We start from the raw sequence: 142,727 nt of genomic DNA on the forward strand, positions 1-142,727 counted from the left end.
TTATTCTGCCTTATCAAAAACAACGATTCATCCAGTTCTACTGCTACTCTCATCCTCCAATTTTTGAAGATGACAAAATTTTCGAGTTTGCAAAAACAAAGTTGTTATAATCGGAGGCAGGGATGAAATACCATTCCTTGTATTCGTTTTTGACAGTGTGCAAGCTCAAAATTAGCGACCATGCATTTCCGTCTTCAATGTCACAGAGTACATGCATTTCCGGCTATCTGTAAGTCGCATATGCAGGCAGGTACGGTTGTCGTTGCTCAGACGTTGTATGATTCCACTAAGCTTGTAAACTCGTTAACTACAAAGCAAATTTCCGTATTCTCGATGATAAATGGTGGTTCCACGTTCCGCAGTCATAAGGCAAAGAAGATTCATCGAATTTTTGTTTTCTTGGACTGACGGTACACTGCACGAGACGTATGAAGTTTACAGGGTTGGCATCGCCGGGGTGTATGAATATGGCATCAAAGCGTTCTTGGTTGAACTCAGTTGGTATCCAAAATATCTGATATTCACACAGAAGCTTTTCCCAGATATTCCTATTTTTTTCCGATAAATCGGATTTGGAATTCTAATTCCGCCTCACAGTCCGCCTCATAAATTTCGCCGAGCCATGCATCAGATGATCAGGGTCTTGCCAAATCGCAAGGTCATCGTTGGTTGTTAGCTGAAACTGCCTGTTCTCAATAGTAGCAAAAAATTTCAATTCGAAAATCACGCTCAAAGCCGTTTTAGCGTAGGTTAGCCCTATTTAGTAGAGGTTGACAGGATAAAATCGTAACGAAGAATATCTCCGCCAGTGGCTCCGTACGACGGATCTGCTGTTTGATCTACTGAAGAGCGCGGAGTTCTGCCTTATCTAATCGGTCAGCACCAAATGGTTTTGCAGGAATCAATCCGATGATTTGCAGTAACTCAAACCGATTTGGCATGGTACTATACGAAGTAGGCAAAATCACCAATTAGTTATGGCGGTGGGTAGGGTCAAACTGCACCACAGAATTTCGAAAATCGTAATGGGAAAAACCTCGTTTAACACAGGTCATCCCAGTCTGTTCTGCAATGCAGCTGCCTGGAAGCGTATATCTTTGGCGAATCTTGCTGAGATCTCGCGTATCAGCTTCTTAGAACAAACGTAGATCAGCAGCGGCGTAGAATTTTCAAGGGCAATATTCATGCAGCACCAATACACTCGCCATCCGCTTCCTGTGATTTCCTGGACAATATTTAGATGTTGAATCCTGTGAGGTGACAGGCACTCTTCTTACCCTTAAGTAGTGCTAGTATATTATTCTGTAAACGGCAGAGAAATCCAAAACGCGGATCGAAAACAGTGAAGTGGCGGAATAAAGCCGAAAATGGCTAGATCGAGGGATTGTATTTGTACCGTGTACGTATCCCCGTGGTCGAGTCGGGAGTTAATTAACAGACATTGGTCAATCTCTAAAAACTGTAAGTCTTGCTCAAACTTGAGCCTTGTGGTAATTCACCCATTAATTGGAGGGAATGATCTTTTTGGCGAAGGCTTGTTGCGCTAGCAACTTCTAATTCGGGTTGAGAGAGCTTAGTCGTTTTTACGTTCGAAGCATCTTGAGAGTCTTCGGATTTATGTTTCACCTTTATCCGTTGATAGCATTCGTAACATCGGCGAGAAAGGTTATTAAACATGGTTCTAGTAGCTGTTCTTTCACTAAGTTAATCGAAAATTGGTTTTGCTATTCTGCTGCAGCATGTGAGTGTGAGCCCGTATACTAAAATGGTTTGAATCGATCCAGAAAATTGGGGTCATATTTACGTGCTTAAGTTGTCCATAGAATCGCAATTTACATAATGGTTTTGAGAGCCCGCGTTAAAAAGTATTCAGGTTTTTACTAAACTTGCTTAACTTACTTTTTACTTAACTTTTCTTTATTTTTTTCACTACTTTACTTTACTTTACTTTACTTTACTTTACTTTACTTTACTTTACTTTACTTTACTTTACTTTACTTTACTTTACTTTACTTTACTTTACTTTACTTTAATATTTTTCTCGCTGCTGTACAATTTGTGTGCTGCCGTTTAACTGGATAACCACATCACTGTCACCTTGAAAGTGTAAATTCATTTCACAATAGATGCAAAAGTTGCTATTCGTATCCGTAAAACTTCTAATTTTGCAAAGTCGCACAGTTCTCCGTTTTAGGCGGCATGTACTTCGTTCGCAGTGAACAAGGTCATGCAGCGCCTGGATCGAGGAGTTTGCTAGCCATTCAGAACAATGTACATTTCAAACCTAATAATATTATTATTGCATGTACATGTACAGTGTACTTATCCGGTTGAATAACGTGGTGAGCACTGCTTTAAAATTGTCATCCAATTAGAACTGCAATAAAAATATGAGCGCCTATCTGGGGCTCCCGTGGAGTTTGAGAATATGTTATGCTTACACAGTCACGCATTTTGCTTATAATTTATTTAATTGGCTAATTGTGCGGAGGCCATAAGTGCCCAAAACTGGGAGTAGTAAGTAAGGAACGGTAATAACGAGTATTCCTGGATTTCGTACCTAAATTTCACAATAACCTCAGAAACGATCACGTTAAGCAGCAATCGACAGAGTCGACATAGTTACAGAGAACATTTGGTCTAAATTTGCCTCTATCGGCGCTGTCTCCAAGATCGATGCTGCATTTCCTCGTTGAATTGTCGATGCTGATCCGTTGGTCGTAATCAACGGTCAGGTGAACGGTCAGTAATCACTGTAAGTAGAAATGTTGTTGTTACGCTGCCACCGATGAGTCCACGACCGAAGTAAAGACTTTAGATCAAGACCCAGGCGAAGACAATTTATTTCGATCGAGAAAAATTCCTTTAACAATGCCATTATACTGTGGCATGGCATGTTAAAAAATTTTATTGCTGCATCGATGTCTCGCGCTTAGGCAATGCTTTTTCCCATTGAATTTGTACGAGCACGTTACTGTACGTATCATAATCATACAAAAGGATACTGATAAAGCAATACTTAACTGTATAATGTGTATCTCTATTCACTAGCAGTACTTGTATAAGTGTATAAGGGGCAAAACTAAGCGTGTTCCACCGTTCCCCTGTATTGCTGCCGTCACCCGCCTGGAGTGTGACGTTACGGCAATACATATGGTTAAATCTGGCGCGGTACATAAGCGCCATGTTCAGCCGCAACGTAAAACTCCAGCCGGGTGACGGCAGCAGTAGCCGGAAACGGTGGAACACGTTTAGTTTTGCCCCCTATAGTCCTTGTGAGATTAAGTGGTTGCCTTTAGTCCAGACTCCAGAATACGCCATAGGCTTTGTGTAATATAATGTCGTGTACAAGCTTGTCCCGTAATTTCCATCGTAAAGGTACAGGTAGCGCGAAATTTGCGCTTGAGACGATGGCCACGTCACTACGCTTATCTGATTGCCTAAATCCGCTCCGTATTTAGATTGTCCATTACCACACCGACTGTTTCTTAGCCATCTTACGCCAGGCAGTTACTGTTATTCTCGTTGAATTAAATGGGGTGTACCAAGCCACCAGCCAGCCAAATGCATGTTACGTGTTTAAACAGTGTGGCGTGGCGCGCCGTAGTACGGATTTACGCGCAACACGTAAATTTGTAATGTTCGCTGTTCTGATGCGATGGAAATTACGGGACAAGCTTGTAGCCCCCGTTTTGCCTTTTGGGTATCCTGCCATTTCGGCCGCATGACATATCGGCCGCATGACATATCGGCTGTCTGACAATTCGGCTGCTTGAGTTTCCGGCTGCCTAACAATCTGATAAACCTGAGACTGTTAGCACTCAGCAGCGTTTTCGATAAAAATTAACCTTAAATCCAACAAAAGTAAATTATTTATTTTATTATGTTTGTATCATCATTAACTTGCACCGTCAATCTGGCATTTAACATACAGCCTGTTCTACAATATATTAACTATTTCATCACACTATATAGTACATAGTACATACATACAATGGACGACAAAAAGAGGTTGAACCGATCAGTCGGTCCGCGGTTCAAAAATAACCTCGCACCGACACGCCACCAGTAAAACTTGGACGCATACTTCTTTCGTTGCACGCTACTTTCAAACGCTCGCGCTCCGTGAATTTTGGAATGCAACTACACAAATTGCATATCAAAAGGCGTAGAAAAAAATTCAAAACTTTTTGATGCTAAACGTGTGGCTGTTTATGGCAAATAACACAAATTCTCGCCATTCTGCCTTCTCGTAGACACAGCAAAGAAACTGTGCGCAAAATTGTTTGGCTTTCAACCTATGCTTAAGTCAATGAGAAAAACAAACACTGATAATTTGTTCTGTTTCCCATGAATTGCCACTTGTTTGGAATCAAAAATTTTCTAATTTTTTTCTGGATCTTTTGAGATATTGGCTGGGCAATTCTATTTCGTGATTCACGAGAAATGGGTGGTAGAACAGACTGTACGACGCGCATCACATTGCCTACACTGGGCCCGAACAGAGAAGCGCTTGTCTGCGCAATAGGTTTTAAAAACTAGCCATCAACTACTTTTTGTCGCACATTGTAATTATACTTACGCAAATTTATGCATATCAGCATATGTGCAAGCAGCGCGGTAGATTCGAAATTAATATGCATTACGTACAGATGCATAGCAGATTTGAAACCGAGCGGCCATTTGTATACAGTAGTACCTATCTGTCTGCAATTATGCATAAGGTGCATGGATTCGATTATACAATTGCAGCATCATAATTAGTAAATCGAACGTACATTTGCTTGACTGCATTTTGTATTCTGATAAGTTATCATAAGTGGTGGCAGTTGATTGTTTCAATTTTATTCAACCTTGCTGGTCCAGTTGTGGTACTGAGTTGCTCCATGGGCGGCGAAGTCTCGGCGGCCGACATTTCAGGCGGCCGAAGTGACGGGCGGCCGAAATGTCGGGCGGCCAAAATGTCAGGCGGCCGAAGTGTCAGGGAGCCCGTGTCAGGGCGGCATGTACCCTGATTGCGATTGCCAAGGTCATGCTTCTCCTGGATCGAAGAACCGAGCCACAAACCGCAGCTTACTTAAAAAGCCCGCCGCGCCGCTTGCTTTGCAGTACTACAGGATATATCGGGATCATCTTTGTACTCTGAAAATTACTCTAATTTGGCACTAAATTTTGCGTTTAAATTTGTTGATGTTCGGTTGCTTTGGCTTTGTGATCTACGGTACCATTACGACAACCACGGCAAGTAAAGTGCAGATAAAACCCATATCATTTAACTCATTTTTCGATTGGAAAATCTCCAAATGACCGTCTAGCGCATGTGAGTAGTTTAGAACACATTCCTCTGCATAGTGCCCTTGGAAGATTATCCATTTCTTATCGCTGCATGAACTCAGCCAAGGTGTACATAATAGAATTTTGGGTGGCTACAAATGAACGCAACACATAAGCACGGAAGAACCATACCTCATTATCTATACATATCTAGATGAATTCAAATGCAATAATTCTTAAAGAAAAAGAACAACCATCCGTTCTTGAAGGATGCGGGGAATAATGGTCAGTTGGCGTGCTTAATGCAGTGTTGGAGCATTTTACTGGGTTGGCGGCTGCGGAACTGGCAGTCCGCGCAAGCCAGCAAGAAATCTTCAGTGTGGCGTTTGTGTGACGGCGACATTAGATGGGAGAGAAAGGCCGTCTCTGCTGCCGTCCGGAATCCACACGCCTGGCAGCGGTAACGACTGTCCGCGACCGGTCCGTGACACCCGATAACCGCGACTTCTGCTTCCTTCACGCTATCGTCTGTTTTAACTGCATCAGCTGCGGGATTCGTTTTTAGAACAGTTTCTAGAGATTCTGCTCCGGTGTCACCCGTGCCGGTTTCTATGCACGAGCCAGCCACAGGATGACGGGCTTCTTCATCGGCGTTTTCCGCTTCCTCAAAAACACCGGAATGTGCATGTTGTTGCATAGTATGGGTCGCCAACGACCTCGATTTTGGTCGCGATTGTCGACTGTTGGCACGACGAGCAGATTGCTGCGCCTTTCGCAGCTCCTTGTACTCTCTCTACATAAACTCATTCTCTACATAAACTCACAAAGTTCAGCGTTGATCACATGATGTACGAGTACGGAAGCTCAAAGCAGACGGGAGGGAATGCCGTCGCTGGCTGGTAATGCGATAATCTTACTTGTCCAATGAAGGTCTGCAAAACTTCTTCCGGCCAAACGCACGACCTTGGCGACGGTGAGGGTATTGAGCTTGACCAGTCGGCAGATTTCCTCCTGGCTGACATTCTCATCGAACAGCTGCAAAACCTTTTCTCTTGCTTCAGTGGTTCGCGGGCGGAAGCGGCGCTGACTGCCCCCGCCTTCAAAAACAAGCATTCCTTTCGTATCAAAGGCCTTAACACGTTAACCACGGAGGTTTCAGTTGTGTGACATGTGTACTACTACTTTCTCCTTACTGTAAGTATTACTTACATTCTAAAACCTACATGGTTTTTCTTACGTAACCGACGGTCCGGCTAACATTTATTACACGGGCTTACTGTCAGATAGGCACTTTCCCATACGCAGCTCCTCTTGTTCGATTACGCGCTTCCCCAATCCAACACGCCGTGCAATAGATGGTCCACTGTAACCTTTATTGAACAGTTCCCGGATGGTTTGCTGCTGTCTGTGTGTCACGGTGATCCTTGCAGAACAACGGTTCGCTCTGCAACTGCTGTTCAGCTGCTGGCGGCGCCTTAGCAGTGAGGAAACCGGCTCGGGTATTTCCGGTGACTGGCGATCGTCCCGCACTGGCGAAGCCGGTTTGTGGGGCTTTTCTCGTGACAGCCTACCTACGTAGTTAGTACTAAGTATAAATGCAATATCATCAAGAAAAAATCTTTGATGATAAATGTAATGGTATGCTTCCATTCCACAATAACCTTTATTAATAGTATTCATCTCTTTCGATGTCCCTTTAAAGTTCAAATAAAATACAATTGCCAGTGTTCCAATTACAGCAACGCGGATAAAATAAAACAGTGGCTTACCTTTGTGGTAGCGAATGGTTGCCTTGCCGAGAAGGCGTAGTTTTCGGTGCACTGTTGCTGGGTTTAGGCGGAGGCGGTGAGCAATTTCCGATACACCACGTCCTTCATCAAACAAGCGGACAATCTGCCTTTCTTGATCATTGCATCCCACGGAATGCGCAGGATTCGGGCCTGTTGGGACGCCACCACTTTATCAAATGTTAGGCAATGCACACTAAAGTAAATTTGCTGTGGTATAGGGACGTACACTGGTGGTGGTTGCGCCCGGACAAAAGCTCGATCTCACAGCGAACATAGTGCAGGCTAGTTCCCATTTTCCTGACGATTTCTGCCACCGCACACCCCGCCGCATGCAGCGCTGCAATACGCTGCTGTTGCTCGGCGTTGGGCGCATTGCACTTTGTGGCGCTGGCTAACGGCCCTATTCAGAAACGATCTAGATCAGACTAGATGCAATGGATAATTTCAATTGGCGCAAGAAATGCAAGTGGATTAGCGAGGGGCACCTACTATGCGAATCTCTGCTCGGGGTGGGCGACGCGAACTCAGTCGATGTGCTGCTACTGCGTGGCATCATTAGAGGTCACTAATGATTTAATCCCGGCCAGATACTGGTAGCAAATAGTAACAAAAAGTAGAAAAAAAACGCGCATAAAATGAACACGTTAGACATCGACCGAGCCACACTAAAATCTGATCAGTTTAAAGCGACAACATATTCGCACTATAACTTGAAACAAGAATTTTTGCGCTGCTTGAGAGCTTTTTTGTAGTGACCCTCATTCTTTAAACGCGCCAAAATGCAAACGCGCCCATTGATGCTGTACCATCAAAAAGAGGACATCCCGCAAAGAATCATTTTCTCTGTGTACTGATTGTCCGCCTGCATTCATTTCAGTTTTCAAACCGAGAACAATAGCGCTGTTCTTCTCGGCTAAATCCGATTGGTGTTGAGCAGATGCTCCGGATTTGTATTATATTGTTAGGTGGGCCCTGGTTGGTGGTTGTGTGCGGTAGTAGTTATAGTCGTAAGGATGGCACGGGGTTGTCTGCAGAACTCACATAATAGTAGAGTAAAACCTGGTTGCTAAATACATTATCGGTTAAAGCAAACCGTATGTGTTATCCAGGTGTACGTATGTATGACACAGAGACTGACAGAGTTACATATGTAATTAGCAACGCACAGCTTAGATTTTTTCGCTGTTCTGCGGCAAAAAATCACGCGTTACATCACTTCAACACATAATACACTGTAATCTTTCATAATAAAGATGTAATCTACAGCCTCAACCGACAACAGAAATTGACGGTCTGATTATACTGAACATCTCATCTAAATTAGCCGATGCTGGTGCTGTTCCCATGACGGAGGCCGCATTCCCGCGTTGAATTTCAATGCTGAACCTCTGGCGCAGATACTCAATCGCCCGTATCTCGCCCGTTTCTGCGCGTATCATCTGCCCGAGTTCGGTGACCATGCGAGAAGCGTCTGGTCCCAAAGGTCCGAGTGTTTCGACGCCTACTGCACGGAACATGTAGTCCGGTGTGATGTCACGATACTTCGCCACTTTATCCTGCTCTGCGCTCGCCGCGGCTGCTCCCGCTTGTTTCGATGTTGCCACGATGTGCGACAAGGCTACTGTGCACACACATGTAGCATCCCAGGTCAATATCTTTCCTCTTTCCCACGGGAGCAACGTCACTCCGTCGGGACGCATACCATTGGTTAGGCAGATACCGGGTGGTTCCAGTTCCGTTTCAATACCTGCTGAAGAGAAGGCGCGCTTTAAGGTGGGATTAAGGCAGCTGTGTCTGGACATCCGGCCCCGGCTTTTTTTGCAACTGAGGCCATGATATCCTCGCGAGTCTACCCATTCACCGCAGATGCAACGGTGTGGTATGGTGATCGGTACTCCGAGGCGCAGGCCGATTGCGATTCTGAGTGTGGTATCGTTCAGGAAATTTCCCAGTGATGCTGCTGGGAGCGCTTCCAGCCATGCCCCGTTTTCTTTGCTGCTCACGCCTCGGAGACGGGCTTCACTGGACATGTCTGACTGTGCGGCCGCCAACAAAGCTTCCGTTGAACCCTGGATGACTGGTTCGTCCCATGTCTTCTGGTGCTTTCGGGTTTCGAGAGTCGGGAGATCAGCCCCGCTCATTCGCTGCCACTCAACTACGGCGCCACGACAGTACCTTTCCGGGTCGAAATCAACTATCTCGCAGGTAAGTTTAGCCACTGAGTAAGCCGAGGCCAAAAAGGCCGGCAGAGCTAGCTTCTCAATGCTCCGAATTCCGAGACCACCCTGTGCGACCGGCAAGGACGCTTGCATCCATATGGCGTCGGTAATTTCCACATTGGTAACTGCGCACAGGCAGCCGATTATCATTCTGTCGAACCGTCGCAACAAATCTGGTTGAAGGTAACAACGTGCAGTGCGTAATCTGTAAATCATTCTTACAGGTCCCATACTACATTTCAGGAGGAACAAAGCATGGTGAGCAGGCAGGAGAGTCAGACGCTGAGTCATCTTCGCGATCTTTTCAGTTTCGGCGACGAGAGTGCCCGCAACTGCGTCGTTGCGTAATGGTGCACCAAGGTAGCTCAACTCATCCAGGTGTGGGAACTGCAAATCAGAAAAGGACTGGACAAAGGCGTCAGTTACTCGTTGGCGTTCTGTATCGGACCCTCCGATCACCACTAGTTCGCATTTCGCAATGTTTAAATGCAACCCAGACTTTTTCAGCTCTTCTTGTAGTGTGTACAGGTCATCGTACACGTCTTCAGGGTCACCTCCCAGTGCATCGTCATCCAAAAAGCTCTCACTGAATTTGGATTTCAGGTGACGGTGTGGTTTTATGGTCGCTAGGCAATACAGCAGTGGACCAAGGGGATCACCCTGTTGTATCCCAGCTTGTAAAGAGACGCGGTAGGTACCGTGTAGTAGGACTGATGGTGAACCATAACACTGCCACACGTACCGGTAGTACTGTGGCAGAAATTCTTCCGCTGCTTCCAAGATCTTATTCCGATCGAGAGAATTGAAGGCATTTCGGACATCCAGTTTCAGGAATGCTTGAACTTTGTCGCTTTCAGCAGCGTTCTCGATAAAGCAGCGTGCACCATGAACTGCTGCTTCCACGCCGCCTTTTGTGGCAAAACCTAGTTGGAGAGGCTGCAGTTCACTTTTCAAATGACGCAATCTGTAGGATACAATACGGGATACAAGCCGGCGTATAGTTAAACCAACTGCAATTGGCCGTACTCCATTGTCCTTCTTCTTGAAGGCAAATAAATTGGCACCGTATAATATGGCGGTGATTTCGGGGTGCACTTCCCCCCGTAGCATAATGTTTGCTACGTCTGCCAAGGCGCTGCACAGATTCTTCGTTACTTCACGATTTTTCGCAGCCAGCATTTCTTTTAAATACTGTGGTCTTAACCCATCTGGTCCCGCTGCGGAACCATTCGGGAAGGCACGAATGGCTGCGGTGATTTCTGCTGCTGTTATAGGAGACGGCATTGGCGTTGCGACGCCCGGGGGCGGTCGACTGATTGGCGGGTTTTGGGGATGCTTCTCCTTCAACGCAGCGAGCGTTTGTTCAGATGGTGGCATTACTGTCTCCTCGCTAATCAGCTGCTGCACTGCACCAGTCACGTTGCCGTCCTGGAGCTTACGGCTAACTCGCTTTCGGAGAAGGGATGGCTCGTCAGGGTCTGCAGTTTTTCGAGTCTTTTGCGGTTCCAGGCTGATTTCGGGGGGAAACCTTGTTCTGGATATTACGACGGATAACATTCGGAAAGGACATCGGTTTTCGTTTACCTGGAGGTGCTTTTGGTTGTCCCAAAGTGGAGTAGCTGAACTCGAGAAGTTCTGTCCATGCTTGTACGGAGTTGCTTGCGGTGACATTCTCCAGGGTTCTTTGCAACGCCTGAGCCACAATGACGCGGGTGATTTTAGGCACGTGGTCGGGTAGGTGGACCTGTTCGCTCAGCCCAGCTAAGCGTGTTGGTAGTTCCTCCGAATTTACGCGTTGCTCATTGCTTGAGGATGTGCTGGCTGGTGGCTGTTGAGATCTGAGTTGCCTTGCTGTGGCTTCTCTGCAGTATGCTGGAGGCTTCTTCAAGTGATTTTCCAGATAGGCTGCGCTGGATAGAATTCTCTGGCACTTTGAGCACTGTAGTGGGTTCGTCATCTTCCTTTCAAATAAACGTTCGAAGCAGCAACAGATCTGGGAGGCAGGAGATCAAATGAGAGTACTTAAAGAGTAAGGAACTGCGGAGGCACGATAACTACGGGACAACTGCCACGACAGTCTCACGAGAAAAATTCTCCAGACTAGGTCCCGTAGCCACCCTCCGATACTGGATGAGGGAAATTTTTCATCTAGGGGCGATGACGAGCCCGTTTAGGAAAATATATTACCAATCCATCGATATTCTAAATACTGTACTTATGTATCTGATCCATTTCCAGCACCTGGTTATCGTAATGTACAATGGTTCCCAATGAAATTGTACACTATTCCAAACGCTAAAAGTTGCGTCAGTTTACAATCAACAGAGTAACAACGACTGACCGAAGATTTGAATAAAGTCAGATCAGATTCACAATCTGTCAACGTATCCAACGAAATAGGTTAAAGTTTTAACAAGCTATAACAAGAAAATTTCCTCTAATTTCTCATGATCCGGTATTGTGCCCATCACGCACATAGCGTTTCCTCTTTGAATCTGTATGGAGATCCGCTGCCGGAAAAATTCCTTTGCCCGTGGTTGCCCGGTAGTGGCCGCGACGAGGTGTCCGATTTTATCCACTAGCTTCTTAGCTCCGCCGCCCAAAGGTCCGTATGTTTCGAAGGCAGCGGCGACAAAATCGTACCTTGGCTGAAGCCACGCATGTTTTGCGAGCTTTTTTGTTTCGGCCAGTTCCGCTGCCGCACCGACATTGACGGATGTACGGTCAACATAAGAAGTTGCCAGAGTGTCAACACAGGTTACGTCTATTGCGAGTGGTTTACGACGTTCCCATGGGATAAGCGTAACTACATCCGGTCTTTTGTTACCCACTATGGCCAATCCTTTCGGTTCTACTCTGGCAGGGAAACCGCCCGTCGTTAACGCGCGAGCGAACTCCCTGCTGATGCCATCGTGTCTAGGTAGTCGTCCGGCTGATCGTTTGCACCGCATTCCATGTCTCCCGAACTCGTCCACCCATTCGCCGCATTTACATTCATGAGGAGTTACGATAGGGGCACCTAATCGGAGAGCGACGCTGGTCTGAAAATCAATATTTTTTAACAGATTACCTAAGCAAGCAGCTGGTAATGCGTGAATCCAGTAACCGGATTCTGGTGTTGACACCGCCTTCAGATGTGCGACTTCTGTGGCGGAGACACCGAGTGCAGAAAGGTCAGAGAGGGCACGCAAGGTCGCAGGAGTGTCCCATGCTTTTTGGACGCTGTGAAGGGGTTCAGCCGGCACATCATTTAAACCTGTAAGCAACTTCCAGACCAGTGTTGCGGATGTTACATCGGTCGGTGGTAGTATCGGGCATAATTTAGAGATAAGCGGGCGCACAGAGGAAGCCGATGCCAGGTAGGCGGAGGGAGCTAGCTCCTCGGTGCGTCGTATACCTAAACCACCCAATCGAACAGGAAGTGATGCCTGCATCCACGTAGGGTGATCCATTTTCACGTTAGTGATGGTCTCCACAGCAGCGCGAAAAGTTTGATCTAGGGCGTATAATTCTTCCGAAAACTGCCACGCCAAAGAAGTACGAAGGAGGTGAACGATTTTCGGTACGGCAGGGCAATTTTTTAACAAAAACAGTGCATAACTGAGTACTTGTAGTGTTTATGATTAAATTTTCGAAAGATCTTTTTGCACACTGCGTATCACGCATATGCAAACAAAAAGATCATCATTTTAGTTTTTCGTCAAAGCTTACTTTACTAGATAAACTATTACGTTTTCGATTAAATTATAAATGAGTTATCAAAATCGATAAATCATTTATACTGAACGTTCTGTAATATTTTAGTGCTCGCAGTACGTAGTGACCAGTGCTTATTCACTGAACGTATCTGCGCGAAAGCATGTGTTTTGCGACTTTTGTCGTAATTTTTTATTCGATGGAAGTGAGACTAGATAACATAGAGCACTATTTCCCCCTCAAAATTCAGAAAATATAAGTTTGTGTAGAAAGGTAAGAGACTATACTGTCGTATAGAATTATTAAAAAATATTGTCAGCTGCAAAGGTTAATCACCCGGCGGGGCTAAACAAATATTTAACAAGGTAAATGAGTACATAACACTACATAGTACAATACATACTGTTTCTATGAAATTAATAATTATTGGCGTTTACCATTATAATTATTATTTGAATTTTGGGACGACTGGATTCTTGGACCTTCAGTTTTCAAGCAGACATCTTAAAAAGCGCTTATAGTCGTCATTTTCATTGCGCTCAAGTGGTGGATCACAAATTATAATATAGATAGTAGGTATGCTACAATTGTTGTTTTATGAAAGTAGTAAGCGATTACAGAATACGTTATCAAACTATTTATATTATCACTAACTATCACATTGTTTTTCTCATACGTTGTTTACTGTAATGTACAATACGGTTCATGTTGCGAATGCCGGTTGCATCATAATGTATTGTACCACACATGTCTATGCAGGCTAGCCAGTGGCCGCTGTTGCATGTTCCTACGACGTGATATGGGGGCGCTACAGTCATCAAGCAAAATTCACCGCAAGAGAGCAGCTGCGCCTTGCTAATTTCGCGTATGTAATTTCCAGGTGATGTATTTACCGGTGTATGTAAAAAACTGGTTTTACTGTACTGTAATAACACTATTGTAACGGTATTGCCGATCCAACTTGGCTCCTTTTGCCAAGTTGACTCGCCAGTACACTCAGATGCAGGACGTATTAGTTTATACAGGACATATTATGTCACCTCCAATGCAAATGTACGGTACAAATTTAAATAAGGCACATGCGTCCGCGAATACACAATCGCACTAAGTGACCATTTGATTGTTTTATTTGGCAGAAGCCAGTGCACATATCGGTATGCTTGCGGAGATTTACACTAATTAAAACGATTAAGTTGCCATTTGTGAGATTGTGATCAACCATAATACTATAAGGTGATACTTTAACCACCGGACGTATGTTATGGGTCCCGGCTATAAACTGATTAGTATGACGGCAGGCGGTATTATCTGGATTTTGAACTTTTGACTGCTCAAAGGCGCTGCAGTACTTATAGTGCACTGCCGGTACACTCACTTCCGGTGATCAGCGGGACAGTTCGTCCACGCACAACTTTATGAGCTGATTTTGACGCTCTTAGCCGACCGGTGGCTTTGTAACATGACTGCCTTCAGTTTAGTTCAGTTTATTTCCGCGCAGACCAACCGTGGGGCACTCAAATAGTCTGGTCAATGGCAAATTTCAACAGTAAACAGCAAAAAATTTAATCAATTACTTGAGACGCATTAAAGAAAAGAAGACTTCAACAGAACCACAGGCAAACAGACTACTATATCCATCGTTCATAATTTTGTTCTATATTATTGAATATTTTATTGATTATTGAATTTTATTGAATATTGAATTTCTTAAGCCTCATCGCTAAGGTCGTCTCTACCATGCTCGGGATGCCTCGGGACTTCCGACTGACGCGAATTCTCATTGGGACTCAGGCGATTGACTACAGTCGGAGTTCGGACGGGCATGCTTACGAGCCAGCGGTGCAAGCTGATCTGCCTGCGGGGAAAGCTCATCTGCCATCCTTGTAAAGTCATCTGCCATCGCTGCACTGAATGCGTCAACAGCTTCACAACTGTCCAGCGGCAGCACGACGGTTCCTCCTTCCCGGGCGTCACATCTCTGCCTGTTCCTTTAAAGTTCACCCAGATAGTTATTCCAACATGACACAAAGCGTTCCCTGCGACTTTCGGGCTGGCATTGACCATTGGTGATATTCAGGATGAATTCTGCTATGCGGGTGGAATTTTTCTTTAATGTGATCCATTTGACCTATCGTCAGCCGTTCGCATCCGGATGAAGTAATGTGAACGGCGGTGATTTCCTATGGAACTAATGCAGGTGGTACGTATACGCTTATACGGCATGGTAGTGGTTGCGCCACACGTCTTATTGCCAGTTTGCCGCCAAATATTACTGTACTTGGCTTTGCGAGTTGCCGGCACCATTGCGATAACCATGGCAATTGGCAAGTAAATTGCAGATAAAGTCTGAAATACCGTTAAACTAATTTTTTGATTGGAGAATTTTAAAATTACCGTCTAGCGAACGAAGAGCAGTCATGGGCGTAGTTTACAACTCATTCCTTTGCACAATGCCTTTGAACTATCACTCAGTTTTGGTAGCTATGACCGCAACGAATACGCACGCAAGCAGCACAAAACATATCTCAAACAATTCAAAAGCAATTACTTGTAGAGGAAAATAACAGCCATCAGTTCTTAATGTTATCGAAGGACGCGGATAATAATCGTCAGTTGGCGTGCTTAATGCAGTGCTGGAGCATTTTACTGGGTTGGCGGCTGCGGAACTGGCAGTCGGCGCAAGCCAGCAGAAAATTATCAGTGTGGCGTTTGTGTGACGGCGACATCAGATGGGAGAGAAAGGCCGTCTCGGCAGCCGTCTGGAATCCACACGCCTGGCAACGGTAACGACTGTCCCCGACCGGTCCGTGACACCCGATGACCGCGGTTTCGGCTTCCTTCACGCCATTGTCTGCTTTAGCTGCGTCAGTCACAGGACGCCGGTTCGTTTCCGGAGCAATTTCCAGCGGTTTCGCTGTGGCGTCACTTGTGATAGCTTCCGAACACTGGATCGCCACCGGCTGGCTGGCTTCTTCTTCGGCGTTTTCTGCGTCTTCAAACTCATCGGAATCTGAATGTTCCTGAACAGTGGTCCTTGCAAGTGAGCGTGATTTCGGTCGCGACTGCCGACTGTCGGCACGATGACCAGATTTCTGTGGCTTTCGCCGGTCCTTGTACTCTGCATAAATTTTAGTGGTGAATATACAACTCACTAATGCGAATGGTGAACTAACTAAAGTGCAAAAAAGGCTGAAGTGGCTGCTGTAACTGTTCGTTAACTGTTAGACACAATGTCCCTACTTGTCCATCGACGGTCAGTAAAACTTCTTCCGGCCAAACGTACGACCTTGGCGATGGTCTGATGGTTGAGCTTGACCCGCCGGCAGATTTCCTCCTGGCTGACATTCTGATCGAACAGCTGCAAAATCTTGCTTCTTGCTTCAGCTGTGCGAGGGTGGTAGCGCTGATGATGACCCCCAACCCCATCTTCGAAAACAAGTTCGCTTTAACGTTACGCATGATTAACATTGCGGATTAAAGCCTTGACACGTTCGTTAATCAGGCAGGTTTAAGTTGTATGTTGCATACGTACTGCACATTGACTGCATTCATTATGTCTGCATTCACTACTCACAACTTGTGAGTCACAAGCGAAAACAAATATTGTAGCCGTCCGCACAAGTTGCTCGGCAGAGTGAGGTGTACGGTTTATTTGCACTCACATTGCTCGCTGTTTAGCGCAGTGTGTGCATGGGGAAGGCAACGGCCGGATCTGCCAATGGAGCAACTTGTGCGGGCGGCTACAGTACATTCGTGCCAAACATGTAACCGACGGTCCGGCAAACATCTATTTACACGGGCTTACTGTCAGACGGGCACTTGCCCATACGCAGCAGTTCTTGTTCGATTACGCGCTGGCCCAATCCGACACGCCGTACGATATGTGATGCACTGTAACCCTTATCGAAGAGTTCCCTGATGGTCTGCTGCTGTTTGTGTGTCACGGTAATTCTTGTAGTACATCGAGTAGCCCTGCAACAACTGTTCAAAATCGGGCGGCGCGTTGGCAATGCGGCAGTCGGCTCGGGCATTTCCGGTGACTGGCGATTGTCCCGCAGTGGCGATGCCGACTCATGGGGCTTTTCTCCTGACAGCTTACCTAAATATTATGCAAGAAAACAGGGACTTACGTTTAATTCACAATAGTATGATAACAATATCAAGAGTTAGTTTCACTTAAACAAAACAACATTTTCTACAATACCCATGACAGAAGCGGCATTACCCCTTTGAATTGCTAAAGAAATATTCTGCCTCAAAAACATCTTGGATTTTGTAATAATAATCATCATTAATTCATGTCTTTTGATCTCCCCCTCAAATACCGAAAACTAAATATTTTTGCCAGTATTTCAGTTATAGCAGTACTGACAAAAATTAATAAAATTGTCGCAGTATCATGCGCTTACGTTTGCTATATCGAATGGTTGTCTTGCCGAGGAGGCGTAATTTCCGGTACACTGTTGCAGGATTCAGTCGGAGACGGTGGGCAATTTCCGATACACCACGTCCTTCATCAAACAAGCGGACAATCTGCCTTTCTTGATCATTGCAGCCCACGGAATGCGCAGGATTCGGGCCTGTTTGGACGCCACCACTTTATAAAATGTTAGGCAATGCACACTACAGTAAATTTGCTGTGGTATAGGGACGTACACTGGTGGTGGTTGCGCCCGGACAAAAGCTCGATCTCACAGCGAACATAGTGCAGGCTAGTTCCCACTTTCCTGACGATTTCTGCCACCGCACACCCCGCCGCATGCAGCGCTGCAATACGCTGCTGTTGCTCGGCGGTAGGCGCGCTGCAATTTGTGGCGCTGGCAGGCAGGCCTACAGGAACGGAACAAGATGAAATGGATAGTTAGCGCAGGACATTGGAGATCCTGTGGTGCACCTACCAAGCGAAACTCTGCTATGGCTTGGCAACGAGTACTCGGTCGAAGTGCTACGACTGCGCGGCATCCTTTTAGCGGTCATTTATCAGCCAAGATGTTGGTAGAAAATATTCCAAGAGCTTCGATTCTTCAAAAAAAGGTTCTTAAATACTTCATACGCATAAAATGAACATGTTAGACCTCGTCCGAGTCACGTTCAAATACCATCAATTTCAAGCGCGTGAGTGCTGTTTCGATGGTGAACCTCTCTCTATCAAAATGTAAACGCGCCCACTGATACCATCAATAAGAGGGCATCCCACAAAGAAAACCATGTGCGCTGTATACAGTGTGTCCGCCTGCGTCCAGTTCAATTTTGATCCAAGAACAATGCCGCTGTTCTTCTCTGATAAATCTGAGTGGTGTTAAAAAGGCAACCCGGATTTATATATTGTTTGGTGGGTTGAGTGGTTGAAAAAGTAGTAGTGGCCTGCACTCACCAATTTTCAAGTAAATGCTCTGTCACCTCCAATGCAAACGTACGAGAGTTTGATCAAGTAACATGTGTCCGCGATTACAGGATCGCATTCACAAGATTTCATTAATTACTATTGTTTCATTCTGTTTCATTCTGTTTCACTTTGTTCCTTTCATTACTTTCATTTTGTTTCACTAATACCTCCCGAAACGGATGTTGCGCGCACAAACGGTTTTTCGCCTATGTGTACGAATCCTTTGGCTTCGAAATCGAAATATCATAAAGCAATGCGAAAAAGGGTTTGGGAGCGCGCGACAGCGAAAGTTGCCGTGGATGTATGCTATGTACCGGGCCGAATCCCTTAATCGCACTATTATAAGAATCATAAGATGATACTTTAACCAAGGTGTACAGCATAAAGGAATAAAGGGATACAAGGGACACCTTGCTTAAAACTGTTTTTAGACTACTCAAATCCGCTGGAATAATAATAATGCATTGTCAGTACACCCACTTCCGGTCAGCTGTCATTACACCCACTTCCGGTGGTCAGTTCGTCCACGAAGAATTTTATTAGCTGACATTGACGCTCTATTTTGTACTCACTGGCTTGCAATATGACTTTAGGTGTAACTGTACGCTGACACGGCACCCTTCCGGCTGACGGAAATTCTCATTCAGGCGATCGGCGATGTCTGTTGTCGAACAAACGTGCTTAGGAGCTACCTGCGGACGGTAAGCGCTCTTCCTCAATGAGGAACGCGCTCCTGGTTGCACAGTAATTGCTTCAACAGCTGTACATCGGCTGCACGACGGTTCCTCCTCCCCGGGCGTCACATCGCTGCTTTATCCGCTGAAGTTCGCCGAGACAGTTTTTTCCAACCTACCAGCCCGAAACTGACAGGGAAACGCTTTGTGTCCGTGGCAGTTGGTAGTTTGTGAAATCCAGTAAGTATGAATTCGCCGGAGTTTTACTCGAGCCTGAGTAAATCAGCCCATTTAGTGACGGCGTTTGTCTTCAGGCGATGGCTTGATCCTTTTTTTCCTGGATCGTGCCAGTCGAGTACACAATAGTGTAACAAACCAGATTAATGGGAGGCTCTTGGAAGGAGCCTTTCTTGTACCTTGATCCCAAACGTTTGATTGTGGTATTCCGTCGCTTTGCGGAGCTGGACGCAGCTCTGTATCGGATTGGCCAGCCACTGGCGCCGGCTATTTTTGGATTATACTTATCAGTCCTGATTCAGTTTTGTCTCTGGGCTTTATAGATTAGACTCTTCGCAATTAAAAAGGTCGTGCCACGCCTGAATCGGGGATCCTGCTATCCGTTCACATTCGTGCACGTGGCATAAAGCGTGGTACTGTTTTAAGCTGAACGAAAGCCGCAGATATTTCTACACTTATAGATCGGGTGCGCGGTGAATTTTTCTTCCAGTATGTCCCTCAAAGATTCACAGGTAGAACGCTTTGCGGGTGTCCATTTGGGCCACCTGACAATTGAGTCACCTAACGTTTGGCCTACCGTACATTTCGGTGTTCTTGAATATGGATTTTTTAGGCCTCACAGTACTGCACAGTACTAGTATTACGGTGTTAGTTCTTTTGGGTTTCTAAGGGCTCGTCCCGAATTCGAAGCGAATCTTGTTGCGATACAGCAACTTTACCTCGCGAGGTGGCTTCGCGTAGCGTGTCTGTAGGCGTGGCCACTGCATACAGCCACCTCGTGCGCTTGAGCAACCGTACCATAGCGAGATTCGCTTCGAATTCGGGACAAGGCCTTAGTTTCATTGGTTTTCTTAGGTTTATTCGTAGTTTTCTTAGGTCTTCTTAAATTCTTTAGGTGGCCCAAGTGTCACGAAAGCTTTTTTTAAAAACTGAACGAAAGCCAGGAGTTACGTGCTGAAGTTTTTACTTCAGTTGTAGATGAATAACAGCTCTGAAGTGTTACCAGAAATCTTGCTTGGCTGCTCAAGCGGCAGAAGGAGTTTCTAACGTACAGAGAATCAAATCAATCAAATCTAATTACTGGGTTGTAAAGTTAAATTTAAATGGCATTGGCTTGTACAATTTGAAATAAAGTGGCACATTTAAAAAAAAAGTCAAATCAATGTGACTATTTGATTACCTTTCCAATCTGTAAGTTAGAACGAGAGAAAGCCGCTCTAACTATATACAGTGCCAACTGCCCAGTGTGTTTTGGGAAGTGTCCCTTAATATGTCAACTGGAATAGCTTTTTAATTAGAATTTGTCAGTGCTGGAACAGCCATTTGTAACGTACTGATTAAAGTGTTCTCAGCAATGCTCACGACATTTAGGGCACAACCTAATCGGTTGAATAATGAAGCGTTCTATAATTATTGCAGGTAAGCGTTAATAGTTTGGCACCAACGGTCATCGTAAGCCTTGGGATTTTTTTTCTGTTAATATTTTTGTTTAAATGAGATATTTGTGGCACGATTAATAATTAAGCGTTCTATAGGTTGAATAATTAAGCGTTCTATAATTATTGCAGATAAGCGTTAATAGTTTGGCACCAACGGTCATCGTAAGCCTTGGGATTTTTTTTCTGTTAATATTTTTGCTTAAATGAGATATTTGTGGCACGATTAATAATTAAGCGTTCTATAGGTTGAATAATTAAGCGTTCTATAATTATTGCAGATAAGCGTTAATAGTTTGGCACCAACGGTCATCGTAAGCCTTGGGATTTTTTTCTGTTAACATTTTTGCGTAAATGAGATATTTGTGGCACGATTAAAGTAGTAAATTGTTTTAGTCCATACTTTTCGCGGACACCAGCAATGGTTTTTCCAATAATTGTGGGCGAATACGACAACGTACGATATCATGAAATGTCAAGCAACGATTTACCTCACATTGAGAAAAAAATAAGTTATAGCGTTTTTCACAAACATCAGCAGCTGTAACATTTCTGTTTGTAAGTAAGCGGTCGGAATGCTGTTGTGACCCCGCGTTATTGTCAAATCTGTCTTTAAAAGGAGTGTTTTTCTACTAGGAATGCGCTGCAGTGTTTCATTTATTCCACCATTCATTTTGTCCTCCATTCATTTCGTCCACCATCCATCCACTTACAGCGTGTCTTACAGTTTAATTGACTGCTTTTGCCACTCTAAACTGTATTGAACGATTGTTAGGTTTCTTATGTCTGATGTTCTCCTTTTTTATGTTTTCCTACGTTTTCGTATATCTTCGCACGTCTTTTTGTTTTTTTCTAAGGTTTTTATGTTTTCCTATGTTTCCTTACTTGTTGTAAGAAGATGCCAGTATGATTTAAGACACTAATGTAACCTATCGTTTGCAATTGTAGTTCAGTGTGCGCTGTGGGCCGCATAACTCGAACTCGTAGATTTCGAAATTTACTTTAATCATTCACAAAAGCTATCAATTAAACAAATAAAAAACAGAAGCATCACGCAGCATCAACAGACAGCAGAAACAGGCGCCCGAATCACTAAGAACATTTGATCTAAATCAGCCGAAGCTGGTGCCGCTCCCAGGACGGATGCGGCGTTTCCACGCTGGATTTCGATGCTGAACCTCTGGCGCAGATACTCAGTTGCACGTATCTCGCCTGTTTCCTGCCATATCATCTTGCCCAGTTCACTGATCAGCCGAGAGGCTTCCGGTCCGAGTGGTCCTACTGTCTCCACGCCCACTGCACGGAACAGGTAGTCCTGGGCGATGTTCTGGTACGAGGACATTTGGGTGCTGTGAACATACCCTGCACGATTAGGCTGCGATGAACAGCTGGTTAGCCGTAGCTCGCAACGCTACAGTCTGAATGCAAACGGCTATAAATTTAGCCGGCTGTTCATCGCAGCCTAATCGTGCAGGGTATGTTCACAGCATCCAAATGTCCTCGTACTTCGCGGTTTTCTTCCGTTCGGCCTGTGCCGCTGCTGCGCCAGCCTGGGTGGATGTTGCTGCAATATGGGTGAGGGCCATCGTGCACACACAAGTCACATCCCATGTCAACATTTTGCCTCGTTCCCATGGCACTAAGGTGACACCGTCAGGGCGTAGGCCGTTGGTCGGTGAAATTCCCAAGGGCTCCAGTTCAGTCTCAATGGTGGCTGAGGCGAAGGCTCGTTTAAGCGTGGCGTTTAAGCTGCTATGTCTAGACTTTCGGCCTCGACTTTTTTTGCAGCTCAAGCCATGGTATCCTCGATCGTCCACCCATTCATTGCAGATGCATCTGTGCGGAGTTACAATCGGTGCTCCCAAGCTTGATTCGGGCGCCTGTTTCTGCTGTCTGTTGATGCTGTGTGATGCTTCTGTTTTTCATTTGTTTAATTGATAGCTTTTGTGAATGATTAAAGTAAATTTCGAAATCTACGAGTTCGAGTTATGCGGCCCACCGCGCACACTGAACTACAATTGCAAACGATAGATTACATTAGTGTCTTAAATCATACTGGCATCTTCTTACAACAAGTAAGGATTAAGTAAACTCGTAGATGCGACATAAGTACTGTAGCGGGACCACAGAGTGTGTTTACCGGAAAAATGCGCACTGGATATACCCGCGCTGCAGGGGCAAAATTCACGATATTACGATATATTACCAGGAAATCAAAATCCGAGGGCCTAGACTCCTACTCTGACTCTGACTCTGATTCTGACCACTCAAACTCTGACTCTGACTACTCAAAGTCTGACTCTGACCGCTCAAAGTCTGACTCTGACTCTGAAGGTTTCTTAGGTTTCATAGGTTTCATAGGTTTCTTAGGTTTCTTAGGTTTCTTAGGTTTCTTAGGTTTCTTAGGTTTCTTAGGTTTCTTAGGTTTCTTAGGTTTCTTAGGTTTCTTAGGTTTCTTAGTTTTCTTAGGTTTCTTAGGTTTCTTAGGTTTTTTAAGTTATTCTTAGGTTATTCAGTCAGAGTCAGAGTCAGAGTTTGGACAGTCAGGGTCAGACTTTGAGTAGTCAGAGTCAGAGTTTGAGCGGTCAGAGTCTGAGTCAGAGTCAGAGCTTGAGCGCGGGCCAAATCCGAGTTCCTTGAGCTGTTGAGCAACGTTCATGATTTGACAATTCATTTACTGTAACTAATTAAAAGTATCTCAAAATGAAAAAAACAGCTAGAATCTGCATTTCAGAAGGCTGAAAATGTATGCAAAGCAGAGCTCTGACGACCATGTTGGTTTGTTGTGGTTTTTGGGGTGCCCATGCGCGGGACAGACGGTTTTTAGTCAGCACTGAAATGGACGGTGAATAAGTTTACAGGATGGGCGCAGAAAGGCGATGATTTTCAGCGCTCCGATGATTAAAAAATTTGGGTAAAAAAGTAGTTCAAATTACGTGGACGTTTGCTATCAGAAATAAGAAAATGTAAAATTGGATTTGGGTCGTGAATTTTGCCCGTGCAGCGTGGGTATATCCAGTGCGCATTTTTCCGGTAAACACACTGTGTGGTCTAACTTGAAACCGCCGCTACAGGATCTCGTGAAGGATTTCGATTTGCAGTTTTGCACTGCAATACGCTTACAGTGTATACAAAACGTACGGTGGACAAAATGAATGGTGGACAAAATGAATGGTGGACAAAATGAACGGTGGACGAAACAATAGGAAGCCCCAGCTGACATGGCTGCTGAACAACGCCGTGCAGTGGGTGCTGCGGTTAGAATCGAACTCATCTCTCACGGCATAAGCTGACGTGAAACTCTCCACAATTTCTGCTAGATTTAATTAAATCATTTTTAGAACTCGTAACAGTCATTCCTTCTTATGAACCACACTACTATGTTCTTCATTTTGCGCCGCTGTAGTTGAACCCGTTGTTAGTAAAATTTGAAAGGAAGAAAGTGGATGAATCTAAAGCCCATTTTTGGCAGTCTCCAAGTCCATTCACTTGATCCCGGCAAGTTTAGCAACTAAGTTTAGCACTTCGTAACATATTGCCGAACTGACTAAATTGACCGACGAAATCAGTTAACGTTATTCAACGCACGATTAAAAAGAAATCGTGTACATATGTTCTTCACGCTGCGGGACTCGCCTCACGCTTGCTGATAAACAACTGGGCGAAAGCGCGAATTTATGCGAACTCGTCTACATATCTGTTCGTTCTCAAGGAAATCTGAAACGAGACCCCGCACGGAAAGAGTGCATGTATGAGTTTCTCACTAGAGGGTGCTGGCGGTTGAAAATACTTAGTCCTTAAAAATGGCTAACGATTAGGATGAACCCCGTTCGGCACTCATAATAATCGTCCTCATGGCTCATGGCTATACTAAGGTCTAAGGGTAAGGTTCTAAATTAATAAGCATTCAAATGTTTCACATTTCATTTCCATATCAGATGTTTTTTCTTAATCGAACGGATTTTGTGCGTTTTAAACCGTTTGAAACAAAAACAAACTGTTAATTAATATTTTATATATTTTTATTAATTTTTGATAAAGTCATTTCAAGCCGAGAAAATCATTGAATTAGCGAGCGATTCAAATGACTGGCTTTCAATTTGTTTTTGTGATCTACACACGGGGCCGTAATTTATAAAAACTCTACAATTACGGTTCCATAATTTTTCGTCACCGCTACGATACCGATCCGATGACTCAGCAGTCCACTACAATTCCAAAACCACTATAATTTCGCAAAAGATTCCGCTATGATAAATCCGGTGCTCCGATAAAAAAACTAAATTTTTAAGAGAGAATACCGTACGATTCCGATAGCGCCGAATGAACTGCTCGATTTTGACATTACGACAGCTCAACCATTCCCAAATCGAATTTAAGGAAACCCACTTCATCAACACTGAGTATCTGTAGGTGCATATTAACTTTTTGGACGTATACGCTCAAAGATGATCTTCAGTCGCATGGCCAGCGTTCCTTCTCCGATCTTCTTTGCCGTGGCTTCAATTCCTTTCGGCTTCCGGATGCTATACCATGGAAAATAAATAAAAACAAAAAACGCAAGTGACCTTTTCACACCTTTGAGCGTCCGACCAGGTTTCCCGCAACCTTCCCGTTGAATTTTGAACGACTTGCTCAGGTCCCATCACGCGTCTGATGAGGTCCACCACAGACCGTCCACGCCGCCTTCGAAGGAAACTCAGGAGAATGTTTTGGCTTGGGTAGGCTGTTTTCTCTTCGTGAAAAGTCTCAATTGGACAGGCATTACCGCAGCTGACATTCTAAGCACCTCTGCCCACTGTCCGGCTTAGACTGACCTTGAAGAAACATTGCTTTCTACAGGCTTGTGCACATTTATTCAGAAAAAAGACGGGAAGGACGCCCAGGAAGCGCAAAGATCCGACCCGGTTCGCTTCCATCTGGGATCTCATGCAGTTGTGCAATGCGCGTGAAGAACGAGCGTAAAGGCGGGAATACGTGGGCGCCGGAAAAGGTCCCGCTGGCTGAATTCGTTAACGCTGCCTCGAGCTCTGAACAGAAGCATGAAAAATCTCGTACCGGCATGTGTACGTGATAGGCAACCCTCAACCAGTACAGACTTTCTCTGAGTGACAAACGCATGACGTCTAGTGTATGTCACTGAAGATCTGTTATCAGGCCGCTCTCAATAATAATCGATTGTACTGCCCTATCAAAAACAGTGATTCATCCAGTTCAACTGTCATTCCCATCCTCCATTCTTTAAAGATGACAGAAGTTTCGTGTTTACAAAAACAAAATTTATCATAATCGGAGGCAGCTAGGGATGAGAGACCATTCTTGATAATATCCCCGTCATTGACATTGTGCAGGCCCAAATTTAGCGACCATGCACTTCCTTCTTCGACGTAGAGAAAAAATGCAGAAAAGTGCCCCGCAACATACAGATGCCACGTGCATATTCCCCTTTAACCTTGGTAATGGGGCGATTCTATAATGTCCCGCAAGATGCAGGGAATGTACTCGATAACAGAATTTTTTTAAATGATTGCTACTGCCATGATTATTTGCATTACCGACACTTAAACGTCCGCACACAGAAAAAATATCCGCCATAAATTTTGCCTATTAAATGGGCAAAATAGTATAGTTTTCGACCACCCCGGATATTTCCAAAACCATGCAGAAGGTCAGGTACTCGCCGTTTACGAGAATTTCCAGCATATCAGACGATCTGTGCAGATTTGTGCCAGCCATCAACGAATTATTCGATAAACGGAGTACAACTTTCAAGATTAATGTAAAACGGCTTTTATATGGCAAAATTGATGCCCAAAGATTTGTTTCGTACGAGCACGGTGTACCATTGGGAATGGCACTTTCAGTTTCACCTGATTGGTTGTAGCGTTAGTGAAAGCAATATCCTAGCTATAGCAGAAAATGATTATCATTAAACTAAATAATTTTATAATTAGAATATGTGATATTAAACATAGTAATAGATGAAAATTTCCCGCTGTGTTATGATCCAAGTTACGTAAGTGCACGCCACAACTTTCTTCCACTTTCCACGCCACTTTCCACTACGGGTAATGCCACTTTTTAATTAGCCGAGGCCCGAGTTTGGTAAAAATAGCATGAAAAATTATTGTTATTGAATCTGCTCTTGCACCTGCATTAGGCGGGAATCACGACGTGGTTGACCTTTTTCCCCGTTGATCTGTGCATGCCGGTTACAGCGGACAGGTGGCGTTCTGTGGGTAACTGAGTTACAGCAGATCGGTGTCAATGAGTGCTGCCATTAACGGCATTAAGTGACATCTACCAATGCTGTATCCGAAAACTAGATGACGTGTAGGACATAGCAGCTGACGCCAAGGAACCGCAAAGGTCCGAATTGGTTCGCTTTCATTTAGGATGTCATCCAGTTGCGCAAATGGGCGTGAAGAACGAGCGTAGAGGCGTGAACACGTTAAGGCCGGAAAAGGTCTCTTTGACTGGAAAAAACTTCAGCTTGTCCATCGTATCCCAGTTCGTCCGGTGGCAAAAATGTTAGCGTACCAAAGCAAGCGTAGCTTGGCTTCTTTTACACTGGTCTGGAGTCTCTGGACCGTCTGGTCTGTAATTAATCTGAACTTCCACTTGTTTTTCGCTATTGCGATAACACGCTTTGTTTTCCTGTCCCTTTCCTTAGTTTCTCATCGTAATGGAGTTTATGCATAATCGGAGACAGGGATGATGTACCACTCTTTGTACCCTTCGGTGACAATGTGCTGTCCCAAATTTAGCGTTCATTATTACATAAGTGGATTTGTCATGCAGTGATGTAAAACCATACGTTTTCATCTTCAACGTGAAGGGGAAATGCAGTGAAGTGCCCCGGAATATACAAACACCAGGTGGTTATTCCCTTCAAGCCTTGGTAATATGTATTGGGCTTCATAATGTCTCGTAGGATGCCGAGAATTATTAATTATATGCTTATTACAGTTATTATTGGTAATTATTTATGCTAAATTCATAGCCCACCAAAACATCCCTAACACAGGAAAAACGTCGGCCGTAAATTGTGCGAAATTGTTTAAGGTTTATGACTACCCCGGATATTCCCAAAACCCAGCAGGTCATGTCATGGTCGTTATTTAATGAGAAGTTCCGGTATAATCGTTTGCTCGCGGCTACAGTTACGATTGTAAGGACAATAATACTACAAGTCATTTTCTCATAGAATGACTACGACAGTTACTGCATTGGTTGTGTTCGTATAACGGCACGGTTTCCCGTTTTCGGCGGCACTTACAATACCCGAAGTGGCACTGTAGTGCTTCGCCTGAATCGAGAATCCTGCTACTATTCTCTAGCTTTGTTAGTGCATTTCAGATTGTCACGTTTTACAGCTTCTGCTGCCGAGTCTGCAATTTTTGTAAAGAAATTCATTTCGATCAGTAGTGCTGCTTTCGGAATACCCAGCCATAGAGAAACAACTACAGGAAATGCTGTAACAGTACTTAAATTAACGCCTAGACCCCTCTAGCGACAGAAGTATTTTAATTAATGATCAGGAAATGTACAGGAGCAGCTTAATGTTTGATGTTATCCGTTGGATGCCTTTTCGTATGGATTTTTGGAATACTGAACAAAAAATCGTCGTCCATCACATGTTGCTTTGTACTTCCGTGTAGTGCTCGAGACGTCCTAATAAGGCAAAATATACGGGAAATAAATATTCGATTAGATCACTGTATTTAAATTAATACATCCCTTATCAGCTGTTTTTTTTCAATCACAAAATAGTGTTACCGGTATATGCTGCTTTAAAAACGCAGCCGAACAGGTAAAGCAAGTACAAGCTATGCAGCCAAGTACTTATATTCGAGCACTTACAATTTAATATAGTATATTCGAGTATTTACAGTTCTATATGTAGTAATATAGTACCAAATAATTAATTATGAAATAACGTTTAAGCAATTTTCTGATGGTAAATATAGAAAATGGTAAATATAGAAAATTCTTGATGCAGCGCCATGTCTGAACGCCCTTGTTCCCGCTACTATGCAGTAATTTTTAATACTCATTATTACAAATCCGAATTACAGTTGCGGTAATAGAAATAAGTGTTGCAGCAACAAGGTATCACAGCATTACCGAATACAAGGGATCTGTTTTGCCGCCGTTAATTCCGTGCTTGCCGAAGACGTGCACCTGCCAGACCAGTCCCGGATTGCGGGCCTTCAGCCAGGTGGCCATGTACTGCCACATATCGCCCACGGCGACCGCTTCCTGGGCGGGCGTTCCAGTGCTGGTGCGGTACGTGGAGCAGACGTAGGCCACCAGGGTGTTGATGTTGTCCAGCAAGCTGCCGCTGATGGACGTCTTGCTCTGGTCTACCTGCGCCCGCAGGCCGCTGACCACGCCGTACTCGATCGCGAGCAAAAACACCAGACGAAGCCACATGTTTACGGTTTCTGTTGCACTTATTATATAAACTCTTAATCTTAACGGCGCCTGTTAAAGCGAATTTATGTACAGTACTGTGACAGGTTGCTAAACATACAGAAGGTTGTTGATGGCTGTGATCGCTATTGTAGTATTCTCAGCTGTAATCAGCGCGGTGTATCGAGATTTTTTATCTGCTGGCAGAATCAGAACGGTGGAAAATTTATTGAGACTCCGCGCTTTCACTGTGCGCGCGTAACATGTGTGCGCTGAAGCATGCTAGTTCCGACAAAAGTGAAAATTTTATGTCAGTCTGAAGATTTAACGGTTAAATTCGATTTAACGCATTCATTCAGTTTTATTACATTGCTTTATTAAGCAGAAAAACCAAACTCCACAGGAATTTTATATTCTCCCGCTCATCCGTGGGAACGGCTGTCATCGGCGACCTTTGTACTTTGCACGAAGTATTTTCTGCCGTCGCAGGTGCCCTTGAACTTCTTTGTGGTTTTTGAGGAATCCTAAAACAAATGGAAACCACTGCATTTTTCATAAGAAATAACAACAAAACACAACACAACCGCAATAAAAGCCGGCAAGAATGATGGCAGTATTAACAGACAAAATTTTTAATTATTTTGGATTTATGAAAGTCCAGAAAAAAGCTATTGAATTCCTGATCCAAAATAATGATGTGGCTATACACGGCCTTGGTTTCATGTGAAGCGTTCATACATTATCCTGGTAAATTTTTTTCAAATACTGTGTATCCTCGAAACTACGCGGAAGAAATGTGCAAAATTGTGGCAAAATTATTGCGGTGAAAGTACCGGATTTTTACCGAGTAGAGCGCATCCTTCCGTCCGTTGTTGATGCCCTGCTTGCCGATAACCTGGACGTTCCAGGCGTATCCATGATGGCGGGCCTTCATCCACTGCGCCACATGCTGCCACATCTCGTCCACGGCCAGCGCTTCCTGTGCGCGGGTACCGGCCGTGTTCTTGTGGGTGTTGCAAGTCTGCGACACGGCCGTCGTGGCATCCTCCAGGAACGCTCCCGTCATGCTGGTCTCGCGGGAGTCCACCTCCACCTTGAGGGCGCTGGTCGCCGCCAGGAAGACAGCTAGTATACACAGGCAAATGGCTGGCGGTGATCCCATTATGGCGCGTGTAGCAAATACGATAACTTTAACGTGGATATATCTTGGTAAAATATTTGTACGCTTCCGTTCGCTATGGAGCAGCGGTATGTGTCAGTCTGGTTTCGAGCAAACCGACATGCAGTATGTAATGCCGGCTATACAAAAAAGATCAAAGTGCACGCTTTTTTTAAATCTCGCCGGCAGATCGATACAAATTCAGTCGACGTACTCGTACGTAGTAATCCTGAAAAACAGTACAACCAAATTTTTTTACTTGCTGCGTGCAGCGGACTGAGCGGAGGTATGGTACTGTACAACACCCAGAAAAAGTGCAGAAAATACCAAAGACAATAGAAATTTAGAGTACCGCTTTTATTTTGATGAATTAATTCCAAGAGATGGACGGAGTCATATACGGAACAGCCTTCGGTACTTCTATAGATATTTTGAATACCTGATATACACCTGTGCATGTGCAGAATTCTGTTTTGAATAAACGATTGCATGGGAATATATTATTGTATGTGTAACGTAGGTGTTAAAACAGCGAATTACGATAATGCCAAGTCTTGTTGTTATGCTTCCATAATAATTATGGATGTAACAGCAACCCAATCAAGGCCTAGTCAACAGATATGTCCGCAGACCAAACACAGAAAATAATAGGCCGGCGGCGATAAAAACAGCGAGGCAAAATCCATTCGACAAATTGCAAATCCGTTACGTTTTCCGGCAATGGCGGCTCGGCAACATTAGGCAGCTACTTGAGGTATTTTCCCTGGACTCGCATGTGAACGCCATTGCAGTCCCCTGCGTATATCAGATCACGTGGTCCGTGCTACAAAGTGAGCAGCCCAGTGATTAAATATTAGTGCAGCGCAAGCCCAAAACTTTACTCTTGTAAAGCACAAGTTGTGCGCCAAAAAGTAACAAATTATAAATAGGTCTCATCACTAACTCTCATGTACAAGTGCTTTTTATACGGAAGGAAAAAAGCATGAACTAATGTTTTATTTATTAAGCTTTTTAAATAATTATTTTACAGGACTATCGCAAAGTACCAAGTTTTATAACACTGAAGTGTTTCTATAGTCGATTTATGTAGAATAATTTAGTTTCCACATCGTAAACGAAACTGGTCGTATATGCCGGTTTTCGTAAAAATATGTAAACCGAGAAACCACGATAAACATCCAGCCCTTCGACGTTTTCGCAGTCCGGATATTTTCACAATCTGTGTTCGAGTACCGTACGACAGAGGCACGGTATTCTCCGCGCTGTTCCACATTAGAATACTTGATGACTTTTGATTAAATTCACCTGTCATGAATACCGCTTTCTGTAATAATAAAAACCCGTGGCATGGATCACTATTATTTTTTCTCGGTAAAGAAACAGAAATGTTTATCAATTAGGTTTACCTTATTATTTTCAAATTAAACTGATATGATATTCTATGAACGATCTCATGTTAGAAGTTGAAAACTAATGGTGTAGCACAAAATGAGAAACATTGATCAATCACTCAAAAAATTCGCATTTTATTTACAAGAATTCAAGTTTAAACTCAGATAGAGTTATCTTTTAGATTTTGTTTAATTTTTTGTAAAACAAAGACTGAAAGAAAGCATTTTCCGAAGCAAAGAATATAATAATCCTTTGGTTTTACTTGCTGCTCCGCTCGCTGCGCTGCGCTTGCTCACGCCGCAGCTCGGCGTCGCCTTCGACTCCGCCTTCGATTTCCGTAGAAACGGTTATTCGCTTCTGTATCATTGCGATAATGGAACGTTTGAACTACACCGTAAAAAATCTTTTTGGAAGAAAAAAGAATCGAACCCTTTGGTTTTACTTGCTCCTCCGCTCGCTGCGCTACGCTTGCTCACGCCGCCACTCGGCGTCGCCTTCGGCTCCGCCTTCGATTTCCGTAGAAACGGTTATTCGCTTCTGTATCATTGCGATATTGGAACGTTTGAACTACACCGTAAAAAATCTTTTTGGAAGAAAAAAGAATCGAACCCTTTGGTTTTACTTGCTGCTCCGCGCAGCGCAGCAAGTGCTGCTACGCTGCGCTAGCTTGGGCCGCAGCTCGGCGTCGCCTTTGGCTACGCCTACAGTTTCAACAGCAAGGGTGACAGCAGTCCGTTAACAATAGTTATTACGGTAGCCCTTACCGTGACAGAAACCGAGACGGTTACGGTAACATGGTACAGTTATGGTAGCGTAACATTTATTTCTGGTAACGCTAAATTAGAGTGGTGAAAGCTGGTAACGCGTTGCCATGAGATATTACAAAATAAATGCGGCCCAATGGGTCCTGTAAAACAGTGTGCTAATTAAGGTAAAATTGCTAACGATAGTAACGGTGCTAACTGTTTCTGACTTCGATTAGCATGGTTTGCTACATCATTGTGTCAAGGTAATGTTACCCGTTATGACCTTATGGTGACGTTTGGCTTGAATGACCGAACTCAGGCTTCGGTAGGGCACAAGCCGCAATATTCCTTTTTAATAAATACCGTGGTTGTACATTCAGTTAACTTTTATGGTTTAGTATCATTTTTACAAACAAAGTCTTTTAATGCCAGCGAAAAGAAAAATAAATGTGTTTCTAAAAAAGGAAAAACAAAGTGCTTCCGCTGTAATTGCTGCACCAGGTGCTTTGCTGCGCTTATTCATGCTCGGCGTCGCCTTGAGCTCTTTCTATAGAAACGGTCAATTCTTATAGCAACAGCATCTTATTGCTGTAACTCGGTACGCTAACGGTAACAGTTACGGTAATATGTACGGTAAACCGTTACGGTAACGGTAACAGGTAACAGTATAGCGTCAGGGTAACCCGTCGAAACGGTTATCTGTTACGCTAGCAAAAACTCGTAACAATAATTTTGGAATGGTAATCCGTTGCGAGTAATGGTTGCCCGTTACAATGCACGGTAATGCGCGGCAATTGCAAACGTACTGCGGATACGGTAGCGGTAGTGACTGAACCGCTACGGTTACAGCGATAACTCGCTTTTCGCGGTTACGATATTCGCTACAGTGTTTGGGTAATCGTAATACAAATTCGTTACGCCAACAATTATACATACTGAAAATGTACCACCAGGGCCGGATAAAATTTCCGGACGGGGTCCTAAAAAGCTGACGACCTATTCATATGTACGAAAGGTTCGACCAAACTGCCCCGGTGATTCTTCGCATGTCGGCTCCTCAAAAAATTAAATATCAGGGTCAGGCATAATTCCCGTACCGGGTTCTAAAAAATGGACCCTACATAATGTTTGTAAGGCGGGTTTGTGAAAAATGCCCCGGTGGTTCCCCGCATGTCGGTTTACGATCCACCCGGGATGGGCAAAATTTGCGGACCGGGTTCTAAAAAACGGACCCTCCATACTGTTTGTATGGCGGGTTCGTAAAAAATGCCCCGGTGGTTCCCCGCATGTCGGTTTCTCAAAAACGATCCACCCGGGGCGGGCAAAATTCCCGGACCGGGATCCAAAAAACGGACCCTCCATACTGTTTGTATGGCGGGTTCGTGAAAAATGCCCCGGCGGTTCCCCGCATGTCGGTTTCTCAAAACCGATCCACCCGAGGCGGGCAAAATTCCCGGACCTAATTCTAAAAAACGGACCCTCCATACTGCTTGTATGGCGGGTTCGTGAAAAATGCCCCGGTGGTTCCCCGCATGTCGGTTTCTCAAAAACGATCCACCCAGGGCAGTCTGTATGAGTGTACCGGGTCCAAATTTTCGATCTCTCAAGCATTTACTGCAGCAGGTCCGTCAAAAATAACCCGGTTAGTTTTTCGATTTTTTGCTACCTTCTCAATTGTTTCAGCGGGGGGCTGCGCCCCCCGCACCCCGTGCTTATTGGGGCTCCGCCCCAAACCCCGGCCAGGGGCTTCGCCCCTGGACCCCGGGGACCCAGCTCTCCGCATGTCGCACCGCAGATTAAAAACACTCGCTCGCTTCGCTCGCTCGCTTGATTACTGTATTTAGGTAATTAGGTAAAATCTTGAAAACGCGGAAATTGTTACCGACAAGGAAATGTGTCGGAAGTAGACAATTCATGGACTGCATGTGTTGATCAGCCTAATTAACGCAGAAAGAGTCTATATTGCCGAGTTTGCCGTAAGGTCACAGTAGGAATGCGTATCTTTGCAACGGATCTACGAGTACTCGAATGTTTCCAGACAGAACACCCTGGAGTCTTTGCAACTTTCCGCGATTAAAGTCTAATACCTTTTAGTATTTCAGTATGCGTAACAATCTTGAGCTTACTTACTACTCAGTAGTAAACATTAAAAACATTCAAATAGGTACAATACACAAAATAATATATTTTGAAATGAGCTTATTGTTAATTTTCATTTCCTTGCTATAATTGATAATAATAATAATAAGTTAAATTTTCTCACTCTTTCTGTGCCATTAGAGCGCTTCGCCGTATCGTACCTATTGGCAAGGTGGTGCCATTCACATTCCTTCCAGGTCTGTACGAGTATTGAAAATTTTGTTGTTTATTGTGCATAGTTGCCTCTGCGTAATACTGTAAATATCGTAGACGCAGCGTTTGTAAACTATACGGGCCCTTTTCTACTACCGGCTGCATAAAAAATGCCTGCGGCGCATACATATATTTAAGCGTCTGAATCTGGCAGATCGATAACAAGGAAGTTCCACAGGAGATACAACGCATAATTTCAAACGATGGGAAAGAAATCAGCGGTTTATCGGCGTAATTCTGTAGTGGACTGGTCGCTACAGGAAAAATCAACAACTGGTCATACGTAAAATATATTTGCCATGGGAGAAAATCGTTGACCTCAAGATGAAAAAACGTTTAATAAATGCAGAGACCAATTAACGTCGACAAGAACTCTGTTGGCGGAAGCCAAGCGGTGTGGAGCAACTCTTCTCAGGCTGAACGCGTCGGAACACCGTAAACACGGACCCGATTACCATCGCAATCCGCCGCGTAGAACTGATCATCTTTTCCTAACTGCAAAACCATCAATCAACATATAAACGTTCTCGATTACTTTAGGTTTGGAAATGCTGCAACTACAAGTGTACTTGTAATTCCTGGTAGTGAATTTATTTTTGTGATGTTCGTGTCGTGGTAAATGCACATTCTGGAGATAGCTACCGCTTAAAAATGAGTTAGAGTACGTGTCCGACCATTGCCGTTGCTCTAGGAGTACGAGACTAGTCCGGCATACCAGTGGCTTGGCCGGTATCGACGCTGTCAGCGGTATGACGGTCACTGTCCAGGCGTAGCCGGTCTTCTCGATTTTCTCGTTGTTCTGTATCCGGGCAGTGATGGCTGACTGGATTTGTGCCGTCGAGGCCCCGCGTCGCGCGTTCGTGCACTCGCCCAGGACGGCGGTCTGAGTGCGCAGAAACCATTTGTTGGTACGATGGTTCATGGCGTTCTCATCGGCCACAGTCAGGGAAGCGTCCGCCACAGCTATGACAACAGCCAGAAGAGCCAGCAGCTGACGGAACATGGTGAATTTCGTATGTGTAAGTCTGTTGTCATGCGGAAAAATTAAGTTACTGGATATTACTGTGCACCGGTTGATAATACGGTGCCTGATACTGTTCCGATGTATGGTAAATGAAGAAATGCAGCCAGTAATTTATACTGTTAACGCGATGACAACTGTACAGATAGAGTGCCGAAAGCAGTTACAAAAAGTTTTTGTGTGCCCTATGGTGGAATGATCTTGCACGTGTAAACCGGTAGTAAGATAGTACTGCACAATACGCTGAAAAGTCGGATCGCATTCCAAAGTATCCAGTTGCTGATAAAAAATACGAGGCCCGTTCAGAGTTTTACATGCATACATTTACATTGCCTCGAATCGGTGAAACGGTATTCCTTATCACGAATGCCGGTGTGGATGGCATGATTCTCCAGTCACGTTAAGAATTGAGTGAATTCCGGGCAGACTGACGTCTACCTGTGCAAAATTTCGGAATCTGCTTCGGTAAATCGACTGTCGTTTCCGGCGCAGTAGGGATAAATCTAGATGTATAGTGAAGTATGTATTTTTCTTAAAATTCTGCCTATGGATGTTCTTTCGTACCACGCTCCAAGATGTCAGCAGATTTTCTGCGTAAAAAATTTGCATTTTTTAAATATCTATTAAACCGTTATGTTTCTGCCATGCTATTGGTGGTCGATTCGAATTACGGAAGGATTTCTCTTCATATTGTAAAATAGAATGCATTGAGGTTATTTGATGCTCACACAAAATTTAGGCCTGCGAGAGCCAGTGCGACGCTTGTGGCGTATACAACCCTTTTTCTAAATGAACACTGAAAAAATGGTTTTTCTGTGGGGTCAACTGGTCTACAGTATACTGCAGTTTATAGGTTTACGAATCCATGTCTGTCTGTTCAAACGGAAATCTGGTTGGTTGGCTTCGACAGTAAGTAAGCTGCGCCTACGCGCAAATACTGCGCTTGTACCGATTAATGATGATATGCCAGCGCTCCCACGATTCCGCTGCGGCTAGCATCTGCAAAAAATATGTTGCAACCTACTGTGGTAAAAATGAAATTTCATAATGATATTAATTACTGTGTTCCGGCTAAACACAGGTATATTGGCATAAATGTTGTGCCGCTCCCTGTAATTACTAAACGCTGATCTTAACTAAGTGTAAGCTTTATGCTGCTGCGAGTTTGTGTTGTGCAACTTAACCAAAGTGTGTCAAAGTCTGTCACTTGAGAATTTGTACCGGTAACTGCGAAATACCGATCGCGAGTACGTTGGCGTTTTATGCGGTGTTTAATGCAACTACATGCCGCCAACGACAACGATTGTACGGGCTCCAAAAAAAAGTACAGTATAGCAAATTAAATAAGCTGCTTATACGGCATTTCAGCATAAGTACAAGTACATATAGTTCTTTGTTAATCACTATGTATGCAGTGTTTTAGTTGCAAAATAACGTAACTTATTTTTCCGTTTATCTATCCATCATCCATCCAGCCTAGCACGAGAGCGCCGGTCATCGGTGACCTTTGTACTGGGTAACCCATTTATCTTTTACCATCGTACGTAACCTTGCACTTTTTCACCATCGGTGGTAGATGGCACACTATACCCTGGATAAGTAATGTGTAGCGCAATTAATTTGTTTTCGATCGTGAAAAACAAAAGTTTGTTATTCCGTTACTGGCGTGCAAGTTGTTTGGCGACTCTAAGAACACCCATATCATCCATCTGCTAAAATTTGTAATACTACCACTAGCCAAAAGACGACACGTAACATTAAACGGTGCACATTATGTTGTTATCAAGCGAAGTATTTTAACAATTTCGGGGACCACATTATACGAGCAAATACTGAATCGATATTACTTCGAATAATTGGATATTAGTGATCATACTACCATACTTCAAATTCGTCATGGTCATTGATTGGTATTTGGACATAATTTGGTGCTAGCAGGGATACATGCTTAGCAGATAGCACCACAGATAATATTTCTTGAATGTTATTTTTTTTTGTGTTCTGAATTTCTCCAGAATTTACCCGAAAAGTTGCGTCAAATTCAATTCAAGGCAAGGGCAGTCACAATTACCAATCAATTTAAATTACACAAAAAAATCTAAATTTCCCCAGCTTTCCTACATATTTTTTTCTAATATACAGTATACGGTGTATGAATTTTAAAAAAAATTTTCTGTCGGCAGCAAAAACAGTTTAATCCAGTTGTACTTTCAACACATTTATATCAACCGGCGCGGTGTGGCTGTGTGGCATATACAGTGCCTGTTTGTTGAAACCGTGAGGACGTTTTACTTCAACATTAGTCTTTTCCCGGTGCAACATTGTACCGATCTCCAGTATAACGCAAACAAACCAAGAAAGGTGCAAAGGTCAAGGTGTGCTTCTCACCGACATTTCTTGGCACCGGGAATAACATTTAACGAGCATGTTCGTTGTCGGCCACAATTATTTTACTGCATTCTGCATTGCTACTGCAAAAGCCGCCCCAGTCCACTATCAATCGCTGACCCGTGCACTGTGCAGTAAATCGAGAATGTACCGCGTACTGCTTCTTCTCATCGCCGCCGTGGTGGTCAGCGGCGAGCTGCGCGTGGACCATACGGAGAACACCATGGCGGTCCGCTCGCCGCTCTTCAATAACGCCAACGGCGCCGCCCGGGCCGCCTGCACGGAGGGTGCCACGGCGGAGCAGATGAGCTCGCGTATCGCTGACCGCATGAAGGACGTCCGCAAGGAGAAGTTCACCTGGCTGGTCACCGTGACGCCGACGGGCGCCTCTACCGGAAGCCGACCTACGGTATTTGCACAACAGACGTTAATGATTATTTTTTTTATCGCGCAGTAAATTCTTTGTTAATAACTTTGACTTCTCTTTGTTTTCAGTTTTTAGTTTTTCTTTTCTTGTTTGTTACCCTCCGTGTTTGTTGCATTTTTCACATACAAGTATTAGTGACAAGTATCTCCTTCTGTAATTTCTCTTGTATTTAACATTGTTTTTATTATTATTTGTTAATATATTTCTTTATACTTTTTTCGTATATAATAAAAAAATTTTATTTCGCTTCTAAAGAACCTGATTTTTCTTTGTGGTGAAAAGTATAAATGTTAAGCGTGGTTTCTAGCGATAATGTTTTGCTGTTGCGTCTGAGTTAGGTGTTGTTCTATGCATTTTGCAGCCAGGGAAAAACGATCAAATCTACGCCGCGGATTGCAATGGCCAGCATATTCGCATCCACGGAAGGTTCACCGAGGCGACCTCAAATTAGACGAGAACTGGAATTCCCAACCCTCGTGAATTAAAAGATGATACAAGACTTACTTTAAAATTTCGTTCACTATGGATACGTAAAGAAATTGTATGCTTGTTTAGCGCAACAAGATATTTATCAAATGATAATGAATAAGGGTCATCACCGTACGATCCGAATCGACTGGTTATGCGTACAACCTTTATGGCAAATACATAAACCAGTACTGTAGACATAAGAAACCACAAAGGAATAATTTTAAAACAATAAACTTAAAATGCTACAACAATAACAAACAGTAGAAGATGCAGACGACAAAAGAGACCAGGTTGCCACAGCAGATAAGGCACGCTTGCATCAAAGGCAAAAAGACAGGAGAGAGAGGTAGTTAATAAAGTTTACGTATAATAAAAATCATAATAAGTACATCCAATATTTCTGATAATATTGAGAGGTAGAACTGTGCTAATACATCTTCAGCCGGGCGGATGGAGCACGCAGGCAACGTGCTCACGTGACTAGCGTTTGGCGGTGGCATGGCCGCGACCAGAATACGGACCACCGGCTAGCCGGCCCCCGCTGGAGGCCTGGCTGTGCAGAGAGTGCAGGGATTCGCTGTCTTCGCCGGGCAGACGCAGGTTAAGACTGCTGCCGGTGTGGCCGCCGCGGGCCAGGTGCACGTTGGGCGGGTAGTTCGTCCAGCGCAGGTTGTGGGAAGACGGGCACTCCCGCAGCTGCCGGTAATCCAGATCATACTGTAAGAAAAGATTTTAAAAGGTCACTTCTATGTGTATCCCGAAAAACTTGCGCCGCGTGATTATTTCGCTGTGCGCAAAAAAATGATGGGTCAAAAATTCATAGGTCATCTTTTTGTACCTTGCTAACCAACATCGATTTGATGGATCCATGTTTTTAATGTGAAAATAATTTCTGTTCTTAACAACACGAAAACACGAAGGTAAAAGAGAAACAAGAGGTTTTTACTGTGAATTTCCGACGCTTTATGAATTAACTATATATGTAAGTACGTCTCAAAATTGTGGGTGCATTATCAGTTTATTAAGTACAAATATTCCGAATAGCTACTACTATTTTCCCTGTCATTAAAAAACTATTGTAAGTTTATTTCCGGTAAAGTTTATTTCCGGTAAACTTTCTTCGGTTGTGATACAAGCATTAGCTTATACTTTTATTTATCGCTTTTGTTTTACTTCAATTTTTTAATAAGATTTTGTAACGCATGCCGCTTTTTTTATGAAAATAAAAATTGGTGCTTACTTTTGTAGCGCAAATGAAACACGTCGTAACCAATTTGGCAATAGCGTTCATAAGATCCTTGGTCTGCTGTATAACCGTCTCCACCTTATTAAAAGTCGCCGTCTTTCCCGCCGTGGGATTTTTAATGGTGGCCGACAACTGCTGTATCAACCGCGGGATCTTCTCCAGCGTACTGACCAGCTCCACTTTCTGCAGTCCCTGCGGCACATGACTGCCGAACTCCCGGATGGCCCGGCACAATCGATTGGCTTCTTCGGTGAAGAACTCGGCTTGCGTGAAGAGGTCCTGGGTGGTCTTCAGCGTGCCTTCGCCGCGCGTGAACAGGTACATGGTGTAGGCCATACTGGACATGTTCTTAGCCCGTTTGACAATGTCGTTATTGGCCTCGGCGCGCCACTCCCCGGCCGGACCGCTACCGGACGACGAGGGACCCGGCGGACCGCACTTATCGGCCAGGGCGGTGTCCATCTCCGAGGAGAGCATCTGCATCTCCAGGCCGTTCTTAACCAGTCGCGCTTGTTCTTGGCTGCCGAAGTCGCTGGGATAGGTGCGGATCGGTTTGGCGGTGGCACCGTGGCGCTGTTTTCAAAAGTAAATTGAACTGAGATTAACCTGTGCTTTAGCAAGATCCATACTTCGCCTTGCCCATTATTTCAATCAGTACCGCTTTAGGGATCAATATATTAATCACTTTACCGAATTGAGAGCCTTTGTGGCGGGCGGCTACATGAACAACCACGGCTGACTGAAATGCAGTCTATGCATTACCATTCAGTCTATGCAGCCTACGCAGCTTATCAGTGTGCAATCTATGCAGTAAGACCAGCACTGCATCTATGCAGTAAAAGTGATTAATATATTGATCCCTAAAGCGGTACTGATTAAAATAATGGGCAAAGCGAAGTATGCTCATTATTTTTAATTTTTTCTACTAGGTACATACATCTTTTAAATAGAGATATCGTACCAGGCTATTGGAAGTTCTTTGTTCTGAAGCTTTTTTACTTACACCGGGTCGGGGCAGCGACATGTATCCCATCCGCACCGGCGTTTTGCTGTCTTTATTCTGGTTGGCGCACTGCGTGGTCACCGATAGCAGGTCACGTACCAGACTGCGCCAGGCTTCCAGGAAGACGTCCAGGTTTTCTTTGGCTGTGCGGCTGCCGATGCTCTGCACTAATGTTTGCGCCGCGAAGATGCACTGCAAAAAAAGTTTTTACTATAGTTCTTTTTTCAATTGTATAAGAATGGAAATGTTGAATGTTATGTTTAACTATAATAACTACTTCGTACTAGTGAAAATATTCACCAATAGTGAAAGTTACCTGTCGTCCGAGGGAAGCCAGACTGGTCTCCAGCCGGTCGGCCTGGATGAGCATCGCCGGATTGCAGCTGATGTGCTTCAACATCCGGCTGACTTCCAGCAGCCGTCCGGCGGTGACGGAGAAGCGGTGCGCTTCGTCCTCCAGCAGACGCGGATCCCCGCTTAATGCGGCGTCACACACGCGCTCCGTCGCTTCCGCTTCGTTGTAGCTTTTCAGTAGATCGGTGGCGATCTGTACCGCCACATTACTCAACTGCAGAACATAAGGGATCAGTTTTATTTGAGTCATATTTACCGTAATGACGTTTTTAGAATACCGACTTCTTATACTACGGTGTGAAAGCTTCTTAATAATGGAAGAGCCGCGCGTTTCCTTTACCTCTTTCTTCATGCTCTTCGCTGTCTGTTGAGCTTTAGATAGGGACGTGTCCATGTTGCTGCCGGCTAGTGGACCAGCGTCAAGACCCTACGAAACAAAAATTTATTAATTAATATTAGGCTTTAAAAATCGACCGACTAATAAAGTAAGAACAACCACTGGCAGTTGTGGAAAAATCTCAGTTTTATATAACAATTTTTGCGGGAAGCTGTCGTACCAGAACGGGATAGCTCTGCAGTTGCTCCTTCAGGAGCTGCGCGAGTTGTAGCACCCGTTGGCGCTGCTCGTGAGGAATTTCCGCCGAGTCCACGAAATCCGTCAGAGCTTCCTCGAAGAGCTGAAAGTCCCGCTTGAGGATGTCGTAGGCTTCGGAGGTGATCAGATTCATCTTGATCATCTCTAAGGTATCCTGCGTGGAAAGTTAATCAAAGGTCATACGCGTTGACGAAGCTTAGTAAGTGGCGAAATTTAAAATACTGGTAATTTTATATTAATATACTTGATAGAATATTTTTTTTTGAAATTTACTGCCGGCATTTTAAGCAGTTGTGATGGCACTTTGTTGTTGCAAGCTCGTTAGGTACTCCGTACTGCGACCGACGTGCACGTGCGTATTTAACAAATCACGCACAACAGCGAAATCATAATATTATTCATCTACCACAATGGTAAGGAAATCACGGTGGTAAGATTACAGCGGCAATTGAAAAGTGTTAAAGCACACGTTTGTTGACGGTATAAAATCGATCATTATCAAGCCGGCGAATTACTGGGTTATATGCCAGCTGATGACAGTAAGGTGGCCTAGTGGGCTGTGATGGATGGTATGTAATCAGAAGCCGTGCATGGGACATGTGCAGGCATCCGTGGCCCGCTGATGAACTGCCCACGTCACATCGGCCACAACAGCAGCCACAAAAATACCGGCTTCCGGTAATAGGTTGTGCCCGTGATTTATGCCGCAGTGATTCAGTATAACGGCGCTAATATTTAAGTTTTAGTCTGGGGCTGCGCAATGAAAAATGGATTACATGTACGCCCACTTTTCGCAACTGTCAGGCTGCGGTAAAACATAATTACAAGGATTCGGATAAGCCTTGTTGTTAAGTATTCTTTGTGCAATTATCGGTTATTTTTTAGTTTTTCTTCTCTAACGGATGGTTGTTAATGCGCATCGACTTCCATCGTACAAGTACTCTTATATGTTTTTCAAATAAATATATATTTATAAGTAAACATTTATTTTTTTAACAATCGAATGTAATTATTTTTAAGGGCGATCTTTTCAGTACATTGCTACCTTCGCTGCCTAATGACAGCTGTTTCAACTGGGCACAATCTCGTGGGCAAAATAAACCGACGCGTTTTATAACACAAAATTGTATATCTAAATCTTCTCTAAGTACCTGGATTTCTACTTTTAAATGCTTCGTAAAATATTGTGTAATTGATTCTATAATATTTCTACTCGTATTCTGGCATATGTACGTACTGTATATCGTGTGCAATTTTGGGCATCAGCTTTTCAGATAAAACGTTGCAAAATATTTTTTAACTTGATTAGTACAGTATGGATGCGTACATAATATTATCATAACACTAAAAACATAACACAATGTGATACTTCTATCATTAACTAAGAAATAAAATTACACAATCGAATCAATAAGAAATAGCACTTACCTCGATCCTCTGCAGGACGACGCTAATGGCGGTGTGCTTCTCCACCGAGGGCACATATCCCGCACCGCACCCAGCCGGCATCCCGGCCAGCGCACTGCGCATCTCCGGATCGGTGAGGTAGGCTTCCCCGTCTGTGACCGCGTAGCTGAGCAGATTCAGCGCCTCACTGACCCGCGCATACACCAGATCCCGGTTCAACCGGGCCTCCTGGCTATCCGGATGCCGCAGACTGGCCTGAAACCGGTATCATCCCCATCAGCGACAAGTTGTTGATCAATGAACAAGCAATTACATGCACCCCGGGGGAGGGTACATTATACACACGAAGATGAATGAAAGATACGAATCATAACACCGGTTGTGTCATGTTTATAACCGGTTGTGGTCAGTGGACGATGATTAATGAGGGGGCGATGTGAAGAGAAATTGTGAAAAATATCGGAAGTGTGCTAATACCTTGGATGACGTGAGGAGCATCATGGTGGATTTCTCCAGCAGCTGTCTGGCGCTGGCCAGCTGCGCTTTCCGCTTGTCGTCCTTGAGATCCTGCAGGCGTTCCCCACTGAGCCGCGCCAGATCCACCATACTGCTGCCGTACTGGCTGAATAGTTTAACGAATTCGCTGAAGTCCCGGACATGTACCAGGGCGCGCAGTGTTTGCCGAACCTGCCCCAGTATAAATTGCACTGGTAACACAGATGCATTACGTTGCGTCTGGGATGTGATTGCGCATGTGCAGCGATTTATCTTTATGGTCACTATATCAATAACTATAACCGATACATTTCCGCTGGATTACCGGAAGAGAAAAACCTTTTGGATAGCGTATATGAGAAAAATCAATGTAGCAACATTTATCGCAAATCGATCGAGGGCCTGTAAACTGCTGAGATTTAAAAAGACAAAACAATATGTCGCGCAACCTGCGGTACAACACATTTTTGTCCAATAAATGCAGAATATTTACAAAAACTTAATTTTTTCGAAATACAAGTGTTCTCTTCCACGGGCACTGCATTCTTATACAACTCGTCCACTCATTGCTTTCTAATTTAAGGAAAATATAAAATGAGTGAAATAAATCGATTTTTGCCTACGAATTGTGAATATTTTATTCTCAGCAAAACCATTTGCTATTCTTTATTAATACCAGCTAAAAAGTACTAAAGTGCCAGTGCGGTCGATAAAATAATACTGCGTCCGTAAAAAATATTTAAAAATTACGGTTTTGGAAACAAGAAACAAAAGTATCCCTTCTAATTCATTTGGTGATTAAATAGAGAATACAACGTATGCAACGAATTATCTGACATTTAACGCAAAAACCAAGCCAGATATGAAAACCAGCAAACGGAGACACTTCCGGTACCAAGGTCAGCCTTACCGCGTCCTTGGCCCGCAAAATCTGCAATACCAACACCCGGTCTGCGAGCAACAGGACCCGCGTGACCGACGACAGCAACCCGCGTGCCGCCCGCAGCAGTTTGCGCTCCTCCAGCAGCGGCTGCGACGGCGGATGCGGGAGCATCGCGCCGGGCGGATACAGACCGTCCAGGCGGATGGAGACGATCTGCGCCAGCAGGGAACCTGTATAACGCATACCAAGGGTCACCCCCCGCTGGGCGGAAGTGGCATTTTGCGTCTTACCGGCATCCCGCGTCTCCCGGCAGGCCTCCAGCATCTCCTGGCGGATTTCCGGGTTGTCCTCGGCGATGTTCTCGCCGATGTGCACGAACTTGGCCACGGCTTCGCAGACATCACGGACCACGCAGGAGAGAGCGATGGACACGCGCTCGCTTTTTGTCAGGCGCTCGCGCTGGCTGATTAGCGCCGAGATCTGCAATACAACCAGACTTAATTTTATAGATGCGAGGCTTGATTGAATTTATTCGAATAAATTGAAAAAAAATTGAAAATTATTCGGAAATTAATTTTTACCATTTTTTTCTTTTTTTACCGATTTATTTAGCCATCACGGTACCACCTATACAATTATACCTAAAAAAGTTTTTGTTAGCATACCAAAAACGTGACTGACCAGATACAGGATACGAGATTCTTAACTTTTGATGTTTTTGACACGTACTTCACAATTATATACTCGTACATTAAATGTACATCGGCTTGTATAGCCAATACCTTAACATCGAGGGAAAAGTCCACTTTTTTAAAAACCGATAGTTTAAGGTTATATACTCGTACATATAACTGTTGCTTAACAAGATTCTTAAAAAGTTTTTCTCGTGTTCAACGATTATACGACGGTGATCGCAATTTTTTTACCCATACGCAGAACCGCAGAAGTTATGCCCACTAATGTCTGCAGTTTACGCAGAACTCCGTATAAGAAGTTATCATAATAACAAAAGCCAGGGGAGTTTTTAAGTGCAGTGCAATTTAATCAGCTATAAAAGCCGTATAGAATTTTAATCCGATTTGTCCATGAAAAGAAGGAGAGCAATCGGAGTGGAGAGCATTAGTCTACTTTGCCGCGATTGTTGTATCTGTACTGACTGCACCCAGTCCGTACGTTATCGGTTATAATAAAATATCTTGACGATTGATTTCGGGGATTATCCCCGGTCAATCTGCTGCGGCCACATCGTTATGCGTTTCCCAAGCCGCATTGTACACATCATACACGTCATTACGATTACGATCGGCGAGCATAAATCATCCTAAGCGGTTATTTATACTGGCTACAATACATACAGCGCAGTGACGGGGCAATTAATGTGCAACTACAGCGCAACGGATATTATTAATGATACATGCACGGTGGCGGGATATCGCGGCTGAAAATTAGGGAATGATTATTGACACCGGCGGTGATGTGCGGAGGCTGCAGTGCGGCCGGCGGTGATGAGTGGGGATCGCGTTAGGTTGAGAAAATAAAAGGCCCTTGATGAAGGGAATTATCGGCTAATAGTTGGGGGCTCTGCATATAGCTAGTACATATACTGTAGACATCCGCAGCGCGTAACGCTTAATTTCTCAGGGAAAATCAATACCGGCGTCCGTCGTGTTGTCCCTCTGCCAACACGCCGTGTAATAACCCGTTCCAAAGAAGAGAGAACAGCGATACAGAAAAGCAACTACATAGCTTCTGATCAAATCCAACAAGAAAACGCGAGGTCGGTAGCATTTCAGTGCACGTGCAATTCGCAATTATTGATGCATAATTATGCTATTATGACGACTGCTGCCTATTGATATTAAATTATTAATTTTTCAAATTTTTGGATAACATAAATTCACGTGTGACAGTACAGCTGACATGTGCGGTTGTTTAGAGGTGCAATACAAAAATAAACAAAAATAATAATCACATGAAAATATAAAAAAGTTTTTGGGAGACCTAAACAAGCACCAATTTTGCCGGCTTTTGTAATGATTACGAAGACCGAAAACGGTAAAGCAATATCGTATTTCCGCTGAGCCGGCTTGCGCCTGATATTACGTGGTAAATTGTCCATCTGTCGGTTCCGAGTTAAAGACAAAACTACGTCAGCCATAAATTATTGAGTATCAAATCATTCTTATTTAGTTCCGATTATATGCAGTGAAAGTTTTTTCATAGATAATGAATCATCCTAAATCTGTTCGACTTGGCCAATAATTTTAACGTAAAACTGCAATTTAAATGTTTATGAAAAGAGTTAAGAGTGAATCGACGGAGCAGCTGCCGGTTGGCCTGTTCGATGCATTTCCGGATGCTTTTCCAAGAGAAGCGAGTGTGTGCGGCCGCAGCGCGCGTCTGTACGTTGGGGCGATTATGTACGGCGCGTTTCCTAATCCCCGAAGAGATCGGAAACTCGGAAAGTGGGACAAACACATCGCGCAGTGTACGGCCGCAGTGCGTCTATAATCGCCGCGCGGGACGGCGTACTGACTCCCATTTCCGAACGGAACATGTGCCGGGTTAGTGTGCATGGCGAAAAAATATATATATATCACGGAATTGCGCTCGAGAGCCGCCATTGACGATGGAGACTGGCGTGTGCGGCTGACAATTATTTTCGACATGTTCATCATTACATGCGCTGAACGCGGGCCAGCGTTCTACATAATCATTACCGCTGTATACAGTGCCGATGTACGCGCGCCAATTGACTGACAAAAATTCACGAAAGCGCTAATAATCGGCTTTACGTAATCGCATTGTTGGAATCTTCAACGTCAGCTTGAGTGGACGAAAAAACACCGACAGCCGGCTGCAAAGCCAAACACGAACGATACAAGTCAGATGTCGAAAGGTCCACCATAGGCCAACCATAATATTTACGTGCACTTTTAAGAAATTGTTTACGAGAAAATGCCGGTTAAATTTAGACGTGCGCCAATTAGACAAGCATTAAAATACTTCCTGGTGTGCGCCGGCAGCAGTAAAGTGTGTTTAGCGAAAATTAAATTAAACCAAGTTTAATATGGAATCATCCATGTTTGGGTAAAAATAACTGCTTGACGGCATTTCGGAAAATTGACGCATTACAAAGTCATCTTATTAAAAATTCAGCGGGAATTTTCCCAGTGGGACAAAATCGTTAATTATTATCGATAAGTATGTATTTATTAATTATAATTGCAATGCATAAGCTGTTAAAGTTAAGCTTGCGACTTAACTAAGAAATGCAACCCACGGAAATAGTAATTTGAACCAACACAGTAGATAAATTCGGAACAACGTTTTCGGCAATCACGCAATATACGAAGTTCAGCGGGAATTCGACAGTAAAACGAAACCGGTGTTTCATTAATTTTTAAAAATATTTGTTGTTTTCGTTTCATGAAAATGATAAAAAGCCATTAAATTATAATAATAATTATTGTTATTATTATTTAATAGAGCATGTTATTCCACTGGTCATGTTTGCAGTGCTTTACGCCATATCATCTTAAAAAGGCTTGCCTTCTCACATCCTAGTAAACTAAAAAAGCTGATCAAAAATTTAAGAATTAAAAATGAATTATACAGCCAGGTTTTGCGCGTTCATCTGGATTTAATTACGCATTTCAGAATTCGTGATAAAAAAAATTCAAACAGACTTAACAGAGTAAACGAAATCGCTAAATGCTGGTACCTGCGAGACGAGAGGAATGAGCGTCTGCTCGACGGATTTAGTGCGGATCTCCAGATTGGACAGACCGGTTAAGGAAGCGGAAGTGGGCAGCGTCCCCGGCCCGGCCGCCGACGCACTGCCCGGCCCCACCGGCGTACATCCCGGCATGGACACCGCCGCCACGGGCTCCGGCACACGCATGGCCATATCACATCACATTAGTGCGTTCAGTGTGATACTCCCTTCAACTTCAGCAGGCATCAACCGTCCCATCACAAATTATACATAATATAATCCCCGATCCTGCAGAACGACAGCACACATTGATACATTTTTTAATTGCCCAATATAATTCCTGTATGTATATATGCGCCACGCGTTGGCGTCGTTAAACGGTGCGCCTTTGTTGACACTGCCATCCACCGGCATTCACATTAACGGTCCTGATACACGGTTATTACACGGGCGTATTATGACACCCAGCGGAAATCCGTACGCAGTGTTTTGTCAGCAGAATACTGGGATAGACGAATTGTTATCCAGGACACAGTTAAACACCGAGTTGACAGTGTTACCACGCGCCGTGTGTTGATACGTACGTGAGAAGATGCCGATGTGGTGCTTACTTTGCTGGGGCCGGTGTGTGTGCAGATTAACCAACGTACAATTGATTATTCAATGCTTGGCAGGTGCATAGCGCGATATTGGTGAACGCTACAACGCCGTCATAATAATTATCTTGGCCCGGCGGAATATGTTGATCACGCGCGCGCGGGAGAATATTAAAGTCACAGCACGCGCTAAGAAAACAACGCGTACACGCAGCGCGAGAAAAGTGGAAAACACTCGCAGCAGACGATGTGGTGAAACTGGATCCCGCGCAAAGCAATCTCGCTTGTTTGATGATGCGTAGTGGATAAATGCATTTACTCGTACAACTCCTTAGCGAGCCACCCACCGTTGCCGAGCATATAGAGAAAGAAGCCGCTAAGAAACCTAAGAAATCTAAGAAACATCGAGGTAGAGAAATGCCGTCAGGGAGATGATGAGAGATAATGTGGGACCTGGGCTGGAGAAATATTCCTGCCAGATAAATCCCACAGTGATGACATAGTGTGGAGGGGGAACGGTAACGGATATATGCGGGATGCCTAGTTGCCTACTCTATCTGGCGACTGGTGCAGGCAGTGGTGTGTGTGTATGTGGAGCGTTTCATTTTCACTCGGCTGAGTGCTGACAGACAGCCCAGAGCGATGCCAGACAGGCTGCTGCGTTCCTCTTCCATGCACACTCGCCCGACTGCCTGGCTGTCTTGGTTGGGTTGGAAAAGCTCATCAGTTCCATCAGTACTAGTATTGGAATTCCATTTGCTCGCGAAAAACGGTCTATTTTGGCGAAGGGTCAAAAAGATGGAGAGACCATTAATGGAGGATATTTTCTTCGGTCAGAAAGAGGATGGAAAAAGTTGAGGCTTTCCTTTAACGGAAAACCGAAGTTTAAAAATTCATGGTAGCCTCCGGCATATGGGAAAATAATTTTTGCCATGTTAAGTTTGCTTTAGGAAAGATGCTTTTCAATGCAATGGTGGGAATATGCTGCTGAGTCGGTGACTCGGTCCAAACTCCAAAGATAAAAATTATTAAAGCTGTTATTGTAGGACCAAGTATTAAGTTACCACATTTGTGGTTGGATTTTATGGATTAATTGCAATTTACACGTACTCACAGTCAAAATACTGTTATGTACGTAATGCCTGATGCCTGATTTACGTAATACGTAATTGCAAACGAAACGTTTGTCTCAAATACAAGTATCGAAGTACGCGTAAACGTGCTATCATTTTGTTTCAGATTTTATGATTTTAAAAATCATTTTAAAATCTGGAAAAAAACGGTGCAGTTCTGGTTCGGTGAGAAAACGATCTTGATACCTATGTGCAAAATTTAAACGGGATCGGTCCATAATGAGAATTTTGTTTCCACTGAATGCATTTAAACTATTTGGAACTTTCTTACAGCCATAACTCCCGAACCGGAAGTTGCGCGCACAAAGGGTTTTCACGCCGATGTATACAAATCACCTGGCTACAGATCATAGAATGCCCTGAAACTATGCAAAAAAGTGTTTGGTAGTGCGCAAAAGCGAACGTTTTAGTACATGGTACCATACGTACTTGGTACCATATATAGTATACCGGGACTTCCCTTAAGGGTACTCAGGAGTTAGGACCAAATTCGTGTACATCCACGGGAACGTTCGCTGTCGCGCACTCCCAAACACCTTTTCTGGCATTGCTTTATGATATACTGCAGCCAAAAGATTTGTATATGTACTAGGCGTGAAAGCCTTTTGCGCGCTGGTACTTAAAGTATCTCAGAGTGCACAACTGCCAGAAAATGTGCTTTTACGCAACATTATGAGCAAATCAATCAGTATACTTATACAGATAATGCTTCCGCCCAAAAGAGATCAACAAATAACGCCGAAAAAACTTAAATGTAAAGAATATTTCACTTCTGTGAAAATCAGGGAAATACCATTCCTGTACAAGGTGGCACATTGGACGCCGGTTCGAGCACGACTAGAGCTGCGTGCAGCGGCCCAGCGCCTGACTGATGGTGTCGAGGGCTCGGCGCACCTGCAGGAAGACGGCGCGGTAGTTGTCGGTCTGCTCCTGCAGGACCGCTTCTTTGCTGCGGCGGCCATCGCAGATGTCCTTGAGGGAGGCCTCTAGCTGCGCGCGCAGATGCGGCCGGGACATGCTGTGGTTGATGGCGTCGAAGCCCTCCACCAACCTGTCAACACTTCCGCTTCAACAATGTTTTCAGCAATGCGGTGTGGCAGATTCATGCGAGCATCATCAGTTAAGAAATACTGTACTGTGTATTTCACAGATTTTACAAATTTTTCAAAACGATTACTGATTTAAAAGAGTTACGGGAGTAGTTTTCATATCGCATACAAAATTTGTTGTAATGATTTCTGGAAGTTTGAATTTTTACAATTTCGTACATTTTGAAGCCAGAATTAACGAGAAAAAAACCATATTTCTTGAGGTTAATTGAGTTTATCCAGACAATATCTTTACTGTTTCTAAACCCCGCATTCTTCAATTCAGTAGTAAAGAGTACAGACAACAGTAACAAAAAGATTGCGAAAAAGCCGGCCTCAACTATTTTGCTCCACGCTTATTCTTTACGTAATTGAAAACATTTCGTTACATACCCTAAAATACAGGATTAAAATAAAAATAAAATTCAGTAAGATAAAAAATTTTTTAAAAAAATGCCAGAAAATTAAAAAAAATATATATAAAACGCAAAAAAATGATTACAACCAATACTCGTAAAACAAAATGCAAATAAACAGTTCAATCAGATAAATGCAAAAATAAAATGCAAAGCAATAAGGAAATAATGGAAGTCATAAAGATGAAATAATTAGAGTAATCCATGAAACGAAAAAAGCGAAAAACCGCCGCGCATGGCCGACCTACCCCATTCCGACGCGGCCCGGCATGAAGCGGCGTTCGGGCGTCATCCCGGCGTAGAGGCGCTCCTGGATGGTCTCGATATGCTCGGCGTGCGTGGCGTCCGTGCCGATGCCGTGCTTGTCCATCAGCGCGATGAGGTCGGCTTCGCTGAGCAGCGCCGGCGCCGCGGTCTGTCCGCTGAGCATCTCGATGCTGGCGGGCAGGAAGGTGTGGCCCACGGGTAGCACTGGCAGCTGCTTGGACTCCCACTTGTCGTAGGGGTACACCTCCAGGTAGCCGCGCTCGGTGACTACCAGGCCCTCGGCGTGGAAGCGCTCCCCGGCAATGTCAATGTGAATGCTGGTCTCTTGACCTTTGGCGTCCTCCGAGCAGGTTGCCAGGAAGGGCCGCGTGATAAGCTCGTAAATACGCCACTCATTCCCTGCAAGATTCATGGTCAATCGTCAACCTGAACCACCGAGCTGCATTTCCCTGCAGTTTTAATTAAACTTTTTATTTCGACAAAAGCCAGTATACATAACAAAATGCCTGCGCTTAATTATACTAATAAAAATGATCGAATTTAAACATTAAAAAAACATCCAAAATCAAAGGCTTTGATTGCAGTTTTAATTCAAAGGCTTTCGTGCATGCACCCGAATATTTGGTACCATGTACCGGGTGACCCAACAAAATGGCGGTCTCGTTTATTATGGTGTACTGGTCCCACCCAACGTCCGATGGACTTCGTTATAGTTTCATTCGAAAGAGCAATGTCCGGAGCACAGAACTGCTTAATCATATTAACCGTATACAAAGTTTCAACTTTTTAATGAATTATTGTAATAAAATAGGTGGATATTGACGGTGTCCCAGAACCGAAAATCTGGATTTTCCCATTAGCGAAATAAAAATTGCTATGGTTCAGGTTAGTGGATTAAAATCTGCCACTTTAGTATTTCAAGTAGAGGGATTGTTCCTTGTTTTTTTAACGTAAAGAGATACTGTATTCTGGTCACCGCGTTCGGTCCAGAAACTGGAGAGCTGGAACGCCGCAGATTCAATTTTCGTGAAATCCTCTAGCAGCTTTTTCAAAAATAAATTTCTCACCAACACTCAAAGCGAGTATCTGAATCAAACTTGCTTCTATAAAGGCAATGCCTTAGCTACATTTAACAACTAAATTTACACATTTTGTTGCAGCCTGTCAGGCAGCAAAAAATTGTTAATAAAATAAGTCGAAAATTGAACAAAAAAACGGCATTTTTTCAAAAAGGGAATCCAGTGCATTGCTCCCCCATTGTGTGCTCCATGGAAACCGTTTTCTTTATATTGAAAGGAAACACCCTTCGCTATATGAAACAATTGAAAAAACTGAAATAGTTTGTATAGATCATAAAGGAGACAAAATTCTTTAGTTCAAAAGCTGGGTCACTTTACATTTCCGAACAACTTCAGTTGGCACAGCTTCTCACAAGCGTGTCATAACTTTTCGAAAAACTGTTTTTTGATTTTAATAGCTAATAAAATTTGTAATCGAAAGAATCTAAAACGGTTATGGTACGACAAGCGGTTCAAGAACAGCGAAACAAAAACGGAGACCGCCATTTTTTGGGCCACCCGGTACTGATACACGGTGACCCGGTACAGATGATTAGTAAAAAAATCTTGGACTGCACCGAACAAATATTCCAACATTTTTCACCGTTAGCTAACTGGTAAATAAATTGGTACAATTTTACAATACAATTTTTAATACAATACAATTTTAAATTTCAAAATCATTTAAAAAGATGAAAAAAATGGGGAGTTCGGTTCGATAAGTAAAAGCGGTTTCCGGCTCAACTTATATGAACTATTTGGCCACAGAATGCCATAAAGCAATGCACAAACGTTTATGGGAATGCGCGAAAGCGAAAGTTCCCATCACGTACGGGACGATGTACCGGGTCATACCAACCGTCAAACCGTCATACCAACTAGTGAAACTACCACGAAACCTACTTTGTAGAACCTTCGACGTTGCTCAATATGGTTTCCCGCACCAGACACCAGAGGCACGGTATTCTCTGCCCTGTTCCACACTTGACCACATAATAATTTTTATTAATCTCTTGCACAAGCTTTTACAAAACGATAATTATCACGTAACCACTTTCTGCAAGGTTTCTGTCAAGTGCAACAACGCAGAGAATCCCGTGTGCGACCGCGAATTGGCGAGCTAAAATTGTGAAAGCGTCCCGAATGCCAATAACGTGGAAGTAGCGAGCAAAGAGTAAGTAATAAAGCAATAGAATAAATCAATAGTACATAAAATAATAGATCGCAAATATATCAGGAAAAAAATAACAGATAGTAAATAAGTAAATGAATCTGCAAGAATAGCACAGGCTGTGCTTACCTTGGAGGGTGGTAGCGTGCTTGATGGGGTGGATGGGCGGATGCGCCTGGTCGGATTTGGTACCGCGGCGCGGATTGGGACCCTGGTGGAGGACCCGTTGGGCGAAGGCGCCCCAACGCGCATCCCCGGCCTGGACCTGCAGCAGCCCCGGGAGGTGGAAGTGGGTGGGAAAGACGGTGGTCTCGGTGCGCGGGTAACTGATCAAGCCCTGACTGTACAGCTTCTCCGCGATCTTCATCGTCTGCTTGGCGGTGATCTTGAGGAGCCGCGAGGCCAGCTTCTCCAGCTGTACCGTGTCCAGGGGCAGCGGCCGCCACTTGCTGCGCGGCGTCTGCGTCACGTTGACCACCCGGGCCCGCGGCGAGGCCCGGCACATGTCCAGCAGCACCTGACAGGCTGGCTCGTCGAAGAGGCGGACACGCTGCCAGAGGAACTCCACCGGCAGCGGCTCCGGCGAGGTGAAGGTGTGCAGGACGCAGAGGCGCCAGAAGTCCTCGCGAATGAAGCGCTGAATCTGCGCCAAAGCATGATCAGCCTTTTTCAAAGCATTTTCAGAGTTCTCTCTGTTTTTCCAAGGCTTTTCTGTATTTTTCCCACTTTTTTTACAATTTTTCTTCATTGATTTTATTGGGCAATCTCCAACAGTCAGCTATATGTACTAGTATTCTAATTCCAAAAACAATTAGAAATCAATTAAATTTTGAAACTGTCTTTCCAACCAAATTGAATTAAAAGTTCATTAAATTTTAATTTAATTCAGTTAATCTCGAAATGTATTGAATTCCCACAGTAATTTTTTAATAGTATTTTTTTCGAAAAACAATTTCGACATTCGAATCATGTATTGAATTCCCACAGTAATTATTTACCTTAATTCGAAAAGCAGTTTCAAAATTCGCTTTAAGGGATTTGGCCCGGTACATAGTACCAAATTCGGGTACATACACGGGAACTTTCGCTTTCGCGCACTCCTAAACACATTTTTGCATTGCTTTATAACATTTTGTATCCAAAGGATTTATATACGTAGGCGTGAAATCCGTTTGCGCGCGCAACATCCGGTTCGGGGGTTATAAGTGAAATAAAATTCCAAAAGTTTAAACGCGCGAAGGTATACCAAAAGTCTCATTATGAACCGATGCTCTTTAAATATTGCACGAAAACGCACATTACTATGAAGATCGTTTTGGTACTGAACCAGCTTTCTACCATTTTTTTCAAATTTTAAATTAATTTTTAAAATTTTTGAAATTCATTTTAAATTTTAAAAAAAATGGTAGAAAGCTGGTTCGGCACCAAAACGATCTTCATAGTAATGTGCATTTTCGTGCAAAATTTGAGGAGCATCGGTTCATAATGAGACTTTTGGTACACCTCCCCGCGTTTAAAAGTTTGGAACTCTATTTCACTAATAACTCCCGAACCGGATGTTGCGCGCACAAACTGTTTTTTCGCCTATCTATACGAATCCTTTGGCTACAAAATATCATAAAGCAATGCAAAAAAGGGTTTGGGAGAGCGCGACAGCGAAAGTTGCCGTGGATGTATACAAATTTGGTGCTATGTACCGGGCCAAATCCCTTAATTTAATTCGAAAAGGAATTTCAATTCGAAATAATTTCAAGTTGTAATGAATTTCCTAATTAATTTAATCGAATTTATGAAATTAGAAAATCTCCTTTTTGATTTATTCTAATTGGGAAAACAATTTTACGATTTTACAAAGCAGCGCATCGCAGAGATGCCTTCGTCGCATTTTGCTGATGACCGCGTGGACGAACCTCTCTGTAGCGCTCGACGACGAAGCCGAGCGTGGGGAACTGGCAGCTGCCGTAGCTGAGCAGCTTCTTCGCGCCGAGGAAGGCGCCGAAGCGCTCGCGGAAGCGCATGGTCAGGATGCGCGTGAACGCCGCTCCGATGCGCAGGTCCAGCTCGCTGCGGCACTCCACCGCCCGCGAGATGCGCTCATCCGGACGCTGCAGGTTACGCATGGCCTGCGTGCAGGCGTGGCTGGTGATTTCCGAAAAGCGCGCACGCCACACATCCAAATGCCGATTGACCTGCAACGATAACAACAGCAGTTTATACTTTTTACAGTAAATTTTCTGTTATTTTTTTAAGAAATCCCGTATGCACCCACAGAGCGATTTTTCAAGCCCAAATCCGTTCCCATAATAAGACCAGGGCCCCCACATGCAAGCCAGACTCTATGCAGCATAATGCCAGCAAATATTTAAAACAAAACATATTAAAATACAGCGGTAACGATTTTTAATAAAAGCATACAACAGTTACCTTGCAATTTTCTGTATAATTTTCAGAAAACGCTAACCAGTAGAAATCTGCTCACTACGCCTTAGTGAAGGCCGATTCACATCTGAATAATTATTTAAAAATAATTGTAACATCAGTAATAAGTTAACAATCATTTTTTATCATAAATACGCAAAGCACTAAAATTTAAAAATTAATAACAATTTTTTGAGCAAGTTTCGGAACGCAATTTACGGAACGAAATCCCCTGATTATGGTTTATTCGCCGACTAATTCCTGAATGGCACCGCCGCGTTGCGACACGGATCTTCCGCACAAAGGCCACTGTGAGACGAGGCTCACTAGCGTTCACGTCCGTGGCGCTAGGCGCTACGCCTTTGGATTACGGTCTGTGACGTGTCTCGTTTTGATTGGCTTGAGTTGTGTTAGTGGGCGCGGCATAGCACATGCTGCACAGTGTTGCACACTGTTGAATGGGTTCTACGTTTTACGATCGAGCTGTGCCGATCACTTGTTGATTTTCTGCTCTCCAGACTCTCAATATTATAAAAAGTCAGCAATTACGGTGCGACGTTTTGTGTTTCCGCATAGCTCGCAATCCAGATCGTATTGCTCGCTCCACGGGATAGATTCCGTTTCTGTCTCCGTCCCTGGATCCATTCTGGATCTAGCATTAGATGGTAGCAGAGCCGACAGCGGTTCTCTGATTGAATTGATTTGATTGATTGGATTTTATTGGAATTGTCAGGCAAAACTGGCCTGTTATCTGACGTGTTCACCGTGACCAGTAAGGCACAGGTCTGTTCCACAGCAAAGCGCAACACCACAAGCGGTGCAAGTTCCTCATCGGATTTCCAGCTTTGGTTTTCGGTACGGTATCTTCAGCGAAGAACCGTGCTGTTTCCTCAGCTGAGCAAGAGTACAAGAGTTTAGTCGTCAGTGTTCCTCGGTGTAGAGTCTTCAGCGAAGACCTACACTGGTGTCACTGATACTCGGCAAGGCTTCAGCGAAGCCTAAGCCGTGGGGCACAAGAGCCGAAGCGCCGAAAGGGGCGCACGGATACCACCAGATCAGACTCCTCCAAACTGGCAGTAGAGCACCACTACTGTTGCTACGGCACAGCCGGCACAGTAACAGACTGATAGCGCGAGGCACGCTACGGAACAGCGGCGACGCGGGAACGGACTGTGGAAGAAGAATTGGATCATCTGGATCATTTTCCCCGTGCAACGGACGGTTAACAGGTAGAAAACCGTTATTAATTACGGGATTGGTCAGGCGATAAAATTGGTAATTTCTATTGGCCGATACTGAGCTGAGCATAAAAGTAGGCGGAGTTTTGCACACGGCGCGCATGTCTGGCCGTTGACCGTGACGTCAGGCAGATATAAATTTTAAGAGGAGTAACGTGATTGGCCGGTTATCTGAGCTGTGATTGGCCGAAATTTGAACTGAATATTTTGAGCTAGCGGACCAATCAGAACGAAGTAAACAACCCGAATGGGGATTTTCCGTTGAACTCGAGTCGTAACGGGAAATTTGATTTGAGATTACATAATTGAGCGGGAAAGTGACCTTTTAAACTTGAATTGAGTTGAGAAGTGACCTTTTGAGTTGAAACAAAGGAAAAGTGACCTTTGATTGAATTGAGCTGGAAAGTGACCTTTTAACTTAAAACGAGTTGAGAAGTTACCTTTTGAGTTAAGACGAGTATGAAAGTGACCTTTACGACCAGAAGTTGACCTTTGAGTTCGGAAAGTGACCTTTACTAAAAAGTTGGAACTGGCCAAATTGACCTATTTAAATGACCTTTACGATCTGAAAGTGACCAACAGTGACCTTTAACGAAGTTGAAATCGAAGCGAATAGTAGTACGGCGATATCAGCAGCGGTAGGAATTCATTCGTAAACGTGTTTTGAACTGTAGGCACGGTTTCGAAGTTTTGTCTGGAAAGTGACCTTTAGGGCAAATCTCTCGAACTTTTAATCGAAAAAGTGACCTTTAAACGGGAGTTAGCCGAAGTTTTTCAATCGAAAAGTGACCTTTAACAGGGACTTAGAAAAATTTCAAAGTATAAAGTGACCTTTAGGATATTGAACAAACCATACAATAACGTGTGTGTGAGAACAATTGGCAGGAGCGTCCAAGTTATCCGATCAACATGGATAAAGACAAAGAGGAGCCGACATCCAACAGCAGTCAGGGAAGCAAAAGCTCCCGCAGCTCACAGCAAGGTGCACCGAATCCGTACAAAAAGGACTTGCACACATACTCACGTCCAGCTGAACATGAGCGGAACACTCGAGCGCCCAAGGCATTCGAGAGAAAGGAATCGCGAGGCTCTGATAGCACTTATCAGAAGGCGCTCGAGGCGGTCGCAAATCAGGAAAGCTCCAGCGACGACCAAAAACACATTCCCGCATCTGCAGCGGGAAACGAACCGATGAACCAGAGAAAGGTCACGGGGGAGGAGAAGTCCACAGAAACAGGAGCGGAAGCAATGGGGGCATCACAGCTGGATGCTACCATCAGCGGAACGAATGAGCAGGATAAAAATATGAACCTGACTCGATCGGAAACGGAAAAGACAAAGGTCACCGAAGGGGAATTTGCTGAACTGGGCCTGAGTGACCTTTCATTGAATGACAAAGCGGCAGACGATGACCTTTGGGCAACTCCAATGGTCTCAGACGAATCGAACGAATCGTATTTCACGGACGATGAAACGACGATGAATATGTCCTTTCAAACCGCGATAAGAGAAGCTGACCGCGCGGAAGGCGTGACACCATTCAAAGACATACCGGAACACCTCATCGAACGCACACAAACGGGAAAGGTCATCAATGTTCGACCGCCATCACCGAACAGTCCCACAACGACTTTGAGGACTCGCGTGAGGGAGTTGGAAAGCGAACTCGAAGCCAAGGAAAGTCTGGCAATGAAACGAACAAAAGAAAACAGGGATAAACTGTCGTCCCTGGAAGCCCGGATTTATGAATTGGAACAACAACAAGTTGACTTGGAAAGCGCAGCGGATGAATGGAAAATCAAATACGAACGTCAAAGAGAACTCGCGGAAGAATATTTGAAGATGGCAGATGACAGAGAAATGGAAGGTCATCTCGCAGTCGGTGACCTTAATGAGAGTATGTCCGAAGAAACAGCGGAAAGGTCACGGCACTTAGCAGAATTGAAGGACGAATGCGACTCGCTGAAGTCAAAGGTCACCGAAGCTGAAGCAAAAAGAGACGAATACGCGACCAAACTCGCCGAAGCTACCCAACGGTTGTTAACAAACACCACTGAAGTGTTTAAGCTTAGGAACGATCTGAAACTCCGAGACGAGAGTATCGGGATCCTCCAAAAGGAATCGAAAGATCATCAGAAACGAGCTGATGATGCGGTCCAAGTGGCAAAAGACTTGCGAGACCTTCTAGCCACTGAGGGTCAGCGACTGAACGAGGGAATTAAAAAGGTCACCGGAGAGAATGATGAACTTAAAGAAGCCAGCAAGAAAGCCGCCGAACGGGGCTTGAGATGGGAACATGAGGCCCACCTCCTGGACACAAAGGTCACGGCACTTGAGCTGAAAGATAAAGAGTGGCAACAGATGGTTCATCAGAAGACACAAGAGGTCATCAAACTCAACACGGAATTGATTGACATGACCCAAACGGCAATGGCGAGAGAAGACGAGGTCATTCAGACAAAGAACCAACTGAAAGCAGCAGCAGACGAATATACGAAATTGGAAAGAGAAGTGACCCAGTTGGTCGAGCACATCAACGAGATGGAAAAGCGGGATGAGAAGGTCACCCAGGAGAAAACGTTCCAACTCCACCAGCACATGCTGAAGGTCAAGGAAGAAAACCAGAGTTTGAGAACCGAGAGGAGGAATCCCAGTTGAAAATCAGACGCCTTGAAGACGAGAATAAGGCGCTCAACATGTCGAACAAACATAAAGATGAACAGCTCCTGCAATACGGAGTGAGAACGGCAACAGTGGAGTCTCCTCCGCCCAGTTACAGCAAGGCGCATGAAACGGGCACGGGTAAAAGCTTCCACTTTGAAATGCCACTACGAACTGGTACCGGCAAAGGAAACGTCAAGAACGAAAAAGATGGCGAAAAGGTCAAAGACGACAAAGAACCGCCCTCAGGAGGTTACCCGCATACGAGTCACGGTGATCCCTCCCAATTTCCCCCGCACATTGAAACGACTGTCTTCATCGATGAAGGGAGAAGAGACCGACCGTCCAGCCGGCAAGAACGCCCAAGGAAATCCCGTTATGCAAAAGCGAAGCGAAATCAGGATGATGATGACAGTGACTCCAGCGCAGCAGAAGAAATAGATCCAACACAGAAACTGGTAAATGCACTCCAATCAATGGGCCGCAAGACAAATCTAGTGACCTTTGATGGAAGTCGCGACACGGTGAACGGGTGGACGCAATTGGTCAGAGATACCCAACGAACGTACCGCCTTACCGACGATCAAATCCTAATTGAAATAGCCAGCGCAGTGAAAGGACCGGCAAAAACTTGGTTTGAAGGAGAGAGAGAAATCGCACTCCAGGAAGAGACGGAGTATACGATAACAGAATGGTTGAACAAGTTCAAGGATGAATACGGTGACCGTGATGAAGAAGTCCTTGGCTTACGAGAAGCCATGGCGAGGAAATTTGACCTCGGAAAAGAATCGCTTGACCAGTTTTATCAAGCGATTATGAAATACAAGGCAAAAAGGATCATTACTGAAAAGCAAGCAGTCGGCTTCCTCATCGAAGGATGCAGAGTGGACGGTGACCTTTATAAGGCACTACGCACGCAACAATGTAGAACACCGACCGAAATCAAAGACTTTTTCCGACATTGGTCAGCCGGAGAAGAAAAGTATAAAGCACCAAAAGGTCAACGCAACCAGGACTACGTTACAATCCGCACTGGACAAGTCGAAACGGTGCCACAACAAAGGGTCGCGGCAGCACCAGTCCAGCAGTCGGTTGAATACCGAAGGGAGGCTCCGATGCAGGAGGTCACTAAGGAAGTGACCTTTATCGACAGCCAGACAGGACAGCCACTTACATATGCAATGGTAGCTGCGATACAGGCGGCGGCCCAAGTGAGACCGGCACCTCAGAATGTGGCCCCACCGGCACCACAGAATGTGGCCCCTATGAATGTAGAATTACCACAACAAGGAGTGGGCAACGGAAATTTCGGTGGAAACGGATATGGAAATGGAAACTGGAATGGAGGTCAAGGTAACTTTCAGCCAAATAGAGGAAACCAGAATAACTTCCAGCAGAATCAGGGTCACGAACGGAATTCAAATTTCAAATGATTGATGGATGGGTCGCAAATGGTGCGCAGATGTGCCAGTACTGTATGTACGGCAACCATCAAACACAGGGATGTAAGTTCGCAAATACGCCGCCAGAGCAGAATCCGAACCTGTTTGCCTTCAGAGAGTGGCAACGCCTTCGCGCCACGGGCGGCTGGCGTCAGGCGGTGGCAAACGGATATGACCTGATCGCTCAATGGTATCAGGCGAAAGCGAACTTTCAGCAAGGAAACGGAAACTATGGAAATGGAAATGGCGGCCAAGGCGGTGGCAATCGTGGTGGTTACGGCCGCGGCGGCTTCAGAGGAAGAAACAGAGGCTTCGGTCGTGGAAACTGGAATGGTGGCAACCGAAACGGCGGAAATGGAGGTGGCCAAGGAAACTACCAACAGGGTGGTGGCCAATATAATTATGGCGGCGGCGGACAGAATCCTAACCCGGCAAATGATATCGGACAACAACAAGGAAATGTGCAAGGCGCGCAACAAGCTGGGGCGCCGGTTCAGGGAAACGGGCAAGATCAGTAGGCGCCGGTGAGCCTACTGATCGACCCGACCCTAAACCACCGGATAAAAAGGGAAAGGAAAGGTCACCACTGCAGAATGGTACTGCAGTGAATGTGACCACTGCAACGGCTATAAGGATGCCGCCAGCGAAAAAGGAAAGTGGACCGGCTATATGGATGCCGCCACAGCAAATTGAAACGGCTAAATGGGTGTCGTCATTGCAAAAGGAAATTGAAACGGCTATAAGGATGCCGTCACAGCAGCAAAACGAACTGGTTATCGGGAAACCAGTACAAGCGGATAAAAGGTCACCGCAGAACGGTACTGCGAGTGGAAACGCGCAACGGGACCAAAGGTCACCGCAGAATGGTACTGCGAGTGGAAATTGTCGTGACGGTAGCGCGACACTGCGAACAGCGCAGCAAAATGAAAGGTCACCGTACTGCAGCGAAGAGGTGTTAGCGCAACGACGCGCACAACGAAACGCAAAGATTCAACAGGCGCTTCTGAATCAAAAGAAACCGCAGAACGACACTGCGCAAGAGGAAAATGAACAACATGCGAAATTCCGAAAATACTTGGCAGAAAATGATAAAGTGAATGAGTCACGTTGCGACTGTTACGGAGGATAAGGCCAAAGTTCTGGAATTGTCTAGAGGATGAAGATGAGAAGTTGATAAGGCAAAAATGGATGGAGCAGAATACCACTGCAAACAGAAAAGATGAAAGGTCACCTTCCGTAGGAAAACTCCAAGCGAAAGGTCAAGGAGTGAGTGCGAACGCTAAAGGTCACGGTGAAAGCGCCGTGTTAAAAGGTCAAGAAAGAGACTTGACACTGCGAACAGCGCAAAAGAAGAATAGCGAACCGGCACAACAGAATTCCGATGACTCACTTGTGGATGCAGTAACGCTGCAACGGAAGGAAATATGGCAAAAAGTAGCCTACTGACCGAATGGGAATCACGGGATGTGGATACCCGTAACGCCGAAAGCGAAGCAGAAAGCGGGAATGTCGCAAGAAGATTACTGGGACATGCAATTGCGAACGCAACATGAGAGAAAACGACTGGGAGAATTGGTTACCGGGAAACCAATTAAAAGGTCATCGAACCCCGTCCCAGTATTCAACGCAATTGAATACAAGAATGCACAAGCTGACCTGAATAACCCGCGAAATGCACCGCCGGAACACAAACCGCAAAATTATGGAGAAAAAGTCCCCATACAAAAGTTGTCAAACGGCGGATTTGTTATAAAGCGCAATGAAAGGTCACAGGACTTGGCGCAAAATGAAAGCGAGGTGAAGTCATTGAGAAGTTGCGAGATAAACGAAACGAAAAACGCAAAGAGGAACTGATCCACGAGACGATAAACGAAGTGACTAAAGGTCACGTGGACAGCACAAAAGCAAACGAGCAAGTGCAGAATGTTGAAAAGGTTACCAGTAGTAAAATGGCTGCAGAGAAGCAAGCAGATAAGAAGAAGCCGCAAAAATTCTACGACGTTCGAACTGACGTGCCACACAGGATTGACAAGTTGAGGGAGATACTGAAAGGTCACAGTACTTCAGCGAAAGGGCAAGCGCTTCCCGACACGGATCCGGGACCAGTATCGCTAATCCCTGTGAAATGCAAGATTCACACCTTGAAGATTCAAAATGGAAAATTGTCCAAAAGAATTGAAGCATACACTCACGAAGTGAAAGTGGGAGATATAAAGGTCAACGCAATGCTGGACACCGGCGCTGAGACATCGCTGATCAGCAAACCGTTTTGCGAGACAAATGGACTTCATATGCTCCCATTGCCACCAGACAGACTGGTGAAGATAAACGGAATTAGCGGAACGTCAGGATTCCTGGTGACGCATTATTGTGTAGCACCAGTGACCTTAAGGAAGAAGACTAGCGAGCATTCATTCTACGTCCGACCGAAGTGTGACGACGTGCAGGTGCTACTGGGATTCGACTTCTTAGAGAAGAAGTTCGTACTAATGGATAATGAAGGCGAAGAAGAGAAAGAAGATGACCCGAAACCGATCGCCAAGGTTCAAGTCGGAAAGGTCACCGAACTAGTAAAACAGACGGGAAACGTTCAGAGCGATAATAAGGTGCTAATCCCAGTACCAGAGGCACCGGGAAAGGCAAAAGAAATGAGGGCGATTAAAGAATTGTCACCATTTGAGCAGCTGCAAATGATTCAACAGGAGATTGAAAACACACTAAACCGGACAATGCTGATACAAGAGGGAAGAGAAAAGGTCATCCCGGTACCAGAGGCACCGGAGAAGAAAAGTGAAAGCGGAAATATCAAAAAAGTGAACGAGAGGAACAAGGAACCGCTTGCGCCAGACACGGATGACGCGATCATATTTCTCCCGGACGGGAGAAGTATGATCGCAGACAACTGTAAGCAAGGAGCCACAGAAAAAGAATGTGTTGACAAAGTTATCCCAGTACCAGAGGCACTGGGAACGAAAGATGAAAGGTCACCAATTCTGAACTTGGCGCCAGAGCTGGATCCGAAAAACGTCAGTAAGACCTTTTTCGAACCACGACCTGCTACCGAAAATGAAACCGAAGTAAAAGGTTTGCAGAGAGTACCAGAGCGTACCCCGAATCTTTTCGAACCACGATCTGCTACCGGAAATGACGAAAGGTCACCAATACTTGAAGAGATAGCTGCCACACAGAAAGAAGCGACAGCTGCAGCGAAACAATCGCTTGTGCCTGGCATGGAATGGGCAAAGCCTATCCCAGTACCAGAGGCACTGGGAATAAAGACGGCCAAAGTCGGGAAGGATAAAAAGAGTGAAAGATTGCGGATATTGAAACGAATAGCCGAAGAAGAACAGATGTTCGCGAGCGAAATCCGCAACAAAGCGCTTGAACAGTTGAAAGGTCACCAACTGAACAATGAAACAGAGATTATTGAAATATCCTCCGACGAAGCGAGTATAACAGAAATCGAACGTGAGCAGAAAGCCGCAACACAGGAGAAGGAGATCGCCAAACCGCAAACGAATCGGAGGATATTAACTCCAGAAGAACGAATGGGGAGCTGCGGACACGGTTACTACGAGGATCCGTGTAGAGTGCAACCACAATGGGAATGCACTGAATGCTGCCAAGACGCCTCCCAAGATGACCTTTCAGAATGGCCGAGATGTAACGCCACACTGGCAGATCTTAAAGGTCACGTCCAAAAAGAAGTGAAAAGCATCATGCGGACGAACGAAATGTGGAAGCCACACATTGAGCGGTATCATTGGAACAGATATCGGACTTGGTTGTCATGTGTGAAAAACTTCATTACGGGGAGAGGAAAATGGCTGAACCATTGGCAGCAACGTGTGGATAACGGAATCCAAGATCCTCTTGACCCGGTATCAACTGAGCGGAAACTTGAAAGAGAGATAGACTCAATGAACGAGGAAGTACAGCTATGGGAAGAAGCGAGAATAGAATTGTTCTGGGACTTCCGCATAAACCACATGTACAAAGGTCAAGGGAGAACAGTTATATTCCCAACGGGACTCGGTACACCGGTATATGAGTCAGTAGTGGTGTTCTGTAAAGCACTAAAAGAAAACGACTGGGACATATTCGACAAATATTGGAGGAAATTCGAAGCGGAGATTCCAATATTCGACGCAAAGGAGATGCGCGAATTACAAGTAACCCGGAAAAGAAGGTTACCGGGATTGATGGAGAAGAAAAAGGTGACCTTTGCACCAGATCCAGACGGAGTTGAATACCCTGAACGGGGTGGTGACACGTGGTGCATGTATGAAACGATTCCGAGTGATGACTGGGTCACCGAAGAACTGATGGCAAATTGCGTCTTTGTTGGTCCCAAACGGCCTAAAGGTTACGAGATGGTCCAACAGGATGAAGTTGATAAAGAGACTGTGAAAGAAGCGGAGAAGGAAGAAACAGCTAAAGAGACAGCTGAAGGAGGATCGAACGAGACGGAAGAAAGTCCAAAATCAGCCTTCGACATTGCACAGATGTTAACGGACAGAGGAGAAATGTGGAAGAAGTTTAAAGAGGAGGTTGAAAGGATATCAACGAACAGCAAAACCCAGTAACAGAAGCAAAAAACGGGGAAAGGTCACTCGATAACGGTGAGGAATGTCCGCCGGTCGAGTGGACCGAAAAGCCATTAATGAGCCTTGAAGAGATTGACGATTTGGAAAGGTCAAAGCAGGTAGAAGAAAGGTCAAACTCTGATCAGTCGGAAAGGTCATCAACGAGAATTCGGGTAGCAAGGAGCCACCCGAGAGTCGCTACACGAAACAGGCGGAAGGCAAAGGAAACGGACAAACCTCTGCTCAAAAATTCGAAAGCGAAAAAACTTAGCGATTCGCGAGAAGACGAAAGTGACCTTTCATCAGAAGATGAAGGAGTTGATGAGCGCCCACTCGAAAAGGCTGACAAAGGTCAAGCCGCTGCACAAGAATACGAGAGCAGCGATTCGGACTCGGAATGGACGAGTTCAAGTGATAACTCAACGACTTCGGAAGATTCAGGTGTAAGTGACCTTTCAGAACAAGAGGACTTAATGGATCTAGATGAAGATGACGAAGTGGACGAAGAAAAAGAAAAAGAAATTAAAGTCAGAAGATTGAAAGTGGAAAAGGCTAGAATGTCAAAAGATGTGATTAAAGTCTACAGTGACCAAAGAATTAAATTGAAACCGTCAAACTGCACACGGGTAAAGGTCAAGATGGGAAAATATGCACCGGCCCAAAACAAGTTGATGTTTACACCGGTCCCACAAGTGGAAATTGAAGTGCAACCGTTGGCAGGAGTGACGGATCACAGGGGAAAATACTTTGAAATCGTCATCGCGAATCACAGTAGCAAATACCGAGTCGTGAAGAAAAATCAGCTTCTCGGATACGTTGAACCGTATGAACATATGGAAAATGTAAAGGTCAACGCTGGGACAGTAAAGAACGTGCTCGAGGACCCAGAGGTGGACGATACGACGAAAGCTGAATTGACAAAGATAATTGGAAATCTGAAATTAGGACCTGACCTAACTGAGGAACAAAAGAACGACGTGTACAACGCGTTCTGGGAATTCTGGAAGGTCTTACCGACGTCCAAGAAACCGTACGGAGATGTGAAAGGGTCACTCACGTAATCGATACGGGAGATGCGAAACCGGTCAAATGTAACCCGGCCAGAACGAGTTGGACAGGCCGCGAGTTTATAACGAAGCATATAGAAGAGATGCTGGCACAAGATGTGATCGAACCGTCAGATGCCGAGTGGAGCTTTCCAGTCGTGCTTGCCGTGAAAAAGAACGGCGACGGAACGATGGGAACCAGATTTTGTGTCAACTACATCATGTTGAATAAGTTAACGAGAAAGAACAATTACCCGTTACCGAATCCGGACGAGTTGCTTGATGCGTGTGCAGGCAATAAATACTACGGAAAAATGGACCTGCAAAGCGGATTCTGGCAGATCCCAATGGATCCAGCGTCAATCAATAAGACGACCTTTGTAACGCAAGACGGAATGTACCGGTTCAAAAGGATGCCATTTGGAGTCTGCAACGGACCAGCGACATTCCAATTGTGCATGGATAAAGTACTGTCGAAAGCGAAAAGAAAGGGTTGCGTTTTCGGGTACATCGATGATGTAATTTTCGCCGGAAAAACTTGGGTGATTTTCATGCAGAATCTGAGAAACGTCTTAATGAGTCTAGTTGAAGCGGGATTCACAATAAAGCCAACCAAATGCGAATTTGGGATGAGACAAATGGGCTTCTTGGGACATATCCTCAGTGAAGACGGAATTCGAATGGATCCTGAAAAGGTCACCGCAGTCTCAGAATTTAAACGACCTCAAACAGAAAGGCAGTTAAGGTCATTCCTTGGACTGGCGAATTATTATCGCAAGTTCATAATGGGATATGCACAGAAGACTTGTCATCTGTATGAATTACTGAGACAGGATAAACAAGTTAAAAAAGACTGGACGAAAGTGCACGAAGACGAGTTCAACAGTTTGAAACAACTGTTGTGTGAGGGTCCAGTACTGGCGAAGTTTGACCGTGCAAAACCGACCGTTATAGAATGCGACGCGAGTAAAGAGGGAATTGGAGCGGTACTGTCACAAGACGGACACCCGATCGCATACGCGAGTCGCGTCTTACACGGAGCCGAGAGAAATTACGGTGTAACGGAATGGGAATGTCTGGCAGTGGTGTTTGCTGTCAGGAAATTCAAACCATTTATCGATTATGCGGAATTCACCGTAAGAACGGATCATCAGGCGCTGACCAACCTATTGAGGTCGGAAACGAATAAAGTTGGAATGAACCCGCGTTTGACGAGATGGGCAATGGCGCTGCAAGGTCACCAGTTCAAAATCGAATATAAGCCGGGAAAGTATTGTGACAATGCGGACGCGTTATCAAGAGCGCCGATCTAAGGGCCAACGTGTCACGAAGAGGAATTTGATGAAATCCCAAACTTCGAGGACTACAAGAAGGAGTTTGACACAAAAGAACCAGCGATTGAAATTGGCCAGTTGTTCTTACAGATGGTGGAACAACGAGAAAAACGATTAAAGGTCACCTCAGCTACGGCGAATGAGTCGGCTGAAACGGAAGCAAAAGTGAACCGGGTAAAAAGTTGGTTGCCCGCTAGGAGTGACCTAAAGGTCACCGGACTTGAAGCGGAACCCGAACCTCAAAACGGAAAGGTCACGGGACTTCATGAAACAACGGAGAATAGAGATGACCTTTGGGAAACGGACAAAGTCACACAGGCGTTGAACGAATGTCCGATTAAGTTGCTGAGATTCCCAAAACAGACGAAAAAGAGATATAAGCCATTACCACGTTGTAAGGTCATCAAGGATTGGAACGAACTTAGCACAGCGACAGTCCGCATTGTCAACTTGCAAGGTGATGAGGAAGAGGAAGATGACTCGAACTTGCAGTTGCGAAATAAACAGTTGAAGGACCCCCATCTGGCAATGATAATAGACGAGTTGGAACATCTACCAGACGCGGAAACAAGATCGAAATTCGAAGTGCATTACCAGTTATGGAATGGCATATTGTACCGAGTAAAGGATAAAAATGGAAGACTTGAAAGGTCATATGTAGTACCATTGTCAATGCGAAGGGCGATAATTCACGCATTGCACGATGAGAAAGCGGCAGGACATTTGGGATTCGAAAAGACATTGACAGCAATCCGACTCCGATATTATTGGGATCGAATGAGTACAGATGTGAAGAATTACATAACTGCCTGTCAAGGATGTCAATTTCGTAAGACACCAAGAAAATGCCCACCTGGAAAACTGCAAGAGATTAAAGTGGGACACCCGTTCTTCCGAGTCTACGCGGATCTGAAAGGACCGTTGTTACCAACGAAGAAACGAGGTTACAAGTATATTGCGGTGTTTATTGACCAGCTAACGAAATACGTGATCGCGGTACCAATGAAGACGGCAACAGCCAAAGAGTTTGCGAAAGTGTTTGTAAAGCACGTGATATTGGTACATGGAGCACCGCACATCCTACACACGGATCGTGGACGACACTTCACAGCTGAAGTTTTGACAAAGGTCACCAATGTGTTTAAGATTAAACACACATTTGGAACAGCATACCATCCAGAAGGCCAAGGCCAAGTCGGAAGACAGATGCAGACGATTGCGGATGGCTTGGCGCAATACTTGAAAGCGGGAAACGAAAGAAAGTTTAACAAGTACCTCCCATACGTCATTTCGGCGATGAACAGAGTTGTACACGCCACGACCGGATATTCAGCATATTATATGCTGCACGGCAGAGAAATGACAATGCCGGAGGATGTGGTCACAAAAACGAACATCCCAGACGATTATGGAACCCCAGATGAATGGGTGGAGACCATGAAAAAGAATTTGACCTTTGCTGAGGAAGTGGCGAGGTGCAACATCAAAGACGCTTACGAGAAGAATGCGGAAATTTACAATAAGAAGAAGTCGGAACCGATTTTCAAAGTAGGCGACTTGGTATTGATACGACTCCCAAAGGATACGAAACAAGGGAAGAAGGAGAACCAATCGGACTTTAAGTCCAAATACGATAAAGTATGGAAAATTCTTAGCTTCCCGCGAGCAAACGAAGCAGAGGTTATCGAACAGAACCCAAAGAAGGAAGCGGACTTAAAGGTCGTCTCAATCGACCGCCTGAAACCATGGCATCCACCATTGCCAGATGAAAAGTTGGAAGGCGATCATCAAGGAGAGATGGAATCAGAGCGAAGTCCACAAAATGATTTGAATTCCCAACGCAAATCATTTTTCGAACCACCTCTGCTACCCGAAAAGGAAAAGTCGGAAGGAGACAAACCCAGTGAAGCCGAGCATGCTCCGAAAGATGGTATCAGTCAATTTTTCGAACCATGCTCTCTGCTACCTGATACAGGTGGAGATAAACCAAAAAAGAAGAGAGGGAGACCGAGGAAAGAGGATAAAGACTTCGAGACAGCGGTTACAATAAAGTTGAACGCAGAAGCTGGGAATTTGGCGGAAAGGTCACCGGAGACTGGTGACCTTCCTGTCACATTACCAAATCGCCAGAAGGATGGCGAAGTACCAGAGCGTACTTCCAAAAAGGACTGGCAACAATCCTTTTTCGAACCACGCACTGCTACGGTGAATGATAATGACCTCATAGAAACGAGAAAAGAGGAAATAGAAGCGGTCAAATCAAAAGCTGAACAATTGGGCCGTGATATAGCGAAAGCCGTTGAGGAGAAAAAGGCTAAACAGAAGAGAAAGAAACTGACTCCTACAGAATTGCTGACCCAGAAAGGTGAAGTTGAAGATGCGGCCGACAAAGAACTCCTTGATCGGATAACTAAAGGACGCAAAGAAAATTAACCCACATAAATACGAATAGGGGGTTACTTCACTAAAAATAGGAGTTGGGAAGGCGTAAAGGAAAAGTCATCACTGCTATGAGCGCTAATTAATATTGTTGCATTATTACAGAAGGTAAGCCAGTTAATGGACAGATTGGAACGACAGAATTCAGAGAATTCGGATTCGGAAAGTATTGGAAATCCATTAAAGACATCGACCCCAAAGAGAATGGAAGGGGAATATGGATACGACACTTCATATGGCGAAGGGTCAACGTCGTCAGCAGGAACGGCACAGAACGAGCCAGGCCAGGGAGGTTATTATGGCGGCCCGGAGTATTATGTGTATCACGATCCGGGACAGCAGACGACCTATCAAGATACGGTTAACTGGGTGCACCACGGCTTACCCGCCGGAACCCAGTATTCGGGACAAACAACGAGCACCCCTTATCAACCGCATCCGGGATCGTATACCCCATCGATGGGACCACCGCAAGTGATGGGACCGGCAAGAATGCTGATGCCGCCACCACATCAGACTACACCGAGCAGATTTATGGGACATGGAGGATTTGGCGTAATGTTAGCGACCCAGTCGCAAAGGTCATCTCCGATATTGCCGCCTTTCCCAGAATCGGGAGGCCTATCATTGTTAGATATCGGAGCGCCTCGTATGAGAACACCGCAGCAACTGGGAGCGCAACGACTTCACAGGAACTCGCCACAAAAAGGAGGGAGGCGAGGAGAAAATCGATTCGATTCACCACGACCGCGAGGCGTACTGCCGTCGCTGGGCCCAAATTTGGAGCAGGTCGGACCAGATGGTTTACGGACAACGCCCCCAGGTGAACCAACCATACATGATTATTCGCCGAAACTCCCACTGGACATGAAAGATGATGATGCGCGACTAAACGTGACAGTGGGCAATGAAGAAAGACTGACAGCGGCTGACACAACGGCCATCCAGGATTTTAACCGAATGTGTCGGGACCTCTATAGAATCCATATGCGAGTCGAGGACGAACACGCATTCTATGGAAGATTACTGAGTCTGGACGCGATCATCGAAACAGCCCACATCGCGATGAAGGAAAAGACTAAGAGCATTGAAGTTAAACGCAAAGAGTTGGCAATCAGAATCGCCTCGATGAAACAGTACCATCCGGCTTTAACTAACAGAAAATGGCCACCGATGATTGAGAAGATACAGGTATTTCTCAAGACGATTCCTAAAGAAAGGAGACCCCTGACAAGCAGTGCGGCGGGGCCATCACGGACATTGGTTGAAGCACCCGTAGAGGAGATGTCGGATAGCGTCCTCCTAGACGCAAAACGAAAAATTGAAGCCGAATTGACTGAACGAGCAGAAAGGTCACGGGCAAGCTCAACCGCAGGATCAGTACGCGGACGTACCAGTTCGGTTACAGAACCGTCCAGCGGGACTGTAAAGAGTGGAAAAAGAGTAAGGTCACCGACGACAAGTCCAAAAGAAAGTGAGAAGAAAGAGCAGCGGACGAAAAAGGTCACGACGGGTAAAGCACCGATCCCAGTGGGTAGAAAGAGTGCACCACCCACGCCGTTGGATCCAGAAGCTGCTTCAATTCGATTTCCGAAGTGCCGGACTTTTACAGTTAAATACACTGGAACGGATCATAACGAACGAAAGGTCACCGCTCGGATAGTCGATAAAGCAACGAAAAAAGAGATCGACTCGTACAACCCTTTAGCGGATAAATCAGTTAAAACTGAGATTGGGGAAAGGTCAAAGACAGAAGTCAATGAGGCGTTACAGTTCATTCCTCCGGAAGAACGTCATAACCCGAGAGTCCTCATTCAGATGATGAAGCATGTGGTGTCCAAAGTAGCGACCGAAGAAAATGCGTGGATCCGTATTAAGGTGGGCACAAATGACGACCACTTGGCATATACATACACGGTGGAAGGGAAACTGCTGACGAAAGAGAGAATTCGGCCAAAAACGACAGCAGACCCAGACCCAAATAAACGAACATTGGACGATTATGAGTCGACCCTGAAATACACCGATGGAACATGCAGGAAAGTGACGCTAACACTTCACTTCGGCGATGGAACAACGGATTGCTTAACCGCAGTAATCGTTGACCCGATTACAGGAGATCCGATTCCATATGCCCCATGAGACGTGTCAGAAGAGAGTGCCGAACACGCCAATCGGACAGCACTAGAACAGTTGTGGAACTTGATACCAGTAAGTGAACGTCAGGATCCTTTAGTTCAAGCGAATACGCTTATCAGCATGATGCGACATCGAGTGGAGATAGACGAAGCCCATTTCCGACTCACGAGAAAAATGGAAAATGGAGCGTATAAAACGGTGTTTTATGACGCGAAGAAAAACCCTTTGTGGGAGATCGTCACACAGGGACAGACGGTCGAAACACCGCACTTGGAAATCCAGGCCCAAAACCCGGCACAAGAAAGTGGAGTCGGAGAGATGGCAGAGGCCTCCGTAGCCGAAGCGGCATCAACGGAGAGTACCCGGCGACCATCGAAACAGGAGGATTCAGAAGAGGAGGAAGCTGGTGACGACTCAGCAGAAGAACCGGCCGATGAAGATAAGATGGCCGAGGAAAATAAGCAGCTTCCAAAAGTGGTCGTTAAACCGAGGAAAACGGCTAAATTGGCTGAGGCCATGAATCGGGAAAGGGCTAAGAAAGGTGACTCTCTAAAGGAACGAAAAGAAGAGGAAGATAAGAAGAAAAAGAGCGGTAATGAAAGCGAGGGCACAAGCACCCGGAAGAAAAAGGGGGAGAGAGAGAAGAAAGACGAACCGTCGTCTCATGATGTCGAAATATTGGACGAATCAGTCGGTGAAGCGGAAGAAAGGTCATCTGTACCTATTATTCCTAAGAAATTCGTTATCGAATCGGCTACATCGAAGTTAAAGGTCACCGAGCCTGAGCCGTCAACATCCAAAGGAAAGATCATAGCTGTGAAACAGATTGTTCCGGTCGTCATTTCGGCGTCCACTACGAAAGAGCGTAGGGAGAAAGGAACGCGTGAGAAAGGGAAACGGGAGACATCCCGCGAATCGGAAGCATCGGAAGTGAGTCTTCCAAGTACTTCAACGGTTAGTACGAGGTCACACACGGACCCGAAAACGAATAGATCAAGAACCGCAGAACCAGGAAGCCTAGCGGAGGCTCTTGAAAAAGGGAAAAAAGCAAAGAGCGAACCCGCAAAGCTGAAAAAGAAAGGAAAAGAGGCCATGAAAATCGACGAACTGGCAATGGCCACTTACATTGAACCGGACGGTGACAGTGAACTTGATTACTCGGGAGATGAAGCGGAATTTGAAGATCCCGATAGCGATAACTTGACCATGATTGACGAAATCATTGATGCGTTCAACGGAGCTGAGAAGAACTTTACACGAATAAGAACCACATCAGTAACGTCTAGATTCAGAACGGGCTTAAAGAAATATCTGAGGAAGGAAAAGCACCGTAGTTTTACCAAACAGAAGTTTGATGTGGTGCGGGAATACGCTCGGAATGCGGGAAAACTACTCCAGAAGCATCCGAATTTCGCGTATAAGGCTAAGTTATTCAGACCGTCAAGTTCGGATAAGTCGCTGACGACTCCAAATGAAGACACCTCCATGCGAGTAGAAAGGGCAATCGCGGGGATGACAAGCCCGTTGGGGTCAACGAGTCACCGGATCAGCCAATATATCAATGCTGTCTGGAATGACGGAAAAGGACTGATAAAGGAGATCGACTCGGCTACTGAACGCGTATTGCCAAGGTTGATAAAACAGAATATCCTTTCAACAACGAACGCACATAAAGGATATCCGATCCGATACACGAGAGTAGGCCTGATTCCGCCGGAAAAACAAGCCCACTGTCATATGTCCGACAGTCAGGAGACGGAAAAAGTGCCATCGAGTGGAGACCCGACAACTCCCATACTGAATCGGATCGCACAGTTAACAGCTGAAGAAGCAGCCGCCCAGGCTTCTTCTAAGAAAGCGACGAAAAAGAAAGGACCAATGGACTCGGACTCGGAAGAAAGTGAAGACGACACTACGACACAAACGCCTCTCGAACCAGCGACAGCGCAAGATAAACAGTCTAAAGGTCAAGAGACATCTGGAACTGGAACTGTGACGGAAGAAACCCAACCGAAAGGTCATGGGACTTCTGAAAAACGGGAGAAAGAAAAGGTCATGCTCCCGATGGACAAGGCAGCGGCAGAAGCGGAAGCAGCCTCTGCGCGACAGGTGTATCAAAAAACATTGTTCGCACCATTGAAGGAGGCTTTTGAGAAAGAGCGGCCGAAGTCAGCAGATGAAGTGGGAGGTCACGAGACTTTACCACAGAAGGAGAAAGCTGATGAACCGAAATCTGCTCAGTCATCATCTGGCTCAGCGGCAAAACTGAGGATTGATGAAACGGAAATAACTGACCCAACGGACTCGGCAATATCCCCCCAGAAAACGGAGACTAGCGGTACAAAAACGAAAGAGCCGACAGATTACACGTTAGGCGCACCGTTGGATGTGACTAACCGGACATGGAGCGAAGTCCAAGCGGCGCTTCAGAACAGTGGAGAAGGCGAAATGCTTGGCCCAGACTTGAAGAGACGAGTCGCGGAAAACTCGAACGGGAGGTCATCACTCAGTATGACCGAGCGAGTCCTCAAACGGGCATATAAGGAAGGAAGACTGGGATGTAAATACGACAAAGACAACAAGATTATTTACTACCTTCCGAAACAGGGACAGGACCGCACGCCCAGATTGAAAATGGAATTGGAGGCATGGAAGATAGCCATCACAGATGTGGCTTTAGACGCCATTGGCGGTACCAATGGAGTGTCATGGAATGACCTTTCGAACTTCATGGCCGTCCATTATGAATTGGGAGAATTGAATATTGAGAACGATAAAGAATGGATCAAGAACGCCGTTGAAGCATTGATTGCAGATGACGTGCTTCATATTAACCAGGATGGCCGAGTTGACTTCAAGCCGTATAAACCGCCGGCAAAGGAGTCTGAATGAATGGGACGAGTGTAATATGCAGCGAGTAATGAACCCTGCATATTACAGAAAAAGCATAAAATATTTAAAAACGAATGAGTTTTATTGATTGAAAAAGTCGTACAGATCGTGGCGGAAGAGGATGGGTACGCCATGGAAACGAGATAACCGAGACGAGTATTCAGCGGAAAATCGATACGGCAAAGATTTTAGCAGCAACAAGAGGACGTGAAGAACAACGGCGTGCAGAGACTTACCGTACAGAGCCTGAAAAGGAAGGTCATCAGGTGCCGTTGGGAGTCGGATTCCGTAATCGCAATGTTAGAATGTCAACACCCGAAAGGTCATGGGACAAAAGACGCGAACACACGCGGAATAGAACGCCAGACCCACAGGACAAACGATGGCAGGAAAGAGCCAAGTATTATGCGGGTTTTGAATCTGGCGCAAGTAAAAGGTCATCGAGCGCAGAAAGGGAAGATTCACCCCCGAAGTATCAGCGAATGGAGTCAACAGTCCATGTGGTGGATCCAATCATTAGCGCTGCTCAAGAAGATGACCCGATGGAAGGGCTCGGTTCAGCCGCAGAAGCGTCCCAAGATAACGTGATACACCGAAGAAATGTGGTCCTTGACAGTGACCCCCAACCATCCACATCGATGGGTATTGAAATTGAACCGCTGCAGAGCGGACGACGCAACCAAGAAAGTCGGCGCGAGCCGGATGAACGCGGTCGGCGAACGACTTCCCGATTCAATAACCGACACCCCGACACAATCGACATGGTATACGATATGCGCGACACCGATGAACAAAAGACGGAAATCTGCCGATACATGGGGATTGAAGACGATTCGGCGGATGCGAATAAGATTCACACAATTCTAAATCAGCTGCGTCAATTTTTACTCGATTCGGGCTATGCGAAAGAATTTAAAGAGGGAGTGGAACAAGGAATTTTCCGTCAATTATACATTCCCCGTGACTCAGCAAGGGATTGTTATCTCCCTATCCGACGAAACGGATTACATAGCCTTTTGGATTTGAATTTGTTGGACGTGCCACTGGATACGACTGACCCCATCGGGATGACACAATTCTATTATAGAGATTATCCCGAGCGACAAGAATATGTGGCTCAGTTCGTTTTACGACACGTGAATCCAGCCTTCAAGTTGCTTGCAGCAAGAGCATCGATAGGATTACAAGTGGATCCTAAAGACCATGCCGCACGAAGGATGGGGCAAAAAGTCTTTGCTGCACGGCTGGCCCATTATAAGACACAGAACCAGTTGGTGTCTAATACCATGAAGGACGATATCCCACTACTCTTCCGACCTCACGTGGCGAAATTGGGCGAACCCATGGAACATGTTGGAATAGCCCATACGGCAAGAAAGGCGCTGAAAAAGTGTAAGATACGAATGGAAAAGGGCAATCTTACACAACGCCATGCCTCCCAGGTTGAAGAGAGGATTAATAAGATCAAAGACACCATGGGAAGTGATTACGTCGAACCTTTTGACGGAGTTGAAATGTACATCGACGAATTCCTTGTAAAGAAAAGCGATCGGCGCCCAGAACGCGCCCCTAACCAGATTGGACGACGTGGTCTACGGAACCAGCAGCTCCGGGAAAATCTCGCCGATGTACAGCGTCGACTAGCAGATGACCCCGACAATCGAAGACTGCGATTGGAAGAAAATGACGCACGCCATCGGGTAGAGGCGGTTAAACGCAGTCGCCAAGGGAAAGGTCGCGGCCAGCGAGAAGCTGACCCGGAAAAGGTCATGGCAGTTGATCCCACGGAACCGATTGACCGAACGTCGGACCGCAATCAACCAGAAAGTTCGAAGAAGCGCCCGCCGAAAGACGGCGAGGAGGGCGACTCAAATGAGATGGAATAGTGTTGGTCGCTAGGATCACACTATTAAAAAGGCGTCTACGGCATATGTCGGTACGTCAGAAAAATGAAACAGGGTGTTGTATATAAGGGCGTTATGACTTGTTCACATAAACTGTATTCGTGTATTGTTGTTTTCAGCGTTTATGGCACAGAATTGCCTGAAAGAAATCATGTGGAGCATCTATTGGGGTTGAAATTGATTCGGTCTACAAAGCCGGCCCCAAGGGAGTTGCTACGGCAGTTAGCCGGCTCTCCTCCTTAAGCGATTCAGTGTTATAAATTTGCAAGAGAAACTACGGTAATCAAGCCGGATCTCTTGAATACGAAAGCGGGCCACAAGCGGCGAAAAAGAGAAAGACAACAGGTGGAAATTTTAATGGGGTAAACTTGATGCGGCAGTCAGCCGGCCTCATTAGAGTTGCTACGGTAAACTATGCCGGCAATCTCTCCAAGCGAATCAGTGTTATAAGTCAACTAGAGAAATAGCGGTAATCAAGCCGGATCTCTCGTACCGAAGTTGGGCCACAAGCGGCGAACAAGAATAAAGATTTAATGTGGAAGCGTCATGGGGTAAATTTAATGCGGTAGTTAGCCGGCCCATCAGAGATGCTACGGTAAACTTTGCCGGCACTCTGGCCGCTCGAGGCATATTGAAGTTGGATGTGCGACGGAAAGGTCAAATTGAAAGTTTTACCAGGGAGGCAAGCGAAGAAGCGCTTGGATGCCGCATAAAATTGGCTAAGTTCCTCCATAACCTTTTGACGGAAGTTTGAAGAAGAAGTCGGATGACCTTTGGGATCATTACCGCCCAAAAGAGTCACCGTACCGGGATTCAAGTCGCATGACCTTTTTGGGACCATTAACCCAAAATGAGTCGCACATCTCAACGGATCATCTCAACAAAGGATGACCTTTACCAGGGAGGAAGCGAACTCCGCTTGTCTTCATTGACGTCCCTCCATGACCTTTAACGGATCTCATTTGAAAGTCGTACAATTGATACGCACTGTATTCCAAAGATTGAAGCAGTATTCTTAAGTCGTACTTGATACGCACCTGATCCTCAAGCGGATTGTGATGAAGTCGCACTACGGCTGCGCGAAGTTGCTCAACAGAGCGGAATGGACCAAAGTGCGGAAAACGGTGGACAGGACCTGTGACCTTTACGAGTCAGAAATGGAGGACCTAGTCTACATTTGATTAATACTTTTGTTGATCTTATAACTGTTGATCTGCTTTTGTATTAGAATTGATATGGAATAGTATTTTAATACAGATCTCTTTATTTCACATTGTGCATTTGGAATTATGTGATTAAATGGATTAAGAGATTTAATGTTTTTGAGCACGCACAGACACCGGCGACCGTCCTTTCGTGGATTCGGGAGTGTGTCCAGCCTCAACGGAGCTCGGCATCCCCCCAGAGGCATGTGAGACGAGGCTCACTAGCGTTCACGTCCGTGGCGCTAGGCGCTACGCCTTTGGATTACGGTCTGTGACGTGTCTCGTTTTGATTGGCTTGAGTTGTGTTAGTGGGCGCGGCATAGCACATGCTGCACAGTGTTGCACACTGTTGAATGGGTTCTACGTTTTACGATCGAGCTGTGCCGATCACTTGTTGATTTTCTGCTCTCCAGACTTTCAATATTATAAAAAGTCAGCAATTACGGTGCGACGTTTTGTGTTTCCGCATAGCTCGCAATCCAGATCGTATTGCTCGCTCCACGGGATAGATTCCGTTTCTGTCTCCGTCCCTGGATCCATTCTGGATCTAGCACTAGACCACCATTGATAAGCGAACTGGTCATCGCCGATCGATGCAATCGCAAGAGCACAATACTGCAGCAACACTGCCCCTTCCGGCCGCTGTGTGCGATGTATGGCGCTGTTACTGTGTTAACTGTGTAGGCGTCCGGAGGCCGAGCAGACTCACTAAAAGCGTGTGAAGCATTTCTTTGTATTACTGAAAGAAAACTTTAATTTAATTTATTAATTAAACAATTTATTAATTTAATAAATCAATTTAATAATAAATTAATTCATTAAGTTAATAAATAATTTAATTTAATAATGACCTGCACATGGTCTCCATTTTTCTCACAAACGACAATACATCGCCTGGATATTCAGTAGAACTTTGTCCAAACAATTTTCGGATGTTTGTCCAAACATTTATGTAGGAGATGTGTAGGAGTAGAAGTACTGTATATGTAGAAGATGTATTTTACAAAGTTTTAAAAACCTAGAAATATTCCGCAGTCTCCTTCAGTTTGGCAATTTACGCATGCCAATTTCCGCCAGATTACTGTGCACATTTCTCCCGTGCAACGAATGCGGGAACCCGCAAAACAAAAAAAAATATAAATCCCAGAATAAATACGTATTGAAATTTCCAGACTAGGGAGAACTGCCGTAATAATTTATCACTCTCCGTAAAATTAATAAAAACCAAATTAATGAATCTGAGCTCTAAGCTCTTACAGAGTAGATGCGAACCTGCGAAGTCTCGGTTAATTGTTGTAATTCAGTAACTGCGAAAAAATTCAACGAAGCACATTGTGACAATCAACAATAAAAACTGATTTTGAAAATAAAACCCTCGAAAAAAAGATTCCTTCAAGCATACTGCAACACATGAGCGTCGTTCAGAAAATTTCGATAACCCATTCCGTTGCAAAGAACACCCATATCCACGAGAAAAAATCATGAAATGACGAGAGAGCACACTCACCCCGAAGGCAGACACTAATAACTTCGAAGCCAATGTTTTCCCCTTCGCGATCGCAGTCCGTCCATAGGATCAGCTTGTGACTGGCACGGGCTTCGCGCTCCAGCGTGCGTTTGATACTCAGGGAGTTGTCGGGACAGACGGAGCGGACAGGCGCGTCGAAGAGCTGCAGAATGTCGATATTCTGCCAGCTGGAGTAGGGCGCGGGGAAGTCCAGGCTCAACAGGTGTCCGCTGACCGACGTCATCACCATCTGACACGGCTGCCCAAATACGTCATATCGGAACTCGTACACCTTGTTAAATTTGGAGTAGCCTTCGCGGCGGGTGCTGCCACCCTTGGACAAGATGCTGGCAATGCTCTTGGCTGCATCGTTCTTCTCCGCCACGTTCAGGATCCGCATCACGCATCAGCGTTTCCAACTTACTTAGCCTATTTCAGATTGCATACGGTACAGGCTCCGTACATAGAATAGTACAACGTCAGATATTAGCAATACGTTAGCAGGATGAAAACTGCTTCAGATCTTTGTGCGGTTACACTTTGGTCACGTAAGCATGAAAAAATTAGGTACGTAGTCACTACTACGTACTGCACTTCTAGTCGATTGCGCGCGAGGACGTGACCACCCTGCTTACGGTCGGCGGTCTGTGTCTGAGCCGGATTTTAATTCGTAATTGAACTCACCTGGACTGCAGACTGACAGTGTGTCAATTTGAAATTTTGACGTCACTAACAAAAAGGGATTTTAGAGTGCGCCAACAGGAGAACTACGCATGCGCTGTGTTTCTGGTCGCGTGCTAAAATTTAAGGCGGTAGAGTAATCCTGTGACCATAGCATAGAGCTACCGCTTAATTTAAGAATACCGTATGCATTTTATCACACGTTTTTTCCTCGTTTGCAGAAGATAGTTTTCTGTAAATTTTTATGTATCTACCCAGTTAACAAACAGTACAGTTTGCGAATGCGCGCTGTTTAAAAAGTACCGGGATAAGCACTAGTTTCTATGGGCCTACGACAACTTCCCGTCGCACCTGAGTCGCACGGCTCCCAACCGCCGCAGGGCGCCATCCTGGCGAGAATCATCAATTCTTGCGTCGGCATCGCGCTTATCTGCAGTGTTGCTTTACTTAGTAAAAGTAAATAGTAAACCTTACTTAGTAAGCTTTTTTTGTGTTTTACTAATTAAGTAAAAAGTAAGTAGACTGCAAGACAGAAAAGTTAATAGTAAGTAAAAGTAAGAGCAGCCGAGTTGGAAAAAGTAAACAGTAAGTAACAGTAAGAGATACAGAATGGAAAAAGTTTAATTAGTAAATATAGATATTTTAGTTTACTATTTGTCAGCAACAAATATAACGCGGCCAACAGTACCAAAACTCTGTCAAACTCAATTTTTCGTAAGATTTACGTTTGGCACTACAGGTTTCCTTCTGTAGCGCTGAATTTTCGCTGCAGCGGAGACGCTATCGAGCACTTAATGCGCGAGTTACGTGACTGTCAGATGGGCTCTAATATAATGCTCGTATAGTAAATGCATTGGCTTATTACAGTAATGAAATGTTGCTGATTTTGTTTGCTATCGGGGTACCATGCAATATTTTACATATACACGTCGGTTTGTCAAACACGATAGAAAGTAATCTGCGCACCACGAATACGGACCCTAATACTAATCTCCGCCTCTTTTGCGTGAGTCATAGCCCCATTCGTTTCGTACGATTCCGTAAAATACGGAATTTATGCTTTGAATCGTGTGTCTGTTGCGAAATGTTGCTGTGGAAGATGTAGTGGACCAATTTCCGTTTTGTTTTTGCAGAATGATAGAAAAAAGTATTTCCTACTTTCTGATATGTTTTGTCGGGCGATAAAAGCCAAAATAAACAATGAAAATATGAATCCCAGGAGCGCACCGAAACAGGCTGTAAAATCTAATTTGGCCGCGGTATATTGCAATAATACACATAGGTTGCCTTGTGTGCACTGGCTCGTGTCAGTCGTGCGTTTATTTTCAAATTATACGTAGTATTTTATTTTAATTTTTAACTTGTTGCTTCACGAACGTTCATAATGGAAAAAACTCTAGTTAAAAAAACTTATAATCGATTCTACGCGAAAGTTGATTTGGCCTTGCTGGGTGAGGTCCAACATTTTAATCCCTATGCGGCTGAAAACAAGGAGAAAGCTTGGATGGATGTGGTGAAAAGTCTGAACGATGCTGCTCTGTTTTCAAAGTCTCTGGACGTCCGAGCTGTGAAAGAAAGACTTAGCGTGCTCATCACGGCATTCCAGGCGAACGACCTGCAAAAGAAATTCCGAAGTGGAATGGAGGAGGATTACAACAAGATGGAGCAGCTACTCCAGGAAATTTTGACTCTTGTAAAGAGCGCCGATGAAACGCGTCAGCAGAAATCTAAGGCCCATGCTGAGCAAATGGCCATGCGCAAGCGGACAGCGGCCTTCATGGTTTCTGCAGGAGAGCACGGGCGAAAGAAGGGCGAGCAGGAAGCTCCTGACGATGTCTCCGTTTTATCCGGTAAGAAGCTTAACAAGCAAAATAATTTTAAAAAATTACGTAAATGGATGTTAATGTACGGTATATACAAATGCACCTTTAAGTTCTTCTTGTAGATATCCAGTATTTCTGATTTCTTGAGAAAATATCGCTGATTTAGTTTGCGTTAGATTTCGAAGATTTTCAGTTTTAAATTTTCTATTTTTTCTGACAGTTCCTGTAAGTACGTCACGTCAAACTTGATTGCTGGATTACGTAATTTCATAGGAATTTTATTACTTTTTGGACATTAACTTGCTCGTCTTGATGCACAAAATTTCAAACTATTACCGAGGCTTTTGAATTCTAGATGATGAAGATGCCATGAACGACTGGCTCAGCGCCAACGGCGGCGACATTCAAGATTGGCAAGAGGAAGTTCGTCTTCGACGGGCAGAAAAAGCAGCCACTGTCCCACAAATGTCAGAAGAGAAGAAATTCAAATCTTCCCGAGCTATGCGAAAAGATAAGGAAGCAGAAAGTGATATTATGTGGATGAATTTTATGAAAGAGCAGGACGAGAAAAAACTAAAATTCAAAGAACAGCAAGCCGCTGACGCAAAAGAGATCGAATTAAAAAAACTGGATATTGAACGTGAGAGAATTGCAGTTGAGAAATTAAAATGGCAGGCAATTCTAGGCCGGGGGTCAAATAACAATTTTTTTGATTTGTAAATCTGATCTTTTCAAATTTTTGTTTTATTTGTTGTTTTATTTTGAGATGTTTTTTATTGAAATATTTTCTCCTTGTAGATTACCGAAATTTATTTCCGATGTTTAACACAGGTATTCTTCCAGTGTTGGTGGTTCAACATTAAAATACTGACTTGCTTGGTTAGGGTACAAACAGTTACAACAATTTGTCAAAAAAACAGCCACACGAAAAATTTTGTTGACGGGTTTCTCGAATAACTTCATCTGTTTTCTGAAGTCCACAAAAGCGAATTTAACAACCACTTCCTTGAACCCCCATTCCACAGATTCCCGAACAGTTTTCATGGCATCGTTCTGGTGTCTCTTCACGCGGTTGTACGCTGTCTGAAGTTTTGAGTACGGCTTCCTTAAATAATCGTTCATTCCATAACCAGAATCTCCATATAGCGCGAATTTCCGGCAAAAGGTGCTCTGCATAGTTTTCAATTGCCCGAGCATTTTACTCTCTTGAAACATGCGACTGTCATGGACACTACCAGGTTCACCGCCGTACAGGTTGCAAATTAATCCTAAAGCAAAATGTCAGAACTTTAATAAATGTAACATCCAAAAATTATTGAAATGTACTAAATCTCAGTGAAAGAAGTTTAAAAAAACAATTACAAATTTACAGTAATTTATTAATTGAGAAAAAATATGAATTTACCGTTTGGTAGTAGAATAGACTGCCACTTGGTGCAGTGGAGACGTTTATGGCCGCTGTACATGATCTTCTGGTTATATGTTGGTCGGCAAATGGGGCGCGCCGTCCCGTCGATAAAGGCAAAAACATCAGGGAAGACACCTCCTTTCTGTGAGATAGCCGACGCGTACCCCGCGAGATCTTCTTCTGACAACCAGGGATGATCCAGGCGGGAAAGATGCTTCGACCACAAGCAATCCAGTATTGACAAGACCGCGTAGAAAATTCTCGACATGGAGCCTTGGGAACGGCCAAAAAATTTACGCAGTTCCATCCATCGATTTGGATAACACAGGCGGCGCAACAAAATGCACAAGGCCTCCACAGCATTTACACAGTCTCCTTCTGCAGTCCACACCAAATCCGGAATTTTAAGCGCCGTCGCCAACATAGGAAGATCATGCTTCATAAAGCGGAAAAAATCCCAGCATTCCTTCTCGCTTAAAGCATTCAGGCTAAATGATGCTGCACGCCATTCGTCATGAAAATATGTTTTTCGTCTCCGTCGAAGTATCTTACGTCGCAAAATTAAAAACAGCCGTCGAGAGATATTTTTCCGGAGATACAACTTCATTAACGTAGCCAGTTTCATTTTTAAATAAACTAAAGCGAATCTGAATCATAAATATTTAAAATCACAATGTCAAGCTTTTTTTGGAACTGAAATGCGACAGATAGGTGTGGTGATTTTGACATTTGTGGCAAGTGGTAAAACTGCTTCGAGGGCAGTTACGTTGCTCGCGTCTCGCTTCCGGCGCTAGCGGCCGAATACTCAAAAGCAGGCCGAATACCAATACAAACACGATTTTAATTTTGATCGGTATCGGGGTCCGTATTCGTGGTCAGCAGATTGCTTTCTGATAACTTTAAGCAAAACAAAACCGTTTCGAGGGAAAAATGCACTAGTCGAAGTACCAAATTTTCTGCATACTAGTAAAATGGTAGTTCAAGTAATAAATTTTTTACCTGCCGCTCTGTGAAAACAAGATTGCATATGTTAAAGAAATTGCTGCGCACGCGGTCCATGTAAAAACCTTACACGAATAGTAAATACTATTTTACTAGTAATTACTAAGTAAGTAAAAAGTAAGTAAGGCTATGACGAAAAAGTAAAAAGTAAGTAACTTGCACAGTAGAAGGAGTTGCGGGTGTACAGATATATACTAAGTGCAGCACATCATGATGCTGAAGATGTAGATGCAGATGGAAAATTGCTTCACATTCTTACAACATCGCAAGCGACGTATCCTAGAGTACTAGACAACTGCAAATATTGGCTTCGTAGTACTGTATCCGCCCGATAGATTTGCACCACAGAGTGTGGTATACGGAAAAATGCAAGTCCAATATACGCACTGTGCTCCGCGCATGAATTCAAGCAATTTTCGCTATGTTGCACTTGCCGCGAACCTTCTACACGCTTTTGCTGTTCTAATTTCTACCCTAGTTCTCGTATCATTTTCAACGTGTGATAAGTGTAGTAACAGAACACTTTCAGAGCTCTAAAAGATTTTCAATTTATAAATCTGGTTTGTTGTGGTTTTTAGGGTGCCCCTGGCAGGGGCAGGAGTTTTGTATTTCATTTGATTGAATGGCTCTATGGATTGCTGTTATGTTAGAGCTCTTATGAAGACTATGAAAATATTGGACAATAGTTTTTTCACAAGGAAGAAAGAAATTAGTTTTTCCACAAATATTATTCTAGAGAGTAATGATATCTGAAAGACGGGTGAGAAGTAGGAAATAGCAATAACAAGAAAAAGCAAAGTGTGCGCCGCATGGTGGCGGAAGGCTCGTGCTCAATACCCGGCCAGAGGAAGGCAGCGCCCGGATCTGAAAGTGGTGCATATATCTGGACACCCGCAACTCCCTGTAGTGTGCAAATACTATGTACAACAGCTTGCGCGTCCACAGACAATGGCCAAAGTGTTGCCATTGCTGATCAATGGATGCCGCCGGCAGAAAGGTTTACGGATCCGGCAGAAAGGTTTAAGCTTCAAAGATGCCGCCGGCAAAAAGGTTTACGCTGTCGTTAAAAAGGTTTACGCTTTCAATCAAAAAGGTTTACGAGCAAACGTAAACGAAAAAGGCTTACGTAGCAATAACCTTTCAGCCGGATTTCGACCGGGTTAATGGTTCACGATCAAGAGGCTGGGTAAACCTTCCTGCCGAAATCCGGCAGAAAGGTTAATTCTACGAGTACGTAAACCTTTGTAATAAGCCCGTAAACCTTTTTGATTGACAGCGTAAACCTTTTCGTCGGCGGCACCTTTAATGTGTAAACTTTTCCGTCAAACTGCGTTAACCTTTCTGCACGACCACAGTTTCCATTTTACGATGGTACAAAGACGTTATTGTGCGCATTAAGGTCGTCACGCTTCAGAGCAGTCATAATGGTGTCCTACGACAACGAATGCGGCCACTCTGGAAACTGCCACATGCATTTCGCTCTAAAGTTGTTGCCGTTTTAGTGTTCCAGTGTTCTGCACAGAGAAGTTGAAAGTTTACACGGCGAACTTTTTTACCACACGCATTGGAAGGACATATGGCTGTTATAAGTAGGAAACTATTATAAGTAGGAAACCGGGCAGTAGATCGCCGGTTTAAAAACTTAATTGCTGGATAAAAAAATCACTTGATTTTATTGGGTAAGAGCCATCAATAAAACGAAAAGTGCATACACTTGACACTTCTTTAAATCCTTCACATTTGCACTTCAAAAACTGCCGGAATTGTTAGCGTAGTCCGAAGGTTTAAGGAAGGATATTATTTTTCTCTAACACGGCAGCATTTACTTTAACGACAGCCAAGCTCAAGCACTGCTTCTAAAATGTCTCAATAGGGAGATTGCGTACGTTTTTATGGCTACCCCGAAGGCGCACAATACCGTCCTTTACAACATCGCAGAATAAAAATGATGGCCCGGCAGAAAGGTTTACGTTGTCAATGAAAAAGGTTTACGCATCCGGCAGAAAGGATTAAGCTTCAAAGGTGCCGCCGGCAGAAAGGTTAACGGATCCGGCAGAAAGGTTTACGTGGTTCGGCAGAAAGGTTTATGCGGCTTCTTTGATCGTAAACCATTAACCCGTAAACCTTTCTGCCGGTGACACATGTCAACTGGTTTGCGGCATTTTGCACAAGAGTGTGCTTCACAGATTACTGCGCCCAGCCTAAGCCCGACTGAAGTCTTTAAAGTGTCGTCATCGTTCCGGTATGTGCCGAAGGCAGCGCATTCAACCAGATGCCGGCTTCCGGTTTGGACTGGGCAAGGAGGCGGGCTCTGTTGAGCCAATCAAATCGTTCGCGGACTTTGCAACTGGTTGAAAACAGCCAGTGAAATTTGAGAGGTTGAACAGAAGTTCTGCTCAATTCAGGCTCGGTGTCGGATTGCACGTCCACCCCGTGGGCCCGTATAAATAATGGAGCTTAAACGAGGAATAACTTCTTAATGCCTCATCGTCTACGAAACCAAAAATACTCCATAAATAGAGCAAGCTCTGATTAAAGAACGGTTCGGGGGCTGCCATCTCGTCCAAGTCGACTGACTGATAGAAAGCTGTAAAACCTCTTGCAAATCTGCGGTACATCTCACCCATCTACGTCACAGGGGCGGGTACTACGCCACCGTGAAATCAATCCATTAGTTTCGGAATTTAAGCTGCAACTTGCAAAAGTAGTAATATTACATTAAACGATCTACGTTATTGATAGCTTTAGCGTAAAGTACTTCAAGTTTAGCAATTCACTTGCGAGTGTTCAACGTATGTTATTGTTGCGCAGATTTGGAAAGTGATACACTGCAACCTGAGCCCGACATCCGAATCGGTCAGCTGACGCCTTCGCTCTTGAGCGAACTTTTGGCTTATCTGGATCTGCAATCACAGGCGACGGCAAAATGGTAAGCGCTGGTTTAGGTTATGACTAACTCTGTTCATCAACTTTTATTCGGTATCAGCCAGTGCGCATGTCAGATAAGCCTACTTCTATATAGATTTACGCTACTTAAAAGGGCCAAACTGAAATTTTGGGAAACACCCATAATCGTTAGACCATTGGCGATCTCGGGGATGCGCTAAGTGTACCTAAAACAGCCGCTACATTTTCTCTGACTCATTATCGGTAGACTTGAGCGTTGTCTTATAAACGTCCTGGATCGATGTTTTCCGGTAAGTTCACGCATACTCCGGGTGGCGAGACGGATCAGTTCCGCGGAGGCTGTTCCAAATGTCCCCCGAGTGGTTAGACTGCCAGACGATAGAAAAGGTATCCAAGACCAAAGCTTACTTTCGGCGCTTACTGTCTTAAGCCAGTTGCGCTGCCCTTCCGGCCGCAATCGAGCTAGCATATACGTGAGACACTGCCACAGCTCCCAACAAGTCTCATCCCAAACGATCACCTTACCATCGCGCACAGAGGTCAGGTTCACAGCGCGCTGCCGTTTGCTATCCTTGTCCGACAATCCAGACGGACTAGTTTTATTGATCGATTGCGGCTGTAAGGGTCTCATAGCAGTTGCGTGTATCGCCAGCGTATATAACAGTGACAGTGTTTGCAGTAAAACCCCATGTAACATGCACCATCAAATAAAGTTCACCACTTTATTAAGTGAACGCCGCTGGGAACCGGACTGTCCGGTAAACTGTGACACGGGAACAGTTTCCAAACCAGGAGCTTACCCGACCGTGATAGCATCAGATCAGCTTGCTCTTAGTAGTTCACGGAGAATGCATTGATTGTAAATGCAGCAGCTCTTAATCGTGTCATTGTTCCGCAGAGTGTGCGCTCTGTGGCAGCTGCTGCTAAGCAGTCTGCGCATGGCGGAACACATCAGCGTCAACGTGGACGCCTGCTGGCACCTGCAGGCAGACATCAGCAACTGCTTCAAACTGGCAACACTGCTCTCCCGCTCGATTAATTGCACCACGATTAGCCTAACCTTCTCGGGAATCTTCCTCCCGGTGTACGCGGTATTTATAGGAGAACTGCTGGAACTCATGGAGATCCGACTTCGGATAATCGTCTTCAAAGGCCAGATCGTCTGTCAGCCGGAGAGCTTAGCGGGACCAAAGGAGCACCGACTGAAGCACGCGGCCATCAGGGTGCCAACCGAGTGCAAGCACCACTGCGAACGCGTGGCGTTGTATAACTGGACAGTGTCCGAACTGTTCGGCTTGGCAATGTATGAATTGTTTAGAGGGGGTCTAAAATTTAAAGGTGTCCTTCGCTGCCTGCCAGTAAAAGAGCTGGAGTTTATGAAAGACCTCTCGTGGGAATCGCACAAACTGGCCGTCGACAAGCTGGAGGTCCGCATTCCGCGGGTCCTTTTCAGATGCAGCGACGGCCGCATGCACATGGCCAGCCACTTCATGCATGCTGTCAACGACAACTTCCCACCAGTCACGGCGGAGATGCTAGCAAAGGTCACGGCTGTGTACGCCCGCTGGGTACAGACTCTAGCGTATCCAGATGAGTGGCAGACCATCCGCAACTATCTTTTCGTGTACGTAGTGTTTGACCAGTGCATACCACCATCGGTCTAAATTGCATACCGATCTGTTTCTTCGTAAAATGAAATCTCCCCATGATTTGTAGGTTCAGCGGCTTCAATGCCGACGGCAGCCCGCGAATGTGGGAAGAAGTTAACTTGCGGCTTCTGGATGTATACACATTGAGCAAAATGGCTATCTATGGAATTAACGAAGTGTTCGCTGTGTGAGACTCAGAAGGACCACTGCGCTTCTCTCTCGGTTACCTAAATTTGTTGACGTATTCAACGTATTCAAATTAAATCTTACCATGGTCAGCGCGGAATACTTTGATCGCGGCCAATGTTCACCTACAGAAGCACAGATATTATAACTCAACATAACAACAACTTTGTGGGAAAATATCGTATGCAGCCGCGGCAGTCACGCAGTTACGACGGCATATAGTGAGACCCCGCATTATTCATGTGAAACTCGGATTACCTTATTATGTTTTTTTTTCCTAGCTTTTGATTCTTTTGGTTTTCTCAAATTTTCCGACTTTTTTCTGACAACTGATCGATCACATGAAACCATTAATTTTATCAGCTTCAGAATGTTTTGACAATATTGACCTGCTGCAGAACGCTTCATGACATTTTTGCGATAATTTGTTTCTTGGGCGACAACATTTTACGGAGAATGAGCTGTGTCCCATGATTCCCATCCGCTAAGCCTGCAAACTCCAGATGCATCTGATTTTCGGCCTCAACAATCGCTATTAATTGCACGGTATTCTGTATTTGTCACGTTATGTACTCCCATCGAATAGCCCTTCAATCCTTGATGATAGGCGTCAGAGCACACACGTAGGAAGCCCAGCGCCCACAAACATCCGTGGCCTTTACCAGCACCCCTAGTGACCAACAGGAAGTTGTCGTTCAGAGCATGTACAATTATAATGAGCGTGGAAATACGCATTCTGCCTTTGGTGCACATCAGAAGCAGCCTCGGAAATATTTTGGTTTTCATATTCGTAATGAATGACGTGGGTTTTCGTTATCGTAACGAAAAGGAAAAATTCGCTTGAGTTTTCGTTTGCGTAATGAACAAAAACGTTTTAGTAACTTTTCGTATGCGCATTTTTAGAAAATAATTAAGAAAAGAAAACATCAATAAAACGCTTAATAAGAAAACATAAGAATAACCTGAATTTGCAACAAAATTTAAAATAGGATTCCAGACCATAATAATCTACTTGCGGTCTATGAGCGCGAGTTAGCGAAATCAGGAATTTATCGATTTGTAAACCAGCACTTTAACCTTTATTATTTGTGCAATAAGAATTCCGTAGTAATACCGTGAGTAATACCGTCGTACGGTATTACTCGCGGCAGGTGTGCACCATAAGAATAAAATTAGAATTCTAATATTTTGCAAATTCTTTCTTGCATAATTCTATAATTAATTGTTGGATGCCGGTACTACAGATATTTGTATCTACTGTACATGTCGGCATAACTGCAGTTATTACAAGCCGGCACAATTAAGCTACTTGTACCTAAACCCGACTGTATCGGTACTCGTAATCCCAATAATCAACTTTCACGTCTTCATCGCATGAAATGCACAAAGCAGCACCGGGGCATTAGGAAATTGCGTTTGCATCACGGCAATCTGAGTAAAATCCCGGTCGACGAAAACTGTTAGATAAAACGGTCTCCAGTTTTAAGCAGAGGCAAGTCCATTTTAAAGGAGTAAATTGTACAAAATGAAGAATTAACACGACTTTACATCAAACGCACTTGCACACTGTCACAATGCAGGCAGTTTTTATTGTAATAACACTACGGAGTAATCTGAGCTTTTGCCCAATTTACGACCGTAGCAGGCTTAAAAATCTTCATTTCGTATTTCACGAGTTTTGGAAAGAAAGTGAGGACAAAGCGATCTGCAAAATGCATACTGGCAGAGTGGCACTAGGGCACTCTTGCAGAATTTACTCTGCAATGCAATTTTCCAATGGGTTTTTGACGTGCGTCGATCTAGCCTTCCCACATGAATTTATTTATTTAAACTATACTATGGAGATGTGTTACTATTCTACACAAGCTTAGATTTTTCTGATTATCCTATTGTTAATAAGTGAGCAGCTTCCACTAATGCTGCACTAATAAATTGCAACAGTATGTACAATAGTATTATGCAGTCTATTTAATTTGTTTGGCCACGTCCTTTGAGCCTCAGCAGATCAAGTTAACTGTTTTATTATACCAGGGTAGTATAATACGTTTCTGCAAAAGATAAAATTTTTTGAATTTTGACCGTGCCCTGGTAAGATCTCCAGCGGCCGTTGTTAGAAATAACACAGGTATGTGATGAATTCGAAGAAGCTTCTGCTGTTTCTCAGTATCTGTACTACTGGGTCACTTCAGAAATTTGGTTGTATAGAAGTATTTCAAATAACATTACAAGCAGGCTCATGTTGTCAAAAACATTGCCAAAAATAAGTCAAAAATTTATTCACAAAACGATTAATCCAGATAGTCCGATTAGTTCGTTAGGCCTACGTTTCTAATTATACATAAAGAAGGAATGGCAAATGCGGAACTGCAATTTTGCAACAATGCGATACACAGGTTTGGTCGCATAATGACAGAAGTGCCTCTACAACATCCAGTCCATGGTCATAAGGAATAGGAGACGGTTCCACAATGCCCCTTGACGGACCGAACGTAAGGATGCAACGGACTTGATCCGTTGCCAGATCCATTTCCTTGGCAATACGGGCCACGTTGTACTGTCCGCCGAAGAAGTCATCATAAGCATTCAGTTGCAACTCGCCGTGATTGCTGACCACTACAAAAAAAGTGTCGTTGGATGATTGGGGGATATTTTCCGATGAAGAATTGCAACGAACTCTAAGTTGTTAGTAACTCTACAGTTATTACTCTGCAGAAAAAGCAGCAGCACCAATATTCTTAATTGATAATAATTTGTTGCACGTAAATTTATTCACTTACCGTAACATTTTACGATAATTATAAACTAACTGTCAAGTGTTATCTAAATCTAAATTTTGCCTAACATCTAAATCTAAATTTTGCCTAACAAAACATCATCGAAACTCTTTCCCGACGGGTTCTGCACAAATGCGTACACGACGGCAAGCTTTGACACATAAAATATTTAGGAAACTATATAGAAAACTATTTATAAAAGTAGGAAACATTTAATTACCTATTTGAAAAATATGTATCAAAATAGCCAGTAAAGCAAATGTACAGACAAGTTTAATTGCAACTGTTGGCACTAAAATCTTGTCACACAAGATATTGACCATTGATGGTTTCTGCTGATCTTTCACGACTCTAGAGTTCATGTGGGTATTTATAATATTGTTCGGATATGCTTTCAACAAATTTGTTTTCGTATTTCATTAACGATTGGATGTCAGCAAAATCTAGCCTCTAAGCTCAAATCAGTTGGGCGGTAATAAATCACTAACTCCTCATAATGCCGAACTCATATTTTTCAAAAAGGGCAAGAGCTGCGCTTGCCCTCTCGTCATTGAAGCGCTTCCCAACAAAATAACGACTTACCGCTGTTGCTATTCTCGGCGCTAATGTCGATGATTTTTTGAGAATCTGGGAGTGTTGCTGCAGTGTTCTCGTTCGTCAGTGAACCCACCGTGTTCTCATCCTGTAAATTCGAAATCGGCCAGTCACTTGCGGATCCTGATGAGCGTCGGCGTCGGGATGTGGAACGACGACTGGGCTTTGGTGGAGACGTCATCTGGAGCTGCGATCCATCGTCGTTCAGACTGCGCACCTGCCACAACTCCGCATCTTGACTGGCCTCCTTCAGTATCTTTTCCACAACCCAAGCACCGGCTTCGGTTTGTTTCTTTATCTCAGCATACGTACAACCACCTTCTCGGAGTCTCAACACAGTTTCGTGTAGGTGCCGGTATTTGTACTGGCCGCGCTCGCGAAAGGTCTTCCCGTTCTGTCGCAATAGCGTCTGAAATTGGTACCGGTTCAGGGTGAACTGGCGCATTATACCGGCGCCACTGTGGCCCTGCTCGAACAACTTCAGAATCTTCACCATTTGTTTCTTGCTGAGAGGCAGACTATCCCGCTTAGCGAAACTTCTGCCGGCCTGCTGTATCACACATTCCACGACGTTGTCATTCAGCTTGACCTTGCGTATAATCTCCGTTCGCGTACATCCTTGCTCGAACAGCTCCAGGATCAGCTTCCTTTGCTCATCGCTGACTGCATCTAATCCATCGTTGGCCAAATCGGCAGCTCGCAGTATCTTGTACACGGTAGTCAAGTCAACTTTTAACCGCTTGGCAATCTCCAACCGTGTGCACTGTTTCCCACGGTCTAAGCAGAGGATGTCTTGCTTCTGCTCATCGGTTAGCCGCTTCTTATGCACTCTCCCTTCTTTCTTAAGGAACCGCCCCAGTGCGCTGTGGTTAATGTCGGCTCGTTCGACAATTTCCTGACGTGTACAGCCGCGGTACAGTAACTTGAAAATCAACTTCTGTTTCTTTTCATCCATTTTTCCACTTTGAATTATGGTCACCCTAGCGCAAGCACAATCAGTGACTGTATAAGCGTAGACAATTCAGCTAACCTGTAACGGTAATAAGTACATATTATGAACATGCGCGTCAAAATCGATCTGACAAATGCAACTATTTTTTACACGAATCATAACATTTTAGCATATGCTAGACTACACAGAAACTATTTTTCACGGCAATTTTCAACCGACTTACGGACGATTTATAAACATGCAAACGCACCGATACTTGAAGTACCGGTCAGTATTCGGATTTATAAAGTCAGAAATACGCAGTAACCGCCATCTCCAGCCAAATGATCGACGAAATATGCGTGCTCAACCGAGAATTCAAGTGCTTACTGGAGTAGGATTAGCGCTCCTGCCACAACGACATTTTTAGTACATTTGATGTAAGCAAAGTTAGAAATTAGCTACTGCACCGGCACGCAACTTACCTGTTGAAGTCACGTCACGCAACAATTTAAAGTCCGCAGTCGAACCTCAAAAACCACAAGCAGCAGCAAGGGAATGACAGTCATTTCAAAACACTACACCGGTTAAACTGGATTGCTGGACGTTTACCGAAACAGTGAATTTACTCGCGAACTTTTGCAAAAAAACTTTGAGTAAAAATTTTTTGATTGCGGATATTCGGTCGATTGTTTCAGAACAACACCTTCGGTTATGAAAAGGATCCACGACATCCGTGTTGCCTAGAACCTCAAGTGTCGCTTTCGGATATGTGACTGTTAATTTGATCAGCGGTGCAGATCGGTTGCGATAATTTTACAAAATCCGCATTCCTGTTATGGCCCAATGCCGCACAACCATTGTCTGCAGTATTTATTGCAACTACTGTAACTTAGGTAGCTGCTAAATAAGACAGCAACCTTGAACCGGTGTTGCGGTGTTGCGTGTTCCAGAGCGCATCCACGTTCTCCTGCACCATTGTCGGCGTCGATTGTTAAATAGCGATGGCGCTTAGAGTATTTCGTTGGCAGCTTCTGAAGAACTGCGGAACCCAGTTATCGACTGCTTCCAAATCGAGGATGACCGTTAGCGGTTAAACGTCAAACTGCGTGGACTGCGTGAAACTGCGTGAAATGCGATGAGCCTTTAGAGGGTTATTTTAATGACGTGATGACATAGAGGCAGTTTATCGGAACTGACTACTTGCTACTTGCTACCATTTTTGCAGGCGCGGTCTCCCGTAGCCGTTTTGGTAGCAAGTAGTTCCACAAAATGAGTTTATGCTGGCTGACTACTGCTACGTAGCTGGCTATGTAGCACCGACTACGTAGCGCAAATGTCTGCATAAACAGACGATGCTATTGGTAGTCGTGACTAGATTGCTAGCTCGTAAGGACAATGGTTAAGCAATGTAGTAACCTCTTGAGGTTGCTAATCCATATACCAACTTCGCAGATAATGCGGAAAAATTCGATACAGTACACAATAACCATTAAAAAGTTTGAAACCAAGTTAGAATTAACAGACACGATCATGTATTGAAACTTTTTACATTTAAAATTCAATTTTTTTCACTTTTAAATTAAATTTGAAAGTTAAACTGTATTTTTTTTGAAATTCAAATTCAAATTGGAACTTTAATTTTTTTTAAAAATTTGACTTACAACTAAACTTGAAATTTTTTTTTAAATTTTCAAAGATTTCAATTTAGATTTTGAAGATGAAATCTTGAAACAAATCAAATAAATAAAAAATGTTTCACATGTACGATAAATTAAAAACTTAAAAGCGGATTAAAATAATTTCCAGAAAATAGCAATATTACGAGTACGCCTAATATCGGCTTGCCATAATGTATTTAATGTCGGCTTGCCATATACCTAATGTCGGCTTGCCATAAGCTTAATATCGGCTTGCCATAGTCAAGTAACCCGCCACCATAAGAGGTTGTCCGCTGCCGTAGCGGTGGGCGGGCACTGCTGTTGCTACCTGCCGTTACTGTGGGCGGTTGCCTTCTACGGTCACACCGGGCGGGTGCCGTCTAGTCGTAGCAAGTAGTGTTGGGTAGTAAAAGTCCTTGCCAATATACTTATTTTTACTATCTGCTTTGGAAAGTTTACTTATTTTTACTTACTATTCAAAATTTTTTCGGGACTTTTACTTACTTTTACTTTTTATTTCAATTTTCGCAGGGACATTTACTTACTAAATTAAAGTAAATTTACTAAATAAATGTAATTTAGCATTGACAGTTTCGAATTTCGCTAGTTTCAGAGCGCAACAGACTACTGAAAATAATGCAGATAAATTTCTTATGCATTAATCGAGCTATACAGGTGCATACTGAAAAGTAAATACTGCTGCTTTTGAGGACGGCAGGCTGGCAGCCGACTACTGCGCACACCCACTTTACCTGCGAGTGGCGGCGGCTGACACGCCAATTTTCCGTAACGTTGATAAAACAGAATTAGTAAATAATTTAGTAATTGATTTTTATTTATTCAACACTGAACCTTAATATTTACTTACTTTTTACTATTCCGGCAGCACATTTACTTACTTTTACTAACTTTGTTTCCAAAACCTTACTATTTACTAGACTTTTAATATTAGGCGGACTTTTACTAAGTAAAAGGCCGTTATTTAATTTTATTTAGTAGCACAACACTAGTAGCAAGCCGCTGTGAACTGGCTACTTTCTTGCTATCATCTAGAAGGGTAGCAAGCTGGCGACGAGTTTATGCGGCCAGACTAGCATTTGTGCATCGGGGGAGGGGATAGCACGTAGCCACAAAGTTGTAGCAACCGCTATAAGCTCCCTCATAGTGCGATAAAATCGGAAACCAGAAATCCGTGGTATTGGTCGATCCGTTAAATCTTTCTTTAACAGAAAAAATTCATTTTCAAGTTCAGTTTTACAGCCATAAATGATTGGTTGTACAGCTGGTCGCTCATTGCAGGCTTTTCCAAATTTCTGCCTGTAACACATGCTTTTCACCAATTTACAACATTTTCCAGCGTAGCGACAGCGTTTTCTACTGTAAGCGCACGTTGGTAAAATTTCAGATAACTGCGTTGACGAAATCTTGATCCGCAAAACGAGACAAAGATTAACAGGTGTTCACTGTTCACATTAAGAGATATTAGAAGAATTTCAAGTAAAAACATAAAATTACAGTATATTATTCTCCAGCAGAGCCACAGCAAGAAATTTCGCCACCATTTTTTCCACACTGCCATTTTTGCTTTTTGTTCTTTTTTTCAGAGCCATAGCTTTTTGTTGCAAAAGAATAATTCAGTTTCAGTAAACTGTGACGATAAAATATCCTTTTTCCGATTTATGGTGTATCACTGGCCATTTTTTATACTGTTGTTATGTGATAATGACCTTTCCGCCGCTGCAGTATCGTTGTGTGTAATCGCAGAAAACAGACAGGTAAAATGTCCACAGAACTCCCTTAATTAAAAACAATAAATTTGAAACCAGATTACTCCATCCCAGAAAAACTTACTTGCTGATTAATAATAGCTGTGAAAATAACTGTCGAAAATTCAAAATAACTATACAAGAAACGCGTTGAAATTAGAATCGAAGGGAAAAAATTAAATTCGAGGAACACGATTCTTGCGCAGCGCCGGGTGGACGGATTTCCACAGTTCCAGGTAAGTATCTCTGCCGGACGCGATGGCGTTGTCGGCGCCCTCGGAGGTAGTCGAGGCCAGGGGCGCCGCCGTGGAATTCCTCAGACCACCCGGATCCGCGGTGGCCAGGGGAAGGGAAGCAGGGGCCGCAGTCGGCGGTACAGTGGCGGCCACCCGCCGTCGGTAGTGGGTGGCGTTGCTGTAACTGTACGGTTTACCCAGAGCGGCGATGTAGTCGGTGCGGTTGTATCCCGGATACGGGAACTTGAGGACGCCGGCAGCGTAAACCGGGGCTGGCGAGGTCAGGGTTAGATTTAGTGCGGCGTCGGTGGTGGTTTTAGTGGTGGGGGGAATGCTTGTTACCTTTGCGGTTGAGGGGGTCGCGGTGGTCGTCACCGTGTTAGGGATGGGGGTGGTGGTCGCGGTGACGGTGGCCAGTGGGGTGGTGGTGGGGTCCGTCTCGTTGTCGTAGTCAAAGTCCGCCTCCGTGGTGTTGTTGGAGGCAGAGAGAGCGGTGGTGGCTGAAGGGGCGGGGCTGGTAAGGGTGCCCATTTTGGGGAGGGGCAGGTCTAAATGGGATTCCTCTTTGCTGGAGGGGTCCACTTCGTAGCAGTGGCAGGCGCAGCACGATGGGAACTGGAACCAGTCCTGTTCGCAATGGCAGGTTAATTTAAGTGGAAATAAATAAATCATCGCAAATCACATGCTACTCTTGTTCGGCTAATAGTGTCATGTTTACTGGAAATAAACATTATGAAAACTTTATTGAAAAGGAATAACTAATGTTATCAAAAAGTAGTAAGAATGTAGTATAATACAGAAGACAACATACATAATATAGGAATAAATATGAAATTAATATTAATTCAACATTTTATTTAAAAATGTATTCAGGAAATCAAATACTGTATTGTCTGGAATTAAATCATGGAACGGTGCTGAAATAAAATTCAAGAATTACCATAAAAATGCCGCGGCATTCGTTCCTTGGGTCAAACGCGAGGAGCCGATACCACGAGTATTTCTGCTCACACCGACAACCGTCACGGCAGCGCCCGGAAGTGCCGGGTCTAAACAAGAAAAATAATTGTCATAACAGTCGCTTGCTTATTTTCGCTAACTCATACAGTATTCAATAAACAGACAGGTTGCGCTATATATGGCATTCCAAAAGGTCCAAGAAAGGAAAATATAAAATACATTTGGAAAAGCCGTTATAACATGTTTTTACCACCGGCGTGCCATTGAACACAATTGAATAATACAGTGCCGGTAGGTGGCAAGGTACTAACATGTTAGGTTTACTCACTATTATTTAATATTATTATCGAACAACAGTAGCCAAACTCCATTTGGGAGACTTTTAAGGCTATTGGAAAATATTTTTGAACACTGATAAAGATGTACTAACCATAAGGTTGTCGGATTAACGTGAATGGTACGTACTTGCAGACTTCCTGTTGCACAGCTTGTTCAAAGGGATGGAAATTAACAATAGCCAGAGTAGTTCCGGCGCTGTTGTTCGCCCAGAACGGCGTCACCACAAACTGCTCCGACGGACATGCGTTCCTGTAACCCAAATTTTCATAACAAAAAATACCGGAATTTTATCACAAATATGTAATTTGCAACATAAAACTGCTGTTGCAGAAAAAATTAGCTACACGCATTCCAGCTAAATGAAAAAATATTCAAGAATTTAATATCTATATAAACAAAGTTATTATTTTTACTATGTAAGAGCTCCTGTTATGGGGAAAATTATTTGACTGGATGCCCTCATTACAAACTGACAAGAATCTTCTAAGTGATTTGTGCAAAACGGGCCGTGCTATTAGTTTTCTTGTAAGGAAAAATACTACCGTTAAACATTTTTTTGTGAATGCTTTCATTACAAATGCTTATCTCGATTGCTTTATTTACTGTATATCTCAAATGCTGTATGCTTTATCTCCAATGCTTTATTTAACTGTAAATTGCGAACCCATGTGTCGAAAGGAAAAAAACGAAAGCACCTACACGAAGCCGACATCGGGCTTATCCTGCTCGCGTCCCTGCCGGCTCATGGGGCCTTGCGCACGCAGCCGCGCGTGCTTGCCGGCATCACGCTCGCACGTGTCGCCGTACATGCGCTTGAGCATGGCCTTGTTGTCCTCGATGTAGCTGTTCATGGCGAACCAGGGGTAGGATTTGCCGGGCAGGGTGCAGGGCTTGTCCGGCCGGCTGAGATCGCAGGGAATGTCGTGGAGATCAAAGTCCGGCCGGATGCGCGGGATATAGTTCGAACCGGCCGAGGACGGCAGGCCCAGCATGTCGGCCTGGGCTAGTTGTAGCAGAAAACCGCCAGTGCTGACGACGAAGATCAAGTGCAGGATCGTCCGGCTGAGCGGTGCCCGTCGAACGCTACCTACCGGCAAGAACGTCGTCTTTTGTCTAACCTGTGAAAATAAAGAATAAATTAGGAATTAGCATCCTAATGACAATTTATCACCCTTAACGCGTTACGTTATTACTTCATCCTTTTCATATGGAGTACGTTGTCAATAATATGTCATTTTTATGTGTAAAGTTGGCAGCGTAGTTTTATACATTTACTCATAATTATCTTTTTTTTGCTTATTTTTGTCCGAATTATTCTGCTTTTATTTCTTTTTCACTATGGATAATTCGAACGACTGTGGAGAGATAGCGACGCGCAGGGTCTTTTTTGGGACTTTTTATTGCATGTTTTATCGCGGCTGACTTCCCGCCAGCAAGCAAAAACCTTTAACTGAGAGCAGAATCATTTTCTGTAGTCTCAAAGAATTCCACAACATTGCAGCAAGTTTTTACTGATTTTAGTTCGTTTGGCGAATACAGTACGTAAGCAAGCCAGATTCATATTCCCACGCAATGTTACCATGGGATTTTTTTCCTCTGGAAAACTGATATCACGTGTATAAGAGAGGCAGAAAATGAGCACGAATAAGTGCGTACGTACAAAAGTGAAATATGCCAATTACAGAGCCGGTTGCCAAATGGTCAACAGGTGAAACTGAATAACCATTAAAAACGAATGCTGTATAATGTTTTTGTCCGTATTGCTTGCTACGGTACACAGTGCACCAGTAATTTGAGTGACCCAGATTATCACGCCTGGGCCACGCAGCCGAATACAATCGACGTCAGCAATACATAAACAGCTCGGTTATTAATATTATTACTCCGCACCGGCATTTACCAGCCGCGGAGTTTATCAAGCAAAAAAAGAAAGTTTACCGAGACGGCAACCAAGTGTTAGCTCACCGGCTGCAGCGACCAGTGAGTGGTCAGCCGTGGTAATGCAGTTGCAGAGAGAAGAAAGCAGACAGAATACACCGAAAGGGGTCACAGCACGGCGAAGCGGATGTGCGCGGCTGTCGCTCACTGATGGATGGATGGAGGCGATTGCGCCATCGCGGTTGCATAACCACGGCGTACGCCGCATCACTCGAAAAACTGTGGTGCCAGGCACACCGGCAAAATAATAGTAAAACATAATATTATGCATAACTGAGCCCACTAAAACTGAAAGTATTAGCTGTTAGAATTATGGCGCAATGTTGGTCTATATCACGATAAAATTTCCGGGCCAACACGTGGGTATTTGTTTACTTAACAGGTTTCGGACTAATTAATTTCCCGCTGTTGCCAGTAAGTACAAAATTATTTTCGGGCATTTTTCATTCTGTCGAAACATGGACGGCCATAGCTGCAGCATCAATTTTGTCATTGCACAATATTGATTTATTGCAGGAATACTCTTTTTCATAGTAAATATTTTTTTGAAATTTTTAATTTTTCCTGCAAAAACAGATTACTAGAGATAGGGCAAAGCGCTTTAAGGAGGCTTAATCAAATGTTTTCTGCTGAAACATATATCTGGCTGGTATCAAAATAGCTTTAGGGTTACTAAAAAGTTAAGTTAAAGCGTTAAGACATCCGCCAGCATGATAAATAAATTTTAGTTAATATACGGTCATCGCTGTAATATGACAATAAACGGCTCCTGGATAAATATGTAAACCACAACTACGAACTACTAGCACCTAAAGAATCTTTTCCGTATGTTTTTTTCTGATTATGACAGGCTGCAAAACCGTTCTACCGTTATTACTTTCTCAGAGAAATCAGTTAGAAATTCACGCTTGCAAGCACAGCGAAAAATTTTGGGTTTTAAGATGAATTGAGGAAATGCTATTAATAATGGTTGCATATTTTGATTGTCGGCATCGGACGAGGAAGGCGCGTCGAGTGTGGCGTTACTGCGGCATTTGTTGACGATTAGCTAATCAATTATGCATGCGGACAGCGGAGAGGCTAGGTTAATCGGTCTAATCCGAACCGTCCGTGCACCTTGACCGGTAATCACCGATACATCCAGAAGTACCGTAATACTGCAATGATGCATCGAACGGCAGACATCTTTAAGTGCGCCACGTGGGCATCGGCAAATCGGGAGTTCGTCGCACAATTTGCAGAATTATTCAGTGAATAAATCAATTCCAACATCCGGGAAAAGTTGTCTATCTCAAGTGAAACTCATCAACAAAATCATGGCCGATAAATTAATGAAAAGGAAAATAACGGCGCGCGGTGATGTATTCGCATATTGGGAGCACCGAAATGGGTTAGCAGGATGCGACTGCGCAAAATGATTTGTCAAAGGCTCATTTTCGCTTGCTGACTTGAATGACTACAGCGCTGACGATTTTATTAACTTTAACAAAAATCAATAATTATCGCCGTTTTTTACACCTCTATGCAAATTTCTGACAAACATCAACAGTCGTAAATCTCGAAAATACGTGTTTCTTGCTTGCAGAAGTTTTTGGAAGTTTATGATCCCTTAGTAGTTTTTGAAAAGTTACGCAGAGATTTTATTAAGTTATACAAATGAACATTGACTGAACGTCAGATCGCGCAGTACAATACATTACCGTACTTAAGCAGATAATACAGAAAATGATATCAACATTAAGATGATGTATCATTATGGTCTAGCAACATCCGCTTATTTAAGAACGCTATATTAGAAAATTCCGATAACACTGCTAGAAGAAAGGATTCAGATTTTTTGCTTACCGTTGTGTAAGTAAAGTCCATAACGAACATGTTAGTCAAACAAACAATCCCGACATCCAAACAAAACCCAGCGAACTCCGCATGGCACAAACACATATATACAATTATTACGGCGAACAGAGATCCTGTACAGGGTTAGGCTACATGGCCGTTGCTTGCATTAACTCCAGCGGATGAAAAATTAGCCCAGGAATCCGATTAGGCAATTAACGCTGACGCTAATCCGCCACGCTGACCACTGCCCAACCCGGATGTGGCTATGTTGTGCCTTCTCTGGTGGCTCCTGAAAAAGACTGGTTGGGAAAGATGGTCTCACCACAGGCACACGGCGGACGAAATCGCTAAGAAACTGCTTGTACAGTGAACGTCGGATGAATACTGTACTACGATGACTGTACTCGGTGTGCGTGAGACCGCGACCTACATATGATCGGCATTACGCGACGGTTCTATTGTTGATTCAGTTTTTATGGTCAGCAACGGAGTGGGTATTTGTATGTGTGCATACAATACACGCAACGATGCCATGTACACTAATCACCGGCTCCCCAGCTTCACAACAGACTTATGTACTTAACAAGTAAGTTTCATGTACACATACAACAGACAAGTTGTGTCTGTACATTGAACTGACCCTTTTTACCTGCAGCAACATACGACATATACCTATAAGCAATCTTATGTTTGCTGTGGCACTGAATGGCGGCACACAACTGTAAATAGAACACAAATTAAATTAAGAGAACACAGAAGCCGGTAGCAGCCAAATACAAGCTGTTGAATTACAGGAGCGCCGTAAATTAGGAAAGTTAAATAAAGCGGACATATTATGGAGCAGCTGCCAGCTACTACGATATTACAGTCACAATACGCCCCGTCAGGAGGGAAATCGCCGGCGGTCAAGATGCCTCTCCGGCCGCGAAAGCATGCTGAAGAAACCGATCACATCATGAGATTCATGAGATTCCATGTTCGGTCGGCCATAATGTTTTGTAATGTTTTTACATGTGATGTTTAAAACGCAGCTGATAACCAAAACAATAAAAACAACAAAGTCGGTCCATCGATGGCCTTCCAGTAAATTTCCTTAACAAAATACGCCTGCTGTGTACACATACACCTACATATCCTAATTTCTGATCTGTACTGCCACGAATTGGATACACCAGAGCCGGCCAACCAGAAAACACTGGCCGGGGCCCTTTAGGCGAACCAGTGACCAAGGTACCGGCACTGTCCAGTGTATGGGGCCCTTTACGTGAGCGTGTGACCGAGCAACCGGTACTGTCCAGCGAATGTAGCCGGGTAGGCAAACAAGCTAGCTGGTGACTGAGCTACCGGTACTGTCCATTGCACAAATGCCGTCAGGTGAAGGAGTGGCCGAGCTGACGGTACTGTCCATTGTACGGAGACCTTTTGGTGAACGGGAGACCAAGCTGGCACTACCGTTCAATGCACAGATCCCATCAAATGTACAAATGACCGAGCTTCCACTCCCCAGATTCATCAGGTTGAGGTCCACAGAATCATGAATTCAGTTGTGAGAACTTATGGTGATTTAAGAGAATCATGAACTGATTAAAAAATTATATAAGATTAAATTCCGTGTTCCACATAAAATCCGTTTTTTTGCATTTAGTACGATGTACCGATTATTTTTCGACGAAATATGTTGTTCTAATAAATATTCATTGAAAACTAAAGTGGCCGTTGACCACAAGAAACGTGGAGGCAAAAGCAGGGCTGTTTCTTGTACTGCAGTATCTTGGCGCACCATATCACGAGGCCAGGGTCGAAAACAGGGAAGGAAAATGAAAGGGAGAGATTTTCATTGGTCAAAAAGAGGGAGGGAATTTGCTTGGTCAAAACGAGAACTTGAGAAGTCCTTTGCGTTGTCAAGTGTTCGAAAACAAGTGTAACAGGAATCCCGGCACCAGCATTGGGAAAATGGAGTTTGTTTGTTTACAGTAAACATACTCGTACTACCATTATTCAGTTCCTACATCCTTTCTTTATTTTAAGAGAATAAGTCGAGCTTATTTTTTTATTTTTTTTTGTAAATAAATGTAATTTATTTACAGACAAATTGGCTACAAAAAAACGCCGCCTATCAAAGAATGGAACATTTCGATAACTAAGTTATGACCACCAAAACAAAAGTATCATTGGCGCACATAAGGTTTTTTTTAATCTTAGAGAGGTCATGTATTAATTAATTAGTGCATATGCTGCTGATATCCATATAAAGCCTTGCATCAATTGATAGCGCAATTTGTATGTATTGCTGGCGCGCACATACGCGTAAGTACATTATTGATACGAAAAAAAGCTTTTTGTCAAGATTCACATACGGTACGCCGTAACGGCTGCCTTGGTGCACCGGTATGCACACCGCACCAGGGCGTTTGCGGCGACCAAGGCTATCATAGATCTAGCTGCAGGTTCAATGCCGGGTGGAAACCGACCCATGAAAGCCTCAAAGCAGTCATAAAGTGCGCCTTTTGTTTAGCTGAAATCGAAACTGAACGGGAATCCACGGAATCTCCCGCACAGATGGCAAAGACCAGACAGTGTGATAATTTCCCGTGGGAAAGACAACATGCGCTGGCCTGGAAAGTAACCTGCCGGAGCATCGTGGCCTTGTCGTGCATCGCAACAACAACCACTCGAGCCGGAGCAGCAGCAGCGCTAGCCAAGCGGAGCAAGGTCGAGAAATGCCGCAGCATCACCCAGGATTGCTGGTACTCGCCCCTGGGCTTCGAGGCTTACGGAACATACGGACCAGAAGCCACCCGGCTGCTTTACGTGCGAAGCAAGATTATCCAGCAGCAATCAGGCGAACCAAGAGCAGCAGACCTTTGGCGTCCACAGAATCAGCATAGAAATTCGACGAGGTAACAGGAACAGCACCACTAGCGGTGAATCTAGACGAAATGAGATTAGATTTATTGTCTTATGCAGCGGGACAGATGTCCCCTCTAGGCACGTGACACATTTCGTAACACAACTTAACACTACAAAAATTAGCCCAGTGATTTACGGAAGTATCAATAACAAAACAAAATTACAGCAAAACTAAGAATAAGGTTAACAGAAATATGCTAATCATTCTATACATAGCCTGTTGGAAACTACCGTACCGAATCAGTTTTTCAGTAACTTAGTACTGCAAAAAGTTTAACAAAGTTCAGCTTGCTCCAGTCGACGGTGTCCAACGCTCTCATAAACACGTTGAGCGAGGCGTAATCTTCCTTGTCTAGAGTAATTTCATTCCACAGGAGCGCCAAGCGACTTGAGAGAGAGTCCGGAGAAGGAGGTAGAGTCATCCCGCACAATGTTGTAGGTGCCGCCGTAATGGGGAATGGATGTGCACACAGTCGTCCCACTGATCGCGTATTACCTGAAATCTTTTCTTTTGTTCGTCCACCTGTGTTTGTAGGTGTTGCTGTGTAAAGTGGTTGTGTTTGCAGTTTCTCTCAATTGCAGTTATATAGAATGTGTGAAACATTTGTTGCCAGCCAAGCTTATTAAGATCGATGATTGTAAAGAAATGCTCTAATAAGCACATACACATACACGTGTTGCAGGAAGTAACATTGCCGATATAGGTACTTCGGTTTCGAGTTTGTTAGGGCGGTTGACTTATTCATGATCCTCGCCGGGCTTGCAGACTGGCAGTGTGTCTTTCGACGTCACTAACAACATGGATTTTAGGTCCGCCAACAGGAGAACTACGCATTCGCTCTGTTTCTGTTCGTGTGCTGTAATATGGGCGATAGTGTAATATCGTGGACACAGCACTGGCGCCTGATTAAAGAATACTGTAAATATCTTTATCACACATTTGTCGCTTCGTTTGTATAGATTAATTCGCTGTTAATTTTCATGTATCTGCCGAGTTAACACCCGGATTAGTTTGCCGACGCGCTCGTGTTTAAAAAGTGCCGGGACAAACGCTTGTTTCTATGTGCCTACGGTGACTTCCCGTCGCACCTTAGTCGCACGGCTCCTAACCGCCGCAGGGCGCCATCCTGGCGAGAATCGACAATTCAACTTGGTTGATCCGTAGAACTTGGTTGTATGAATTGTAGACCGTGTGGCATACGGATACGATTTCGTCTGGTCATGATCGGGCATTGTAGTACGACGCAATTTCCAAGACATCCTCCGTATTGAAGTGGTAAGCACAATTAAATTGTGAACGCGTTTTGCAGTTTACGCATGCACCAGTTCAGTCACTTTTCAATTGCTTAAAAATTTAGCATACATTTACGTACCTCAGATAAACGTCAGCATGTGCTTGCGGTGATACTTCAGAGTAAAAACAGTAAAAACATGTTCAGATTTGAGCAGAGCCTAAAAAGCCTGGGCTGGCGAGAACCGACAGGTTAGTACAACTTTCTGGTTTATTGTAAAATTCACTGATGACCCTAGCCTACAGACCTGTTTCAGTCTTCCCATGCCGAGGGCTAAATTGGGTTTATCTCTAATTGCGTTGCGGTTCACTTATGGTTTTCCTGGAGTCTCACGATAAGCAGTTTTTTGAATAATTTCTTTATTCCTTTATCACTTGTTTTATCACTTTTTTGGCTTTGTTTGGTTTGCTTGTACGGGGCCGAGATCTCGCAATCTCCTTGTAAGAGGGAGAACCTCAAATTACTGTCTGCCTGTTGCAGCTCTTTCAAAAAATGCTTGGCAGGCTGCGATCGACAAATGTGGGGTCACTAAAATTGTTCGAACGGGATCCAGCGGGTATTGTGAAACGCATTCGAAAAGATGTCGCTGTTGCGCAAACCGCAGCGTTTCAGTTTATGACTGCCGAGAAAACCTAAATTAGGGATTAGATAAGAGAATAAATTGCTTGGTACTTTTAAATTTTGCAGTCGTCTAGACGGACAACTGGTACGATTTAGTCAATGGGCGAGGGTCGTATAGGTGGACCACCTAAATAGTAAATTCCACAAGCCGCTTTTCATTTGTTTTGTTTTCATGCGGTCAAATACAGAGTATTTTATTTTATTTTAACAGAGTATTGTACTCTAACTTTTCGCTTGAATGCGGCAGTGCATAGCCGAATAAATGTTCAACCGATTCGCGCTGTGCCCTGCACTATATAGTCCACACTAGTTGCAAGCCTTGTATGTGAACAATAATGCCGTGCATGTGCACTGTAAATTTAAGTGCGCGTGGCTGCGATGTACAAGCTTGTCCGGTAATTTCCTACGTCAGGGTACCAGCGGCAGATATTTAGCGCGGAGTTTGCGCTATGACAGTTGCCACCACACTACGTCGTGAATTTGTATACTTCGCTGTATTGATTCGTCAGAAATTACCGGACAAGCTTGTACATACTAGTTTCTATCAAGCGCAGGGTTAGCGTACAATACTCGAAATTTTTATAGAAGGTTGCGTCGTTTTCCTTCGTAAAAACTTCAGTGATGAAAGCGCTTCAGGCACGCCACGTGACCTATTGCACAACACCCTATTCCCAATCACACATGTGCAGCTGCGCGATATATTTCAGGACCCTTTATGTTTTCATTATCATTTTTTCCCGCTTCTTTCAAGATGATGGCAAAAATTCGGTAGTAGCTCAAACTTCCTTGATTTATCTTATTTCTATTTCATAGTCTATTTTAAATAAAGTGCGTTTGAGAAAACAAACGCCTATTTAAAGACTAACTGGAACAACTACCCTCGTGTTCGTTTGGTTAGGCGCACACAATTGATAAATGATTAACCGTGTTTATCCAGATTTAACTGTGAGTGAAAATTCTGTCCATTTAATGTTCATGGCTGTTCGTCGGCTTTCATTGATTTGCTTTGTTTCCTGATAGATCGAGGTTCTGAGCTGTTTCATCATTATCACTGTCGCTTGTAAGCCAGTTAAGACTGAAATTGTGCGATGGCCGCCAGTGCGCTTCTCACGCAAACCCGGTGCACTGAACTGATGTAAGGAGGATGAGAGAACGGCCCCTCGTGTGAGTCAGCATTGAATCTTTATGGATAGCAGCAGTCAAGATATCCGCATGAACGCGAGCAGTGAGCATGAGGAGTAAAACGAGAATGATGAGATGTAAGAAGAATATCAACATTCGCACTAAAACGAAGAATCGCAGTAAATCGATAACAAACTGCCGATCCGGGTGGCTGGTGAGGTACTTAGGGAAATCATTATGCCTTAACGGAGTCTGAGGTGTCATCGGAATTTCCGGATTTCGTGGCGCGGCTATACAACTAAGTTATTACCTCCTAATTTGTAACTCGCATAAGTCATCCCTGGCATTTATGATTCGACGCTCAGTGTTCGCACAGAACCAGACAGTAGCCGTCGCGGCCAAAAGCATTGTTCAACTGCGTTCCAAAATACAATGATTTCTGTCCCACGTTACTAAAATTTCGAAACCCGGCAGTTTGAGTTTTTGCCAATACTGTGAATGGATAGAAATTGGGAATATGTTGTTGTAATCGTTGTGTCAGTACGCTCCAGCCGTACGAGCAGGTCGATTGCGGCGGCATCACAGCGGAATTCTGTTCAAGGGACCGGCAATTTAAATGCAACTTCTGGTGCTGTGCCCAAACCGATCGGAAACACTTTGCTCGATTCTTACCAAATTTTTCGCCATTTTCGAGATAGCAGCCGGCACCCGAATTCGATAACAGTTAGCCTAGTGGCATTTCACGTTTTATCAAAACCCAATGCGAGAACACTCGCTTGATGCTTCCACGTGGCTCGTTGCGTCGTGATATTCGGCCACTGGATCTAAGCAAAAAATAGGAAAGAACCGGGTTCGGCATTGTTGTTGATTATTTTAATGGCGTATGAGAATGGATTAAAAGTGATACTCATTATAACGCGAGAATGTTGTACTTAAAATCGAGCACTGCTGCGTTTGAGAAGCTTTTCGAGGACAATGACTGGAAAGTTCACAGCGTTACAGCAAGCCTTATGTTCAAAAGCCGGTGAGTGACACTGGCGAAAGCTTAGACAAGATGCGACCGTCGAACTAAAGACGGATAAGATGCCTATTATAACGGTATCTTAGTTCAGAGCCTGACGTAACTGTAATGGCTAAATAAAACTAAGAGGGTAAACAACCGTTGCTTTAACTGATGTACGTGACCTACTCGTGACTTCGAATCGTCGGCGGTGATTTGTCTTTCTTTTAAGGAGCAGTACATGTTTGTTCAATGCGAGCAGCTGCCCAAGCCAGGCTTCCAAATGACGTTTTTTCAAACCAAATTCCGTTTTTTTCAACCCAATGAAGTTTTTCCAACCGAATTCTGTCATCACTTGAGCGTTCCGTTTAAAATACAGCTCTGCCGCAAAGGTTACTTTTCAAAGTACTCGCGTTGATCGATACAGAGAAACGGCAAACTGAAATGGTGAAGAGCGCCACTGTCCAGTGTACACACTATTTTAAATCTGCATCAGTCGCTAAAATTGGGGTGAATGTACGAAGGTTCTCCGTGAACCAAGCGACACATATTTTCATCAGCAACGAAACCAGATAATAGTAATTGTTACAGCAGGCTCTAACCATATTTAGTGCAGCAATGAACCACAACTTGTTAAAGGGATTTGTGAATTGTAATTAACCGGGCTTGTTTTATCGATAATTTCCATCAACTTCCGCAATATTTACCAACTGGCCTTAATCTTTTATTCGGGTGAAGCATCTCGGGAACGAGACCAGCAGAATCTTCTGGAAAGGAGAATCTTCTGGCCCAAAGCTGTACATCAGCACATCACTTCCTGCTTCCCGAAATTTCAACTTCCAAATCAACCAGTCTATACGTGTGCAATAATTCTTTGATCTTTTGAAAATCATTTTTTTCAGGAAGCATTTAAATTTGATTTTTCAGCAATGAATCTTGTTTTTTAATTCTTATAAGAAATCGTACGAATTATAAATGAATACAATGCGACTTCTTTGATAAATAATACGTGCATACATACATTTAAATGCGCTCCGTATATGAACTACGAAGTCAGTAGAGATGTCAACGGTTCTACCGATTTGGTTTGGTTCACAAGCGAGTCGACTTCGCCTCAAAGTCACTAATTTCCAATCGGTTAAAAGTGCAAGTCACTTTAATCGGTTGGGTTGCAGCGGTAAGTCGACCGAACACTTTTAGTGTCTTTGTTAAGGCCGTACAACAAAAATTTAGCTAAAACAGAAGAGTTTTTTTGCCTTTAAATCTTTATTTATGGCAGGCAGCTCATTATATCGGCTTAAGTTAGGTGCAACAATTTCGTATATTTAACAAAATTGCTATACGATAACACTAACGGTGGAACACTTAAACGTTTATACAAGAGGTCAACGTTCATACTTGTACAAGTGATCAATTTTATTAAACTCGTGGGGGTGCAGTTAATCTCTTCCCGATGCTACTGTCCATATGCACATTTTATGGCACTGACCGACGTACGCACATCATGTTTCCTATTAATTCTGAACATAAAAACATTCGCTACGCTGTAATGGACTATATATGTTTGAAACATTTGCAGAATTAAACAGAAATAATTTAACAAAAAATTGTAGAAACTTTTTGTAGAAACTCATAAATATTTTTTCTATACAGCGTTAATAACACGATGAGAGCGGAATTCGGCAATTCAATGGTCGTCAGTTGAGCTGAATACCAACATTACCATATGTTATATTATGCGTTAGCGATATGAACTATGCGATACTCAACCTTAAATTTTATTTACCGTGCTTACGAACATCTGAAGAACGAACATACAGTGTATAGCTACAGCAACAATAAATTGTTTCTGAATCTTGGTTCCTGTTAATGCAGAATATTATGTACAAACAACATTGGTATGCCAAATGTTTGTTTCCAATACTCAAGGCACTTTTACAGTATAATGAGTTTTTTCCAGTGTAACATAGCCCGGTGACCTTAACAATCCATAACTCTGCCGACCATTAACAAAAAATTTTTATAATATAGTGCATAACATAAGCTGGGATAACTTAATTTTATGACGTTACAGGGCGAAAGTAATCACGTTAATTAAACAGAACGAGAATAAACAGCGTAACACAAGAACGCCCGAAAAGCGTAATAACACAATTTTAGTGCAACCACTTCCGGAGTTCACTGAGGACACTCGAGCCCCGGCTGCTGGGAGGCTGGTGCTCTCTGAGATTGGCTGGGTGTAGTGACCGTGGGTCAACGAGAAATTGGTTAACGCGGGGACGGCAGAGGAAAGTGACCAGTGCCTTGCTCAACTGAAGGTAAAAGTAGCGCAAGTTTGCTCGAACAGCAACATCCAAGTAAACATCCAACTACTATACAAATCGGTTTTCCGACGACTTCACCTTGGACACATTGCGAGAAAATGTTACATATATTGGAAAGGGGAAAGAATATTTCGATCGGCGGAAACCGACCGAGCGCTCGGGCATTTCAAAAGGTCGCGGGAAATCCGAGCTGCTTTTTTTATGGACCAAAAAAGGTTAAATAACATTAATTTCGGTTAAAGCAATTTCCACAAAAAATTAAGAAAAATAAAAATTTTTTCAGATTGACAAAAAATCCAAAGCAATTTTGGAATATGGGAATCCAACAACCCAGTCTTCGTGACTCGTTCCAATTATATGACCAAAAGGAACGCTCTGGATATGGAGGCTGTTTTGAGTGATCTTATTGGCTTAGACTATTTAACCAATAAAATTAATGGTGATAGTCTCAAATCAGCGAGTTAAAGAAGACGACAGTCAATGACAGCCGATAGTCGATATTAGATTTGAGAACCGAAATTCTGAATGAATTGTTCATCGGAAATAACGTTTCATTTGTAGCTAATTACAATCGATGACGCCAAACTTTTGAGCATTTAAAGATTTTGGCACATTCAACGGTGGTACATCCGTTCCAGAGTTCTTTTGAAAATGGAGAAAAAATCGCGTATACGGCGGTATATGATATCATCCTGGTTTAGCAGATGAACGTTTCGATAGCAGTGCCACCGATAACGTTTCGATAATAGTGCACAATGTGCCGCGTTTGGGAGCATAATATACGTTTGTGTCATACCACTCATACGTGCGTGTGTACAGGAGATCGTCTACTAAATTTTTCGTAACGTTGTTGAATGTTTCCAATAAGCATGTTCTGTAATTATTGTGTTCGGCACTGCCGCTTTCTCCGTCAGTGTGTCAGCTTCTTTGTTTTGTTGATTGATCGATGGAGACGCATATAAAGCCATATGCTCATTGTGCGTATCTTCTGATGCAATATATCGTATAACATAGCGCTTATATCTGGAAGACGAGGAGCCGCTGCTAATGGCAATGATCGTTGTTACAATTCATGACCTTTATCTAATTTGTTTTAGCTATTTTCGTTCATTACAAGCTTCTCCACTGGTTACGGTGAGAAGCGCAGCGAATTGTTGCCGAATTTCGATACAAAGATCCTTGTAAATTATCTGGACGAAGAATTTTCAAGAGTTAGTCCAAAAAGACAGATGAATGATCCATTCTGATTATTGGGACTACTTCTTAAGCCAGGTCTTAGTGCACTTTCACCGCAAGGATCGTGCCCCGTGACCTCCAAATTCAGATAAATTGTATGGATGTCGATCTTTCTATCTGGCTTGATTTTATGTTGTAAATAACTCTGACGAAACGCACTCTCGCCGTGCTTAACGACAACACCTTGGGAAGTTTCCGGACTTTTGACGACCCTGCCCGCTTCAATAGAAGGAAAAGATCAAGAATCTGCAGATACTTATTCAATACTGTTTATGTCCGCCACAGAGTTGTGGAAGTTGGTAAGAACACCGTGCGGTAGATCAACGCCGGTTTAAAATTATGCTATTGAAATTTGGTTACGAAGACAATGGCTGCCATAACGGTTTTTGAGCGTTCACTGGGTGTAAATAATTCCCCCATCAAACATCGTTCCATCGGATTCACTGTGCTGTTTGTTGGGTAGTATGTTCAGCGCATAATAAGAAGACATCGATGTGCGGCGACGTAAGCGGTTGGCCAGTATTATTTGCCACAACAAGCCGATTCAGTGGAACAAATTATTGAAGCAAGCGTACAAGTATTATATTTTAGTTCTGCTAGAATTTTAGTTGATAGGGCATTCTACAAACTAACTGAACATGAGTTACCGTATGGCATGGACTTGGTCGTCAGATCGGCCGCTAGGTTTTTTGGACTGAAGTAACGGTTTCATGCGGGCAAAAAAAGTCATTGACAGCTTTACAGCATTTACGATAGCAAGACCCTTTTGAAAATCATTGTTTTACCGTAATATTGATGGAGTTACTGGGTCGCCAATGGGTGAGATCACACAGACATTGTCTGCGGTCTGTGATGCATGCTCCCTCTCCGTGGCGCATGCATGGCCACGGACAGGGATATGAATCCCGGTCCCTGTTCCAGCTGGATAATGTGCGCGTGATCACTCCGTGGCACACGCATGACTCCGTAGTGAACATTGATTTTCCGGACTCCTGTTCTTAAAGGAGGATATTTATTGTCAGCCATGTGATGGTAAAAAATGGCAGTCTTGGGCAGTTCTCGTTTTCTCCGGCCTTGGCCTTGAGGATAGTATATACATAGCCAGTTCTTGCTGCTAGCCAGCAAACTGGTAGCAGATCGTTGGTTTCCTGTGTGGTGACCTTTCATATTTCTACAACATCAAGGTGATAATTCCTTCGCCCAGTAAACAATATTTCTGTCCTTGTCACTTCGCCTATTACTCTTGCCCATTGCCAAAAACGATGCTTCGCATAACTCCGCGGAATTTACCGCCCAGCTTACCACCGCCCATCGCTCTCCTGTTCACGGATGTTTCCGAGGGATATTTTCTGCACACCTGAACGGCTAATCCGAGGGAGTTTGGTCCAATCGACGCCATTTCATCGACATCATGAGCCACTCTACTGGAAAAATATATACTTGCCGTTATTGTGGATTTGTCGCCCTATCACGACGTGTTGCTCGTCTTCATCGCATACAAATACAAAAGGCGCGATTTTTTTGCGCGAAAACACCAACTTTATTCCAAATACTACACTTATTTGTCCGAAACATTTCCTTAGTGCTAGTATTGTTAAAATTATCTTGCCACTCCCAGAAATGGCCTATTTCCACCACTGTACCTACTTAGCTCATGATGAAAATGACCTTAAAAACCATGTTGAACATCATCAAATTTTCAATTGTATCAATCGACGGCCAGATTATCTCGACGCCATCCGGATTTATTACGAATATAGGGGAACTCTACCCCGTCAATCTACATCATAGTTATTATCATTTTTGCAGTAAAGGCTACTTCTGTAAGAAGTGCGGATGTTGGACAGCATTTAGGCCTCAGTCTTGTATTCACTGTATCAATCATTGTCAGGGCCTATTTTACCAGTTATACTCTGATACCCCAACTCATCATTATCATTGCCCATATTCCATGTTCGCCATGCACGGGCCTCCTCCAAAGATGTCGGTGACAACACTAACTATCATCAACCGTGCACATATCTGGCTAAAAATCTTACGGACTTTAAAAATCATAAATATTACCATCAGATTTACTTATACGTAGCTGATCGACCTGATCACAAAATCTTCATGCGCCAATATTTCAAAAACTATCGAAACAATCGTCCGTTAAAAAATGGAAAACAGTGCGAAGGTCTTATAGGCACTATACCTGACCGTAGTTTTAAAATTTTTGATTTCCTAGCACTTAGTTTTGACCAGTTAGGTATCATACCTGGTCAATATATTTTGCGTTTAGTTATAGATACGGAGTGTTCCCACCGTCCTGCAGTTATTGTGGATACAATTCGTCCCATACCCAGTTTGTGGCGTTTCATCTCCGACGCCATAACCTCTGCCCACGGGACTTCGACGAACACGCACACCAGTGCCGTACTACTCGTATGTGCACCTACGTTGGCGTCTCAGAAAAAGACTCCATCAATCATGAGTTCCTTCATAAAGAGTTAATCCGCCACCAGTATGGACGCCTGACACGCGCCATGTAACACCTGGATCTCCAGGTCCTGTCCGGCAACTGTGAGGACAAAATCATCAAGTACCTCAAAGCACTGCACCGTAGCCTCCGACTGCGGGCTCGCCTGGAACGTCAGCGTGCCAGCCAGTCATCGTGTCGCCCAGCCATCATGCCACCATAGCCATGGTGACCTCACATCCTATGGATAGTTCATGCATGTACTCGTAGTATTTCGCCCGATGTTTTGATTGTCCCGTACAGTGCACTTCGTGCTCAGTTATTGTAAACCAACAGGTTTTGGGCGCATAAGCCGTTTTACTGTTGGAGAAGTGCCGTGGTGTGGTTCTGAAGAAGGGTACTCTGTGGGAAATCTCACAGACATTGTCTGCGGTCTGCAATGCATGCTCCCTCTCCGTGGCGCATGCATGGCCACGGAGAGGGATATCGATCCCGGTCCCTGCTTCAGCAGGATGATCTGCGGGTGATCAGTGATCACTCCGTGGCACACGCACGGCCACGGAGTGATCATTGATTTTCCTGGATCCTGTTATTTAAGGGAACAGGAGAAAATATATTGTCAGACATGTGATCGTAAAAAATGGCACTCTTGGGCAGTCCTCGTTTTCTCCGGCCTTGGCCTTGATGATAGTATATACAATGCCAGTTCTTGCTGCTAGCCAGCACCAAGGCGCTTGGCCTAGGCTAAAACTACACATTACCTATCGCATCACTTTGACATCCTATTCTACACGTGTTTACCTAGTTGAAGGTCCGGCAACCACACGACCTGTGTGCTGGTCAAACAACGCAGAGAAGCGTCGACGTCACCGCAGCCCCGGTGCAGCAGGCGGTATCAACCGGCCACTTTATAATAACAAAAGGCAACAGTTAATTTGCTCAAAACATGATTTGATCCTAGAAAGTTAAATTCCTCACCGTTTTTTTAGCAGCATGACTTCTGCTGAACGACAAACTTCTTACTTCAATAATGCACTTCAATTGGCGCCTTTTGAAAGGACACTTAGACTAACGGTAACCATTTGATTGCGATAGTGTTGAAAATATTCCCTCAGGTACTGCGTGGTGCCTAGCTTCGATAAAACTTCAGGAAAGTCCATTTCGGTTTCTGTTATTTTTTGTAAAGGTCACTGATATCGAGCTACTTCAGCGTTGTCCTTTGTTGGTCAACAACCAAACCGGCCGCTTTTTCCTAACGGAAGCAGTGGTCTCACAACGTTCGGGAGTCTGAATAAAGCCGTCTTTGGAGTGCAAACTATGGCTGCTTTTAAGGCGCAGCGATTAGTGCTCGGCAAGGGTAATCGATGGATGTAATTACCCCAACGCCCACGGCACTAGACAGGGACGTATTTCTTTCTGACACGTTACATAACCGTTACATCACTTAAGGACGTACGCAGTAAGTACGTGCGTCCGCACTAAGCCTTTTGAATGATCGGCGAGCCTGAGTCTCTATATTAGGCGCCTGTGTCGGTTGGACAAACCGGGCAACCCGGTTTCACAGCAAGAAAGAAATCTGTCTGGCATTCTCCTGGGTTAAGTTGCCGAACGGCCTGTGTCCGCAGCTGGCGCAGCATCTCCCACGTGGATACGATTTTTCGATCGACGTTGCGGAGCGGAAAGCAGCTCGCGGTTTGTGAAATGTATTCGATACATTGTAACCGCAACCATTCGACATATAAGTTATGGAATCTGAGCAATGCACTTAAATTTGCGTCGTTTTCGAAATGGTTTTTTTTTTCAGTTGAGATGGTTTTGAAATACGTATTTCGGTGCGTACTTCCGGAATCTGAAACTTGCGAGCTCGTCTGTTCTTGAAGAACGCACTGGTTTGTATGCTGATATGATTTCGGGTGTTTTAGATGTGGCATTTGCATCGGGGTGCGTGAACTGCCAATGAATATGAACCGTTATTGTGTATCTTGGTTTTCAGTGTGATACGCGCCACTTTACAAAGTTAGTTTGTTCTCTCTGATTGTATTCTCCCTCTCTCTCACATAGTCGCTAACAGCTACACGATAAAGTTTCAAATCGTACAGCCGTATTGATCGTACTCGTAAAGCCTTGGTATCCAGTACACGGGCGCTACCAATTGCAGCCTTTGATCCACTATGACAATCGCAACTCAAACACTGGCTGCAGATTGGTCTGTACGGTTTCGCGATAATAGTGTACGAAAAGCATTCATATTACTCGTATTTGGAAGAACGACGGAATAACATCGATAGGGCAGGCATATTAGCCACCAAACGAAAACGAAGAGGTTGGCCAGCTCACATAGAGTTAATTCGCAATGTAAATGGATTTATGGCGCGCTGACTGGACACGAAGCTTTAAAGGTCCGTTTGCTAATCGATCGATCGAAAGACAATCGATCGAAAGACACTTACTGTGAATACCTGAATTTATCTGCTGGGCTGGTTGCGACCCAAAAAATTTAACCCCCCATATGTTATCATGCATCACGGGAACAGGTGACTGGGCGCTGCAGATCTCGCAGCGCGAGGGGGACGCGCATGAGGTCCTCTTCGATCTCGTCTACAGGTATCGGGGAAGCTGGGTCCACTGCAGTCTGTATTCGGTATGGTAGGTTTGTTTTATCTTCAATTATTCAATTTTGCTTATTGGATGGAATCGTGTGGAAAATACTTACTTAGTAAAAAAAGACAAGACAGACAACATGATAGCCACACAACCAGGAAGAAAATCAAAAAATTTAAAACCTGCACAACGATGAATGTCAGTTACGGCGTGAAATTTTTTACGGCTCTCGTTTTGGACAAAGGAGTGCACCAGGCACTCTATTGTTTCTTGTCTACAGCGATTTGTGGTGTGAGTCCAATTTATAGCTAACCAATGTATTACTTCATTTACCAACGAATCACCCACAACGTTCCGTAGTCAATTGTTTATTTCCTTTTTTACAAGACATCGGACTAATTGCTCTTCATAAACAATAAAAAATTGGCCGCCTCATGGCGGCATGCAGCACATACACAACGAATAATTGTATGAGAGCCCTCCAGGAAGCCAACAATTTTCCCACAGTTGCAAACTGCGCGTTTGAAATTACCCACAAGGACGGGATTAACCGCAGAAACTTTGGTTATGGTCCGCGCTGCTGCCGGCGCAGCCGTCGTTGGTGCAGGCGTTGCAGATCCTTCAGTCGCACGGACCACCTTCCGCGGGTGTAAAGACTTGTGTCGTCTTTTCCCAGTTGGCGTCCCGCTGGCAATGGATTGATCGAGGCGCTTTCAGATGCGGCTTCCGTGGTTTCCTTTCTGGATGGCAATTGTCTCGCTGATGGCGGCGTATAAGCCCCGTCGCAGCATCTCGTTCTTACAGATCTGGCAGGTCACCCGGTTCATGTCAGTGTGAACCTCTCTGATATGACGATGCACATAGTCCGTGCGGCAAAAAAATTTTCTTCAAAAGTACGAGAATAAATTTCGCCTTTCAAAATTTCCGGTCGTGGCATTTGAGCACATGCTTGCAAGAACTTGACAGAGAATGCGACATCAATGAGTCAAGATACAAGTTTGAAGTATAGATTTTCAGCAAACGTTTATGCCAGTACCAACCAATTAATGTGCCTGCCTGCATGCCATTCGCCATATTTTGGGGAATGGAAATCCCGATCAGCAACACAGATGTCGACAACCGGCTTTTTACTATGTCGGTTTTACCAGTACCCAATGGCCAATGCCCATGCAGGCTGATGCAGCAGATCATAATCATCTCCACCAGAAATACTTGCATTCATGACATTTGACGCCATATGCAAGTCATCACGATAAACAGCATATAATGACATATTCCAGCCGTTGCGAAGTATTTTACCTAAGCCACTCATGGTCCAGTCTGGAAGAAAGGGTGTATGCGCCAACATGAGGGTCGATCTTCCGATCCCTTCCCCAGGCGGATATTGACTATAAGGATTCCAATGTGCGCGGCGGATAGCTAGCGGCTACATGGGCCGACAAACACAACGACAACCGCGGCAGGATGGGCCGAAATTGCCACGTGTTGACACGAATCGATACCGGAGGAACACCACCGCCACTCGTGGTACACCAGGCGCATGCGCACTGCTGATGTATTGGGTGAGTGCAACACAGCGTTCTGCCCGGCTCGGCAGCGGCCTTGCCGGAAATTCCCCCAACCGCCGCTGTCCCAGTTGCCGCCCCCGCACCCGTCGCTAAACCATCCACTTCCGTAGCGGACGCCAAACCAATTTGCCTCGTTTGTCGCGAGCCTATTGTCGCCCTGTCCACCAGAACATCGCATTTTACCGCAAATAGTGCGATCACCTCTACTGCGCCGGCTTCGCACCTCGCCTTCCGGCATCCTTGACCTTAACACAGTACGAAGTTTCGTACCATCCTTTCAGAGAACGGATCACATCAAAGTGGTTGTCGTGAAAAAGAACCATTGTTTTCTTTTCCTCCACTGGACCAGAAAAAACAATAGAATTACACTGCTCCTGTTGTATGACGAATCATTGACGATGATAATATATTCCGAATGAAATACTTGTATTCTCCGTACCTCCGCCAAAACACCCGGAGCAAGTGGTAGTTTACCAACTTCATCAATTCTTTGGCTAAATTGCCCCGATTACTGGCGTCAGGGTTCTCTAACTTTCTTGCTTCTGTTTTGAAAGTGTTTGGTACAGTTTTTCATCGTTATCTGCTAAATCTTTTGCAGTACAACCACTCTGGCGAGACATAAGTCTTCACTATTCTTTATTTGTAAAATAGGTGATTTTCTTAACGCTTCTGTTCAACTGCTTTGGAAACGTAGCATTTTCCTAAGAGTTTTCAGCATGTTCGACCCATATTATTAAATGTATCATCAAGTCGAAATTCTTGATTACGCTGAAGCGCTTTACTGACTGAAATTTTCTTGATCGATGGCTACCAAAAGGTTTTTCTGAAAAAAAAACATCGTCCATCTCTAAGCATTCATGAACATCCGCTTCCTTTACTTCTACCGGCTCTTCTATGTTCGTCGGTAAAAGTATTCACTGAACAAAAAATAATGTGAATAGCGGAAGGATGGAGCACCATAAAAATATCAAGCGGTATTAAAACAAAACCCAGTGAGGTGTGCGAGAATAAAAGCGTCAAATAAAACCAAGTGTGCTTATTTATCAATACTGTTTAATTCGGCATCTCCGTGTAAAACATTTTCCTCGTTTTCCTTTCCCTGCTCATCCGATTCGTCCGACTCAGTTAAAACCCTTGACTTCATTTTCACCGACGAGACCAGTCGACTTTCAGCTATTTGAGAAGTGAGAATGGTTTCTTTCACCAGGTTGTTTGTGCATTTAAGTCCGATATGACTCAGCCTTCGTGCATAGAAATCTGAACAGTTGAATGCTATTTTTTACTAACCGCCAAGGAAACACCTGCAAACGCACAAACTGTAGTTTTGGGCTTCGTTAGATGCCACGGACAGTCGCAGTTTACAACTCACTGCACCGCAACGTGCGGCCCCACCATCGAGCCCGAAAAATAGTAAAACCGTTGGCGTAATCCTTACGATCAAATCACCATTAACCGTGCGGATTACAGAGATCACCCAGTGCGTCCAGCAGTGCATCATAGAACAATCAGAGAACATAGAACATCATACATACATCATACATCATAGAACATCATAGAACATCATCACCGTCCAGCAGTACATCATAGAACTCGACCAGAGGAGAAGAGCTACTGCATGATGGATTGGATCATTAAAAACGCTCACTTCCTTTCCAAAACTGAAGTCGGAACCATGTTGAATCTTCATCTCACAACAACACTCAACCCGTTTGTACTGCGATTTTGTTCGACTGTGCTTTGTCGTCGCCACCCGAGTTTGTTTCAGGCTATTCAATCTAAGATCACTTTCTAACTGGATCTCCAGTTCGAAGGTGATCGTGGCGACGTTAACAGTTTCCAGTGCGGAAACGCCGCTGACCAAACAATCACTTCGAACTGATCATCTGAACGTTTCCGTGGCCTATCACTGTTTGACCGAATTTTAGAATAAATATCATATTTATTGGGTGGAGATGCGTGTTTCCGACACCTCATGCAACTCGTGGCTGCAACCAGTGACTTGCAGCCTAGTTTGTTTCCGAAGGTTATGTTCAATGCTGTTATGAGTTGCAATGAATTCCATATTTTGTTAGGTTTCGTCTTAGAAGGAATATTGGTTTTTGACTTTAATCGATCTCAGTAGCATTCTGTAAAAGAGTGCGAAAAGAATGCGTTTCTGAAGAATATGGTCTGCTAACTATAATCTGGTAATTCTCTATGCTAGTACCCACAAGACTATCATTTGTACACAAAAGGTAAGCGATTCCCCAGTGGAGAAAAGGTAAACTGCCACAACTGTGGTAACGGGCCATAAAGAGGCAGACTGCTGGTTAAATCCAAGGAGAAGGAACCGCTCAGAAGCGATATGACAAGCACAGCACACGAAGAAATCCTTGTTGGTGTCGGCATTACAAGTGGTCGGAATAAATCCTGAATAAATTCTGCAACACGGAAAAAGTCACATCAACCAGTTTGTTTCATGTGGTCCAGAGGTTGTAGCTACCTAACGGGCGGAGGATGATATGAACTGAAAGTGAAAGGGCTTACGCAGAGCGACTATACCGAAAATATTATGGATTCTCATCAATAACTTACCGGAGATATGTTGGACATCGGAAAGCTGGAGATGACTTTGAGCCGTGATGTCGTCCATGTAACCGTTTCGAATTTTTCAAACAGGATTTCAAAACTCAACAGATTTCTACCGTGCAAATGATTAAGCGGCTGCAGAAAGTATATTAAATTTCGTGCGCCTTTAAATGAGCCGATTTTAACGAACATACCTAAACTACGCAATCAAACCGGCACTGTTCTTTTGAAACACGCAGAAAGTGACAGATTTAACCCACAGTTTTGCTGCAGTATATCATCCGGAAGGCTCAGTTGCTGTTACAGCTTGCAAGCGCTTGAATTTTTTCCCACTTATCGAGGTGACCCTTAATGTTCACTTTTAACAAGCTAAGAACGGGATCCGTCCGTCGGAACGTTTCTTTTCCTTGTGAATTTCCCACAGATCTAAATGAAATAACAGGCGCAAAGGTTTATAAAGGAAGGGATTATATATGGGGGGAAGCCAAATGTCAGTTTTTTACCAGCAAACGATCCTCAAGCGCCTCTCATTCGTCGGCACACTAGATTCCTGCATTACTACTGCGCAGTCTTAATAATCCCCACAATCAAGGCCCCACCGAGCTACATCGAATTTAACAACCTTGAGTAAATCACCATGGAGCAGTTGATGCGGTACAAAGACGGATAACATACATGGCTTATTAAGACGGCCACAAGTAATATTAACGCAACCGGGAGCTCTGCGCGCTGTTTCGGTCAAGGTTACTATCACACAGGATGATATGTTTTGTACTGTATATAATAATTATGCAGCAGCTTGTCCATAAAAAGGGCGTTATTGGCTTTCTATTCCCGCGTGTAGACGATCATTTTGTCTGTAGACTTTCATATTGTCGATATTGAAAATTTTGAGGCGCTGATGACGTGCCACTTTTATGGTTCATAGCCTCCATCAAATATTATACGGCATTTAAGCTGTGATTTAATGTCATATATCCCCATCTCATGCAGCAATACGCCGCCGTCAAAATCCAGTTTTTATTAACCAAAAGAAAAAAACCGTTGATAAAAACCACCAGTAACAGTGAAGTCGCGGAATTCGCATGGGCGAACGGAACGCTGTCCGATTGAATAATATCCTGTGATTTTAAATTATGGTTATACCATCTGAGAAATATATATCATGTAACACTCTTAACTGAGCTTTATGATTGCTTAATTGTGTTGTATTCTGGCAACTCTGGCAAACACTTGTCTACAACGTCGATTAGAACTGACTGTGCCACCCAAAAGTTGGCCCGCAGAGTAGCTGTGTACTGTAGCCGCTAGATGAAATGGCACCACTTTCAGATCCGGTTGCTGCCTGCCCCCTACCAGACAGCGCACACCGTACGTAGAACGTTAACCAGCGTGTGCGCTATGTTCCGCACACCAGACTCTGTGGGGCCATTGCATCAAGCGGCTACAGAACCGAAAGTCTTTATCCGTTAGCTCATTGGTAGTGCTATTGTTGATTTCTAGTGCCTTGAAAACTGGACAGTTGGTGAAATCCTAGGATGCGATGAATTTATCACTCCTCGTTGAAATGTGTCGATAACTTTGTGCTGGCAATCTGTGTGTCGAAAATTGCAACATTGATGAACAGCAGGGTTCTAAAGAAAGCACTGTTTTGGTTCTTATCTCTAACATTCGCAAACTGTCCCACGGCTCCTGATTAGTGGTTTCATGGCCCAGCTAAAATGTGCCAGTCCGAGTTTCTGGAATCTGAAAATGCCAAAAATTTGGCAAATAAAATAAGTTTGGCCATACGTGCGTCATAGATCTCGCTGAGATTTATCATAATTGGAGTTTAAAGGTCACGATCACCACATGTTAGGAGTCGGTTTGCTCAGTGGACGTCGAGACACACGCATTGTGAAGGGTACAAAACCTTGGCAGATGTGTTAGGAATTGTCTTAGACATCAGTCCATGTTAAACGAATACGGTAAAAGGTAGAAACTGTGCCGAAGTATTTCGAGCTCTTTACGTAATGAGCAGACCATGCCGACGCCCTACCGAACTTGTACAAAAATGTAACGACCAGAAAAAAGCAGACTTTTGCTGGTCGTAAAATTGAAACTTAAACACCGCCAAACAGGTATTGCTGCCAAATAGTGGCATTATCACGGCTTGCAGTTACGAATGTCCTTTCATCAAGGTGTGCTGAAACTTGACTGGATGGTCTGCTGAATAGTTTGTCATTTTGCCAGTGAAAATCCTCGGTTATCATTTTGGTTTTCAAACTATTTCGTCCAACTCACTGGGATAACTTGCATTGGTATCGCCTTTCATCGATTTACTCTAATATATTTTAATTATTATATTATTTTATTCGCGATTCATCGATTTGAATGATCGTATATAGGTGGGTATAGAGCCGTATGGCTGCTTGAGAAGAAATCTTTAGCTGACGATAAATGGCGAAGTACTGTCATCGTGGACATACTTCAGTGCATGTGTATATAATGATGCAGCGCTAGAACAACCGATGGTGAATGAAACAGAACTTTCAGTGGCAGGCAAAGTTGCCGGCGATCGATCTACATGTTGGGGACAGCGTCCTGGCACGACGTCGGATAATTCAGCAATTCCTTCAAACGGACCGTGTAGTTTATGATTGAATTTGTTAGCGGTTTTCAACTTTCCATGAGTATTGGAAGGTAATACCAGATCACCGATTTTATGTTGGTGTTTTTATCTTCGGTTTTAGCTGACGTAAGATCTGTTGCTTCCGCGTTTTCAGACTCCTAGTACGCTAACTTGTGCAATAACATGGAATCGTGCCCTCTTGAAACTGCTTAGACGCTGATGACCATCACCGTTGTATGGATATATGAAATCGAGCCAGGATGGCAGATGTCGCTTGAAGAACTTTCAGAAGAATTTACAGCCTTTTAAGCAGGAAACCCTTTATTTGAAAATATTGAATCTCTTTTTCGCCTTAAAATTGGGCACTCGGCCTTTCAACGCATGATATTATGGTTTGTATCAGCAGGACTGTTATTGGTGGATGTGACCTTATCAGCGTATATATTGATGACATCGTCATCGGTGGTCGAGCGTGTGAACAACATCCAACCGTACTGATTGAAGCCCTTCACCGTTTGCGCTCTGCTATTTTGTTTTTGAACCCGCAGACTGTCATTTCTTTAAATCAAGAGTACGTACACATAAACCTAATCACTTTCGCGTACTGCCGATTACAAAACAGTTGATTTCTACAGGAGACGCCCGCTGGAGAGGTGTGCGGATCAAATTCAAAAGGTGAACCGCGATTATGGCAACTTGTTGATGGCCCACACGAATCAGAATCGGTGGAAGTGCAGATACAAACCCAGTCATCTTCGTCGGCATTATCTGATTCCCGATTGGTATTCTTCTCGAAACATTGATGACCATACAGTGCAGGAGAAACAGCTCTTTAAAAAAATGCTAATATTTTCTGCAAGTAAATAAACATGTCTTCTACTCAATACTTAAATTGTTTTATAATAAGGTGGCACACCAGAATCGACCATACTAATAATTTCTTCATCGATTTGCATTGGTTCGTGATCATCGTCGCTTGGTTTTGATATTATTAATAAAAACAGTAATATTCCGAAGACACGAACAAACAACAACCAAAAAACCATGATGTTCATAACGTAATGGAAATACTTACTAGGCATTCCCGTTTCTATGGCACACAATTTGATCTTTTTCTTATTACTCTTTCCAAAAGTCGATGATGGTGGAGAGCACACATTTACAGTCTGCATATCCTCGGATCTGGATCCGCTGAAATCGTGTCAAGATCCAGCGGAAGCGGTACATCATTCATTGAAGATGGATCGTCTTTTGCCAATATGTCCTCATCTCGTCGTACATTCTTTTCAGTTAAATCTGCGAACAAAAAACATAATTCAAATAGTAGATGTACATATTAGATCGACAGACACATACCAGTTAACGGTGCATTAGCGCTAGCCAACTTTCCTTTAATTCTGCCGGTTAGATTGCTGGAATTTGCATTTAAACCGGGAGTAGGGCATAATGGACCGGCAACAAGTAATGACGAATTTCTTGCTTTATCAATCTTCGTGATGACTCCTTCGGACTAGGTATTTGGTATGATGTATTTGCGTGGGTGACCAGTAAGATACGTTGCATTTCGTCTGGCTTTTCAATTTTTCTGGACAATTAGACGTTCACGATCCTTTTTCCCCCATTATATATGAAAACCTATATTATGCCATAACATGGACTTTCATTTTGTCTCCATCGAAGACGTCTAAAAGGAAGTGTATTTGTTTCGTGCTCACTTTTGCCGTATTTCCGGCATACCGCACACGGTTGTTGCCTTTCCTTGGGATTACGATCAGCTCTCCTGAGTAAGTGATCGAATAACTGTGCACGGCGCCAACCCAAAGGAGCATCCACACTTTTCTTACAATATGGATAATAATAACAAATATTAACCTTTCCTCGGTGCCCTCTTGATTGTCGTCTCCTCGACCCATTTCCGATTCTAATCAGAAACATGACGAAACTTCATGATTGACGAATACAATTTATGAATATCAATGTTAATACATAGTAGAAAACTTGCTATTGAAACTCAAGTCATTATCAGCGCTCCGAGTATTTTGGTTGTCCATTCTGCACAAAATAAAAAAAGTAAACAACCTCAAAGAAACATATCCTCCCAGTATATTCTCCCAAAAAACTCTATTCTCCCAGTACACTATCACATCCATTAGCAAACCAGCAACAGTCAGCTAATACCTGGTCAGCTGTGCGAAACAGGCAGAAAAGATGCCTCTACACAGACTCTACAAGACAAAGATAACGTAATACTGGATCCTAGCTGGATTAATAACCCGACACGGGGACTTCTCTGAAAGTTATTGCTGAACACTTTACGGGGGAGCCTGGCGAATAAGAAGAATAAACCTAAGTTAGAGTATGGGAAAACTGTAAAACATTTCACCGAGTCATTCTATTCCAGCGGGTACAACGTTAGCTACTTCGATGTGGTAAACGATGACGTTGTCCGAAGAGCAAAGCACTCGGACGTGCAACGCCGATGCTACTGACCTCCAAGCAAATGTCATGATCGCAAGATTTATTACTATGCATGGCTAGAGTTTTTGCTGGTATGGCCGTTGTCAGAATCAAGCGGCTTCTTTACGTGGATACGGACTGTGTTATCGCTCTGGAAGGACTTGGTCTGACGACCTTGCCGGTCCCTGACTGTCTCGGCAAATTTAAGTACGAGGTAGGCGACGGAAAAAATATTTTTTTCATATGCGGTGGACCAAAAATGTATGCCTACCACAACGCCGGTGGCACTGCAGCTTTCATGGCAAAGTGAATTACGACTAACCGGAGAAATCTTAAATTTTTTACCTCTGAGACCTTGTCCGAGTTCGTCAGAGATCCCAAGGATCTACCTTACATTTTCAACCCTTAAAAATCAACCCGAAAGAAAAAAGTTATGCGCTTCGCCTTCGACAAAAGAGTTATCTTTGATGGATATTGCACCGTTCCATTTGGCATCTGCGATTGTGTTGACGGTCCTGAGGACACCGCCGGCGGCCCTATCTTAGGACGAGCTGGAATAAATCAAAGCTGTCCCAGTTCGGAGAAATGTACAGATTGCATTGTTTTGAACCAGCACCAGAATCAACGTAATGAATTAATCATCTCTTTGAGCACCGGAAAATAATTCCATTTCCGAAACGAATATATTTTAATCATTCCTACGAGTCTCCTATTTTTAAAGTGAATAAAAAGGATACACAAAATGTTGCCTTTTTATAAAAATGTTTCCCGGCGATATCGCCGAGAAAGTTTTACGTATAAGGTTGACCCATCTTTGACAATCCTAGACAACCAGATGCAAAATATTAACAAAGATGTTGTTTCTCTGTTTACTTGCGGTGACCAAGAAGTCGAACAACCTGCGGTTTCCAAGGAAGCCGCTAACCTCCTCCGGAAGTTTGTTAAGCCTTATTACTCTCCTCACTAAAAATTACCCTTGAATTTGACTCGATGGCAGAGGTTGTCGAAGTTTCTCAGGAGTTTTGTCTTCTCTGCGACGCTACCCGATCCCCGTGCCCTTCTGCCAAGAACTTTATCAGTTCTTACACTCGAAGGTCCCTTCGGATTCTGTTTTTAAAGAAGTCCAACGACGTTCTGTTGAATGCGTCCTGTAAGTTAAAACAGAAAGCAATAAAAAAATAATTAGAATGTTTTGGATTAGTGATTTTATTGCTTCTACATGCGTATACACGGCAGTTGCCGCCAACCTGCACTTCCTCCAGGCAGTGGATGGATTATTTCGTAATCCTCGGACTAGAAAAATTATTGAGCATTTATTACGAAATAATATCCAATCTTGAAAAGATATTCGCGCAGTCAATAAAAATATTCTGCCGTTTTATATTGACTTAACCTGCTGGCCGAAAGACACGTTCGACACGGTTTTTGAACCGTGTCGTCGCGTTTCACATCCCACCTGTTAATAAACCTGAATATTACAGGCCGACCGTATACGACCGAAAAAGGAAGCTTATTTATTCATCAAACTCCCTACGCGATTTTTAAGCAGTCTAAGCATTCGGTTGTCTGCAGTCAGTGCGATTTTTAAAAATTATTGTGCAGATCTTACAATAATAAATGGCCCTGTTTTATGGCACAACGACAACTCGCTGACGACTATCCTGCTGACCGACGACTTGCTGGCGACTTTCTGCTGACCGACGAAATGTTGACCCGACAGTTTATTGAAACGACAAATCGCTGAACGACATTTTGCTGAACGACTTTTTGTGAACACCGACAACTTGCTGCCGACAATTTGCTGACTAGAGAAACCCAAGAAACCTAAGAAACCTAAGAAACCTAAGAACCCTAACAAACCTAAGAAATCTAAGAATAAACAACAATAAGTTAAGAAAACTCAAAAACTAACGTCCCGAACTTGACAACAAGTTTGTCGGTCAGCAAAATGTTTCAACAAAACGTCGGTCAACAACTTAGCCGAAAAGCAAATTGTCGGTCAACAAGTTGTCGGTCAGCAAGTTGTGTAAGTCAGCAACATGTCGGTCAGCAAATGGTCGGTCAGCAAATTGTAGGTCGGCGAAATTGACGTGCTACCGCCGTTGGCAGTTAACGTAAAAAATAATTTTATGCATGACCTGTCTTACCCGAGTGGCATCCAAAAGGCAATCTTGCATTATAGATGTATGCATAGAATGTGCAGGCATTGGCTCTGCACGCGCATTTGTTGGTATCTTCGCAAACTGCGAATGCTGGTGACCATCACGAGGTGTTTTCAGAATCAGAGTTGGAAAGTCTTTCAGAGGTTAACTAGCTTTCAGGTTCGGCTTTGCTCGAGTGTAAAGTTATAATGATGGTGCGCTGGTATACCATGATCGTAAATAAAATTCCGGACCGTTAAATTATAGGTTGTCATGCACGGGGACACCTGTAATCAGCGACTTTGTTTGTACGAACAAATCCGTGAAACTTTTTCCCGGTAGCTAAACACCTGCACTTAAAGCAAACAGCTCTTTGCTTCTCCAGTGTTTTCTGAGGCATGTTCCATCTTGCCTGGTGCGCAGAAATAGTCCTCGGAGCAAAAGTTAATCTCGATGGTCTCGATGAGACTGCGTACTAGAGGCACATAATGCAGCTTGTCGAAACGTTCCGTTGCGAGATCAAACGGTCCCCCTTCGATATACATAGAACGTAAAACTTGAGCGGTTTGATCGCCTGACGCCGAAAACTCCACAATGTCAGAAAAACATACATTGTTGTGTTGCCATATTGCATGCTGGCAAATTTTCCGGACGCTACTGCCATTGGAACGTCTAGCGAATCAGCATTTTATGGCTGTTTTATTTTAAGTGGGTACCAATCCGCACCATAGACAAAGTCAAGGAGTAGAAAGAGCACTGCTATTTTTTCCAAACGGTTCATCGGGGGTACCATCTTCTTCCACCACTTCTTCAACATACTGCAGAATACCGAGCAACCATTCCACTTAGTAATGGTTTTTAGAACAACGCAGCTTGCCCCGCAAGCTGTTAAACGTCACTTCCCTTTCTAAGCGTTACAGAATTAAAACGTACATTAAGCACTTTTGTGGTACTGTTACTCGAAAGAATGCGTGAAGGTGTAAAACTGCTGCCTTTCAAGTCTACAAAGTTTGGCGAACGGCAATTAACGCCGTGAGCGTATATAATCCCGGTTGAATGACAATCACATGCTGAACTGATGACAAAGAAGTAGCAGTGATGACATCGTATTCGTTTGCGGTTAACTCTTCTTCTTTCGGTATGTTGTAGAAGGAGTTTGCGTATTGAAGTTCCACCAAACCTACTTCCCATGTGCCCGATAACGAAATTGGAACTTTTAGCTTTGTCGCGAGACTGATGCTGGGTTTCCAGTCCGGATGGTTGTCGAAGGAATAGTGTGTGCGTGCCGGCGCGATGTACACGTGTATTTAAATCTGTTAGCGATGGATTACCACGCGCGCGCACAATCTACAATCTGCCACGCGCATCTATGGGGAAAGTGGTAAAGGATCAAAAGCCCTTGCCATGCCAGACAGCCATGCTGCGAAAATGTTTTTGTGGTATCCTGTTATTGTGGTTTTCTACATAAAAAGTGTCTGCAAAAGTTCAAAACAAGTGCTAAATTACGATGTATAAAGCCTGAAAGTTCGACATCGGCTCCGATCGTTGCGTTTTCAGTCCTCTAACTGCCAGCAGCGGTGCTGCCAGCCGGTTAGATCAGCAGATGTTCCTATGTTTTTAGCTATTTTTTAGTATTCATTTGGAATTTTGTTTGAATTTTTTAACATACTTTTTGGAAACGGGACGTCATCCTGGGCCGCTCTTATCAGCGTCCCGTATCTAAAAGCTGGCCAAAAGCCGTGTATTAACGCTGTCACATGATAGAAAACATAGCGACCTTGAATGAAATATATATTTCGTTCCGTTTTGGTAGCATGTGCAGTGAAATGAATAGTGGACGCTTCCATGTCACGCTTTCAGAAGCCAAGTTTTACTCGCCAAGTATACTTCAGCAGCCACTTCACTTATTATATACTTCAGCAGCCACTGCGGGTATACTTCATTTATTTTCCGATCAATCGTGAATACTGTCGTCACTGCCGTAAAACCCTGCAGGGTCTTGATTCGGAATCAACACCCAGCCGGGTTTTTTGGCCGGACTTTGCCCTAATCTGGATTCCAGTTAGTTCTTATTGGGATTTTCTGCAGCAAGCAGCACGAATCAAATGACCCGTATTCGCGCTTGGTACAGACCGGTACCTGTTTCGATAATGCCAAGCAAAAGTCGGGCAACGTATGGGAATTTAAATACACTTCGACCGCAGAATCAAGGTATTTCAGAAGGGTGACTCATGAAGTGGTTAACTGTGGACATGAACGAATCACTCTTGAAGAAATTAACGGAACGTTGTGGTCAGTTGCCGGTAAAATTCGCTCGGTCGAAAAATACGGGATACGCATATTCACATGCTAACAAACTATGTTTGGCAAACTATGTTTCGCAAAGTGATAAATTAGATCAGAAATCTGATTGTGGTGTCACACAATTGTATCAAGGGCCATCTATTCTGTCAACAAAGCAGGTCGTAGCCGGCATTAGGATAATAAAAGATATGTGCAGAACCAGGTGGATCGATTAATTAATACTACGAAGACTAGTTTATAATGAGACCTATTGCGCAATCGTGAACGACCTTCATTTATTACTTCGTTTTACAACGACGAATCAGAACCGAAAATGGACAGTGGTACACAAAGCTGTTAACTGGACACTTCACCACAGTACCTACTTCAAAGGAAAGGTATTTGGCGATCCGGACAGTTTGTGCTTCATAAATTTACAAAAAAGACGTCCACAGCAAGCATCATTATTCCGTTCTTGTTAATAGCTGCTATCAGAGGTGCCAAACAAAAACAGCCTGCTGCAAGCAGTTGCCTTTAACATTAATGTAAGCCATGCCCAGAACAGAGCAAGCAAGGCAGTATTTCAACCTTCAGATTCATAATCCTTGGTTTCTTGTTCACCATAACAGCGAGCTTCATATAACCTTGCAGTGTCACCCTTTCACCCTAAGTGCACTGCTTTCATGCGTGAAACAAGCATTTTGCACCATTCCATTATGTGAATTGCGCAGAACACAAATCTTTGTGTGGTATAATACCAAATCTTAACTTTGATCTTATTATGATAGCAATTTAGCAGACCGTGCGCTCAGTATTCTCACGATCAGTTGATCAGCATATTTTCTCCGTTGAATTTTTAAGGTGTCTCAGTTTTTGGCCATCGATGAGGGTTTGCTTAGTGAAATTGTTTTGCAGTTCGTGCGACTCAAACGGCAAGAAGTCGAACTTTAAAGGGTTCGTGAATGATTTGTAACTAAACGGGATCAGTCCCCCTGAAGTGGTACTTTAACACTTATCGTAACTGTTTGTGTAGAAATTGAAAGAACAATTCACCACGTGCAGGACAGACATAACAAAAATCCTTATTCTGAACAGCCACAGGTTCAGACAGGTTCGCTTCATTGCGGAAAAAAAGTCTTTCTTTCGTCGGAACAGTAGGGGGAATAACTGCAAAAATCTCCAGTAATCTCTGAAATTTAAGACACAAAAAAAGCAGAACGGATTTGAAGTCTATGTGATTGTGGAAGGTAAAGTGGAAGGTAAATCTCTTCTGTTGAATTTGCCGAAATTTTCTCCAAGCTTCCAGTCAGGCATGTATTCATACGTATGTTAAAATTGGTCGGAACCTGAGAAGACATAAAAGATCCAACTTCGCACCGACACGGATGTCTGATGCGTCAGCTTTAAGCTGCGTATCTAACTTGTAGTCAAGGGGTTTCTTCACTCTGGGTAAAGTGGAATTGCAGCACACTCTGGAATTGCAGCACAATTCTAGGAAAAGAATTGATCTGACGGCATTAGGATTGCGTGCCACTTGGACAAAGGCGAGAGCAATTGTGTTCCTTCTTATTATGATAAAGTGTCTGGTCACAGAGATAAAAATATTTAATGGAAATGGCATGGAAACCAATTGTTTCTGGCTGCTCTGGAAGAAAGGCAATCGTGCCCCAGTTGCGAATATGTTAATTATGGGCACTCATGTTCTAATTTGTTAAATCAGGAGCACCGGAAAAAGCCAACATCAGGCGCTCGTTCGAAGCGTAGTGGAAGATTTTGCCGGCGCTGTAACTGCGATACTGGATTCGCCATCAAATGAAACCTCAAATTTATTAGTGTATGTTCGTCCAAAAGTGCTTCGTTGCCCTTGAGTAGTTTCTTTACCGGGCAATTAAATGCCTTCGGATCTTGTAATAAAAAAACGATTACAGACATAAAGCCCATATTTTGTGTATTGACTAAAAATCCTTCAGTAAATGCCAATAGGATAGAAATCGTACGGGCTTTTTCTTGGACATTATCTTTAACTGGTTCCAATTTTCCACTGTTGGAGGTGAATTTGGAAGAAATTTTTGTAAGGAAACGAGTCCAAAAATAAAAATGACGGGGAATCCAATTAAAGAAATAAAAAAAAGAAAACTGTGATAGAGTGTAGTACACTATCGACGTAGTCTTTGTTCTAGTGGTGAAATCCTCGATGGCGCAAGTATTTTTTGTGTGATGCTTAGTGGTGGATTAGGTTGAATTGCCAACTGTGGTTGCTGTACTACACGTGGTGCAATCGCTAATTGTCTAGTCGGAGGTGTCGGAGGAATCGTTTCGATGGCTTTTTCTTAAGGTTCCCATTTCCTTTTTTTCCGCCGGAAACCGGAAAGAATTATCCTGACAATTAGCTCAGGACTTTTCCCGTAGGGGAAAACAACAGAAGCGTTGTCAATGTTATATTATATCAGTGCTGAGGCGCTGGTGTTGCTTGCACACAACAATCGAATTATGCAGAAACTGGGATAAACTTTAGGGAGAAACATCCAATCAATAGGGAGAAATAACAGCAGGCAAGTCGAAAATTATCTCGGCAGTATCCCACAAAAAATTACATAATGCGTTTACATAATGCAAAGTTACATAATGCGTTTTCCCTGCGTAAGGCGCGCTTTGGTGCACTTTTGTGAATGGTTTATATTGCTCCATCTGTTAGTTGCAACTAAAAGGTCTAACCGGGGGAAAGTTTTTCGATTCCATCGAACCAGTAACCATCCGCTTTAACTGGGCTTGCGAATTCAGCAACGTTTTGATAATTTGCTACAGACTACAGTATTTAAGTGCTTACATATCCAGTTGCATTTGCCTTGATTCGGCTTACATCCTCAAGAGATAAAAGATATTCCAGCACCACGCCTTAGGTGATGCAATAAAGCTGAGCAGCGCCACATGGCTAAAATCCCGCAGCCTTCTGCCATTTGGCAAAATTCCTGACCAAAACACGACAGATTTAATGAACCAAAATAGCTTTGATATGTTTATTCATATCCGTCCTGCTGGAATTAAAAATGTGAATTTATCGACTGGAATCAAAAATAACAATATTTTCATGATCATGAGGGCAAAAGCGTCTTTCAAACAACCTAAAAAACTTTGTAAAGACTAACCAATGGTTTTCGCTCAACGTTCAACGCAGCAGAATAGTTTTTTCTTGTTTCATGCGCCTCGTGCACACAACCTTTAAAGCAGGGTAAACAGATTAACTGTCCTGCTTTAAAAAAGCGAAAATTCCAGTACCAAAGAAGGGTCTCAAACCAGACGTATTTACGTTGAAGTAAGTGACCCCTTGAGCCACCCGATTACAGTGATGACTGCGCAGAAAAGGTGCGCCTGCAGTGGTGGCGGAGGTCTTCGAAGGAGTGCGTGCCTTATTTAGGCAGCGTGCATAGCTCGCGATTGTGGCTATACCTAATGCTCAATTTTCGTTACCATATATATGCAAATGATTTCAACGGGACTCGACAAACGGAGCATTTATATTTGATGAAAAGTCCGGGTGCACAAGCAGAACAGTGCACATGGCCACAGGCGGGGACAAAAAAGGTGATACCTTGAGTATGCAGGACGGCGACGCTTGCGAGGCAAATAGGGCAAATGAGAGTCGGCATTGCAGGAGGGTCAACGGAAGAAACGGCGGGTATAGCGAGGATTTCAGGTGATGGAGCGTACGCGGGTACAATAGCGATTGCTGGTGAGGGTGGTAACGCAGAGTTAAGCACGGGAATGGCTTGGGATGTCGTCGCGGCTTTGAAAACGGGAATAGCAGGCGGCGGCGGGATACCTTCCGGCATCGGGATAACTTCCAGTGCCATAAAAATAGGGTAAGAGGTGCGGGAAGGTGTGGGTGAATCCTGGATCAAGATGATAGGGATTTCCGGTAGGACGGAGACTCCCGGCGGGGAGAAGTAGTGATCCAAGTTGGGCGATCCAATAGCGCTATACGTCAGGTACCGAATGGCAGCTTGTCCGTCGAAGCGACACACCAAGTCTTTTGAGGATCGGAAATGGGTTGGGAAGGTTTGGCGCAATGCGGCGAAGAAAATCCTAAGACGACGCTAAGATGAGTTGATATTTCTTTGTTTTTAGAATCTTATGATGTGAATGAACATGTCGATATGTTTTGTAAAGCGGACAAACGCATAATGGCCAGGAAAAAACGATCTCATCATGATAAGCAAATGTATCGCTGCCCTTGGCGCATGTTTTATGATGTACACCCACGTTTCCGGGAAACGGGTGTGAAGCATATGCATGGGGTTAATACCGAGACAACAAAAACTCGACCGGCATTTCACTCGAGCATCAATTTTTATCATTTTCTGTTATCCAGATACAATTTTAAAATGATTTTATTTCAAGAAACACAGAATTTAAAAGGTTTTGTTCGTCGACGACAGGACTGGTTGGAACCGAAGAGCACAGTCCCAGTGCTGATTTCGTTCTGCATTCAGATGATGGCCAAAGATTCCCAGTTTATAAATACCTTTTAATACGTAGCTTGTTCCCGGTCTTTGCAGCATTGCTCACCCATGATACCAAAGAAAAGCCAGACCAAAATGCAACCTATTGGATACCCATGGTGAATCTATACAAATCCTCCTCAATTTTCTTTATGCTTCTGGCAATTTGGCAAAAATCAATATGCAAAATGTCGAAAAGCACTGATCAATGCAGACAAGTGTCGAACTCATGCGAGTTTGTTCTTACTCAAAGTGTATCACCAGAAAAAGCACTACCCGTATGGTAGATTAAGTGAAACAGTATGATAAGTGATTTGGTGATGGTCGTTTAAGTGAAACAGTCGAAACATCCTTTTCCACGAACCGATTTTCTTTCGGATTTTTTCTTCATCCCATTTACCAAGGCGCATCCTTTACAGAGTACTTGAAATTTTTAGAAAAGCTTGAACCGTTTTCTTGCAAATGCATCGTAAAGAAATCAGTGGCGAAAGCACTTTAGCCTCGCCACGAGTGCCACTGCACTACGCTCAAAGCATTCGTGGCGTGGCTAAAGTGCTTTCGTCACTGATTTCTTTACGACGCATTTGCAAGAAAATGGTGCAAGCTTTTTTTAAAATTTCAAGTACTCTGTAAAGGGTACATCCTGTCAAACCGGAAGATGAAAAAATCCGAAAGAAAATCAGTCTGTGGAAAATGTTATTTTGGGTGTTTCATTTCATTTCATTGTTTCATTTCATTTTTTTTTGCTTCGATCGATTCAAAATTCTTGCTTCGATCGATTCGAAGACGGATCGTATTTTTGAATATTTTCCAAGTGTGCGTTAACTGTATCCGGGTTATTGTGTATATGTAGTAAAACTGACCTTTCCAATATTTTTGCGTATGAGTTTATCTGCTGAAAATACTCGCGAGTAATTTCTGGTCGTGGATGAGATGGAGGAACTACGGAAGCTCGTAGCGGAGCTGGAGACTGACGCAAAGCTACGAAGGGGACGAAACTCATCGCGCCCATACTGTACAAACTCATCGATGAAAATCAACAACTGCGTAAAAAAGTGGAAGCGTTCGAAGGGCAGCAGCTACGTCGGAGTGTGGATCAACTGAAAGATGATGTCACAACACTTGGGAATACCATGCAGCGAATTGTGGAAGAAGAACTGCCGGCGCTGGAAAACCGAGTTCATGAGACCGAATCCAACATGGCGGCGAACCGTGCCGAACCGGATCAGCCTGCAGCACATCACTAGCCAACAATGCCTAAAGCAAACAAGCCTGTGCGTTCAACAGCCAACCCGTCTAATGATCCTGAAATCGTCGAAGTCAAGACTGATTGGGCTACTGTAACTCGTCGAAAGATCATCAAAGGAAATCATCGAACTGGAGGAAACGACGATGCAAACCCACGACACAACCTGGCCAAAAAGCTAAGTCTGCAACGTAAAGCTCATTTAGATGTATGCGTAATGGGTATTCCGCTACATAATAATGCGGGATTCGAATCTACAGAAGAATATGCGAACGATCTAAAGTCATCACTGGGGGATTTGGGTGTAAATGTACGCTTTGTTAAAGTCTTTGAGCGTAAAGAAGGTGACAAGCGTAGTACTACTTGCGCGCGTATTGGTACCTTCGCCGATTGTGAAGATGCCCTGATGTCAGCAGATATATGGCCTACGAATGTATGTGAGAAATTTAGATTGGTCAAACCTGCAGTAAAATCTAAGCTATCGGCGTTCACAAATGTGAAATTCAAACTTTGTAATATTAACGGTATACTTTCCAAGTCCGCTTCCGTAAAACAGTTTTGTAGTGGTTCTGACATAGTCGGATTTACAGAAACTTGGGATAGATCTGAATACCCAGATTCGTTATTCGCTGATTTGAGAAGCTTCAACGTTTTTAGGCGACCTAGAAGTACTGATCCCCATGGTGGCGTGTGCTGTGTCGTTCGAAAAAATTTAGACGCTGTAAGACGAACAGACCTGGAAAATAACGATCTTGAGTTGCTGTTTATTGAAATAACAAAAATTAATATTTTAGCTGCGGCATTTTATTCGGCGCCTTCTCGAGTTTCTATAGATCTTCCAATTTTGATCGAACATCTGAGAAATATCCCGCATGCCAATTTTTCAAAACTGCTACTTATTGGTGATTTTAATCTCCCCGATGTTGATTGGAGTAAAAATTGTGCGAGTAGCAAACATAGTCGTGAATTTTTAAGGTGTTTGAAAGAGTTTAATTTAAAGCAAATAATTTTTTGCCCTACGCGTAAACACAATATTCTTGACCTTTGCATTATTCCTACAATGTGGTCAGCAAGTGTCCCTGAAAATATTTGCCCTCCGTCAACAACTAACGATCACAATGGGGTATTCATTGAATTTCCTAGGCAGAAACGAAAAGATACTAAAGTACTAAAAAAGCGTTGGGTAATTACGGATGAAGCTAGTTTACAGTTTCGTAACCATTTGTATGAAATTGATTGGAATGCATTGCTACTAAACCTTAGTCCGGATGAGCAAGCGGTTTTTATTGAAAACACGGTTCTCGAAGCAGCTAAGGCATTCTTTCAGCAAAAAGAGGTCAGGTACAGGATGGCTGAATTCGAGTATCCTGCAAGCTTGCGTAATGCAATTCGAAGCCGGAACTCTGCATTTGACCGTTTTAAGCGTGAGCTGAACACTTTGCGTAAAGAAAGATTGCGACATGAATGGTTGAAAAAGTCTCGGTTAGCAGAGAGGCAGGTTAATGCATATTACCGTATGCAAACAATGAAGATTGCGGCTATATCTCGGCATGATAGCAAAAAATTCTGGCGCTTCGTAAAAGCTGCGGTAGATCGCCCAAATATGCCTCTACTGAAACGACCTAACGGTCTTCATGCTGTGGACGATGAAGAAAAGGCTGAGTGTTTGAATGAACAATACGCGAGTGTGTTTGGCCAATGTCCAGTGCATTGTATGGCTGCTGCTCATGTCACTGAAGATGTAACAGAAGAAAGCTTATTTGCTAGCGATATCGACATTTGGGACGTTCTGCGAGCAATTAATTGTAATAAATCTAGCGGACCGTATGATCTATCTTCAAACCTTCTTAAAGCTTATAGTGCTTCACTGATCCATCCCCTGAAAATTTTGTTCAATAATTGTTTAAAGAAAAGCGTATTTCCCATGTCATGGAAAACCTTTTTCGTAACTCCTGTCGTCAAACAAGCTGCTGATCAGACCAACCCTGCAAACTGGCGCCCAGTGGCAATGTTACATCCTCTGTCGAAATTATTTGAAAAATTTATTTGTAAAATTTTGAAAATGCAAATTGGTGATTTTACAGATAAACAATTTGCTTACCGTTAAAAACATTCTACCGAACTTTTGTTAACTTTGTTCTGTCAAAAATTAGCCGATGCTAAAGGTCGTGGTAAACGTGTCGACATTATTCTGTTGGATTATAGCAAGGCTTTCGATAAAGTTGATCACTCTATTTTACTTGCAAAATTATCGAAAATGAATGTTTCGTGTAAAGTTGTAAACCTTATCAGTAGCTACTTATCAAACCGAGTGCAGTCGGTTATTGTAAATGGCAAGAAATCGGTGTTTTTACCGGCTACAAGCGGAGTCCCTCAAGGGTCGCTTGTCGGTCCCAAATTGTTTAACTGTCTCCTTAGTGATTTCCCTACTGTTTGTGTCCATGGCAGTGAAATGTTGTTGTTTGCTGATGACGTGATGATGTACAAAATAATCGAATCAGATGTGGATGCGCTAGATTTCCAAAAAGATCTGGATGCCGTCACTAAATGGGCGCGCAAGCATAACTTGATTTTCAATGCGAAAAAGTCCGCCTGTGTTCAGTTCTCGTTCAGAAAGAAAATATCTCAGCCCTATAAAGTAAACGGAGAAAGTGTCCCCATAGTTGATTCGGCTAAGTATTTAGGAATTTACATAGAGCGCAGCTGCAAATGGAAATTGCAGTCTGAAAATATTTCGAGTCGAATGTTAAAGCGTCTGCGTTACCTTAACACGCTATTTCGTTCCCGAGACTTGTCAGCACGTTGTATGCTGTATACGAGCCTCGTTCTGTCCATCTCTGATTACTGTGCGTCTGTCACCTTTTCAACTCAAAAAGGACTAATCGATAATGTGGAAAACGTTCAAAAAAGATTCATTCAACCACTTCACCTTAAAACTGACCGGAAAGACTATATTGGCAGATTAAAGGAGCTACAATGGGAGCCCATTGTACGGCGCAATCTGAACCGCAGTCTTCAGCTTACGTACAAATTTATATACAACCTAATCCCTTATGGCGACAAGTTATTTTGTAAGGGTACTGCGGTGCGCTCTGGTGTTGCAGGTGCTACGCGTCATCAGCAGATGATGGCTGGACATCCGTGCCCGATTTTCCCTACTGGATCAACGTTTGGCGGTCACATGCTCCCAACATCGGACCGATCGTTCGCTTATCGGATGGCGAGGATCTGGAATGACTTGCGGATTCCTGCGGAATCGTACCAGAGTCTTGGCAGATTTACTGCCGCTTTAAATTGTGTCGATTGGAAGTCTGTAGTGTCTTTGAAGAAGTTTTACCACGCTGAGCACGTGTTGTTATTGAAAATGTAAATGTCTGTAAATTTGTTTAATTATGACCAATTATTGTTTCTTGTCTTCCGTTTTTTTTTTATGACGTGTCTACTGCCTCGGATTGGGCCTTAGCCCAGATTGTGTGTGGACGTTAAACCATTAAACTTTGAACGACCATCGCCCATTCACTTACCATAGTGTTTCATTTAAGCGACCATACGGGCAGCATATTTATTACTGAAAACCCGATACCATCTGTGTTCATCGAAAAAAGCCGTTTCGGATTTTATTCCTAAAAGCTTATCCCACCTACTTGATCGATAAGAACCCAAAAACACTTGATCCAACTAACTGAAATCATACTGCTTTTTGCTTTTGCACAATCAGGGAAGTTTTTTCTCCTTTTTGGTGGTATCGTCAGTCGTCAGAACTACTTTTTAT

At 43.9% G+C, this 142,727-nt stretch overlaps 11 protein-coding genes across 15 annotated transcripts; 3 read left to right on the top strand and 8 right to left on the bottom strand.

Moving 5' to 3' along the window:
• Positions 1 to 15,588: 15,588 nt before the first annotated feature.
• On the bottom strand, positions 15,589 to 22,054 carry LOC129592755 (uncharacterized). The gene is made up of 6 exons (XM_055488869.1): positions 21,916 to 22,054; positions 17,636 to 17,809; positions 17,389 to 17,559; positions 16,785 to 17,078; positions 16,220 to 16,405; positions 15,589 to 16,097 (listed from the first exon to the last, which is right to left on the bottom strand). The coding sequence occupies exons 1-6, from the start codon at positions 22,052 to 22,054 to the stop codon at positions 15,589 to 15,591; spliced, it is 1,473 nt and encodes a 490-aa protein (XP_055344844.1).
• A 6,043-nt stretch (positions 22,055 to 28,097) lies between these two features.
• On the bottom strand, positions 28,098 to 29,257 carry LOC129592731 (uncharacterized). Its single transcript, XM_055488838.1, has 2 exons — positions 28,840 to 29,257; positions 28,098 to 28,386 (listed from the first exon to the last, which is right to left on the bottom strand). Exons 1-2 carry the CDS (start codon positions 29,146 to 29,148, stop codon positions 28,285 to 28,287), a joined length of 411 nt encoding a protein of 136 aa, XP_055344813.1. The 5' UTR covers positions 29,149 to 29,257; the 3' UTR covers positions 28,098 to 28,284.
• A 79-nt stretch (positions 29,258 to 29,336) lies between these two features.
• Positions 29,337 to 30,390, bottom strand: LOC129592730 (uncharacterized). Its single transcript, XM_055488837.1, has 2 exons — positions 29,972 to 30,390; positions 29,337 to 29,651 (listed from the first exon to the last, which is right to left on the bottom strand). Exons 1-2 carry the CDS (start codon positions 30,287 to 30,289, stop codon positions 29,550 to 29,552), a joined length of 420 nt encoding a protein of 139 aa, XP_055344812.1. The 5' UTR covers positions 30,290 to 30,390; the 3' UTR covers positions 29,337 to 29,549.
• A 4,593-nt stretch (positions 30,391 to 34,983) lies between these two features.
• LOC129592732 (uncharacterized) lies at positions 34,984 to 35,948 on the bottom strand. Its single transcript, XM_055488839.1, has 2 exons — positions 35,492 to 35,948; positions 34,984 to 35,271 (listed from the first exon to the last, which is right to left on the bottom strand). Exons 1-2 carry the CDS (start codon positions 35,777 to 35,779, stop codon positions 35,188 to 35,190), a joined length of 372 nt encoding a protein of 123 aa, XP_055344814.1. The 5' UTR covers positions 35,780 to 35,948; the 3' UTR covers positions 34,984 to 35,187.
• A 2,155-nt stretch (positions 35,949 to 38,103) lies between these two features.
• LOC129592729 (uncharacterized) lies at positions 38,104 to 39,215 on the top strand. The gene is made up of 2 exons (XM_055488836.1): positions 38,104 to 38,594; positions 38,974 to 39,215. Exons 1-2 carry the CDS (start codon positions 38,223 to 38,225, stop codon positions 39,061 to 39,063), a joined length of 462 nt encoding a protein of 153 aa, XP_055344811.1. The 5' UTR covers positions 38,104 to 38,222; the 3' UTR covers positions 39,064 to 39,215.
• A 64-nt stretch (positions 39,216 to 39,279) lies between these two features.
• Positions 39,280 to 49,974, bottom strand: LOC129592728 (alpha-catulin-like). Of its 4 annotated transcripts, none has more exons than XM_055488835.1 (12): positions 49,435 to 49,974; positions 48,791 to 49,072; positions 45,357 to 45,546; positions 45,094 to 45,296; positions 44,166 to 44,375; positions 43,710 to 43,943; positions 42,244 to 42,435; positions 42,027 to 42,113; positions 41,649 to 41,900; positions 41,333 to 41,524; positions 40,324 to 40,902; positions 39,280 to 39,800 (listed from the first exon to the last, which is right to left on the bottom strand). In XM_055488835.1, exons 2-12 carry the CDS (start codon positions 48,974 to 48,976, stop codon positions 39,564 to 39,566), a joined length of 2,562 nt encoding a protein of 853 aa, XP_055344810.1. In that variant the 5' UTR covers positions 48,977 to 49,072; positions 49,435 to 49,974; the 3' UTR covers positions 39,280 to 39,563. The 4 variants fall into 4 exon arrangements, with proteins under 4 accessions (XP_055344810.1, XP_055344807.1, XP_055344809.1 ...); XM_055488832.1 differs by having other exon boundaries at positions 49,396 to 49,974; XM_055488834.1 differs by having other exon boundaries at positions 49,369 to 49,974.
• Positions 49,975 to 50,753: 779 nt separating this feature from the next.
• Positions 50,754 to 81,884, bottom strand: LOC129592722 (DNA topoisomerase 3-alpha-like). The gene is made up of 5 exons (XM_055488823.1): positions 81,325 to 81,884; positions 56,424 to 56,702; positions 54,643 to 55,156; positions 52,266 to 52,683; positions 50,754 to 51,564 (listed from the first exon to the last, which is right to left on the bottom strand). The coding sequence occupies exons 2-5, from the start codon at positions 56,631 to 56,633 to the stop codon at positions 51,351 to 51,353; spliced, it is 1,356 nt and encodes a 451-aa protein (XP_055344798.1). The 5' UTR covers positions 56,634 to 56,702; positions 81,325 to 81,884; the 3' UTR covers positions 50,754 to 51,350.
• Positions 66,926 to 71,671, top strand: LOC129592756 (uncharacterized). The gene is made up of 3 exons (XM_055488870.1): positions 66,926 to 67,915; positions 70,594 to 71,168; positions 71,529 to 71,671. The coding sequence occupies exons 1-3, from the start codon at positions 66,936 to 66,938 to the stop codon at positions 71,669 to 71,671; spliced, it is 1,698 nt and encodes a 565-aa protein (XP_055344845.1). The 5' UTR covers positions 66,926 to 66,935.
• LOC129592721 (uncharacterized) lies at positions 73,937 to 76,724 on the top strand. The gene has a single exon (XM_055488822.1). The coding sequence runs from the start codon at positions 73,937 to 73,939 to the stop codon at positions 76,706 to 76,708; it is 2,772 nt and encodes a 923-aa protein (XP_055344797.1). The 3' UTR covers positions 76,709 to 76,724.
• A 2,766-nt stretch (positions 81,885 to 84,650) lies between the features above and the next one.
• LOC129592757 (uncharacterized) lies at positions 84,651 to 85,604 on the bottom strand. Its single transcript, XM_055488871.1, has 2 exons — positions 85,234 to 85,604; positions 84,651 to 85,096 (listed from the first exon to the last, which is right to left on the bottom strand). Exons 1-2 carry the CDS (start codon positions 85,541 to 85,543, stop codon positions 84,651 to 84,653), a joined length of 756 nt encoding a protein of 251 aa, XP_055344846.1. The 5' UTR covers positions 85,544 to 85,604.
• A 13,027-nt stretch (positions 85,605 to 98,631) lies between these two features.
• On the bottom strand, positions 98,632 to 104,422 carry LOC129592743 (protein spaetzle 4-like). Of its 2 annotated transcripts, XM_055488855.1 has the most exons (6): positions 104,025 to 104,422; positions 100,941 to 101,359; positions 100,368 to 100,490; positions 99,883 to 99,991; positions 99,285 to 99,569; positions 98,896 to 99,214 (listed from the first exon to the last, which is right to left on the bottom strand). In XM_055488855.1, exons 1-6 carry the CDS (start codon positions 104,118 to 104,120, stop codon positions 99,023 to 99,025), a joined length of 1,224 nt encoding a protein of 407 aa, XP_055344830.1. In that variant the 5' UTR covers positions 104,121 to 104,422; the 3' UTR covers positions 98,896 to 99,022. The 2 variants fall into 2 exon arrangements, with proteins under 2 accessions (XP_055344829.1, XP_055344830.1); XM_055488854.1 differs by having other exon boundaries at positions 98,632 to 99,569.
• Positions 104,423 to 142,727: the final 38,305 nt, after the last annotated feature.

This window comes from Paramacrobiotus metropolitanus, unplaced genomic scaffold (genome assembly GCF_019649055.1).
Source record: "Paramacrobiotus metropolitanus isolate TYO unplaced genomic scaffold, Prichtersi_v1.0 Parri_scaffold0000055, whole genome shotgun sequence".
Taxonomy (NCBI): domain Eukaryota; kingdom Metazoa; phylum Tardigrada; class Eutardigrada; order Parachela; family Macrobiotidae; genus Paramacrobiotus; species Paramacrobiotus metropolitanus.

Bases quoted from the DNA above. Each gene is read 5' to 3' on its own strand.
- LOC129592722 (XM_055488823.1), bottom strand. From the start codon at position 56,633: ATGCGTAACCTGCAGCGTCCGGATGAGCGCATCTCGCGGGCGGTGGAG. The intron at 55,157-56,423 runs GTTCGTCCACGC...GCTTTGGCGCAG, and splicing joins TCGTCGAGCGCTACAGAGAG to ATTCAGCGCTTCATTCGCGA. The intron at 51,565-52,265 runs GTAGGTCGGCCA...AAGTGTTGACAG, and splicing joins CCGGGCCGCGTCGGAATGGG to GTTGGTGGAGGGCTTCGACG.
- LOC129592732 (XM_055488839.1), bottom strand. From the start codon at position 35,779: ATGTTCCGTCAGCTGCTGGCTCTTCTGGCTGTTGTCATAGCTGTGGCG. The intron at 35,272-35,491 runs GTATGCCGGACT...ATGGTTTTGCAG, and splicing joins CGATACCGGCCAAGCCACTG to TTAGGAAAAGATGATCAGTT.
- LOC129592743 (XM_055488854.1), bottom strand. From the start codon at position 104,120: ATGTGTTTGTGCCATGCGGAGTTCGCTGGGTTTTGTTTGGATGTCGGG. The intron at 101,360-104,024 runs GTAAGCAAAAAA...TTATTTTCACAG, and splicing joins TGGACTTTACTTACACAACG to GTTAGACAAAAGACGACGTT. The intron at 99,570-99,882 runs GTAATTCTTGAA...CATTGCGAACAG, and splicing joins AATGCCGCGGCATTTTTATG to GACTGGTTCCAGTTCCCATC.
- LOC129592755 (XM_055488869.1), bottom strand. From the start codon at position 22,054: ATGTCCTCGTACCAGAACATCGCCCAGGACTACCTGTTCCGTGCAGTG. The intron at 17,079-17,388 runs GTAAGCGCATGA...CATAATATTTAG, and splicing joins AACCATTCGATATAGCAAAC to GTAAGCTGTCAGGAGAAAAG. The intron at 16,406-16,784 runs GTAAGCCCGTGT...TTGTTTTCGAAG, and splicing joins GGGCAAGTGCCCGTCTGACA to ATGGGGTTGGGGGTCATCAT.
- LOC129592756 (XM_055488870.1), top strand. From the start codon at position 66,936: ATGAGCCTTGAAGAGATTGACGATTTGGAAAGGTCAAAGCAGGTAGAA. The intron at 67,916-70,593 runs GTAATCGATACG...GCTGCACGGCAG, and splicing joins GATGTGAAAGGGTCACTCAC to AGAAATGACAATGCCGGAGG. The intron at 71,169-71,528 runs GTATCAGTCAAT...GCCGTGATATAG, and splicing joins CGAGCATGCTCCGAAAGATG to CGAAAGCCGTTGAGGAGAAA.
- LOC129592731 (XM_055488838.1), bottom strand. From the start codon at position 29,148: ATGTGGCTTCGTCTGGTGTTTTTGCTCGCGATCGAGTACGGCGTGGTC. The intron at 28,387-28,839 runs GTAATGCTGTGA...TTGCCTTATTAG, and splicing joins AAACAGATCCCTTGTATTCG to GACGTCTCGAGCACTACACG.
- LOC129592728 (XM_055488835.1), bottom strand. From the start codon at position 48,976: ATGGCCATGCGTGTGCCGGAGCCCGTGGCGGCGGTGTCCATGCCGGGA. The intron at 42,114-42,243 runs GTACGACAGCTT...TTTGTTTCGTAG, and splicing joins TGCAGAGCTATCCCGTTCTG to GGTCTTGACGCTGGTCCACT. The intron at 41,525-41,648 runs GTAACTTTCACT...CTTTTTTTGCAG, and splicing joins TGGCTTCCCTCGGACGACAG to TGCATCTTCGCGGCGCAAAC.
- LOC129592729 (XM_055488836.1), top strand. From the start codon at position 38,223: ATGTTCGTTGTCGGCCACAATTATTTTACTGCATTCTGCATTGCTACT. The intron at 38,595-38,973 runs GTATTTGCACAA...TGCATTTTGCAG, and splicing joins CTACCGGAAGCCGACCTACG to CCAGGGAAAAACGATCAAAT.
- LOC129592721 (XM_055488822.1), top strand. From the start codon at position 73,937: ATGATGCGACATCGAGTGGAGATAGACGAAGCCCATTTCCGACTCACG.
- LOC129592757 (XM_055488871.1), bottom strand. From the start codon at position 85,543: ATGGAACTGCGTAAATTTTTTGGCCGTTCCCAAGGCTCCATGTCGAGA. The intron at 85,097-85,233 runs GTAAATTCATAT...ATTTTGCTTTAG, and splicing joins GTCTATTCTACTACCAAACG to GATTAATTTGCAACCTGTAC.
- LOC129592730 (XM_055488837.1), bottom strand. From the start codon at position 30,289: ATGGGATCACCGCCAGCCATTTGCCTGTGTATACTAGCTGTCTTCCTG. The intron at 29,652-29,971 runs GTAAAAATCCGG...CATTTGTTTTAG, and splicing joins GGAAGGATGCGCTCTACTCG to GATTCCTCAAAAACCACAAA.